The 144,179-nt window shown below is 44.6% G+C and overlaps 2 protein-coding genes across 4 annotated transcripts; both read right to left on the bottom strand.

Moving 5' to 3' along the window:
* Positions 1–13,118: 13,118 nt before the first annotated feature.
* On the bottom strand, positions 13,119–77,595 carry ASPM (assembly factor for spindle microtubules). The gene is made up of 29 exons (XM_059728431.1): positions 77,303–77,595; positions 61,329–61,472; positions 57,721–59,065; positions 56,137–56,238; positions 51,701–51,847; positions 50,501–50,743; positions 50,266–50,333; positions 48,143–48,284; positions 47,924–48,054; positions 46,632–46,807; positions 46,388–46,533; positions 46,216–46,301; positions 44,735–44,947; positions 36,560–36,764; positions 36,283–36,428; positions 36,062–36,190; positions 35,202–35,396; positions 29,132–33,757; positions 27,791–27,940; positions 26,076–26,242; positions 23,584–23,743; positions 22,081–22,290; positions 20,373–20,522; positions 19,136–19,327; positions 18,525–18,717; positions 16,929–17,083; positions 15,066–15,242; positions 13,581–13,753; positions 13,119–13,497 (listed from the first exon to the last, which is right to left on the bottom strand). The coding sequence occupies exons 1-29, from the start codon at positions 77,576–77,578 to the stop codon at positions 13,392–13,394; spliced, it is 10,353 nt and encodes a 3,450-aa protein (XP_059584414.1). The 5' UTR covers positions 77,579–77,595; the 3' UTR covers positions 13,119–13,391.
* A 7,850-nt stretch (positions 77,596–85,445) lies between these two features.
* On the bottom strand, positions 85,446–115,705 carry ZBTB41 (zinc finger and BTB domain containing 41). Of its 3 annotated transcripts, XM_019491197.2 has the most exons (12): positions 115,358–115,467; positions 112,763–112,898; positions 108,577–109,806; positions 105,516–105,723; positions 103,886–103,955; positions 103,136–103,283; positions 101,696–101,825; positions 99,840–99,935; positions 98,918–99,024; positions 97,272–97,377; positions 94,005–94,093; positions 85,446–91,372 (listed from the first exon to the last, which is right to left on the bottom strand). In XM_019491197.2, the coding sequence occupies exons 3-12, from the start codon at positions 109,688–109,690 to the stop codon at positions 90,720–90,722; spliced, it is 2,721 nt and encodes a 906-aa protein (XP_019346742.1). In that variant the 5' UTR covers positions 109,691–109,806; positions 112,763–112,898; positions 115,358–115,467; the 3' UTR covers positions 85,446–90,719. The 3 variants fall into 3 exon arrangements, with proteins under 3 accessions (XP_019346742.1, XP_006263665.1, XP_019346743.1); XM_006263603.4 differs by lacking the exons at positions 112,763–112,898; positions 115,358–115,467 and adding an exon at positions 115,639–115,705; XM_019491198.2 differs by lacking the exon at positions 112,763–112,898.
* Positions 115,706–144,179: the final 28,474 nt, after the last annotated feature.

The raw sequence follows: 144,179 nt of genomic DNA on the forward strand, positions 1-144,179 counted from the left end.
CAGGGGGCCGCATTATAGAGAAGCCCAAGTTGGGCACGGCGAGCCCCAGACAGGGGGCCGCATTATAGAGAAGCCCAAGTTGGGCACGGCGAGCCCCAGACAGGGGGCCGCATTATAGAGAAGCCCAAGTTGGGCACGGCGAGCCCCAGATAGGGGGGCAGCACGACTGAGAAGCCCAAGTGAGGGCACGGTGAGCCCCAGATGGGCTTCCTAATAATGTTGCCCCCTAAGTGAGGGCACGACTGAGAAGCCCAAGTGAGGGCACGGTGAACCCCAGATAGGGGGCAACATTATTAGGAAGCCCAAGTGAGGGCACGGTGAGCCCCAGAAAGGGGGGCAACATTATTAGGAAGCCCAAGTGAGGGCACAGAGAAGGAAGGCCCAGAGAGAACAGGAAGGGGCCAAGATAGGGATAGACCTGAGTTAACATTGGCAAGGTGTGGCCTGCAGTGTAGGGGAGGAAACAGAGCCACAGATAGCACCCCCTAGCAGCAGGGCGGTATAAGGGCAGCCTTCCGCTGATTAACACTGATCAATTAATTAAGACCAAGGCATGGCAGGCGAGTAGGTGGGCGGTTGCCCCAGGGACAGGTGTGTGGGCCACATTGAGGGCGGCCCAGAGTGACGACCTGTCAGTGCTATACAATATAATATTAACAAAGTCAAGTGTACAGACACCTACACATGATTCCCCAGGAAAAAAAAAACAAAACCTTTTTTCCCCCCCTCCCCAATAGAAATACATAGGGTAAAAAACATCCTGACTTATCTTTCTGAGTTCTTTGCAACATAAGAATTGCACTATTTTTCTGTAATCAAAAACCAAGTAAAAGCCAAAGGGTGCTCTGCATCTAAAAAACTTGAGAATCACTGCTCTAATGCAATGGGAGCCCATCTTTTTGGCAGGCGGGCCACAAATTAGTCCCTCCACCTCCTTAAGTGTTACTCTAAACTCATTCCCCTCTGCCTGATTTGCTTCTCTGCTTCATTCCCTGTGTATCCTACCTGACTTTTTGGATGAATGGACTGTAAAGCGGATAGAAAACTGCCTGGATCCTTGAGCTCAGAGAGTACTAGTCAATGGCTCCATGTCTACTTGGCAGCCAATATCAAATGAAGTGCCCTAAAGCTCAGTCCTAGGGCTGGTTTGTTCAAAATCTTCATCAGTGTCCTGTAAGATGGGATGGACTGCACCCTCAGCAAGTTCACAGGTGACACAAAGCTGTGGGGAATAGTGAATATGTTGGAGGTTAGGACTAGGATTCAGAAAGACCTCAAAATATTGGAAGATTGGACAAAAAAAAATGTCATGAAGTTCAATAAGGACAAATGCAAGGCCCTGCAATTAGGATGGAACAATCCCATGCACCACTACAGGCCGGGAACCAATTGGGTAAGCAGCAGCTCTGCAGAAAAGGACCGGGGAGTTACAGTGGACAGTAAACTGAATATTAGCCATCAGTGTGCCCTTGTTGTAAAGAAGGCTGTCGCAGGGCACCTCGGTACCGCTGCTCCTAAGAAAGGAGAAACTGCCAGGGAGAGAGCCCTGGCAGAACCAAGTAAGCACAGCTGCGGGTTGCCGGAGCAACCAAGCGGAGCCAGCTGCCTGTAGGGGGCAGGTCCTGGCCCTTATAAAGCTCAGGGCTGAAGCCAGGCGGGCAGTTCTCTGCCAGCAGCCTGGGAGGCAGGAGCTCTGAGAGTGAGGATGTGGCAAGTACAGCTCATGATAGCCCTGGAGGCTTGAGCTATGATGATGAGTTATGGCCAGGCGGCTTGCATTTGTGTTACAGCCTAAGGGCTTGTGGTTTTGCTTTGCGTTTGTATTATTACACCCGGAGGCTTGGGCGAGGCTGTAGGGGTTGGAGGAGGCCTCAATCACAGGGACCCCAGAGAGTGTGGGGTGCCCTAGCGCCAGGAGGGCGCATTATTGTTCATAGCGCCAGGGAAGGCACAGCTTGCATGCCAGTGTATGAGCAACTGGCGGCGAGGAGCGCGGCCAGTGGGTCGCGGGCGCAACCCGTAGGTTGCAGACGGGGACCTAGACCCCGGATTGCGTGTGGGGGAACATAGACCCCGAAGGCGCAGCTTGCACGCCACTGAGCGAGCAGCTGGCAGCGAGGAGCGCGGCCAGTGGGTCGTGGGCGCAACCCGTAGGTTGCAGACGGGGACCCAGACCCCGGATTGCGTGTGGGGGAACATAGACCCCGAAGGCGCAGCTCGCACGCCACTGAGCGAGCAGCTGGCGGCGAGGAGCGCAGCCAGTGGGTTGCGGGCACAACCCGTAGGTTGCAGACGGGGACCTAGACCCCGGATTGCGTGTGGGGGAACATGGACCCCGAAGGCGCAGCTCACACACCACTGAGCGAGCAGCTGGCGGCGAGGAGCGCGGCCAGTGGGTCGCGGGTGCAACCCATAGGTTGTGGACGGGGACCGAGACCCCGGATTGCGTGTGGGGGAACATAGCCCCCAGCCCCAGGAAAGGGGCGGTCTTATTGAGTAGCCCAGTGTGGGCACAGCGAGCCCCCAGAGAGGGGGAACGCCCTTGTACGTTGTTGAGTAGCCCAGCGTGGGCGCGGCGAGCCCCCAGAGAGGGGGAACGCCCTTGTACGTTATTGAGTAGCCCAGTGTGGGTACGGCGAGCCCCGGAGAGGGGGAACGCCCTTGTGTATTATTGAGTAGCCCAGTGTGGGCGCGGCGAGCCCCCAGAGAGGGGGAACGCCCTTGTACGTTATTGAGTAGCCCAGTGTGGGCGCGGCGAGCCCCCAGAGAGGGGGAACGCCCTTGTACGTTATTGAGTAGCCCAGTGTGGGCGCACGGGCATAGCGAGCCCGGCCGCAGGCTAGTGCGGCGATACCCCTCAGGCCAAGGCAGGGCGCTGCGGTTGCCCCTGAGAAGACAGGGAGTAGCAGCGCGGGGAGCCAGAGTCAGGGAGGGTATCCGTGCGGTTGGCCCATAGGACCGGAGGCCCGCTAGAGAGTCCCAGAGCGGAACCACACCGGCAGGGGAGGCCCAGAGTGGGCCAGATGAGAGTCCCAGCAAGAGGCTGTGCATGAGAGAGGGAGCCCAGGGTGGGCCACAGTAGAGAGACAGACCGGACAACGTCCTTTACATCTGCGAGGCTTGGGGCGTGGTATCAGGGGAGGTAGGAGCCACGCATAGCCCATAAGGCTAGGGCGCTTGGGTAGCGCCCATTGTACGGGGAGACCCACGAGGGGTCCAGGAGCTCGTGTGCCCGAGGAAACACAAGGCAGCCTCCCTATTATATATTACACTAAGACGTGGCAGGTGAGAATGGAGGGTGCCCTCGGGCCGAAGTAGCGCGGAGAGAGGGCCTCAAGGAGATCGCGGCCCTCCGCGAGGACCCCGCCGTGACAAAGGCTAACAGCATACTGAGCTGCATTAATAGGAGCACCATCATGAGATTTAGGGAAGTAATTATTCCCCTTTATTCTGCACCGATGAGGCCACATCTGGAGTACTGTGGCCAGTTTTGGGACCCCCACTACAGAAAGAATGTGGACAAGTTGGAGAGTCCAGCGGAGGGCAACAACAATGGTTAGGTGGCTAGCATACTTGACTTCTGAGGAGAGGCTGAGGGAACTGGGTTTATTTAATCTGGAGAAGATTGAGGAGGGATTTAATAGCAACCTTCAATTACCTGAATGGTGGTTCCAAAGAGGATGGAGATAGATTGTTCTCAATAGCAGCAGGCAACAAAACAAGGAACAATGGCCTTAAGTTGCAGCAAGGGAAAGTGAAGTTAGACATTAGGAAGAATGTTCTTACTAGGAGGATAGGAAAGCACTAGAACAGAGAAGTGGTGGAATCTCCATCCTTGGAGATTTTTATGATCTGGCTAGACAAAGCCTTGGCTGGGATGATACAACTGGAGATGGTCCTGATTTCAGTAGAGGGTTGGACTAGATGACCTCGTGAAGTTCCTTCCAACCCTAATTTTCTATGATTTCTGGCCTATCTTTTGCTATGCTGCCTGTCCCCTCCCCAATCTGCCATGTGCCTCACACAGAGGCTGCCCCTACCATTTGTAGCACTTGTGCCACAGATTGGCCACAGTCTTATAGTCACCTCAGGCATATCACCAGCTTTTCTGTTATGCAAGTGTCCACAGATTGTGGTGTAAGAAGATCAAGACATCTTACATATATCCTGTTCTGGAGAATATGACCTTTGATGTTTATGAATGGGTGTCTTAAGAGATAAAGTACATGTTGATGTCTGCAAAAAACCACAAGGTACCCAAAAGCATACGTTGACCAGCTCTGCACCTATTCATAAATGTGAAGGGAAGAGAGATCTATTATCACAGGAAACTTCAAATCAAGTAGCAAATACAAGGTTTTACACTCCTGACATTAAAACTTACTCATATTTTCTAAAAATGACTGTATTCTCTCACATACAATATACTTCCAATAAAAGATGCATCTGTTGTTTTTTTTAAGGCAGAAAGTAGAAATAGTATTTTTCCAGAGTCATGGCTATGTGATACAAAGTCCTCCCAGAGTGTCCAGGAACTGTGGCACTAGGAAATTCATAGGAACTTCCTGATTCTGGCTGCCTTATCCAGACGGTCTCCCAGGAGCCACACTTCCTGGACGCTTAATGCTTCTGGGAGGAGTTACTCTATGTCACATGAGATTAGGCCCCAGACTCTCACAAGGGTAGTAGCAAGACTTAGTTCTTTACTATAAATAGATCTGTATATAAACTTCTATAGTGTTCCCATATTACAAGCCTCATCAAAAATATTACCAGCAGCTCACTGGGTGTTTCAGGCACAAGCTATAACGCTCAATCAATACCTATAGCTGTGAAATGATTAACACAACTCCATCTTTTTGGCAGCTGCATGGCATGCAGCATCTCCTGGTTTGCTTTTCTTTCAAAGAAAAAGCTTTCCCACTTAAAACATGCACCCAAATTCTGGGGACTATTTTTTAGGAAAAAGATGCATGTTATATGTAAGAAAGTATGGCATATACTTTTTTAATTAGGGAAGAAAAGAACAATTCACATGATTAAAGTTACTAATAACTAGAGGCCTTCGATTATGGTTCCAAATATCACCAGGGCCAGTGAACAGGCCAGCACACAGGAAAATTTGAGGGAATTTGACTGGGGAGTTTGCCCAGGCATTTTCTTACCCTTCCTTCACTGTAAGCTTGCTGAGTGGAAGCAGGCAAGGAGGAGGGAATTTTCCAAGAAGTACCTGCCATAGAAGAAACTAGCAGAATTAGTCATGAGGATCAAAAGGATGGCTAAAAGATGCTGCAATGTCAAAACCCTTGCTGCTGCCAGCACTTCCTTTGCTTGTACCGTGTAGGCTCTGGCCAGGCACAACTACTGACTACCAAGACTTCCACCCAAGTCCTAGTCTGGTTTTGCAAGGACTGTGCCCTGTAAATCCTTAATGAAGACAGCCAGATGAAGGAGTACACTTGCATGATGAATTATTTCAGGAATCACGTAGGGAACTGCAGGTCTTAATTGACTCCATGCACAGAGACCTACAGCATCATGAAAAGACAGCCCTAGAAAGCACTGGAAGACAAAAGATGCAGATTTTCAGGAAGGCAGAAGCTAGCAACTTGTATTGACTGGCAGCAGACAGCACATCTCTTTTGAACCTGCTGCTGTCCAGCTGGAAAACAGGTATGATGCCCTGGCATTGGATGAAGAGCCTACTTGAGTGACAGCAGCCAAACCAAAGGGTGGAAGAATTGAAACCACTGATGCCAAGGCTTGGCAGAAAGTGATGGTTAGTGACTCCCTTTTTCGGGGGCACAGTGGCATCCATCTTGTGTCCTGAACTGTTGCTGGGGAGTTCCAGCTGCGTGCCAGGAACCAACACCCAAAACAGCATGAAAAGTTCGCCTTTTAATACTATCCCCTTGCTGCTCATCCATGTAGGCACCAGTGATATTGCCAGGAGTGACCTTGAACAGATCATCGTTCTGGGTGCAAGGGTGAAGGGGATGGGGGCAGAGTTCTCTTTGATCATTCCAGTCAAGGATAAAGGCCCAGTTAGAAGCAGAAGCATTCTGGAGATCAACACATGGTGTCACTAGCAGGGCTTTGACTTCTTGAACAATGGGGTGATGTTCCAAGGACTACTGGGAAAAGACCGGTTCCACCTAACAAAGAAGAGGAAGAGTGTCTTAGTACAGAGGCTTGCTAACCTAGCGATGAGGTCTTTAAATTAGGTTAATCAGAAGCTGGAGACAAATGCCCAGAGGTAAGGAGCCAGGGGGCCTGGAAAAAAAGTTAGAAAGTGGAGACAATAGGGGAAGCCTTAGCAGTGTTTTCAGGGAGAACATACAACAAGCAGTTAAGATACCCAAAATGTTTGTACACTAATGAACGAAAAGCATGGGAAATAAATAATTGGAGGTTCTAATACAATTCAGGCAATTCAAATTATGGAGACGTGGTAGGATAGTATACCTAACTATAGTACTGCCATGGATGGGCACGTGTTTAGGAAGGGGAAAAACGAGGTGTTGCCATACACATACATCTCCAGGTATACATGTGTATACACACAATGTACATGTGTTCTGAGTTACAGTATGAAGTGGAAGCCTGTTGAAAGTCTCTGGAAAAAGGTGAGGGAAGAGCAGAAGGGTCAGTATTGGCTGTAGAAGGAACCACCAAACCAAGAAGAGGTAGATGAGGCCTCTGTAAACAATTGACATAAGTTTTCACATCATAGGACCTAGTTCTCAAGACTTTAATTACCATGACATCTTTAATTACTATGTGTTACTGAGAAACACAACAGTGCACAGGCAAGCCACCATATTCTTGGAATGTGTTAGGGAATGTGGGAGAGAGGCCGGCCAACTAGCAGGGAAGCTCTTCTTGACTTGGTAATGATCACAAGCAGGGAGGAACTGGTTAAGGATGTGAAGGTGGAAGGTAACCTGGGGGACAGAGACCATAACATGATGGAGTTCAGAATCTTCAGGGCAGGAAGGAAGGATGGCAGAAGAATAAGGATACTGGACTTCATAAAAACAAACTTTAATCAAACTCAGAGAACTGGTGGGCAGGATCCCCTAGGAGACAAGTCTGAGGGGAAAAGAAAGTACAACCAGCTTTCTGGGACTCAAGAAAGCCGTATTAAACATTCACAAGAAAGGAATCCTGTAGCAACAGAAGAATGGGAAGTGCAAAAGGAGATTGGCTTGGATAGACCGCAATCTCTTAAATTAGTTGAAATTTATAGAAGCACAGAAATCCTACAAAAAGTGGTCATATTAGTAGGGAAGTACATAAGAGTATCACAGGGGTGTGCAGAGAGAAAATTAGGAAGGCCAAAGCATTATTTGAGATGTAACTGGAAAGGAACACAAGAGGCAATAAAAAGGGATTCTACAAGCAGTTAGAAGACCAAAGACACAGCAAATCCCTTGAAGAATGCAGAAGGTAATGTGGTTATGGACAATTCAGGGAAAGCTGAAGTAGTTAATATGCCTTTTTTTATTTTAGCCTTCATAAACAAAGTTACGGATGAGTCTAGCTGGCAGCAAAGATAAGGGAAGAGACAAACAGCCTAGAGTAGTGGAAGAACAGGTTAGGGAGTACTTAGACTTCATCAAGTTGACAGAGCTAAATGGTACCACATACTGGGTAATGAAGGAATTGGCTGAGATAATTTCAAAGCCATTGGCTATCCTCTCTGAGAACTTGTGTGAGGTCAGGTGAAGTCCCAGATGACTGGAAAAGGCCAACATAGTGTCCATCTTTAAGAAAGGAAAGGAGGTTGCAAGGAATTACAGACCAGTCAGCTTGACCTCGATACCTACAAAGATCATGGTCCTCAAGGAATTTATGTGCTTTGAAACAGAGTACAAGGCAATCAGGAACAGCCAGCATGGATTTACCAACTTGATTTGCTTCTATAAGGCAGAAGGCGCTGCAGATGGAGAAAGAGCCTTCACTGAGCTGGAACCAGTGCAAAGAGCCAGTCCAGTAGTGCATGGCATGCGGCATGTGCCCTGTGATGGCCCTGTGCCACATGCAGCACGTGCAGTTGGTTCAGCCCCATGCAGCACGTGCAGTTGGTTCAGCCCCATGCAGCACATGCTGGCTCCAGGGTTCACTGAACATGCAGGTCCAGCATGGGGCACATTCTAAATGGGATGAACTCTGCGCTGCACAAGACACAGGGAGTCTGAGGTACAAGTTGCTTAGGGTGCCCTGGACCAGCTTCTTGTGCTACCTGCAGCACATGCATTGCTGAGTACAGCCCATGTGCTGCATGTAGCACTCACAGCCAGGACAAGGGATCAGTCTAGGGACCCACAGGCCAGATGTAGCCATGGGGAGTAAGTTTGTCACCCTTGAGCTCAGGAAATACAAACTAGACAAAATTACTCTAAAGGTAGATACATAACTGACTGGATCATTGTGCTCAACCCCAGCAGCCCTCAATGACTCAATGTCTATTCAGGAGGAGGTATCAAGCAGGGTTCCCCAAGGATCTGTCCTCAGTCTGTATCATTTAACATGTCATTATGATTTGGATGATGGGATCAGGTGCACTTTTAGCAATTTTCCAGATGTCACCAAGTTGGGTGGAGTTGCAGATGCTCTGGAAGGCAGGTTCAGGATTCAGAATGACCTGGATAGACTGGAAAAATGGTATGCAATGAACCAGATGAAATTCAGCCCACAACTAGAAAGTCCTGCACTTTGGACAGAATAACTAAATGCATGAATACAGACTAGAGAATGATTTGCTGTGCTGTAATACTGAAGAGGTAGATCTGGGGGTTACAGTGGACCAGAACCTGGCTATGAGCCAAAAGCGTGCTCTTATTCCAAAAAAAACAAGTCAATAGCATATTGTGTTGCATTAACAGGAGTCTTGCAAATCAAGTGAAGCAATTCTTCCACTCCATTCAGGTGAGACATCAAAAGTGCTGGATCATAAGGTATGTGGTTCTAGCAAGATTCCCCAAAGGGCTGGTTCTTAGCCTCGTGTTATCAATGACCTGAAGAAAGCAGCATCAATAAAGTGTTTAGATTCCATTAGTTCTACCAATCAGTTCTCATTGTTTATACAAGTAATAAAATACTTCAGTAACACTTTAAAACACAACTGTTTCATTCCTCTGGATTTACAGGAATAGCAGCACCTACCTACAGTTTGGACAGCTTGTGCCCTACTGTTCTAAGTAAAAAATGCCTAAGAACCCCTGAACCAAATGGCTTAACATAAAACATAATCCATTCCGAGTTGTCATTGAGCATTTGTGCTCTACACACAACTGTCAGTCATGCAAAGTTAATCATAAGAAGTCAAAAGCAACATGCTTATTTTTCTTAGTATTTTCAGAGGGCGTTTCTACATTTTTCAGGCCCTTTCTTATTGCTAAACTGTTACCAGAAACAACAATGAATGTCAGATTTAAAACTTGGAACTTTTTGTTAATATTGATTGATTGCAGATAGGAAAAGCAAGGAATAAGTAAAATAGGTTAGAACAGCGGTGCCCAACCTTCCAGCCCTGCAGGCCAAATGGATGGTTTCAAGATATGGCTTTAAGGCAACCCTATGTGCCAGTGTGACTGCATGTCAGTGATCTAGCATATAGTCCTGTTGGTCCACAGGGCTCTGCACAAGTCCATAAATTTGGCAGTAGGGTGGAGCATCAATTAATAGTCTCAAATTTCCTGACCTGTGGGGAGACCCACAGGCTGGAGGTTCAACACCACTGGTTTAGAAGATGGGTTATGTATTTGCCTTAAAACAAATATTTTATATAGTTATCTTTAATTGGGAAAAATGGTTGAGAGCTAATGATAATATTATTTGGACTTTTCCTCTGACAACTTCAGTTTTGCAACTATTACCACTTTTTCTTCTGAAAAACAATTATTTACAACTCTACAAAAGTATTTTGCAGTATACAAACAGTGTTTCATTAGAGGAATAAAAATAAATGTCTTCAATAGAATAAATAGAATAATAATTCTTAAGTTCTTAATTCTTAAGTAGAATAATAATTATACTTTAATAAACAAATCCCAACAGGTAGCTATGAAGCCTGTAAGCTTTATGCAGGGATTCTAGCATACATTTCTTCAGAATAAGAACTCTCAAACGATCAATGTATGAGATGTTAGATTCTCAAAGCTACACTAAGGGTATGGACAGATGTTACAATGTATCCATATCGAAATCAGCTGTTATGATGTAAATGTGCCTGAATCCTCCTACAGCAATGTAGAAATAGCATCACAACTTTAACATTTTTTCTTTCAGGATATGGAAAGACATTGCATTTCTTCCTGTGAAAAAAAATGTTTTGTTCCATGGAAAACTGAGTGTACCTAGCCATTGACCCACAACAAATCCAAAGTCTTCTGGGAAATAATGCATTCAGAACTTCTTTTTGTGGAACCTCACAAAAGACATCTGTATAGTTGTGGCAAAACATCCTGCAACAAGCCAACGAGACAGTGTTCCAGGAATCCCACAATGCAACACTACATTTCCATCCCTGCTCTGGCACTCAGGGCACAACTCTGCTGCCTAGAGGTGATCAATTACAGGTGGCCTCTCCCACCCATTTACTGCCCACCATGACATCCTGCAAGCCATTCTGTACCCATAATGCACCCCCTTCCTCCAACCACTTCCACTGGTTCCTCCAAGCATAGCACCAACTGGAATTGGGGAGACGCAGTAGATTTAACCCAACATTTGAGGACAGGAGAACAGGCTAGCATTCCAGTCCAACCATAGCAACCAGGTTTTCGAGCAGACTGCAAGAGGGCCCATAAAACGTTAACTGTGTCCAACATGTCCAAGGCCATTTTTGTGGAAAGGGGGTAGAGGAAACAGTAGCAGAAAATACTGAATTTGGGTTCTAGACAAGAAGGTGTATTTTAGCACTGGCTAAAGCAATGCCAGTCCTTTCATAAAGTCACTTGGGAACAGATGTTTGGAGAAAAAGAATTTCAACATGTGCCAGAGACTCTTTTCCTCGTTTCCCAAGTTGTGCGAGAGCGAGCGTGAGTGCAAGCATAACGGCTGCTTGTAGATGTGGGGCAGGGACAGAAGAGGAATCACGTCAGTTTGACTCAGCATGCCAAGCATCTGTATAGCTCATGTGCTTCAGCGGGGCTTTTTGATGCTTTCATCTAACAGATGATTGAATCAGTTATTAGATAAAAGAGTCAAAAAGCTCTGCTGAAGCACATGAGCTATACAGATGCTGGGGAGTCAAGTCAAACTGACGTGATTCCTCTTTCAGGAAAGCGCTGTTTTATTTTTTTTTTCCCCCCCCATGCCAGTCAGCTTTGCCCTAAGGGTGCCTTCTTGTCTCGTCTCCTGCTTTTTCTTATATTTGTTTTCCAGGAAGATGAGAATGAGGCTAGAGAAAGGGAATGTAAGGAAACTGCTGGGAAAAGCACCACCTGCTCACGGCCACTTTGGCCATGTCCAGACGAATGTGGCTGTGTGGTATGCAACACCACAGACAGTATTTAGATGTTCTCCACGCTGCAAAGGAGTGCTGCCCATGCGTGCACTGCTCCACCTTTTTGTTTTCTGTGGGGTTTTTTTGAGTCTGCTGTCATGGGGTGGTGGTCCCTAGAGATGGCCGTGTTGCTCCTAGGACCCTGTGACTGTGCCAGCTTTGCCCTAGGGGTGCCTTCTTGTCTTGCAGATGGTTTTTAGATGTTGTCTCTTGTGATGAGGCCTCAGTTTAGTTTAGCCTCCTGTTGTCACTGGACCCTTAGCATCAGTAACTGCGCCCTCTGGCGCTTGGGTCTCCTCACCCTCTGGTGCTGGGGCTCTGCACAGTAGTGTGCCCCAATGAGGCCTCCTCCTCCCCAACAGCCTCAGTCCAGTCCACCAGATTAAACAACAACAAAAATGAGCCCCTAGGCTATAAACTGACAATAATACCAGTGACACTGGAGGTCACACACTGCACTTTTAAGAGGGCTAGTTTCTCCCTCAGCAATGTGTGCCTCTTATCCCCAGGCACTTTAGGAGCTCCTAGAGCCCGTTAGTTTCACCAGCAGCCAGACAGGCAGCCAAGAATCTCTGTGGAGCTTTTATGCATGAACTCCTTCCCTGCTGGCTGCTGCCAGAGAACCGACTGCCTCCAGCCTCAGCCCTGGGGCTTATATGTGCCTAGGCCCCTGCCTTCTTCTGGGCAGCTGGCCAGGTGCAGGTGCTAGATAATTCCCTCATTAGCCTGCTGCTACTGCAGCCTGCACCTGTGGGGTGTTTCTGTCTGGCTTCTAGGGCCCTCTAAGGGCAGAAACTGCCTAGAGAAAGGAGCAGGCACACCTTAGTGCCCTGTGACACCTGAATATCCAGGGGTCAAAAAAACGATTGGAAAAAAAAAAAAAAAAGCAGAGCAGTGTCCACACAGGCAGCATGCGTCACTCAAAGGTGGAGCTGGGCTGCCTGGAGCCACACTGCAGCTGCTGGCCAGACTCCGTGTGGTAGAAAATCACTGCGACTGCAGCCCCAAGACCCCAGGTAAGGCTGCTGGGCCCAGCCTCCCCTGCCCCACCCAGGGTAACTTGCCATGTGCCAAAGCACATGTCGCACAGGTATTCCCCAGAGACAAGTAGCAGCAGTGCAAGGTGCGCTGCCGCTATTTGTCCCTGGGGAACCAAACGCCCATGCTAGTCTGGACACGGCCTTTTTGCTGAATAAGAAGAATCCTCATCTGTCAGTAAATGAAGGTCCAGTAAGGGTTTAAATGGAAATGCATGGATCTCTACTTTCAAAGTTTATCTTCACAACATCAGGGTGTACCACTAGCTTCATTCTACAAAAGGCTAAGAGTTAGTGATTTTCTCAGGATCACAAAGCATGTCTTTGGGAGAACAACAATTAATCTTCTGCCTTTGTAAGTCCCAGCTAGTGCTTTAACCACCCGATAATTCTTACTCCCATTTCTGTCATCTCAACTAGGGGAAGCTAGCACAACTTGGTCCATACTGGCAAAGGTATACAAATCTTAACCATTATGAACTGCATGGCATTAGGGCCACGTTGCCTTTTGTAAAATGATAGTTTCCTAGTTGATTTATTTTAAAAACAACAAAATAATACTCAAAGGCTTAAAAGCAGTTTAGGATTTTATTGTACAACTGCTTCAGGCACTAGTACAAAACATCATTAAAAATAACTGTACATGATATAATATTTTTACAAAACATTAAAAAGGACTCCATTTTAGAAGTTTGCATTGTTAAGAGGTAACTTTTGGATAATAATCTCTTTCCAAAAGCATTTAGTTGCCTTGACTACACAAGACAAATGTATGTGCATGCACACATGTAAGTATATTTCATATGTGCGCATATGTGCATTTTCATAATATTATTTACATTTTAGTTGTAGGGAACACCAAGTGTATCCATCACCATTCGAATAGCCTGAAGAGGATCCACAATTTCTCGCACGTTATCTTTCCTCAGAACCCAGTCTGGTTTAATCCTATGGAAAAAAAATGGCCTAAAATCAGAAAGGCACACCCTTTTCAAAAGAAAACAGCAGACGTATTTTTAAATAATTCTTACCTAGAAACTACTTTTGTTTGTACTGGAGTTACAGGAACAAAGTAATTCCCATGTACAGATGCAGCTGTCTTGTGTTTTGAAAGTGTTCTTTCTGCCTCCATTTTGTGTTTACGAGCTGTAACTTTATACAGGCTCTGAATGCGAACAACAGCTCTAGGTTTGCTTTGAATTTCCTAAGAAAGGGAAATGAAACACAATCAATATGCAAACAATTAGTAAATTAATGCATACAAGAAAAAACAAACTTTCCTCAATGTAGTCTCAGTTTTCCACAGCATCACTTCCCACAAACACAATGAAATATACTAATAAGCATGAGAGAATCTCAGTCAGCATTTAAACAATCTTCCTGGTCATGCACATTTGGGAGGTCTGTAAGTGTTTTTTAACCAGATATTTGCAAATATCCAATTTTATGCCTTAGGACTCCAAAACTAATTGCAACTACATGGGTACACATGCTCAAATAGACAAGACCCATGTTACCATCAACAACTGTAACGCTCAAGAAACATAGAACTGATCTGAACAGATTTACATGACAGGGTGGATAACCAGTTGGTAGATATTTGTAGAGCAGAACCTGGTCTACACTAAACACTCCTGTATGTTGTTACCACCAGAAGCTGCATGGATGAAATTAATTTCAGAATTACTATATTTACCCAAATCCAAAACAACTTCAAATTTAAGACAACCCCTTCAATAATCAGCATGGAAAGCAGATGTGGGAAGTGAGGGCCCCATCCTGCTGCCTGTCTCTCATCACACATCCCTGTTCAGCCCATTGTCCATTTCCTGCCCCTCACCACGCACACATACACACACCCCTTCTGCTCTGCTCTGGATTGGGGCAATCAGCAGAAGAAGCAGCCCAGACCAACCAAGCAGCAGCGGTGGCTGCTTGCAGCTTGGCTGGGTCAGGGCTGCAGGAACCGGAGCCAGAACGCCTCCCCCTCCCTCCATGTTTACTATGGGGACAGGGTGGGGGTGGGGGGGTCAAAAAAGGCAGAAACGGGACACTTCTTCGATTTGAGTAAATACTGTAGATTGTTTCTACAGACAATGGTACAGGGCAACATGTTTCAAAATTGTACTGCCAGCAGCATTTGAGAATACCAAGCAAGAAGCCTCCTTCTCCTGCAGTGGGCAGCAATAGCACAGAAATATTTAAAAGTCTCGCCAAGAAAAAATATGAGTGATTTATCAGGTAGAATATAATGTAAACTCTGGATAATTATCAACTTTTTCAAACAGCCAAATCTCAGGATACAAAGACCGTGAGCAGATGAGGTCATGTGCAATACAACAAGGTGAAGCACTTACCATTTTCAATATCGGAGCCAAAAGTTTAATATCAACAGGACTCAGTTCCAAGTAATTACAACAGCAGTTGATAACTATAGATACCTATGCAAATATGTCAAACATCTGAAAAGAGGCAAAACTGTATGAAATTGCTAATCAAAAAGTATGAAGACTTACTGAAGCTCTCCTTGAGTCCTTTAAAAGAATGGCCAACAAACAACAGGTCTTTGTGAAAATGCTTCCACCTTTCTCTGAAATTTTATCACCAGCCTTCCCTCTGTACCTCTGCAGCAGGTCCAGGAGTGTATCTATAGAACTTTCCACTTCATAAACTGCTTGGGTTGTTTTTTCATACTTGAAAAAAACCCAAAAAACCCCATTATAATAGCAGATCTTCAAAAAGCCATTTCAGACAGGATAAAACTGTTCTCAAATCTGATCAATTCTGTGATACACATTTTAACAAGTTAAATGTCCTAAATTGCAGATTTCATTTAATTTTTTTTAAGGTAGCCTTGAAGCAGAACAACCAATGTGCATATTTTGCCATCTTTATTTTTAGCCTGTTTGTCTAACTGAGGTTCTCCTCTCCAAAACCTTTTGGAAACAAATGTTTCATACCTTTTATGTAAGTCCATAACATTATATTAAAGCTTAGCTCACCGATTAAAATACTGTTTTCTAATCAAACTGATATTTTTAAGTTATACACAAAACACATTCTTGGGACAATATTTTTGACCTGCACCCTATACATTCCATTCATTTCAGTATATCAATGTATTAAGGCTGCGCGAAGCTTCAGTCCCTGATTCAATTTGGTGGAGGTTCGGCTCGATTCGGTGGCCAAATCTCCATATCTGAATCGAATCAGAAGACCCTTTTATCTATCTGAATTGAATCAAAACCCTTTAAATTGTTTCGGAGAAATTCAGAAAGATTTGGAGATTCAGATAGAGACAGCTTTAAATGCTTTTTCTACACACCTGTAGGTAGCAGGGGCTCATGAGTGCTGCGATACTGGGGCGCATGGAGGGTTCCACAGAAGAGCGGGGGGGATCCCCAGTGTACTCAGCAGCAGACCCAGAGGTGGACCAGAAGCACTACCAGTCCACTTCTGGGTCCGCCGCGGAGTGCACTGGGGGGCCCCCTGCCTTGGTGACTGGTGCCTCCTGGGCCTGGGAGGGGCACCCGGGGTCCCCCGGTGGCCAATTGCCCAGCCTGGGAGGCGCAGGGGACCCCCCCCGGCAGACGTGGAAGTGGACTGGAAGTACTTCCGGTCCACTTCTGGATTCACCACCAAGCACATGGGCCCTCTCGCACTCTTGTGGGGCGCTCCGTGCACCCCAATCACGAGCCATGCTGGTACCTTGAATTATGTAGAGAAAAAATAAAAAATTTTTAAAACATTAAATTAAAAAAAAACAAACCTTATAAAGCTGTTTCTATGGCCAAATTATTCGGCTGAATCAAATCAGGGACAGCGATCCGAATCAACCAATCGAATCACTGTCCCCGATTCAGGCCGAATCCAAATCAAATAGGGCCCACTTCGCACACCCCTACAATCCATCTACAATACAATGTTCTGTTGTTTTACTTTAAAAAAAATATTGTACAATTGCTCTTATAAGCAGGTATAGATTTGAAAAAAAGCATCCTAATGCCAGCCTTCTGGACTGTCGCGTAATTCTAACCAATACATTAAAGTTCCAATGCTCAAAATCTTTCCAACCCTGATTTGTAAATCCTATACAAAATGATCAATTCTGGGAAAATTCCATAACAAATATTCAATGCCCGTATTCAAAAGTTATAGTTAAAAACTTTGAGCCAATGAGTGAAAATAACTTGCCCTTTTACAATATAATAATTGTTCATGTTAAAGAAAATATTTTAACCATTTGGTTCATAACAGAAAGTTAGGGGTATTTTTTGCAAGACAAGTTATTTGATTAATTTTAACCAACATAATTTAAAAGCATGAATATATTAAAATTATCCCAACTTTTGAACCCAAGAAAGAAAATTCAGGGATACCTTTGAAACATTAAGCAGGACTTGAATTGAGTATTTGATAACATCCATACAGGGGACACTACGGTTGCAACTTCGTATCAGTGTAAAAATGGTGAAGATTGCTCCACTCTGATCCATGTCTTCACAACAGCGTGGAGATAACCTGGTAACAACCTCTAAAAAATAAGAGCATTTAATTAGGAAAGCCAATCAATTTATTTTCAAACATTACCATTTTCTTTATTAAACTTGGTAAATACGCTAGAACAAATATATCTACTAATTTTCAGAATTTCTAAAATTAAAAATATGAACATTCCAGCAAAATAAGACAAAGTAAGCCGTGCATGATAAATTTTCATTTAACTTGATACAGATGAAAAAAACCTGTCTTTATACAGTATGTCTGTACTGCTGGGAGCATGAAAACTATGAAATCAGAAAAAATGTTAATGACTACTGTCACTAAGTAGGCCTTTAAAGTAGTTTCTTATCAGAGCATTACCTTCATTCAGAAAGAAATGGTTTCATTCAGATCTGTATTTTCTAATTCAGGGGTTAGCAATGTTTTTGACCAGAACACCAAAAACACTCCAACTTCCACCCAGGCCTTGATTTGGCATGCCAGAGGCAGGGGAGCCACAAGCAGCCCGATCCTCCTTGCTGGTGGCAGCTGCATGCATGCCTCCGAGCAGACATGGGTAGAGCCAGGGTTGTACTCCCCTGGCTCCTTCCCCATGATATGCTGCCAGGTGCAGGTGGTCCCACCACCCCCACAAATCCAGAGCCCAGTGCTGCTTTTTGCAGTCTGCCTGCCACCTACTGCAGCTGCCCAGAGCACAGGCAGGATGTGGCAGGCAGCCCAGAGGCTACAAAAAGCTGCACCCAGCTCCACAGCCCTGGCACTGGCTCCATGGGGGCGACGCTTGCACAAACACCTTCAGGCACATGGTTAGGACAGGACCTGGGGCAGTGCAACCCTGGCCCGTCTCCTGCCATCCACCCCAAGGTGCGCATACAGCTGCCACTGTCACAGAGCTCCACACAATCGTTTGCAGCCTCTTGGCTACCTGTCACATCCAGCCCAAACTGTGGGCAGCTGCAGCAGATGGCAGGCAGGCTGCAAACAGCTGCACCAGGCTCTGCAGCCCTAGCACCAATTCTGTGGGCAGAGAGCGGGGTAGGGGCCAGGGCTGAGCTGCTCCAAGTTGCTTCCTGGTTCTGCACAGCTGCCACAACCCCGAAGCCAGTGCCAGGGCTGAGGAGCCCTGTGCCCTGGCCTGGGCTCTGGGCATATGCTGCCAGCCACGAAGGCTGGGCTGCTTGTAGCAGGGCTTGCAGGCTCCTGGCATCCTGCTGTGAGCAGCCCAGGTCTGTGGTCTGTGACAGCTCCCCAAATTCTGGGCTGGCTGTGGCTTGCCAAGGAAAGCAGGCTCACGTGTCACGCTGTCACGCGTGCTGGGGGGGTGCCAATCCCTATTCCAAGTCATTCTCTTTTCCGATTTGTATCAGAAGCTTAACTAATACCTCTTGCTTTCCCCTTCTTTCTGAAGAATTCAGGACTGCAGAGGCATCTCCAGAGTGCTAAGTTTTTAATTATAAAAAGGAACTACTGACCTAGATGCTTCAGTGCTGCTAGAATATAAGAAATATGTTTATATTGTAGAAGATATTCAATGGCAATTGCAGTTCTGTTACATAGTTTGTTTTCTTCTCTGCTGTTTTTATTTGCTATTTCCAAACTATGCCGTAGAGCTTTAGTTTTTGCCGTGTCATGACTCTTCCTCCAAGAATGTCCCCTCCACAATGCCTGAGAGAAAACATGGCAGGAAGCTTTCATAAATGTGTAGAATAATTAAGAATGGCAATAGCATCAAATTTCCAGTAGTATCTCAAAACAAAAATTTACACAAACATAATCTAGCATCATAATTACAGTTTTAGATTTGCAAGTATTCAATCATCCCATTTAGTATTTATTCCTCAAAACACTAGATTCTGATTTAAAAATAATAAAACTAACAGAAACAGTCTCCACACTAAACTGAAAACTTTTTGGTATTTGGTTCCCTCAAGCTAGTGTTCCTCGTAAATCCTGTAAAGTTAACCTGTACTTAAAACAAAAAACACCCCTGGGTGGTCATACAACAAAAACAGAAAGGCTTCTCCAGTAACTAAAATAAGAGCAGACATGAAAATCTGCTATTCTCTTACAAAAATGGATCTACCTGAAACTTCATTATTCCACTGTTCAGTTTTCTTCTGTGCTGGTAGCACAGGAACCTTCGTACAGCTCGTTGTATTATGGTTGCAGCCTCATTCCTACGATTAAGCCAGGCTCGAGCCTTTCGTTGTATTGTAACAATTTTCTGACAATCTTGCAAAAATTGTTTTTGCTGCAGTTTTGCTCGAAACCACCTCTGTAAAGAAACAGTTAAATTCTTTTTTTTTTTTTTTTTTTTAAGTTTAAGCTTGTTTTCTATCCCTTTCCCACATACCTGTCAAGCTATCCAAGACTGATAGATAAAGAACCAAGAACTGAACACTAACTTTAAACAGAATTGGTGGGAGGAGGAAGAACTAGTGGCAGGCCCTGCTTTCTTCTACAATGTATTTTCTTCATGGAAAGGGTGTTCTACTTTTCTTTCCCCCAGCATTGTGTCACAGGGCGTGAGGGACCAGTACGAAGGTTACTGCATCTGAGCGTTAAAAAGAATTATGCCCACAGTTGCTTCTACTAAGTGATGGCTACAGCAATGAGACTATAACTGACTCCTACCTGGTAATGCTGCAAAGAAAAGGAGGTTGCTATAGAAGTCATTTTGCACTGGAAGTTATTTCGGTAGCCTTATTTCAGACCCCTCCTTTAATCTAGTTGTTTCTTGCCAGTTTTGTGGTCTGGAAGTGATTTTTTCTATATGGTCCAACTGGCAAACTGCCACATAGCTGCTCACCTTCAAACCAGCATATTGGGGGTCAAGCTTTGGTGGTTTAAATTACCAAGGTTGAAATCTGAGCAGTTTCTAGTCCTATTAGTAGTTTATATAATGTACTTTCAGTGACCCTGGATTCTAGTAGGATGACAGGGAGAGACGAAGGGGAAGATATAATTCTGCTTTGAGCAACTCATAATTTCCCTCACCCCTTAGCTCTCTTACTTCTAGGCTGAAGGAGAGGTGAAAACTGGGAGTCCAGTCAAACAGGCAAGCCTACAGGAGTGGAGTATAGCTTTCAAAACTGGGATTGGGTCTGTGGTATATGGGACCACTGAGAATGAACAGTGTTGAATAGTGTGAAATTGTTCTTCCAGTCAGGTATTTATTTAAATAAAATTGTGGCATCCATAATTTAACTTTCATCATTTTTCATCCACGAATGCTAATGCTAATACAACTAATGGACATAAAACTAACTGGTAGGAAAACTACTAGTATGAAACTACCCCTGCTTCCCGATATGGCTAACCTGTATGCATATGACTGAAGAGATCTGCATTTGTGCATGTTTTAACACAAGGTAGCTTCTGTATGACCTCTGAATTTTAATAGCAGAGAGATGATGATATGTAGCATCTGTAAAATAAAGCAGCCTCTTCTTTTGTTTCTCTTCTAAAATCTAGAGAAAGTAAAATTAGGGAAAAACATTACAATTCAACTATGTAGTTTTTACCTACTAGTAGTAGCAAACTGTCATTTCTAAAACCAGTGCTTTTACTAAAACCAGAATTAGCAAAATAACTTAGTCCTAAATAAACTTTATAGCCAGTACAAGTTTCCTTTGATTTATGTGGTTGATCCATTCCCAGAAAATGGCGCATAAATTGAATTTGCATAAAGCAAACCCAGTTTACAGTGGAGAAGATAGGAATGCATTCTCATGGCAGTGAGGGAGAGATGGAGTGAAGCTGGGGCTAGGGAAGGGGTGGGGAGAGAAGTGTGGCACAGGCCAACGGGTGCAAGCAGGTGGCATCTCCTGGGGCTGCAGCAGGCGTGGCACTGGGCTCTTTCTGGCATTTGGGGCAGACAGCAGCCCCACTTACCCCAACCCCTGCTGCAGTGGCCCTGGGAGTGGCCGATGCCAGCTGCCTGCAGCCTCTGGGCTGCACTGTGCCCCAAACCCCTGAAGCTCCGCTTCCCCTGGGGCACCGTGCCCCGAACCCTCCAGTGCAGCGCAGCCCAGTGGCTGCAAGCAAGTGACATCTGCTGCGCCCGGGGCTGCAGCAGGGGCAGGTAGCAACCTGTAGCAAAACGAGAGCAGGCCGGGGCTGGCAGCAGCACTGGGCTCTTCCCGGCACTTGGCAGCGGCCCTAGGAAGGCAGGTTGGGGAGGGGGGGGAAGATACGGCAAATTTTGGAGTGGCAGCAGCCTCCCCATCCCATCGCTACAGCTTGTCCCAAGTGCTGGAAAGAGCCCACTGCTGCTGCCATTGCCAGCCTGCTGTTGTCCCACTGCAGACTGCCACCTACCCTGGCTGCAGCCCCGTGGTGCCATGGGGGAAGCGGAGCCCCAGGGGGTTCAAGGCACGGTGCAGCCAGCGGTTACAGGCAGCTGGCGTCAGCTGCTCCTCGGGCTGCTGCAGCAGGGGCTGGGGTGAGTGGGGAGAACCAGAGCCCCAGGGGATTCAGGGTGTGGTGCAGCCCAGTAGCTGCAAGCCACTGGCATTGGCTGCTCCCAGAGCAGCTGAAGCAGGGGCTGCGGTGATTGGGGCCCAGACCCATGGGCCTTTCCCCTCCACTCACCCCTCCCCTCTGTTCATGGCCCTTTCCCCTCCCCTCACATACTTACTTGTTTGAGGGAGAGGGGAGCACACCTATGCCAATCACATAAGTGCACAATTACCTTGCATATAAGACATTTTGGGTATAAAAAGTCTGCATAAGAGTGAATTCACATCAATAGAACTTGCATAAAATCGAGGGAAACCTGTATTAAGTAATATTACCAGACGTCCCCCTCATGCCACAGACATTTCCCAGTTCCATCTTGCATATGCCTCCTGTAAATCGGCCCGTGGGACACTTTCACCTAGCCGTGATTGTGCTGCTACAACACCCTTGAAAGGGTCTCGCAACATCCTGGTTGAGAATCACTCGCTCACATCTCTTGTTCTTCCCAGACACAGATAGTACTAATATTGACCCGGTAAAGTTAAATGACTTAAAAAACATGCTTACCTTTTTTCTTACTAACCAACCCCGAATATATGCTTGCAGTTTAACTATAGTTGCTCTAGTTCTGTGGTATTTTATGCATTCAAGTCTTCCGTCCCACCTAGCTCGCACATGTTTTTGGATGACCAAAGCAGCAACTTTCTGTTGGAGAAATTTCTGCCGTTCTTTAAAGCCTCTATACGCTGCCTGAATCAAACATGCAGCTTGCTGCTTCTAAGTGGGAAGGAAATGTTAGGTAAGTTGCTTCTCTTGTCATTGTCAAAGTAATCACTTTGCTTTTTCCATTTATCATAATTCTTATCCTTTGGGAAGGGAGGTAAGCAGCCACAGACTTTAAAATAAAATAGAGGGTATGGAAAAACAACCAAATTAAAGCAAATTAACCCAGTTTTATTTAATGCTAGTTAATACAGTGAAATCTAAAGCAGAATTTAGCCTTCATACAGGGTAATTGCATGCACACAAACAGCTACTGTGAATCAGCTCTTTTGTGACAAGCCCCTGCTCCCTGTTAACTCATTTTAATCTGATCGTTTGTCCTTCCCCCTAGAACCAGTTCAGCTCATGACAGATCAGAGTTTGTTTATGGCAGTATATACTTTCACAACTTAGTGGATTTTTTTGGAAAAGAACCTACAAATAGAAGCAGCTGAATTTCTTTTTAACAACAATGCTATGAGTGCAATAAGCCATTTTCAGACAAGGTTCTTTGGATAAATCTGGTATCTTTTATTAGTCAAACTAGACTAATTAGAGTTGGTCTAATAAAAGATATCAGAGTTACCCAAAGAACCTTGTCTGCCTGTGTCCTTAGACCAACACAACTACAACCTATACCCCTTATAAGCCATTTTCATACTTAACCTTATTATTATAGATGAGGTGTCAATCGATATTTGGCAGTTCGTGTGGCTGGGATTTGATAGCTTCCAATGCAAACTAAAAGTAGGAGACTAAAGTCTTCCAGTTTGATAAGATTCTCAATTCTCCCTGCTCAGTGCAACCTTAGTCCAACAAGCCTTACTCTTCTTTTCCTCAAAAATATTAAAGGAGGAAGAGAGAGCTTTTCTTATTCTCTTAAGTAATAAAATATTTAGGTAAGGTACACAGTGATAGTTCCAAGGAAAAAGTACTATATGTTTGCTTAAACTGGTGCCTCAATCTCTAGTTAAGCCTGTACCTAAAACTTTGCTGATCTAGGCTCAAATTTTCAACTTTTCATTTTTAAGTGCTCCTGCTTTTAATTTTGAAATATTTTAATTCAGCTCCTTGCTTACGAGTACCTAGCCTAAACTTGGAGCCAATTAGGAAGGAGTTTCTTTAGGAAAAAGATAACTTGGGCAGAAGTGGCCAATGTGTGGAAGACAATGAACAAGCTCATCTTTCTGCAGAAAGTTCTAACATTACTGGCTCATTAGTAGTTAATTACATCAAATTTACTATGATAGTTTTCCATGATATACTGATTGAATATCATCTGTGACTTGGTGCAGATTAAAAATATACCTTTGCTATGAGTTTCCTAGCACTGTATCTTCGATAAGCCAACTGAATCTTAACTGCAGCTTCCTTAACTGCTAGGAATTGCTGCAGAGTTGCTCTTGCAGAAAGGATTGCTCTCCATCTCCTTTGAATGACAACTGTCGAGACTTTCATCTTCAGAAACCTAATGAAAACGTACATCAGATTTTTCAGGAAAAAATTATATTTTAAAAATTATACTTTTTATTGGTATTAACTCCCTGTGGTGCCTGTATTCATTCTATGATAAGTGACAAAGACAAACCTTCACACCCATAAAATGTGAGGGGTGCGAGTGTGTGTAAGCATGTGTGCATAATTATAAATGAAAAATCCTTGTAAACCACTGGCCCTACCCAGGCAGGAAAATAGGGCTCAAAGGAAGTATGACAGCAATAGAGCAAGGCAAAAAAAAAAAAAAAAACTTGTAAAAATTACGACCCCCAAAAATAAACTTGAATTTGTTCATTTCAGCATTTTAAAACTTCAAAAATAACTGTTGAGGATAATGTATTATAGTAACCCTAGATTTCACATATGAAGATAGAAGTAACTGTCCTCTCAATGTAAACAAGTTTTGTGCCAAACCAAGAGGTAGACTAAAGAACTGCAAGCACTTATGTGAGTAATTTTAGACATACGAGTAGTCCATGGGAGTCACTCATGCCAGAAGGGCATGGGTACGTGAACAAGTTACTGTGAGAAAAGGCAGGAAAGATGTGGATTCACAGCATGTTACATATTCCACAGAAACCATCTTGTGTGCACTTTTACTGACTGTAATTGTGGATTAGCTTACTGCACAGTGCAACTAGGTTACTTCAAGGAGAGAGTGCAGTAGACCAGGCTTCCTGTGTGAGAAGACAGCAGGGCAAAGGACAGTCGCTAAAAAGCAAGCAGACCAAAAAACAAAGATAGGAACTACTAGTGGGGAGCAACTATCCTGGATCTATCTGCAGTGCAATAAGCAGCCAAGGAGCAGATGCTCAGACAGCAAAGGACTAAAAGCTGCAAGTAGCTGGGTTAGGCTGCAGCTGGCCATTAAACAAAACGTTGGTGTTGTGTTTAAGTTTAACCAGAAGACAAAGTTGTGGCTGTAGGGGAGGACAGAGGCCGCTGGTGGGGCACTCCATAGATTCATAGATGTTAGGGTCGGAAGGGACCTCAATAGATCAAGTCCGACCCCCTGCATAAGCAGGAAAGAGTGCTGGGTCTAGATGACCCCAGCTAGATACTCGTCTAACCTCCTCTTGAAGACCCCCAGGGTAGGGGAGAGCACCACCTCCCTTGGGAGCCCGTTCCAGACCTTGGCCACTCGAACTGTGAAGAAGTTCTTCCTTATGTCCAGTCTAAATCTGCTCTCTACTAGCTTGTGGCCATTGTTTCTTGTAACCTCCGGGGGCGCCTTGGTGAATAAATCCTCACCAATTCCCTTCTCCCTGATATCAGCCTAGCCTGTGGTCAGGGACCCACAGGGCTGAGGGTTGAAGCCTATGTGGTTAAGCCAAGGCCTCATAGGGGTTGCAGCCAAGCCAGGGCTGGGGGCCCAGAGACAGGCAGAGGCCATGATGGCTAAAGCCTGGTTGAGTGGCTGAGAGAGGCTAAAGCCAGAACAGGACCAACAGCCCACAGACAGGCTAAGGCCGAAAGGGCCTGGTGGGATGACAGATAGGCAGGGCCAGAGAATCCAGAGAAACTAATCCAGATAGGGTCCGAGGCCCAGGGAAATAGGCTGAGCCTTGCCAGGGCCAGGAGTCTGGTGAACTGGCAGAAAAAACAGGGGTGGAGAAATTAATCTGGAATGACACCCATGCCCAGGCCTTGCAGTTATGGGGGCAGCAAAAGGCAACGATTACTACCCATACAGTGACTTATGCTCTGAGGCACAGATGGGGCTAGAAGAACCAGTTTAGTGCCTGAGGAGCTGAACTGGTGTCAGCTGGGCACAAAGGTTGCAATGAGGTGGAGGCTCACTCAAAGTCCGCAGGGGCACCCTTCCTAAGGGCTATAGTATTCATCAAGGTATGGCAAGGAAGGCAGGAAAGGGAGGGTACCCCAAGTAGTTCACTGAGTGAAACATCACCTGTTGGCCCACACATTCACGCCACAAGGTAACGGGCAATGTGTTCTCCTCGGGCAGCTGAAGAGCATGAACAGCTACAAGCTGCCTGTGCTCTCCTGCCATAAAGTAACCAGATATCTGCTGCTAAACAGCAGCACAAATGGATTCCTGCTTTGTCACAGCCACAATTTGCAGCACAACCAATCTGTGGCACAACACAATGTCTGCTTGGCCTTTGTGTCATCATAAAATATTTTATAGCAGCACAAAGGCAGCACCTGTTTCCCCACCCTAGAAGTCCACAGATGTCCCAAACTACAAGAGAGCATTAAACTATAAAGCTATAAAAATCAACACAAGTAACAAAAAAATTTAGTAACTAAAAGAAATATGCTATGTGGCAATAATATATTACCAGATTCTTTGCTGTCGGGTTTTGTGGTACCTCTGAATGACACCAGCTGCTTTTACCACAGCTGCAAGTTCTTTTCGTGCTCTGTATCCTCGAAAGCAGGCTTGAATCATTTGTGCAGATCTCATCTTAGCAGCCAACTGCCTGGCTTCAAAACCTCTATACAAAGCCTGTAGAAAGGGTGAACAAATATGCAATCAGTTTTGTGTTTAATGGGAAAAAATTAAGGAAAAAAACACCACATGTTTCCGCCCAAATGCCTCTCAAGCTTATACTTGTAACAAGCCAGGCATGTAAGATATGTAAAAGGGACCCAGGGGCTCCTGCTACTTTAAGGGTTGATGCAGCTGGCTATGCTGGGGGGGGGGGGGGGGGGGGGGGGGGGGGGGCGGGCAGGCAGCTGCTAGGAAGCAGACTAAATGCTAGAGAGCTAGTTGTCAGAAAGCAGACCTCCACACAGCACAGAGAACTACAAGCAGCTCAGCGAAGCCACCACAGATAAGGGCAGGCCAACCATCAGGCCTAAACGGAAGCCCCTGTGGGTGCCTGGAGAGCCACCTGACAGAAAGGGATGGGACTATGGGGCACTCAGGCCAGTGCCTGAGAACAGGGAGTCAGTCTGGCCCTGCAGGCTGCACAGAGAGGATCTCCTAAGCAGGATGGATGCAGAAAAAAGATGGTCCAGACCCAGGCTGTTCCCACAATACAGACATATAGCTAAGGGGGACTTGCAGCCTGGGAGGAAATTGCTGACCCATTGTAGGGAGAGTTTTTGTTATACAGCCTGTGGGCTGGCATTTGTGTCTGATTAAGAGGAACAAATGGTGGCTGGAGGAGAGGACAGAAGGCCACACACAGGTGCCAGGGAGGTGCTTCAGATTTTCAGCCTTATTAAGGGAAGGCTCCAGCTGAAAGGGCCAGGGCCTGAGCCCCAAAAGGAAGAAAGAGGCAGGCTCCAGCCAAAAAGGCCAGGCAAGCAGAGTAAGATGGGCCAAGAGCCAGACAAGGCTGAGACTCAGAAGCCAGGCCAGAGGAAGTGGGCATATGCTGGCAGTTTATAGCAAAGAGTAACCAGCGAACTAAAGCCAAGGGGACTGAAGCCCATACAAGCTGGTGCACAAATCTAAAATAACATCTGTGAGGCATGGGTGTGGCTGTAGGGGCAGAAGGCGAACATGAATAACCCTTAAGGCAACTGGTACCCTGGGGCACGGATGGGGCTAGAAGGGCCCCACTAAATGCTTATGGGGCAAGACTGGGATCAGCTGGGACCAGAAGGAACCCGCTGAGTGAAAAATAGACAAGGGCCCTCTCTGGGACCCTGAAGCAGCCTCCCTTCTTTTTATAATAAAATAACTCCATCAAGGCATGGCAGGCAAGAGAAGAGGGAGACTACCCAAGGAGCCAAAGGGGGATTCATATGGGCACTAGGGGGTGTCATGACCACCTCTGAGGCCCAATCCTATCACACATAACAGTAAAAATGGAAGGAGGATAGGGAGGGGTAAGGAAGGTTGGGCAGGAAGTCTCTTGCCAGTTTCTTTACATCATGCATTTGGGAGCCTTGTGGGGGGACAATTTCTACTTGTATATAGAGTCAATTTATGAAAGCCTTTTATACATTAATAGTCAAGTTAGTACCACACCACTGATGCAGGTCTTTGTAACAAATTATTCTGAATTGGTGAAAAAAGATGTTGTGATATCCCTGGAAATACCTGAAGCCTAAGTGCAGCTGCTTTAATTTGAAGATATTTTTGTCGCTCCATATTTCTAAGGCAGTGGGCTCTGTAGTGCTGTTGTATCAATACAACTGAAGACTTATACTGAAGATACTGTCGTCTTTGACTAAATCCACGATAAAAAGCCTGAAGAGAAATGCAGTTTTAGTATATTTCATACTGTACTATGGTCTTCTTTTGTTACCATACTTTAAAGTAAGACAGCACTCATCTACTTCATTTTTCAGAAGCAGATAGTTAATTATTTTTTAAAATTTGTGAATCTGAAATGTGTGATCTCAAACCTGATCATATTTCTCCTTTAGAACAGAAATGTCCACCACCTGCCAAGGCAGACTTGCATTTCATTAAGATAGAACAAGGATAGGATAGCAGAAACAAACAGTTCAAAATTGCAGTAAAGTAGTTCACCAATAAACAAAGTAGAAGAAAGGATACCTGTATTCTTATCTCCCAATAAAATGTATAGCAATTTATGGGAAGCTCTAGACCTTCCCACCATTCTCCTTTTTTAAAGACAGTAGGGAAGAAGAGTAATCTTTACAGCACTGTCTCAGAACTCTAATATAGAACGAGTATTCCCTGGAACAAAATGCCAGAAGGGGACTAAGGAACATCACGTGTATCTCTTTATACAAAAAAAAATATACGTATGGGACAGAGTGAAAAATAAAAACAAGGAAGAGATTATACAAAGTAATTCAGAGGGTCAGTCATTGCAAACTCATATTAAGTACAGAGCTTGCCACAACGATCTGTGGAACCAATAGGAGTGTTCAGTTACTTTTACTGTATACTTATACTTTTACTTATACATATCTTCTGTTTGCAAAACGTCTTACAACAGTAGTAGTAAAAATCAGTGAAGTATTACACATGCCTCCCTCACTGATAAAAATCTCAAAAAGAAAGGATAAAGCCCATGATTTCTGGAAATATTCTGATCCACCAGCAAAGGTAAGAAAATAAGTGAAATTTGAATATTTTCCCCTTCCTTGAGAATCCATCTAGATTTATGAAGTGCACAGCTCTCTCTCTGAATTTCAGCTAGCCCCACTCTAACTTGCAATTCAACCTGACGGCAAAGTGAGGCTTCTATTTCCACACCCCTCTTGGGAAAACCCAGTGTGTGGGTGGCGGGGGAGGTAATAGGGGGGAAATTGGGTTCAATCATTTACTTACCCTAGCTCTATAAGAAAGACATTTAAAAGAGCACAGGAAGGGGAAACAAAATAGTACCCTTTTCTCTGCTCTGTTTCTTCTAAATACTGGTCTAGAGACTGTTAAAAATCTATAGAACCTATACTATACACATACCTGAATTTTTACTGTGCTTTGTTTAATTTTCTGAAATCTTCTCCATTCATTGAATCCCCTGATTCTAGTTTGTATTACAATAATGCTCTTCTGGGTGAGTAAGTAGGCCTCTCTTTGACGTTTCATAGCCAAATGAGATCGGTAGTGGTTCTGTAATATAAGTGCTGCTTTTCTGTACATAGCATACTGTAATTTGACTTTCTGCATCAAGTAGTAAGTCTGTAACATAACAGCTGCTGCTCTGAGCTTAACAAATTTTCTACGATGCACAGCCATGTGAAGAAAAGACTGAATCTTTCTTGCAGCCCGTATTCGCATTGCCAATTTTCTTGCTACCATACCACGATAAGCAGATTGAATAGTTATGATGGCTTGCCTTTGAATACAGTACTCAGCTTTCAGTAAGCGAGCCATTCGACATGCTCTATACCACCTCTGGATCACAACTGTCGAGCCCTGGATTGCCTTAAACCAAGCCCTTGTTTGGTGGCATCGGAAAGCAGACTGAATTACTACCACTGCCACCCTTTTCTTAAGGAAGCGTTTCCTTTCTATGTACATCTGTAAAACTGACTGGATATGCTGTGCAGCTAGAACGTTTTTAGCCAACAGCCTGGCTTTTCTAGCACGAAAAGCAGACTGAAAGCAAAGGGCAGCCTGTTTTATTTTTGTATAGTTCTTTACTTCAGCTTCTCTTGCCCTCTTGGCTCTGAATCTTTGCTGTATAACTCCAACTGCCCAACATGCATGTTTATAATAGTTATGCTGTCTGTGCATACGATAAAAAGATTGTATTACAGTTGCCGAGGCATGCATAATCTTCAGTTTTTGTCGATCTCTCACACCTCTGTAGGCAGCCTGAATGACCACAGCCGATTTCTGCATTGTCAGATATTTCTTTCTTTGAATTTTTCCTTCAACGTAGGCTCTGTAATAGTTTTGTATGATGACAGCCGAAATTCTCATGTTTTGATAGGCAATTCTAACCCTATACATTCTAAATGCCAACTGGATGGTCTTGGCAGCCAAATGCATGTACTGAATATTTTTCCGTACTTGAAACCCCCTGTACAGAGACTGCATACAAATTACTGCTCTTCGAAGAGTAAGGTATTCCCTAGTTTGCCTCCTTGCCAAAAGCAAGGCTCTGTATCTTTTTTGAAGGACAACAGTAGCTGCTTTAAGGGAAAGATATTTTTGCCGTTCTCTATGCATTTTAAAACCCCTCTCAATAACTACAGCAGCTTGGTGCATTTTTTTATATTCTCTGATTGCTCTCATATTTCGAAAAGTTTTTTGAATGCAAGTAGCTGCTTTCTTCATTGAGGAATACCTTTGTACAGCAGCTTCTCTCAATTTATTGGCTCTGTATCTCTGCTGTGTTACTTTGGTTGCCCACTTCACTCTCTTGTAGTAAGAATGCTGCTTGTACATTTGATAGTTTCTTTGTATTATGGTTGCAGCATTATGTTTTTTCTTTAGCAGCATTCTTGTTCTCATTCCTCTATAGGCAGCCTGAAGAACTATGACAGAATTACACTGTTTTAAGTATATTTCTCTCACCCATTTTCCCTCCCTGTAAGCTCGGTAATGTTGTTGTATAATTCTTGAAGCATGCCTGACAGCATGGTAGGAAATATAGGTTTTATGCATTCTTATTACTGCTTGGATAACTGTAGCAGCCCTATGCATCTGCTGAATGCTCTTCCTTACCACAAAGCCTCTATAAGCAGACTGTATGGTAATGGCTGCTTTATGGAGACGAAGAAATTCTTGATGCTGTTGCTTTGCAATTACTGTTGCTCTGTATTTTCTCTGAACCATAACAGCAGCTGCTCGAAGATAAATATAACGTTTTCTTTGTTGGAAGGATCTAACTCTTCCTTGAATAAGGACAGCAGATATATGCATAGTTCTTAAATGTCTTCTTGTTTTCATTCCACGGAATGCAGCCTGAATACAGAGTACAGACTTCTTGATCACCTTGCATGTGTGTGCTCGGGCATCTCGCTCTTTTCGAGCACGATACAGCTGCTGAATCTGTCTAGTGACCAAAGATAACTTTAGGAAGTCACGTTGTTGTCTGTACATTCGATAATACGATTGTATGACTGTTGCACACTGATGCATAATTCTTAACTGTTGTCGAACTTTCATACCTCTATAAGCAGCCTGAAGGATAAGTGTTGATTTGCATAGTTCCAAATACTTTCCACGTTCCGTTCTGCCTTGACAATATGCTCTATATCGTTTTTTTATTAAAACTGCTGCCAGTTTCATTGCACGATATCTAATGTTTATGCGGTGCATCTTAAACATTGCTTGAATAGAAATAGCTGCCTGATGCATTTGGTGAATTTGTCTTCTTACTTTTACGCCTCTGTAAACAGCCTGCATTTTAATAACTGCTTTCTTTAAAGTCATATATTCCTGCCTTTGATATTTAGTTTCAAGAACTGTACAATACCATCTCTGAACCACAATAGTTGCAGACCTAAGAGCTTCATATTTCTTTCTGACCATATAAGATCTGTAGGTTGCCTGTACAATAGTAGCAGCTTTGTTGAGTTTCTTTAATTGTTTCCTTGCTCTCATTCCACGGTAAGCAGCCTGCAAGACTAATACAGCTGCTTTTGTTTTCAGGTAAAGCATACGTTGCTCTTTTTTCATACAGTGAGATCTGTAGTGTCTTTGAATCATTAAAGCAGCTTCTCTCCAAGTTTTCAACTTTGATCGATTCACATGCATTCTGTAATAAGACTGAATGATTACTGCACATTGGTGTTGCTTTTGAATGTGTTCTCTCACCATTCTTCCCCTCCAAATTGCCTGAAGATGCACTACACAATTACGTAGTTCAACATATTCTTGATGCTGTTTTCTACCTACAATCCTGGCTCTATAATGCTGCTGCATAGTTAGCACAGCATTGGTTATGAGCCTGAATCTTTTCTGGACCCTAAACTTTCTAAAGGCAGATTGTATTTTAACTACAGCAGCATGTTGCCTTCTGAAATTTTTTCGTACTTTCCAGCCACGAAAAGCTGCTTGAAGAGAAAGCGCAGCTGTTCTTGTTTTTAAGAAGTTAGATCTTTCTTTGGAACCAGTTTTATAGGCTTTGTACCACCTCTGAATTATAACAGAGGCCTGAACCATGGCATGGTATTTCATTCTCGCAGTATGAGCTCTAAAAGCTGTCTGGATTTTAACAGCAGCAGTACACTGAAGTTTATGCATTTTGCGTGCTCTGTAACCTCTATAAGAAGCTTGCAAGCAAACAGCTGCTTCTTTGATTTTCAAGAACTTCTGCCTCTGACAGACTTTCTCTTGGTATGCACGATAATGATTTTGAATGATAACAGTAGCTGTATGCAACCTTAAATAGCGTTGCTTATCCCTTTTCATTCTGTAGTAAGCCTGGAGCATAGTTGCAGCTTCCTTCCATCTTTGGACTTGTTTCCTGACCAGATATCCTCGTGCTGCAGCTTGAATTTGGACACAAGCTCGTTTCACTTTTCTGTATTCTTCCTGAAATTGAAGGACATGCTTTTGTGAACGGTATCTTCGCTGAACATAGAGGGTTGCCTCCTTTACGGAACAATAGTGTTTACGTGCTTGCATCATCCTTACGAAAGCCTGGATCTTCACAGCAGAATCTTTTAAACATTTAAATTTCTTCTGGGCAACGTAAGCACGATAACTTGACTGAATTTTCACCACTGATCTCAACATGCGAGCCTCTCTCCTTGCTTGCATTCCTCTGTAGGCAGACTGCAGCACAAGGACAGCAAGATGCATTTTCCAGAAATGAGAGCAAGCTCTTTTAGAAGCAACATATGATCTACAATGAATTTGAATCACAGAGACAGCATTTTTAATTCTTTTGTATCTTTTTAGCTGTTGGTATTTTCTCACATGCGACTGCAACAGAACAACACATTGCTTCACATGTAAAAATCTAAGTCTCTCTCGTCTCATTCTCCACAATGACTGAATAACACAAGCTGCTTTTATTTGCCTATATAACAGTCGAGCTTTAATACCTCTAAAAGCAGCCTGGAGAACTATAATTGCTGCACGTCTTTGCAAATATTTTCCTCTTTCAATTGTTCCCAACCTACAAGCTCTGTAATATTTCTGAATTGTTTGTATTTTTGCCCTCCTTTCTTCATACAAGTATTTAGCATGGTGACATCTGAACCAGGCTTGAATCTTGATGATGCTTTTTCTAACATGCAAATAGTGCTTTCTAGATACATTCCTCCTATACCAAGATTGTATGACAATAGCAGCTCTCCCTCTTTTAGCCAATTTTGAGGCTTGCCATTTTCGGAAATAAGTTTGCAGTACTAGTGTGGCTTTAGCTTTCTGTTGAATTTTGAGTTTTTTCCACCTTCTAAATGCAGACTGAATAATCAGTGTAGAACACTTTAAAGTTTCATATTTTTGCTGAACTTTTTTTGCCAGCAAGAAAGCACGCAGTCTCCTCTGAATTGTGATGGTAGCATGAAGAAGTCGTTTATATGCAGTAGCAGCTATCAACATCCTTATTCTAGCTTGCACAAGAATAACATAGTATCTGAGCTGTAGATATCTTTTCCTAGTAGAATAGCTCCTCCAGTACATCTGCAAAAAAGAAGAGTGGTTACTCCACACATTTAACTGCAGTTACACAAATATGAAAAAATTATCTTGTATTTGGGGTACAGTCTATAAGTTACTTCGACTATTAAAAACACTTCACATCTATTAGTGTTAGATCTCATCTTGTGGACTACTCATCAGAGCGGTCTCACTTATTCATTTTGTACTCTGCCTTCCAGATCAGTGGTTAGGCCTCCCATCAACATCAGAAGTGCAAAACCCATTTAAAACAGTTTGCTTTTCTTTCTTCTTCTTTTGTTAAGATATAGTATCTATAGCAAACAAAGGCAACTAAGAAATCCTTGCAAACTGTTCAGCAAAATTAACACTCAAACTGGCCAAAAAAGCTTCTTACAAAAGAAGAAAAAAGAAATTAAGTTGGAAGAAATTAAGTAGCATCTAGGATGAAGTGTACACATTTTATTTTGCTAGGTATTCATGAATTCTGAATGCAAAGTAATTGTCAGGGTCTCTCAAGTTTACCTAGTCTAGTACAGGGGGGCTCTCCCATGGGTTGAGAAATTTGGCAGCAGGGAAAGAGTAGCAGTTAATACTACCACTCCCCCTGATGCCAAAATCCCAAGCCCCACATGGCAGGTCAGAGCCAGGTCACAACCATGCCCTGGCATGGCCAAATCAGGGCTGGGCTACACCCCTTTTCCCCGCATCCAGCCAGGTTGGGGCCAGGCCAGGCCCCTGCCTCCCATGGGGCTGAGCTGGGGTTGGGTCATACCCCCTTCCCCCAGGCCAGGCAGGCTGGAGCCAGGGTAAAGCTTCTTTCCCCATGCAGCTGGATTGGGGCCCACCATGCATGACTTGGGTGCTGGATTGGGTCCACCAGCAAGATCCAGCACACAGAAGGATTTGTCACTGCCAATCCAGCCCTGCAGACAAAAAGGTTGAGCACCACTGGTCTAGTACACTAACTACTCTTTAAATTCCTGGCTGAGTGAATTATTTGCTGTCCCCACCAAACCCAACTGTCCCATGACAGTAGAACCTTCATAGGAAAAAAATGCATTTTTAGGGTCTTCCACATTATTTTGTAGCTGAAGCATCAGCAAACTAACAGTAGGTGATCATTCTCACACCAACAATTTTAGGAAGTGGTATTTTATGCCTTCTGGTGCATCAGTGGAAACAGACAAAACAGTAGTAACAGCTATGAGGAAAGGGTAATAGAAAGGGAAAACTTGCTAGACTAGGACAGAGTTACAAGTAGTTTTATCTATTGCAACTGAAAAAAGAAAAAAAAGTTAACCAACTTTGTAGACTTTTCTGAACTTATCAACTGCTGTAGACTTATCAATTGCTATAGGCAAGACATAAGACTCTGACCATGGATTTTTCCTTTACCTTTCTATAAAGAAAGAGCTCCTTTTAAAGTGGTCTCATTGCTATGTAAACCTAGATAATTTAAACAAACCTGGATGACTGCAGCTGATTCACTTTTGATTTTTTCCAGTCTTGCACGTTTTAGTTGCAAGATTCTCTTCTCTGCTAAAAATCTTCTCCAGTGTTTCTGAATGAAAACTGCAGCAGTAACTTCTTTCTGTACATGCCGCCGAGAGAGAAAATTTATCACAGCTCTCTGAATAATTCGAGCAGCTTTGTCCTTTTCCTAGAAATTTTAGTAAAAATTAAAGACTGTGCTCTTTAACATATGCAAAATAAGTTGCAATTCTATATTACTGGGTGGGGGAGTAGGCATCTCAATTTTAAGAAAACTGAAATATTTACTTGAATACTAAAATTTTAATCAAAATACATGTTCGGCTTTTAAGCAACTTGGTTTCAACAAGAACCTCACAACAATGTTACTTTCAGTTATTTTTTGGATTTTTTTTTCCCCAAAGTGTGACAGTAGCCTGCCAGTGGCTTAAACTTTACCTTTGATCAGATCTAGTAATAACTTTTCTTATCAGCATTCTTTCAAAATTAAAACTACAAATAATGGGGTTATTGATACAGTTAACTAAAGTAACTTCTACTTTGATTAAAAAATAGCTTTATCCCATTGGAGTCTTTTCCCATCAGTTTTAAAAGTAATCCTGGCAGCGAATTAGATACTAAATTAGCTATAATTACTGGGTAGTTAAAAGGAAAGATTTCTAGTTTTTTAATACAGCAAGATCTCCATGCTTCATTGTAACATACCCTCTCATGAAAAGGCATTACTCTCAATACCACATAATCATGGCCTCCAAGACTATGTGTTTGTCTTAATTTAGCATTTCCACCTGTACCACTAAAAAAAGTAAGTGCTACTCACACAAAAGAAAATACCTGAAAAAGTTTTAGCTCTACTTTCATTCTGTGTTTCCTCCAAGCTGACTGGATCAGCCTAGCAGCTCGGGTCTCTTTACGAAGATCAAGAAGCCGTGAGCAAAGAAATGACAGGTAGGTAATAACAACCTAGGGAAATAGAAAATAAAACACAGTAAGTGAGGATTTTAGAGAAAAACATGAGATGGTGAACCAATATCAACAATAAAAACATATCTAACCTTCTCATCAGGAATTGTATTAGACATATCTGAATGATGAATCATTGCTGGTATTCCACCCAGGTCAGAAACTGCAGCATTGATCAACTGGAAGTTGTTCTTCTCATTGTCCAAAAGTTCCTTATAGAGGACTGAGGTAGTTATAGCTTTATAAACATAGACAAAAGTACAATCTTGTTTTGTGAAAGTAAAATTCAGTGCAAAAAGAAATCTTAAATAAGATGCTTTAAAGAGATTAAAAACAAAAAACAAAAAACAACAACAACAAAAAACTCACTTTGGCCAAATGTTCCATCTAAAACATTTAGAGACGTATCAGATTCAGATGAGGAGTTGAGCACCACAGTACCATTTTTTGTACACTCTACTGTTTGAGTAGTATGTTGGCACACAGCTTCTAAAGGCATGTAATACGGATGATAGTGATGAATCAAATAACACAACACTCGTCCATCTGAGAAGGATACTGTGAAGTTTTCCACCTGGTTTAAAAAAATAAAATATAATTCTTCTGAAATTTGGCACTCATAGCTGATACAAGTTGAAAACGCGTTCTATTTCACTTGGTCAGAAACATCATTATTCTTATACCACAAACCGAAACTTTACAGGATGCAAACTGACTGAAAACAATACTCATTTACTTGATGCTTGCCTGGCTCTCCGTTTTTAGAATCCAGAAATGCAGTAGGATGTCTACTGAAGTGCAGTGCACCTCACAGAAAAGCAAACATTAAAGAAATTGAAGTTTGAAGGGACTCTATAGAAGGATCTTTTACAACTAGGGGTGCACCCATTAAAGATATTTTTGGCCAATACAGATCCAATTGCCAATATGCAGCCCAGCAGCTTGGAGAGCAGCAGCCAGCCAGTAAGTCTGGGGGGGGCAGCAAGTAGAGGCCTCCATGGTGTAGGAGGCATGGGCAGGCACAGCCCAGCCAGGATGAGGCGTAAAACAGAGCTGCAGGCGGCTTGGTCGGGGGGGGTGTAGAGAAGCATGCATCTCCTGCCACTGGAAACACCACCAGGGCAGGCATGGGGGACATGTACCCCTGGATTTGTGTGCAGGGTGAGGATGGGCTGTGTGCTTTGGGCCAGGGGCTGTGCTGGCCTCTTCCCACCACTGCACGCACCCCCAGGGAGGCACAGGGGCATGTACCCTCTGGATTTGCGCACAGGGCAAGGGTGGGCTGCATGCTTGGGGGCTGTATCGGCCTCTTTCTGGTGGGGGGGTGGGGAAGGGAGCTGGGCTGGGGTGGGGGGCTATGGGCTGGGCTACAGCCACCCCAAAATTTGACATAACCCCTCTGTAGACTCTTCTTCGCAGCACTGCCACCGGCTGCCCCCAAGCACAGCCTTGGCCCAGCCTCCCCGCCAGAAAGAGGGCAGCCCAGCCCCCAAGGCCCGAGCACGCAGCCCACCCTCACCCAGCACACAAATCCAAGGAGCACATGCCACCGTATCTCCCTGAGGGTCTGCAGTGGCAGAAGCCACCCCCCGCCCCCCGCAAACACTCTCCAAATGAGCTGCCCATGGCTCTGTCCCACGCTGCGCCCTTCCTGAGTAGTGCCTGCCCCTGCCCCAGCCCCACTCCCTCCCCCTCACCATGGGGGCCTCAACCTCCCCCCGCCCCCTACCCACGCCCTTTCACCCCCACCGACTTACCAGCCAGACGCTGTTCTCCAAGCTGCCAGGCTGCATTCCTGGCTACGTGCATGCTGTGGCTGTGCGCATGCACGCAGCGTTTATCAGTGACATTATTGGCCACATCAGCCAAAAAGCTGATGTGGCCAATAATGTCAATTTTCCTTTTATAGGTGCTGATATAATATAGACCAATGTATCAGTGCACCTCTATTTATAACCTTTCTAAAAATTACTGATATTCATGCAAGTCTAAAAACATGCTAAAATAGACAAGTATTTTCTTGCATGTGCAGTTAATGTGTATAACACACGAAACAAAGCTGATTTTAAATATGCTACCCAGCTGGTTTACAAGCTGGGAACAGAGTAGCCAGAGCAGCAGAGCTTTGTGTTGGAGGGTCACCCAAATATTTATCCAGCTTCTCAGGTGGGTCTGGGTCTTGCAGTTCTACCACAAAACCTAAGCAAACTAGTTCAGAATTGCTCGGGTAAGTCTATTGGATCTGCAGTCACACTTTTGACCATGCTATGTTCATATGCAAATGCCAACCAGTTACTATTGATGGATTTGGAAGGCAAAGAGAGATTAATGTGCAGAAAATAGCTAGATTCTTTGCATGGCACAGTATACATAATCTTGGTTCCTTGATTTTTATTCATAGAAAATAACCATTATTAGAAGAAGGACTGCAACAAAAGGCCTGGAAAGGGAGGTTGATTTTAGGATATAGAATATAAGGGATTATTATATTCCACATACAAAAGGAATGAACACATGTATGAGAGAGAAACAAAAGGATACATGTAAAATAAAGTTTATGAGGTTCAGAAACGGACAGCTCAATGGTTCAGGAGCTAGTCAGGTATTCAGAAATGCTTCCTGGGAAATTAATTCAAAGCCTCATTAGAGCAGGATTTTGCTTTCCTAGAATGCATGTCTACCTCTAAACATCAACAGGTCTCCAAGAGCAGGCTTTTCCTTATTTCACTCTCTGTAAGAAACATCATGGTTTTTCCAAGCACAATGCATGCAACTCAAAATACAGTTCCAGAGGCATGAGAAGCAGCCCTGTCCTAGACTGCCAAAGGCAGTCAACAAGCAAGAGAGTAAAAGGTTAGCCACATAACTCCACTGTGATTAAGAAACACATTTCTTTTGCTAACAGCACACATGCCAATGGACCACTGGACTAATGTAATTTTCAGTAGGTAGATAGGCTGTTATAAGAAACTGTTAAACAACTGCAGGAACAATGCAGTAGGCCAAGTCAGGTTGGTAGAATTCCATCCACTTCTAAAACACGAGATAGATCAGTCTTAATTTGCCAGATCAGATTGGTCTTAATACTTGATACAGAGCAGAAGGGCTTGAGAGACATACAGAACTGTAAACATTTCCATTACAAAACGGGCCCCTAGGGAGGCCACTTACCAGGCATCCCAGGGTGAGGGAGGCTCCCAGGGGCGAAGTTCCCTTAGGGGAGGGGGCTGCTGGCAGGCTCAAGCCACACCTGCACAGAACAGCTGATTGGCAGTTGAAAAGGTGTGGGAGATTTGAATTGCCTCTAGTCAGGCCCAGACACCAAAAGAGGCACATGTACAGCGCACGTGAGCCCTTGGCCCCCTGCCTGATCGCACTGAGGGGAGCGGCAAGACTGAGCCAGCAGCAGCAACAAGGTAAGCCGGGCGGGGGGGGGGGGGAGGAAGAGGAGCCGGGCAAGCTGTAGGGAATTGGGAAGGGTTTTTCTCCCCTCCCATCACCATATAGCCATGCCGAACAGGAGTTGCGCTCCTGAGCCAGGCAAACAGGCGCACTCTTCAGGGCTGTGCCAGAGTTTGCACAGGTGGGAGAGCAGGAGAGGCCTGAACCCCTAATGTCAGCCACCTCGGACAAGGACTTCAGGTGAGTAAATGAGGAGGAGGGGTACTACTATGGGGGTGGTGACGTGGAGTGCAGCCAGGGACCCTGCCCCGGTGCTGCCTCCAGCCTGGAGCTCCTCTGAGGTTTCTATCCAGACAGGGCCTTTGGATGGGTCAGTAGCACCCCTAGTCTCATGTCTGTGGGGGCTGCCTGGCAGGGGCTCTAGGGGTCAGGGGCGGTAGAGGGTCCAGGAGTCCCCTCACCTGTCCCATGTGTTCCATGGAGGGCATTCAGGCCCTGGAGGGACAAGAGAGGGAACTCCAGGGAGAGGTTAGCAGGCTGTGGGGGGATCAGGGCGATTGAGGAAGAGATTGATGGGTACTTCCATTCTCTGCAGGACCACACACCTGGAGGGAAAACGTCACAGGAGGGAATCGGCGTGGACAGATGGCAGACAGTCACCTCCAGGGCTAGACGGTGCACTGCCACAGCAAATCCCTCAGTGCAGCTCAAGAACAGGTATGAGGCCCTGGCATCACTGGCAGAGAGTGCAGCAGTGGAGGCACAACCCCAGCACCACCAAGCAAGCTGTGGGACAACCGTGAATTCAGAGGAGAAGACGATGGGTCATCGTGATGGGTGACTCCGTCCTGAAAGGAGCAGAGGGAGCCATCTGCCACATGGATCCCACAGTACGGATGCTGCCTGCCTGGAGTCCAGATTAGAGATGTCATAACGAGGATCCCAGACCTGATTAGACCCTCCGACTACTACCCCATGGTCCTCATCCATGTGGGAACGAATGACGTGGCCCAGAGTAATCCAGACAAGGTCATGAGTGACTACATGGCGCTGGATGCCAAGTGGTCTTCTCATACATCCTTCAGGGGCACTGGTGGTCTTCTCATCCATCCTTCCGGTCAGCGGTCATTGACAACACCACAGCAACAGCATTAGAGAGGTCAACTCACAGCTTCGGAACTGGTGCCATCATGCGGGGTTTGGATTTCCTGACCACGACCCACACTTCCAGAATAAGGCCCTATTTGGACAAAATGGGCTACATCTCTCTCCAAAAGATAAAAGTCTGTTTTCTTACAGGTTGGCTGATCTCCTACGCAGGGCTTTAAACTAGGTTTGTTGGGGGATGGGGATGTTGATGACAGAGCGAGGCCAGGAATGACTAACCAAGAGCCAGGTACTAAAACAGTCCAGGCAAGTACCAAGGGCCCCACTAAGCATCAGGATGGGGAAGTATTAAGGGCACCTACTGGTGCTATACTAATGCTAGGAGCATGAGGAACAAGCAAGAAGAACTTGCACCCCTGCTTGCAAACAAAGAATTTGACCTGGTTGGGCTAACAGAAACCTGGTGGGACCCTACCCATGACTGGGCAATGAGGGCTACAAGCTGTGTACACAGGATAGAGTGGGGTAGAAAGGGAGGGAAGGACGTTGCTCTCTATGTTAAGGAGCAATATACTTCTTCTGTAGTTAAGTTGGGCTAAGAAAGGCAAATTGAGGTACTATGGGTCACATTACAGGGGGTCAGGGAGAAAGGGACTTGGTAGTGGGGATCTATTACAGACCCTCACACCAGGGGGACAAGTTAGACCTAGAATTCTCAAGACAGCTCTCAGAGGCAGTGCGCTCAAAGGACCTGGTTGTCATGGGGGACCTAAACTTCCAACATCTGCTGGGAGGAACAGGCAGCCAGGTCTGCCTGTTCACGTAAGTTTCTAACCTCCTTACAGGACCTGCACCTACCACAGGAGGTAAGTGTTCCCACTAGGGGAAATGCCTTACTAGACTTGGTGCTGGCCACAGGGGATGACTAGGTGGGGGATCTGTAGGTACGAAGTAACCTAGGGGATAGTGACCACCTATTGATAGAGTTCACTATCCGGAGAAAGGTGGGAAAGATAGCTAGCAGGGCTGAAGTGCTAGTCTTCAGAAAGGCCAACTTCAACAAGCTCAGGAGATTAGTTAGGGAGGGACAAGCAGACCTGGACAGGTTGGACAAATGGGCATAAAACAACAGAATGCAATTCAACAAGGAGAAATGCAAAGTGCTGCACCTAGGGAGGAAAAATGTCCAGCATACCTACTGCCTAGGAAATGACCTGCTTGGTGGAACGGAAGCAGAAAGGGATCTTGGAGTCCTAGTGTGACGAAGTCATCAGAAAAGCTAATGGCACTTTATCGTGCATCAGCAGATGCATGACGAACAGATCCAAGGTGATACTTCCCCTCTATCGGGCGCTGGTCAGACCACAGTTGGAATACTGCGTTCAATTTTGGGTGCCACACTTCAAGAGGGATGTGGATAACCTGGAAAGGGTGCAGAGCAGGGCCACTCATATGGTTAAGGGCTTGCAGGCCAAGCCCTATGAGGAGAGAGTGGGGCACCTGGACCTCTTCAGCCTCCGCAAGAGAAGGTTGAGAGGTGACCTTGTGGCTGCCTATAAGTTCATCACAGGGGCACAGAAGGGAATTGGTGAGGTTTTATTCACCAAGGCGCCCCCGGGGGTTACAAGAAATAATGGCCACAAGCTAGCAGAGAGCAGATTTAGACTAGATATTAGGAAGAACTTCTTCACAGTTAGAGTGGCCAAGGTCTGGAACGGGCTCCCAAGGGAGGTGGTGCTCTCCCCTACCCTGGGGGTCTTCAAGAGGAGGTTAGATGGGCATCTAGCTGGGGTCATCTAAACCCAGCACTCTTTCCTGCCTATGCAGGGGGTCAGACTCGATGATCTGTCGAGGTCCCTTCCGACCCTAGAATCTATGAATCTATGGACTGACTGGTAAAAGCCTTGGAGAATGGGAGTCCAGGAATGGTGGGCGTTTCTCAAGGGACTGATCCTGCAGGCATAGAAAGGGACCGTCCCAGTACACAAAGGGGGGCAAAAGAGCCAAGACACCCTCTTGGTTGAGCAGGGAAATCCAGGAGAGCCAGGAGGGGAAAAAATAGGCCTATAGGCTGTGGAAGCAAGGGGCAGCCACAAAGGAGGAGTATACCTGTCTGGCTCGAGCTTGCAGGGAAGCAGTGAGGAAGGCCAAAGTGGAAGTGGAGCTTAGGCTGGCAGCAAAAGTTAAGGATAACAAAAAGTCTTTCTTTAAGTACATAGGAAGCAAAAAGAGTACAGAGCAACATAGGACCCCTTCAAGATGTATTAGGCCAACTGGTTAGATAGGATGGCCAAAGTGAAGCTCCTAAATGATTTCTTTGCATCCGTGTTCCTGGACACGGATACGATCATAAGCCCCAGTGGGACTTTAGGTAAGCGCAAGACAGATACCAACCCACAAACTGTTAGCACCAACCTAGTAAAGGGGCACTTGGAGGGGCTGGATGTATTTAAGTCAACAGGCCCTGATGATCTTCATCCTAGGATACTCAGAGAATTAGCTGGAGTCATAGCAGAACCACTGGTGCGACTGTTTGAGCACTCATGGCACTCGGGAAAGGTCCTGGAGGACTGGAAAAGGGTCGATGTGGTCCCAATTTTCAAGAAGGGGAGGAGGAAGAAACCAGGTAACTATAGGCCAGTTAGCCTTACCTCTATCCATGGCAAGACCTTTGAGAAAATTGTTAAGGATCACCTTTGCGTGGCACCAACGGGTAAAATAACGTTAAGGGGCAACCAGCATGGGTTCATAGCAGGCAGATCTGCCCCGACTACCCTGTTTTCTTTTTACAACCGGGTCACAAAATGCTTAGGTGAAGGAATAGAGGTAGATGTTATTTTCTTAGATTTGAAAAAGGCCTTTGGCACAGTGTCGCACCCAATTCTTATAAATAAACTAAACAGTTGCAATGTGGATTATTACACAGTCCGGTGAGTGGAAAGTTGGCTCAGGATCGCACCCAGAGAGTGGTAGCAGATGGGTCGATTTCTACCTGGAGATATGTGGGCAGTGGAGTCCCACAAGGCTTTGTCCTGGGACCGATACTGTTCAATATCTTCATTACGATGGAGTGGAAAACACTGTCCAAATTTGCAGATAATACCAAACTATGAGGTAAGGTAAACCAACTGGAGGGCAGGGAGCGAATCCAGGTGAATTTGGATAGGCTGGGGAAGTGGGTGGAACAGAATAGGATGCAGTATAACAAAGGTAAGTGCTATGGGTTGTACCTAGGGAGGAAGAATCATCAATACATCTATAGCCTGGGAGGTACCATTCTAAGTAGCACAACAGCGGAGAGGGATCTTGGAGTCATTGTCAACTCCAAAATGAACATGAGTCACCAATGTGATGAAGCAATAAGTAAAGCTAACCGCACTCTTTCTTTTATCATAAGTAGGTGCATCATAAACAGGTTTAAGGAGGTGATACTTCCCCTCTATGCAACATTAGTCAGGATGCAGCTGGAGTACTGCGTCCAGTTTTGGGCACCACACTTCAAGAGGGATGTAGATAGCCTGGAAACAGTTCAGAGGAGGGTCACCCATCTGGTTAAAGGACTATAAGAGAAACTCTATGAGGACCAATTGATGGACCTAAATCTCTTCAGCCTCCATAAGAGAAGGCTGAGAGGTGATCTTGTGGCTGCCTACAAACCCATCGGGGGGGACAGCAGGAAACAGGGGATACGATGTTTACCAGAGCGCCCATCAGGGTAACTAGAAGCAATGGCCACAAACTGAAGGAGAGATTGGACATCAGGAAAAAATTCTTTACAGTGAGGGTTGCCAAAACATGGAATATGCTTCCAAGGGAGGTGGTGCTGTTCCCTTCCTTGGAGATATTTAAGAGGAGTTTGGACAAACACCTGGCTGGGGTCATTTGACCTCAGCACTCTTTCTTGACCAGGGCAGGGAGTCAGACTCAGTGATCTAACAGGTCCCTTCCGACCCCAAAATCTATGAAATCCATGAAAACACTTTTGTAAAAATGCAATTTCTATGTTTTTTATATATACAAAATGAGACTAGTTACCTTTGTATTGTAAAATCCACAAACAGCATTGACCCAATCCATAAGTAGTTTCACATTTTCCTGGTAACTTTCAGATGAGGGGTAACCACTGCTGTTTTTTCTCCCTTTATGTACAGAGATATTCAGAGCAGCCATTTTGGTCTTTATGCTGTGTGCATTCTTTAAAAACTCAATCTCTTCCTTTAAATGCTCCACATTCAGGGAAACCTCCACCTGTTAATGGAAGAAAAAAAAAAAACAATATTTCCCCCTACTATTTATAACAGTTACAGTGATCATAATCAGAAGCTTCTGCTAGATGAGAAGGACTAGCCTGAAAAGAGCATCTGATGAACCTGATAGAAATCCTGTGCTTTATTTAGAAGTGCAAAAACTACCATTAAATCAGGCCAATACAGTAGATAATTCATTCTCTACCACCATGGATGTCAGTGGCCAGTACCAGAAGCTTAAAGATGGGGAGAAAATCCTGTACTGAACAGTTACAAAACAATCACAACCTTATTGACTTCTGAATACATTTACCTATAATTACTAGTTCCTGCTCAGAAACAAATATGTTAAGAAGCCAACAAATGCAAAAGCTATGAAGGTTTTCTTTCACATAAATACTGGAATGTAAAAAAAAATAACACAGCAAAACATAGGTGTTCCTAACATCCTGATGTTAAATGATAAACTTCAAAAATACTCTTGCCCATTCAAGTGCTAAAAGTAATAGTCTCCTCTGGATATGTGCTGTATATATGCTTATTTATCTTTATATTGGTGCTGTATGGATTGTAATCGCTCAAAGAACACGCAAGGAGTAGGATTTGCTTGGCAATATCTTTTACTGGATCAACTTCATAGGTGGAAAAAAATGCTGCACAAGCTTTGTTGAACAAAACGCTCTCTTTCATGTCCGAGAAGGAAGCAGACACAGTCAAAGCTAACACAAGTAAATGGTTTTGTCTGTTGTTATAATTTATTATATGCCCATTTATAATACCATTCCCATGTTAAAAAGCTTCTTATTTTTGGATGCACTTAAGCTATGGTATGGACAAAGGAAACCCTGGATACCAGGAAAAGCTTGGAGCACTTTAATAAGGGTATTGCTTCAAAAGGGCAGCAGCTGGCATCTTCTACTTGTTGTATGAATGAACTGAAGACAATTCAATTTAGCAGATATCTAATTTTAAAGTTGTTCATCCAGGGTTAAGTTTAAGACACGCTTAAATATTCACTTTTTGACAGACATTAACCAGGTAACCCCACAGTCTTGCTAGTAAGGCAACCTATTTTCAATAGGTGGTAATTCAAGTTTTATGGACAAATTTGACAATAGTTGTCAAATGATTTCCATTTTATATCTGCATAACGTATTCTAACAACAAAAAAAGTCCACATTTTCATCAACTCCTTGGCTTAGGATTTCAGAAGTCTTTACCAATGAATACAATTTAATTGTAACCAAACATGATTTGATTATGCAATACCTGGAAAGCAAAGACAATTTTCCATAGCAGGGCTAATGTTCGCTCTCTATGTCGATCCACAATGTCCCTAGAACTGATTGAAGCACCTAGTAAATAAAGTAGACAGTCACTAAAATGGTTACTGGTTCTCTTAAAAGGGAAAATTATTCTCTCTCTACTTTGCAGCTCTTACCAGTTTCATCTTGCAACTGAACTCCTCGCTCTTTAAGCACATTAAGAGCAATATCAACATTATGCATTTTCTGAAGACGACTTATGGCAGGAACCCTTAGTTTCTCAGAGAGAGTCCAGTTTTTTGTGAGAAGTTCCATTGCTCTCCTAACATTAGAAGAAATGTCATATTTAAGTTTCTTTCTTTATCTTACAGCAATATCAGACAAAGAAAATAAACCACCATAAAACTATCAACAACTTACACAAGACGAATGCCACACTGTAAGTCTACAGCTAGATTTGTTACAGCAAAGTCAAATTCATCAAGTGGCGTTTGAACATGACTAACTGGTAATCCAAGGAACCCAAGATGACGGGAAAGATCACCTTCACCACTCAAAAAGTCTCGTGCAAATGCCAACAGAATATCCTTGCTAGTCTAAATAAAAACACAGAAGCAAAGTTAAAGCTGTATCATATTAAGCAAGTTAGTCCCAACACCTCCTCCCTGGATACATTTAGATAACAAATAATAAATGTTACACAGAGACTAAAATATAAATAATAAATATTTTAATTAAAAACACAAAACATACGGTTAATCATATGACTGTACCCTGAGTGGCAGCAAGTTTGTGAACAATTTTCTTATTTATCCATTTAGTCAAAGATTTGCACCTCAAAGATACAGCCTGCAGAGCCAAGTCCTCTGGACTGCAGGGCTCTAGAGGAACCTAGTTCCAAATACCAGGGTACAGAGCTCCCTTGGTGACATGTTTGACAGCAATGGGGCAAGCAGACAGCTGTGTTAATCACTCCAGATTCAGTCCACAAGAACCGCTATGATTCATAACCGGTTCAGCAGACCCAAGTGAGTTTGAAACTCCTGGTTTAATACATTTCTTGTTATAGACCAAGGGTATCAAACATCTGACTTGCATGGATTAATGGCACCATTGCTCACATCACTACAATTTTTTTTTGGTTTGCTATCCCTATTGGAAATACAAATTGGTGACAACAGAGTGCATGGCAGTGACATTAACCCCTGTATGCTTTCTGTCCTTACACAGTGGATCTGGAAGCTGTGGCAAAAAGCCCTACTATCCAGACACATTGCTGGGTTGTCAAGCAGTCATGTAACCTTTTTTGTTTTAAACCAAAATATTGTAGGCGTCTAAAAAAATTCCAGTTGCATTTTGAGAATTAAACATTTCGGCTAATCAATGTTGTGTGAGATAAATATTTAATATATTTAACATTCTTGCACTTCAGGAACTAAGCCTTAGAAAAGTGAAGAAGCAAGCTTCTATGATATAAGGCTTTTGAGTTCTCCCTTTGGACTGCACCCATTGCAAAGGTCCTACTGGTAGGTCTTTCAGCTAGCTAGTGATCAGCTGGATGAGGGTGGTTGTTAAGGGAGGTTCGTATCAGAGTATGAATAGTGATAGTATCAAAGCTAAAAAAAATGTATTTTCCATGCATAAAGAATACAAGTCGTATTACTGTTTTGTGTCTGAACATAGAAGTCTTCTACCACAGTCTTTCACTTTACCTTGAACTCTGCATCTTTACAGAAGAGGCAAGGATCGTGGTCAATAATTCTGGACTGTTTGGCACAATCTAGAAAGCAAACTAATAGCAGCAATTTTTTCAGCGTAAATTTAGACAAAGCTGCTTCATGACCTGAAATATAAAAAACAAAAATAAAAGGTCTGGTTTATTAATACAAAATTAAATGATAAAGTTCATGCCTTTGAAAACAAATCGTTACCATCACGATAAAGGTGAGGTACACTGGGGTGCCTGTATTCAGCTGCAATATCCGGGTTCCAAAGCAAGCGATTTAGAATAAACATTGCCAAACCCATAACATCACTATTACTCTCCAGGGCAATCAGTTCTCCATAAACAGTCTAAAATGAGGAAATAAGTATTAATATATAAAAGTGGCAAACTCAAAAATGCTTGTAGTTACACGTTTTCTTTAGAATTTCAGCAGATTCATAACTCAAAAATAATAATAATAGATTAAAAAAAAATCGCAATGCCAAAATGCTTTTCATTAAGGAAAATAAGTAGTAAGTTATCCTATTTCTCTAAATAGATGTTATAGACACACGTAACAGTTGTACTAATATCAATTGATATACCATATTTACTCTAATCAAAGACTATACACAGAAAATGTATAAATATTAATCTTAAAATTCTTACCCCCTACCTGCACAGTGGAGAAAGCAGTGGTAGGAAGGCAGGCAGTGGGGAAGAGAGGGAAGAGACAGGCAGTAGGGAGAGCTGACAGCAGAGCTCTCCCCACCCATTCCCCATGCCTCTGCTCCCCACAGCAACCTTAAATCCACCTTTCCTTCCGTATCACCCCCCAACCCCTGCAGCCTCTGCCCCTTCTCTGCTCTCGAAGCCTCTGATTACCCATCTTATCCCCACAGTCCTATGCTTAACTTTAAAATGTTAAACAACAGTCAACCTCATGTACTGGCTTGCTGCCTAAAAAAGCAGCTTTTGCCTCAGTGATGAGCAGGGATCTGGGTTTTCTGTTTCCCACAGAAAAAAAAAAAGAGTAAACTGCACATATTTTGGCTTTTACCAGAGGCAAATGTGAATTTCTCATTTTGCCAGAGAAAACCAAAGATTTTGCTGTTTTGCAATAAGCTCCCCAGATCTGTACCTGGGGCAGGCACAGGCTGCAGGCTCGAGCTCCCACCCTACTTCCCTCCCCCAGGGCCTCTGGAGCCAGTGGGCTTGACCTGGCACAGCTGGGCTGCGTGGGGATTCCTCACCAATGCGAGTTCCCCCCGACCCCAGTGACACACCTCCAGCACCTGCCGCTGCTTTGAAGGGTGCAGGATCCCTGGGCGCACCTGGGATTCTGGTTTTTTATCAGGGAAAACTAGGATCCTTGGTGATGAACTCTCTAACCAGTCCAAGATAGTTGTACCATATGCATTAAAATTGGCAAGCAGTTACTAAAGGGGTAAATTAAAGTAATAGAAGGGGATATAGAGTCCAGGTCTATTCTGAAATTATTCCTCACAGAAAGGCACTTTTAAAATTGCCCAGTCAAATATACTGAATTATGTAAGATTGTATAGATTTCATAGACATTAGGGCTGGAAGAGACCTCAGATGATCATCGAGTCCAGCCTCCTGCCCCAGGGGCAGGGAGTCAGCAGGAATCATAGGATCCCAGCAAGATAAACATCCAGATGTCTCTTGAAGGTGTTCAAGGTAGATGCTTGCACTGGAGGGAGAATATTCCAGGCCTTGGGGGCTCAGACTGTAAAGAAGTTTTTCCTTATGTCCAGCCTAAAATGATCTTGGAGGAATTTGTCACCGTTGGACTTTGTCATCCCTTGGAGTGTTCTGGTGAACAGGTGGTTCCCCCAGATCCTGACACACACTCCTTATATACCACCAGATCACCCCTGAGCCTGCGCTTTTCCAGGCTGAAGAGTCCCATGGCTCTCAGCCTCTCTTCATAAGGTCTGTTTTCCTGACCTCTGATCAGTCGCACTATACACGCAAGACATATGTATTTTATATATCATAATATAGCAATCATCAAATCTCTCTCTCTCTCAAGACAAAGAGAGATATTGTGAATATGTATACAGGCGTGTGTATACACACACACACGACTGTGTGCGTGTATGATCTTGCCAGGTTTACCTTTATTTTATTATTATTTTTTTTTTAAAGGTATACTTGGCAAGCATGAATTTAAAAATGATATTGCTAGGTTAGCAACAACAACAAAATTAGAATGGCCTGCCAGCTACAGTGACCTGGATAACTTTTCTGAGCAAGAAATTTAACAGGAGAACCTGTTTCAAATGAAGGTACATAATTATGTATATTTAAAAATTATGTGCTCACCTCTAAGCCTATACGTAGCCACAAAGGGTTGTAAGATAAAAGCCAGTTGAGGATTTTTTGTCTTTCCCCTGCAATAGAATGATAATATGTAAAAAAAACCTGTTTCAAATAGTTTCATTGTGCTAAGGCCACTTGATCTTTTTATTTCTATAATCATAATACATTCAACTGAGCACTCCAAATACAATTTTTATATTTATTGAAAATAATAAAAACAATATTTATAGTTTCTTACCAATATCTTTCCAAAGATGTCTATCTTTTCGAACTAGCAAGCGCCTAGTTTCAATCTCAACTTCCAGCTTCTTAATAGCTTTAACCATTGCTTCACAGGTAAACAAACGGCAAGCTGCACATCGTAGTCTGTTCAACCTGCATCGAGCAGTATAAGCTCTCAGGGACATTTCGTCTTTTGTTGGTGCTTTAGGAACACTAGCTTTATAATTCTCTGCTCCCAAAACAAGGACAGCTGCATTTACTGATTAAAAGATAAAAGCATATTATGCATCTGTTTTACCAGCTTACTACTTGCTATTATTTTACTAGTGTTTAAATAAAAAATTCACACAAACACATACCACTTGACAAAATGCATCTGGCACAACAGAACTCAGCATTAGAATAAGCAAGGTTCCTGAGGACAATTAACTTGTCCAGGTCCTTACTTCAAATATCAATGACCAGCTTCAACTGCACCAAGTACACACCTAAATAGACTTTGGCACCTAAGTCTGATCCTATTCAAACCCATTCCAGTGCCTGAAAAACTGCTTATACAAAAAAGGTAAGTTAGTCCTCCTCCTCACTGTTTCCTATGACTTAATTCTAAGACTAAATGACAGGCCATTACACAAACAGATACATTAATGGATTTTCAGGAATTCAAACTTAGACACCTGAAAGATAGAGTAGGTTCTTACCATTTGTTTATTAGCATCTATTTAATGAAGTCAAGCCAAAAAATTAGCTAAGATATTAGAATCACCTAAGGCTTTTAAATCTAAAGCTTTCAAAGAAAACAGAATATTCTAAGATGAAGAACACAAAAACATAGAAGTATATAAAACTGTTAGAAGACAGCACTTCAGAATTTCCTGAAGGATCTCTCTTTGGAAATATGACCAAATAGTAACTAACGAAAATGATCAAAATTATCAAGTTGTAATGATGATCCATTTGCATCTCATTTCAATCTTAGACCCAAAGGTAAAGAATGAAAAACTGCAAGATATATATGAATAGAGATTATTCTTCCTAGAGAGTTCCATTCAAGCTTTTTGTGTGTATGTTAGTTTAAATACTAGTTTTTGGCTACTAGACTCCTAAGTTAATAAAAATAATACTTGAAGAAAATTTAAGCGCTGTATATCTTTCACTGATGTTTAAGTCTTCCATAATTGGGCAGAAATGCATAATTTCTAGTTATGTACTGTACCTTGTGAGATGTTTGTTTTTACAGTAAAGTCATCAGGAGTAAGTATAAAATTCAACCACCAGGTGAAGCCTCGCTGCTGCTTTTCCTTCCACCGTTCATCGTAGAACATATTTTTAGCAACGAAAGGCATTGGATGCCTAGGAATGACTTAAGAGGAGAAAAAGCATAAGCTATATAAAAGTGATTCAAAGTAAATCTCATGTTAGGAGGAAAATGTAAATCATATTTCAGAAAGTTATTCACATTTCATTTTTATGAAAACTGTCTGAGTTAGCGTAAGAAAAGTATGAATAACCACATGCCATTGTTCATTTACTGTATTCTTTCATGTCGTCAATAAAGCTAGTCAGAAAACAACAGCTATGCTCATACCTATTTTTGTTATTATATAATACTTTACAGTGTAATGAATATCAAGTAGTCTAGAGTCTTTAAATAAACTCAATAAAACCTCTGAAGTATAACCCGATATTTATCAGATTTACCCAATAATAGATATCAGCTTTACCCGAAGAACCTTGTCTGCCTATGTCCTTGGACCAACACAGCTACAACCTACACCACTAAAGTATAACCACATTTTTGCCTATAATAAATTGCACCACAGATCTTCTACAATGCCATATTCCAAATCGTAGGTCCCCTCTACACTGTACAGGTATTGTGTGACTGATTAGTTAATTGCACAGTTACCTTGAAACCAGATGCACATGCGAAGTCACAATAAAAAGCTCCAACCAGCTATTAAATGGGTATGTCTACATATGAAATTAATTTGACTGAATAAACTCTGGCATAGTTCCTGCTTGAGTTTATTGCTCCCAGGGGCAGCATCTTACATGTGCTCCTGGGACTGCAACAAGTTGAGCCAGGGCGGCACAGCCCTGGCTGACAGAGCCCCAGTGGTCAGCCTGCTAGTCCAAGGCTGCTCCAACCTGGCTCAACGTGCTGCAGAGGGGCTGACTAGGGCACAAGGGTGCTTTAGTGCCTGGGCTAGCCAGCAGGCAGCCCCAGCACTGAAGTACCATTGTGCTGCAGCCAACCCCATCAGCATCTACGCATGCATTGTGGCAGAGTAAGTAACTCACATAGGATAGTACTTGTATTTGGCAGTTCTAACCTATGGCAGAGTTAGCTTATTCCAACCTAATACCTCCACACTTGTAGACAGAGACATTTTACTGCAGGGCTAAGAAGTCTACTCTGCAGAAAATATCTTGTATAGATGCACTCGGTTAGATTGTGAAAATGTGTACTAACTTTAAAGTTAGTTGCTGTCGAGCTTTAATCTGCACATGAAGCAGGGGCTCTCCTGCAGTTGGGAGCCCTGTCAGCTGTGGGCTCCAAGCAACAGGGGTGCACCTTGTCCAGCTGGGGCTGAGTACCACAACACTTAGGGACTCTCAGCCTCAGCAGCTGCTGACTCTGGGTCCCAGCAGCACCCTACAGCTGCCAGGACCAGAGTCCCATAGCTGCAGACACTGGGTCCCCGTAGTGTGCTTCCCAGCAATCCCCTCATCCCAGAAGTACATGAAATTGCCAGGGCAGGAGGATCACAGTGGCCATCTCCCAGCCACAGGGGGTACGTGGGGTGCCTCCACGGCTGGCAGCCGATCAGCTGAGGGGGCTCCCAGCAGTGAGCTTGTTTCGTGTTGGTACAGAAGCAGCCTAGGATGAGGTTCCCCTGCACCGGCAATGAGACACAATGGGATTTAATATGCACCACAACTGTTATGGGAGCACACAACTAATGTGCTCCACAGCTGAACCTCCTTCTAGTCATATCTGGAATGGTAAGTTGATAGCAAACTGGAAAACATCTTCAACAAAAACTGACAGTTATGAATATTATTCAGTTATGAAAGGTAATATTATTGCTTTTATAGTCCATTCTACTTCAAGACTGCTTAACCACTGGCCTGCAAAGCAGTGTCATCCAGCCCACAGTGCTCCCCAAGGGTCTAGAAATTTGGCAGCAGGGAACAGTGCTGCTAAATTTCTGTACCCATGAGGAGCCCTGAAAACTAGATAACATGGCTCTGTGTTCCAGATCAGATATGCAGGTCCAGGCTAGGACCCAATCCAGGCCACCAGTCCTACATAAGACAGACCAGCCCTGCACCATTTAACCAGCCCACAAGGCCAAAAGGTTAAGTACTACTGCTCTACTTAAAGGCAGAACTGGATGAGAGCAGTGTTTAACTTAGGCCAGTGGGAGGCAACCTTTAAGGCAGGTGTGCCGTAAACTAAGCTCTGCAACCTTCTCAAGTACCACCCTAACCCCTTCGCAATCTGTTGCTCTGCTTTCTCTTCCCTGACATCTCTGCTGGATGACAGAGAGGCTGCCCATATCACTTGTGACATGCATGCTGTGGGTTGGCCACCCCTACCTTAGACTGATCAAACTAATTGTGAAAATAAGACTGGAAGTTGCCTCTTAGGCCAGGGGTAGCAACCTTTTCCGACTACGGGCCAGAGTGACCCACCACAGCACAGGCAAAGCACCCACAGCCAAAGTCCCCCCTCACCAAAGCCCCACGTCCACAAGCCGGATCCAATGGCTCCTGCAGACCGTAGGTGCTGACCCCTGACCTAGACCATTGAGTTCTGACCCATGCATTCACAGGCAATTGCTAACCCAAGGAATTTCCAAACTCAGTAGCAAATATATAAAAATGCCATCAGGAAAAAAAGGGGAGATTGGGCCACTGCCAATTCCAGCCACTGCAACAATGGAGTTGATTCATATATGCTCAGAGCATCTTAGGAGGAGTTTGATACAACCACACCCCTCTCTCCAATAACCTGATCAGGAGGAAAAATTCCCTCCTGGTCCCAAAGAAATCAGTGGGAGACCAAAACACCTCTAACAAGAAACCTGTTTTCTTCTTTTTATGTACTGGCAGGAGCATCAGAACAACCCAGTCAAAACTCTTCTCTCCCGCTTCAACCCCTTCCTCCCCAAGTCTTACACATGGCCAACACTGTAGTGACTTAGATGAAAGTAAAAAAACAAACAAACAAAAAAACCCAGTAGCCAGTAGCATTCATGGGGATGGGAATTTCTCTTGGCCCCAATAGGCAACCAGCAAACTCTCTGGCTACAGACAGGCATTACACCTGTGCCAGGAAAAACACCTCTCTCCCAACACAAAAAGAAAATCTGCAGCTGATCAAGGGCATTCTTGTGGAAGCTGCCCAAAGCCCAGATCCAGGCCTACATGGCAACCTCTGGAGACAACCTATCTGGCAAGAGTGGATGGGAGCCAAAGGAGCATTTCCATATCATCCCCTGGCTAGAAAGCTTGCCTTTAAGGAGACTTTTCTGCTCTCCAGCCAGAGGTCTGAAACACTTGTACACTTCTCTGAAATCTTTAGCGCTGAAATTGGGGGCCAGCACGTGGGGCTCACAGCACTGGAGGCAGGAGCCACGTGCCATTGGGCCAGGTGGGCTCTGTGCCTCCATGTGCGGCTTCCCGCTGGAGTGCTGAAAACCCCATATGGAAGCATGGAGCTGGCTGGCTCAGCCCACTCCTGGCCTGTGGACCAGTAGCCTCAAGCCATTGAGCCGGGCAGGCTCCATGCCTCTACCTGGGGCTTCCAGCACTACAGCAGGAAGCTGCAGCTGGAGGCAAGCAGGAGCCCGCTCAGCCCAATAGAACATGACTGTGCCTCCACGTGCGGCTTCCTGCCTAGCCCGCAGCATATGGTTCCTGATCCATGCGTCATCAGGCCAGGCCAGCCCTTCACATGGGTCTTCCAGCACTCCAGCAAGAAGCCACACATGGATGCATCAAGCCAGGCAGGCTCTAGGCCTCCACACATGGCTTCCCACTGGAGTGCTAAAAGTCCATGTGGAGGCACTGAGCCAGCCAGCCCGGCCTGGGGGCACATGGCCAATACCCACCCAAAAACACCATGCTTCCCCCCCCAAGATCACCCCTCCCCACTTTCAGAGCTGTATGGTCTCACGGCTCTGTGCCTCCAAATCAAAGAGCCAGCCATGGTTAAAGTATGCAATTATACACAGTTACACCTTTTATGCACAAAATTGCATAATTCCCCAGGGTGCACCTTTATACCCCAACCTGAGGTCCACAAAATACATTACCTCATATCCCACACTGTGCTGAACCAGAACTCCCTGTCCTATCACACCACTCCTTCCATAAACATATCCAGTTCAATCTGAAAGAGATTCATGTTCCATGCTCTTACTGTCGACAACTTGGCTTGGAAGACCGTCCAAAATTTTACTCCTCTGATAGTTAGAAATCTATTTTGTGCAGTAACTTGTTAAACTTGTTACTTGAGGTACAGACCTTTGTTTAATCCTTCCTAAATTGAGGTGCATCTCTAATAGAAATGAAACCATTCTAAGATTCATTTAAAGAAACATTTCTCTCCTCAACTGTAGATATTGAAAATTTGCCTACCTGTTTTTAATGGTTTGACAAAGGTCAGGTGAGACTGTGCCACACCAACCACAGGTTTAGTTGTTCTGTTACTAGTTTTAGATGCTTTCTGAAGAGATGAACCTAAAATGTTAAAGATCATGCATCAGTAATAAAGGTAAACTGCCATTAAAAAGCAAAGCAATTAAGGATTGTAGCACTGACTCCCTTTATTTATTTTGTTGGTTATTAGATATGATGCTGGACAAAGCACATGGGGCCTGTGTTCACTGTATTATAAGTAGGGTGACCATATGTCCCAGTTTGGTCAGGACAGTCCCTGATTTCATAAGCCCTCTGGGTGTCCTGGCCAGTTGGTGAAAATTTGAAGCAAAAGTCCTGGAGTGGCGGGGGGGAGGTGGGGTGGCGGCACTGTGCTGAACAATGCCTCTTCTGCCTAGGGCAGGGATCCAGCCAGGGAGGGGCAGGCCAGGATGGCCACCCACAAGCTGCTGCTGCCAAGGCCCAGGCTGCTTGTGGCAGGCACAGTTACCTGCTAGCAGTGGTGGGGGAAGGTGCTGTGTGGCCACAAAGAATGAGCTGGTAGAACCCAAGGGATGCCGCCACACAGGGACACTCCCAGACAGGGCCATCCTCTATCTATAGGGGATGGACTCAGTAGCAGGCTTCTGCAGTGTCCTGCCCCACTATTAGGGCTCCTGGGAACCAAGGGTGTGTGTGGGGGTGTATGTGTGGGGGGGGGGAAGGTGTACACACATGTGCACATGTTGGGGAGGGGTGTATACGTGAAGGGGACAGGGTGACTCAGTAAAGCCAACAAGGTGCCCAAATTGCAGCAGTGCCAATCGGTGCCAGAGAGCAGACCCCTGAGCTGCAGCCCATGCTGGGGTATGGGAACCCACATTCACCAACTGTTTTTGTCAAAGAGAAAGGTAAGGCTTCATCCGTCTGCTGAGTAGAACCATGACCTCCCTAGGTGAGCGAATTGGATTTCTTTCCAGCTCACAAAAAAATTGCTTGTAAGCTTCCATTTGCAAGGTTGTCTGCAGAAACACCACTGGTTTCAAGATAATGCTCAATTTGTGTACAGAGCGGGGGCCGCATTGTAGATGAGGCCCGGAGAAGAGGGCACAGAGTGAGATAGGGCTGGGGAGAGCCCTAGCACCGGAGGGAGCGTGTATCCAAGGAAGGAGGGCCCAGAGAGACCAAGAAGGGGCCAGATAGTGATAGAGCTGAGACAACGGCTATTCCATCGGCGAGGTGTGGACTGCGGTGTAGGGGAGGAAACGGAGCCGCAGATAGCGCCCCCTGGCAACGGGGCAGTACAATGGCAGCCTCCCGCTAATTAACATCAATTAATTAATTAACAGCAAGGCATGGCAGGCGAGAAGGTGGGCGGTTGCCTCAGGAACAGGTGTGGGGGCCACATTTTAGCTCGGCCCAGAACGGCTACCTGTTACACTCCCAAATGGTTTTTGTGAGGACTTGTGGCAGAGAAAGATTTAAAATCTGAACAGCTGTGGCCAGAAAATTGAATATGCTACATCTTCCTACATGAAGTTAATTTTCTTTTAATTTAGAAATACATAAAAGAAAAAGACTTACCAGCTTTCTTTCTCCAAGTTAATTTCTCTCTGCTGGTGAAGCTTTTGGAGACTGGCAGCCTTTGAGTAGTCTGTTCTTTATTGTCCATGCAAGATACAAAGATCCTTTTGGTTTCCATTTCTTCTGTGCACTCTGGAGCCATAGCCTTATGGTTTCCAAAAAATACCTCACTTTTCCTTTTACGGCAAAGTGAAGTTGATCCAGTGGACAATGAACTTGCTTCAACTTTGTGATCTTCAATTTCACCTGAAATAGGTTCTATAACTGGAAGGTATTGATATATTTCTGCCCCTGTATGTCCAGGAACCACACTTGCACATTCCGTTATTGCACTATTAAGGCATTTCCTAGATTTTGAATTACCCGTCTGTATTACTTTTCCTTCAGGAACCTCAGGCTTATTTTTAATGACAGTGGCAGAAAGCACTGGACGTTTTTCCCTTTGGGAGTGACTACAAACGGGATTGGGAAAACTGAGATGATTTTGTTTAGGTTTGTTATAGTTAACTAACTGAGATTTCACTGTATATGCATCATCAAGAACATCATCATTTGAAAAGTGTTTTGCTACATGCAGAGCTATTACCTTTTTTTCTTGATTTTCTTCCCATGTTGGCCTCTTTGTCTGGCAAACCTCCCCACTGGAGGAGGATGATGGCAACACTGATTCATGGAGTTGAGAAACAGACTGTATAGCTGAGAAACTGTCTCTTACAAACTGCTCAGGTGACAGAATTGGAACAACTTGCTCTGGAACAACATCAACATTAACTTGATAACTGTCATTTATAAAGGAATCGGGACTTAAAAATCTCTTATCAGTTAAAATGGGCAAAGCTGCTGACCTCTCTGGAGTACAAACAGATGAAAGCATACCATTAAGAACTTCTTCATTATCTGACCTTTGTGCTTTTAATGATTCAATGGAAGAGTTGTGTGAACTTGCAGATTTTGTTTCCTCATTATGTGATTTCTTAATGCTACAGGCATCTGTTTCCGATATTATCTCTCCATTTACAGCTGTATGAAGAACTGAATAGGTAGTAGATCGTCTCATTGAGAGAGGAGCGCAGGTGAAATCATTACCTTCTTGCAACACAGGACTGATTGGGGATATAGGCAGATTGCTTTCTAAAGTGAGAAGAGACTTGTTTCTTGAGGACACATTATCTTCCCTTATTTCCAGATTTTCACAGGACTGGAGTGGGCTTCTAACTTTGTCTGCTTTTTGAGAAACACGAAAGGTTTTATTAACTTTTCTAATATTTGACTGGGTTTTTCTAGTTCTCGTAGTAATAGATGCTTCAGATGGATTTTTCCTTCTTATACCGTCCCCAAGACTCTTCTGGAAAAAAAGAGAGAGAGAGAGAGAGAGAGAAACACCCAACAATACTATTACAGTTTCTAGATGAGCACTTTTCTTCCTGCTTATGCATATAAAACAAGCTGCTACAAACAGACTGGTACAAAAATCATCACATCATTACTAGTACATGAGCTATTTTCAACCTTTAAACACAAACATGATATCAAAGAAAAAGAACAAAGGAAGCACCAACCACCCATACGCTGCAGCAGCCAGTACCCTAACTGTAAAATACCGATCTTGTAAACTAAAACACAACACTACTATACAATACAATTGATATAAAACAAATCTGGAAAAGAAATTAAAGCAGCTCTACTCCAAAATTCTCCACCTTCACAATTCTTTATTCCTTAGAATGAAGAAAGAAAATTCTATACTGTGCTCCAAGGTCCCTGACAGGCGTGCAAGTGAAGGTGCAATGAGATCTGGTGCGGAATGCCCTAAACTGCACCTCCTGCCATGCTACACATGCATAGCAGGAGGCATGATTATGGGATCCAGCATCAGATTCCAACATGCCTTATTACAAGGGATCCAGGTTTTACACTTCCCATGGAAAAACAGAGTAAACCACGGATTTTGCCTTTTACCAGAGGCAAATGCAGATTTCTCACTTTACCAGAGAAACCCGTAGATTTTGCCATTTTCAATGAGCTCCCTGCAGGCTGGAACTGTGCCAGCCGGCAGGGATCTGGGAGGGAGTGGGAGGAAGGTGAAAAGACAGAGGGCACCACATGCATAGACATGCACGTGGCCCCAGGGAGCCTGCAGAGCACTTCCAGCAGGTAAGTGCTGGGGGGAAGGGGGAAAGGGGATTGAAGCCCCTGTAGGGAGGGAGCTGGGCAGGGCTGGGGCTACTGTCTAGCTGGGTGGGGCTTGGGGCCCAGGGCAGCAATGTGCAGCTGCTGGGCCCCAGCAGGGAGCAGGACAGGGCCACAGGTGGGAGGAGGCAGGGGAGGGGGAAAGCCAGCTTGTCTAGGGGAAGGGGAAAGCCAGCTTCCTGCTGCCATACGCACTCCTGAGGGGCAGAGGGGACCCATACCCCACCCCAGCTCTGTACCGAGAACAGGCGCATGCTGTGGGCTCGAGCTCCCACCCCTCTTCCCTCCCCTGGGGCCTCCAGAGCCAGTGGGTGCGACCTGGCACAGCTGGAGATCTGTACGGAGATTCCTTACTTGTGTGAGCTCCCCCCACACCCTGCCCTGGAGACGTGCCTCCAGGACCTGTTGCTACTTTGAAGGGCATAGCCTCATACCCAGGAGGCGCGTTGTCAGGGCAGCAGTGGGGCAGAGGGGTGAGAAGCAGCAAGGAGATTTTTTGCACAGCTCCTCTGCTCCCTGCCATTCCGGGTTGTGACGGGAGGGGGGTGGCAGGGCAGGGAAGAGACAGGGCAGCACGGAACAGTGGTGAGCAGCCGCTGTCCCGCTCCTAGTCCTGGGCAGTGCCTGCCCCTGGCCCACTGCCTCCTTCACCCTGGGGGCCTTGATCTGCACCCCAATGCCTGTTCCCCCCATCCTCCCCCCACCACACTCATCTGCAGGGCACTGCTCCAAGCTGCCTGGCTGCATTTCTGGCTGCCTGGCACACTGCATTTATCAGCGACGTTATTGGCTACACCGGCCAAAAAAGGCTGATAATGTTAATTTTCCTTTTAAATCGGTGCCAATCCAATATGCAACCAATATATTGGTGCACCTAATTATTAAATTTTTTTTTATGTAATGTGTAGCCTGGTAACAACTTAAGATGCAATTAACCAGTTAATCATGTCTTAGGTATAACAACGGTCTCAAGTTGCAGCAAAGGAAGTTTAGGTTAGAGATTAGGAAGAATTTTCTCACTAGAAGGGTGATAAAACACTGGAACAGGTTACCCGGAGGTGATGGAATCTCCATCCTTGAAACTTTTTAAGACCTGGCTAGACAAAGCTTTGGCTGGGATGATCTAGTTGAGGATGGTCTTGCTCTGAGCAGGCAGCTGGACTAGATGACCTCCCCCAAGGTCCTTTCCAACCCTAATCTTCTACAATTCTGTGTGCCAGGGGCCTAACAACAAATTTGGGTCATTTGGACTACGGGAGCAAATATTCCAGTAGCGTGGTCTCCCAAAGGGCAACAAAAACATATTAATTTCTATGCTAACAGAAAATTTCTGCAAGCCAGCCCAAAATTTTGCAAAGTTGAAGACAAAAGTTAAATTTAACGTAAAAAACAGAATTGTTAATTAAAACCCTACTTACTTTTTTTCTCTCAGGCTGCTCGGCCACACCCAACAATATAGCCTGATGTTTTACAATGCCATTAACAACAAATGTTATCAGTTCTCGGACCCTTCCTTCTTCTAAGGGTGTCCACGTTACAGAAATAAAGATTCTTTCACCAGACTATGAAGAGAGGGAAGAGACAGAGAGAAAGAGAGAGGTCAAAAATATAAGTAGTACAATGACGTGAATACATTTGTATGAAAAAATATATTAAGTAGTGAAGCAGCATGTATATTTTAAAAATAAAAAATACTATTAAAGTTCTAAATAGCAGGGCCATGAACTTAAAGAACATTGTTTGCATGAAGTTTACATAAATACATATTAACCTTTATCAATCACTGTCAGCATTGTTGTATTAGCAGCCTTGAAATGAAGGGAGAAAGCATATTAAAAAAAAAAACCAATTAGCTCCTGTCAATTGCAGGCTCCTAGGAGCACTATTTTTATAGCTGTTTTCCCTTCACTTTTTAGGGCACTAATTATTATCCAGTTAAACAATATAGTTATATTAGAAAGTATATAAAGCAACTTTTTGCTCCCCACTAAGTTTAACTAACATGTACGTAGATAATCAATGTTTCTTACCATATATGCAACAGGAAAAGAAACGGACATTATTACGCGGTTAATCAAAAAGTCCACTTAGATAAGTGGAATAAATTCTACACTTATTTTTAATATTCATATTGTAGTATACATTTTAATGCTTGTAAAAAAAGCCAAATGACAGCTCATGAACCTAAAACAGGAGTGAGCAAAATCCAGCCTGTGGGACGAATCTGGCCCACAAGGACCCTAAAAAATTTAGAAAATTAGTATTTATCTGCCCTTGGTTCCTGTCAAAAATGACAGGAACCAAGGGCAGTAGGACCCAGGGGAAGCCCAGTGGGCTCTCACAAGCAGCAGGGCCCGCCTGGCCCCACCCATCCAGCCAGAAGCCCCAGGCTGCCCCGCTTCTGGCCTGGGACCACAGGGCTTCCCCACACTGGAACCTCAGGTAAGGGGGAAGGGACAGGGGAAGGGCAGAGGAGGACCCTGAGGAAAAGCTGAGCCAGGGGTGGGGGCAGAACTGTCCACTAGCCAGCCCCATGTCCAGTGCCACACTGCAGCCGCTCGCAGCCCACCTGGGGCTGCCTGTGTCTACTCAGGACAGCCCCACGCGGGCTCTGAGCTACTGCATCATGGAGCACCAGCCATAGGGTGGGGGAAGGGCCGCTTCCCTCTGCCGCTGCACTCATCTTTTCCCCAGGCTCCTTCCCTGCATGGAGAAAAGCAGCCCCTCCCTTGCCCCATGGCTGGCGCTCCCTGCTGCAGCAACTTGCAGCCAGCATGGGGCTGTCCAGAGCAGGCACAGGCAGCACCCCCCACTCCAGGGCAGTGTTTGCCACTGCTGTCTCTAGGCTGCCCAGCACACAAGCTCTGGGCGGGCAGCAGCAGCCAACAGTACCTGGTGCGGCATGCGAGGTGGGGGGGGCTGCAGCTGCTACCGCCGTGCACAGCCCCGATGGGCAAACCCAGAGCCAGCATATGGCCCAGGCTGGCAGCAAGGCCAGGTTACAAGCTGGTGCTGAGCACAGGGAAAAGTGGCCCCTCGCCCACCCCTTGGCTGGCGCCCTGGGCTGTAGCCACTTGCAGACTGCATGGGGCTGCCTGTACCTGCTCCAGAGTGCCTGCACCAGGGAACGCTGGCCATGGGGCGGGCAAGGGGCTGCTTTTCCCCACACTCAGCACCAGCTTCTTCCCTGCTGGTGAGCAGGGGGTCAGAGCTGTGTGCTGCTCCCCGCCTGTACCGCAGGGCTGGGGGGCACCGGGAGTGAGTGGGCAGGGAGCCAGTGGGAGCACAGGATCTGCACCGGTGTCCTGGGGCTAGTGCCGGTGGGGCCCAGAGCAGGGTGACAGGAACATGGGGTCCCAGCTGGCAGGGGCTCTATAGAGCCAAGCCAGTTCCCCCCTCTCCCTGCTGGTGCAGCCCAGCCCGGCTCCACAGAACCCTGCCAGTCTGTGTCCCGCTTTGGGCCCCACCAGTGCTGACCTTCGGACACTGGTCCCAAGACATTGGGACATTGGTCCCAAGATGGTGACCCGGGGGGTGGGGCACCCGTCAAGAGGCGGGGCACCCATCAAGGGATGGGGCTATCCATGCAGCCCTTGACAGCCTGCCGAAAGTGGGTAAGTGGCCCTCTGCCCAAAATAATTGCCCGCCCCTGACCTAAAAGGTGAACTAGAAAAAATTAAGAATGTACTGTATTAACTTGTCATTACTTTAAGTCAGAGATGAAAACCCTCTGGCCTACCAGCCAGATGGGTCATCCAGTCCATGGGGCTTTTCGCAGCAGCTGCCAGCAGCCAGGGAGTTAGTGCCACTGCACTCAACCCTGTTACTGTGACTGCTGGAGCTGCAGTATAAGCATGGCCAGTACCCAGGAGCTAAAAGCTGCCACAGAATTTAGTGTTTTGGTCATCGTTTGTGCCTAAAATTGGCTGGGTACTGGCCACACTAAAACAGAAGTGGTGGCAGCCACAGTCAAAGCCCTGCAGTCCGGATCTGGCCCAACAGTTCATTGAGTTTAAATTAACGATAATAAAATACTTAAAATGGACTTTTGTAAATTTAGAATGAACTTCATTCTCATTCACTTCAAGGACCCAATTGCAAAGTTCTGCATAGACAACTTTGCTAAACTAAAATGAGAATAATGTTCTTTTAATGTGTCAGAATGATAAATATCTTGTTGAATTTCTCCCTGAAAAATATATATATATATTTTTTAAATCGACACCAGGAGTGGCCATCCAGTAGCACACACATGAGAAGTGACCCAGGCAACTACTGTGTGGGGCACTGGAGCCTCATGCACTCAGGCTTCCAGCCACATGGAACAGCTGTCACAGTATCATGACCAGGAATCCTGGCTTTCTCTGTTTAAAAATGCCAAATTCTCCAATAAAAATAAAATAAAATCAAAATTATCTGATTAAAAAACCCAGAGTACCTGTTTTTCCATGATTAAAATGAAACATCACCATATACATAGGTATCAGTTGAACACAATCTTTTGTTGATATATTTAACATTGTAATGCAATATGGAAGCCTACTAGTGCATCATTGTAATAAAATAAATTCTAAGTAACTATACAGTTTTGGTGTTTGATTTTGTTTTTTTTAATTATAAAAAAAACAAAAAAACAAACAGAGGTTCCCCTTCCCCCTTCATTTACCAGGATGTGGGTCCAGCTGTGGCTGTCCCCCTTTGTGGTGCTGAGCAGCCCTGATATACCTGTATCCTGTCCACAGAGCCATCCCTAGCAGTGTGCAGGGCCCGGGGTGGGTCAAGAGGGGGGCCTATGCTGGCAGCGCTCGTGGCAGTAGAGCCAGCAGCACCCAGCAGCGACAGTGTGTGGCAGGGCCTGTATAGCACTGTCTGTGGGGCCCCCCAAAAGCGCAGGGCCCAGGGTGGTTGCCCTGGTTCAACCCCCCCAGGGACAGCCCTGTGCCCATGTCATTTTCCCTCACTCCCAAACCACAGCCCCATACCCCTGCCAGTGCCCCTTACTCCCAACCCATAGCCCCCCAGACCCCCAGCCCTGCTGGTGCCCCTGACTCCCAAGTCACAGCTTCCCCGTCCCTGCCGAGAACCCTCACTCCCGAACTGGAGCCCCCAGCTGTCCCCCATCCCTGCTGAAGCGGGCCACCAGCTGCCAGAGCTATGGGACCGGGTGGCTGCATCCTACCCACTCCCTGCTCCGCAGGTTCCAGACACAGCCAGCCAACAGCTCCTAAGTCCCGGCTGCCACACACAGGATGCCGCAATTGCTGTGGCCACAGCGGAGCATGGAACCTGCCCCCCTTGGGAGGTACAGCCAGACCAGAGGCAAGCAGAGCCTGTGAAAGGCGGGGAAGGACACGGGCTACCTATTGAGGGGCTCAGAGCTCCCCACCCTGCTGCCCTCCTCCTAGGGGTCTCTGTAACCCAGGAAGCAGAACCCAGCATGGTAGGCTAGACAGATCCGGTGCCGCCACCCCTGCGAGCCCCATGTCAGCTGCATCACCACAGCGAGGTACCCCATGCTCCCCGGCAGCAGCGATGGCACAGATTTGTACCCTCCCCCCTTTCCCAGGCAGGCAGGGAGCACCTCACTTTAGCATCATGGCTGGCACAGGTTCCCTAGCAGCGGTAGCAACAGACTAAGTCTTCTCTCCCTGGCCTCCCATGCCAGGTCCTACCCACTGGGCCATGGACGCCCCCAGGGGGAGGGCAGCGGGGCAGGGAGCCTCAAGCCCCGCAGTGGGCAGCTTGCACCCTCCCCACTCCGTACACAAATCTGGAGAGGCAAGTTCTGCTCCCCCATGCACCCCGGCATGGTGCCTCTGCTGCCCAACCCCTCCCAGGGAATGCACACAGGGGCAGGGAACCAGCTCTACTCATAGCTCTGTCCTGCTGCCCCAGTCAGGCAACCCCAGCCTCCAACCCTATCCCACTCCCTCCCTCACCACGGCTGCCTCCATCTGCCCCCCTAACAGCCTGCAAGGGGAAACCCACAGATCCCCGGTCATGACCAAGAGGTAGTTTAACCCTTTCCTAGCCTTGCAGCCACCACCAAATTCAGGGCTTTGGATCTTCCTCTGGCAGTTGTGGGGGCAGAAAAAGGTTAACCTGGCTTTTGACAAAAACACCTCTCCCAGCAGAATCTGGCCTCTACTTCCTCGGTCAGAAAATCAAGCGCCTCTAATTCTGGTGCCCCAGGGCACAAACTATCAGGTAGAGGAAGCACAGGGCAGTAGAAAGGAAGAGGAAGGCAGGCATCAGACTATTCAGGGAGGAAACAGTGTATTTAGGAAGGAAACAGGGCTTAGCTTATGGCAAACTTGCTAAAAAAGTTGACCGCCACTGCTATACACAATACGAGGTGAGCTACCCAACTCCGTTCTGCTGCTGTGCTGCCATCAATAGCAGCAAAGTAAAAACTAAGAATCTGAAAGACTGTGTACTCCTAGACATGACTATCTTTGCATTTTCACCCATTTTATAGCTGAATCAATGAAACGGACAAATCAGTGAATACAATGCAGGAAGAGAATATAAAGATATTAGAAAACTGCCCATAAAGAATGACCCGGGGGGGGGGGGGGGGGGCGAGAGGTAGGGGAGGACAGAGCCTCCTGTCTGCGTCCCCCACCCTCTCATCCTGGCCCATTCGACCCCCGCCATTCGGGATTCGGCCCCACCCCTCCTGGTGTGTCGGGCCCAGGCCTGCTCCTCCCCTCCCCGCCAAATCAGGCCCAAGCCTGCTCCTCTCTCTCCAACCCCACATGCCGTGTCAGGCCCAAGCCTGCCCCCCCTCCCCCCGCATCGAGCCCAGGCCCATTACCCCCCTCCACGTTCAGGCTCAGGCCTCCTCCTCCTCTTCTCCCCCAGCCAGGCCATAGGCCACTCCCCACCCTTCCCCTGCTTGGGGTATGGGCCCACTCCACCCACTGGGTGGTGGAGAGAAGGGGGGGGAGCAGCACTTGCCTTGCTCCCCCAGTCTGTCCCCGCCATCATGACAGTGCTTCACCGCTGCCTCCTGTGTGGAACGCTCTTGGAGAATTCTGATTGATTGTTTCAGACAACCGATCAGAGTGCAAATACAGCATTACAGACAGACAGACAGACTAAGGCTTTTATAATATTAGAATGTTTCATAGTAGCTAGGTCAGGAGGGACCTGAACAGATCATCTAGCCTGACCCCCTGCCACAGGCAGGAATGAATGCTGGGTGCACAAGACCCCAGACAGGTGATCATCCAACCTCCTCTTGAATTTGCCCAAGGTAGGGGCAAGGACCACTTCCCTGGGAAGTTGGTTCCAGATTTTGGCCACCCTAACTGTAAAATACTGCCTTCTAACCTAAACCTATTCTCCATCAGCTTACCACCATTGTTCCTCGTCACCCCAGGTGGTGCTGGGGAGAAAAGGGCTCTACCTATTTGTGGTTATCTCCCCTGATGAGTTTGTAGGCAGCCACCAGCCCCCTCAGCCTCCTCTTGCTGCAGCTGAACAGGTTCAGGTCCCTCACTCTCTCCTCATAGGGCCTGTCCTGCTGCCCTCTCACAAAGAGGGTGGCCCTCCTCTGAACCCTCTCCAGGCTGGCCACATCCCTTTTGAAGTGCGGCGCCCAGTACTGGACACAATACTCCAACTGCAGCCTGACCAAAGTCGCATAGAGGGGGAGTATCACCTCTCTGGACCGGCTTGAGATGCACCTTTGGATGCATGACAAGGTATGGCTGGCCTTGCTGGCTGCAGTCTGGCATTGGCGGCTCATGCTCATCGTGGAGTCAATAATGACTCCAAGATCCCTTTCCGCCTCTGTGCTTTCAAGAAGGGAGCTCCCCAGCCTGTATGTATGCTGTGGATTTCTTCTCCCAAGGTACAGCATTCTGCATTTGTCTACGTTGAACACCATTCTATTCTCGTCTGCCCACTTTTGTAGTCTGTCTAAATCTATTTGCAGCCTCTCTCTCCTTTCAAATGTGTCCACCTCGCCCCACATCTTAGTGTCACACCAGCAAACTTGGGACAGCATACTTTCCACCCCCTTGTCCAAGTCGCTGATGAAGATGTTAAACAGTGCAGGCCCAAGGACCGAGCCCTGGGGGACCCCACTGCTCACATCTCGCCAGGCTGAATACAACCCGTCCACCACTACTCTCTGGGTGCGCCCCATCAGCCAATTTTTTTACCCATCCAACTGTGTAGGCATCAATGCCACAGTCACTTAATTTATTGTTGAGGATGGGGTGAGAGACAGTGTCAAAGGCCTTCTTAAAGTCTACAAAGAATACGCCCACGGCGACACTATCATCCAAGGATTTAGTTACTTGGTCATAAAAGGCAATCAGGTTGGTCAGGCAGGACCTGCCTTTGATAAACCCATGCTGATTACCCCTGAGCATGATCTCCCCTGCAGGCCCCCCACAGATGTGCTCCTTGATGATTCTCTCCAAGATCTTCCCAAGCACCGAGGCGAGGCTTACAGACCTAAAGTTTACTTGGGTCCTCTTTCCTCCCTTTCTTGAGAATTGGGACCACATTAGCCAGTTTCCAATCCCCCGGCACCTGGCCAGATGACCACAAATGCTCATACAGCCGGGCCAAGGGCTCCACAATAACCCCTGCCAGCTCCCTCAACACCCTTGGGTGGAGGGCATTTGGACCTTCAGATTTAAAAATGTCTAGACCTTCCAGAAGATCTTCAGCTACATCTGCACTGACTGAAGGCCTGACAGAGCTATCCCCAAACTGTCCCTACCTTTGGTAGGTGGGATATCCCGGTCCCTGTTCAAGAAAACAGAGGCAAAGAAACAGTTAAAAGTATCAGCTTTCTTGTCTGGAGTAGCCGCAAGATTACCGCTTGCGTCTTGCAGGGGCCCTACATTGCCTGGTGCCCTCTTCTTGCTCCCAATGTACTTGAAAAAGGACTTTTCATTGTCCTTAATCCTGGACACTAGCCTGAGTTCCATCTCTACCTTGGCCTTCCTAATATCCCTCCTAAACTCACGGGCCAAGGAGGAGTACTCCTCCTTGGTGATAGCTCCTCCCTTCCACTGGTTGTACACCCTCCTTTTAGTCCTCAAGCATTCCTGAATGCCCTTGCTGAGCCAAGGGGGTTTCTGAGCACTCTTACCCCCTTTGCTTCTCTCAGGGACTGTTATCTTTTGGGCCTGGAGGATCGCCCCCTTAAGGTATGACCATCCCTCATGGACTCCCATCTCCTCTACCTTCTGGGCCCTTAGTGCCTCCCCCACTAGTCTCCTAAGCTCATTGAAGTTGGCCCTTCTGAAGTCAAGGGCTTTAGCCTTGATGTAAGCCCTTGACGCCCTGCATTGGATAGTGAAATCCAGCAGGGATGTACCTGTGTGACAATCAGAAATTCAAGTTATATAGTGTCTGAAAATGCCATTATACTTTGGTGCTCTCAAAAGGAAGGGGAAAATCAATACGCAATATCTCATTTTGTTTCCTTATTTTAGGAGAGAGGATGCACAAGGCAGATGTCACTTCCTCAAGAGATTTTACTATGCCTTCTCAACATAATAGAATAAGTACTGCTGACAGGAAAGAGACATTGGTCAGATTTTACAGCTTGTTAGAAAGATGCACTATAACCTAAGGAGAGTTGCCTGGACCATGATAATAACCAGCTGTCACAATGACAAGAAGTTTCTGTCTTCTTTTTATGGGCCTCTCTTTCAGACATGAGGCCTTATGCTTTGGATGGAATCTGGTAATCCTTTCATTCTTAGCATAGATACTAGGCTGCAGTACCCTGCTCAGCAACTAAACTTACCCACAACTTTGTAATTACAGTTTCCCCTAAGGGAAATAGAGGCAGGGATAGGTAGAGCCGTCCCTAGGGAAGTCTCCCCGCCCAGGCGAAATATTATTTCTAGAGGAAAAGGGGAGGAAGAAGGACCGCCAGAGCTAGCTAAGGAGCCAGCAAGAGTAGAAGACAGGCTGGCCCAGTGATATCGCTAGGCCTGGGTCCCCACAGTTGGAGGAAACCAACGGCAAGCCTGCAGTGCACCGCAGGCCACCATACCACGAGCACATGATCGGTTGGCAAGTGGATGGGGTGTAGGGGTGGCGGAGCCCTGTGGAACAACAGAAGCGACAACCGTGAGTACACCCATACCAGGGAACCCCTCGATTAAAGAACTTCACTGAAACCCTCTCGTAAATCAAACATAACAGCAAAGTCGTGGCAGGCGGGATGAGGGGAGGGGCTACCTACACGACGGGTGATACCGGACTCGAGACGTCCGTCATCACACTTAGTTTATCCAAGTACAGGCTTCCCTCGCTTTATGCAGGCTCTGTATGTGCAAACTCGCTCTTATGCAATGACCCTTTTTATACCAAAAATTAATTATGTACGAGGTAAATTCACTCTTATGCAGTGTTGTGGAAGCCTGCAGTCAGCTGCTTTATGCAGTGTATTGTAGGAGTGATGCGCACCAAAACAGTCTCCTGTGTAGATCTGTGCTCCTTGCTCATTGTCTGTGATGCATGTTTCTGTAGTTGCCATCCCCATTATGGTAACATTCACCACCACTCTGTGCTTGTGTTGCTGGGGGAGAACGATCACTCTTTTAAAACAAATTATAAAGAAGATCCAAACAGCTGCTTCCTCCTGGATCTCTCGCCAGAAAGATATGGTGGGTCTTTGCCCTGTCCATATCTATCACTGGTTTTAATTAATAATCACTAAGAGAACTGCTGAAGGTATACGAATAAAACGGTTTATTAAATCGGAACAAATAACAGGTAAGTAAGCAACACACACACACACACCCGGTTCCCACAATGACCCTTACCAATACAACAATATAATATTTACTCAAGGATGGGGTAGACTTTATTGAGGGAGAGGGGAAACTTTATTAGGCTCATGTCCCTGCCTCTGGTCTCCCGCGCGAGGTCTACTCCTCAGGCAACTGCTCAGTAGGACTTACCTTCCCCTCACAAACAAGGAGTAACCCACAACCAGGACAAGAGTGAGGGAGAAAAGGAATGGGTGATACTTAAAATGGGAAGTAGAGGGCTGCTGCTTTATGCGATACACACACCCGGAGGGAAAGAAACCTGGGGAGCCAACCCTATCTACCTCCAGCGAAGGTTCACCACAATGGAGGGAGATTGATGGAGCCTCACAGGTCACTAAAATCTAGCACAGCGTGCCTCCACAGTGCACCGGCCAAAGAAACCAATCACTCTATCCTAATTCTTGCTCGTCTCTCACCCCAGCAATGCAACCACCAATTCCCTCACCAAACACCCTCCTTCAATCTCTCAGAACCTCTCCACACCCCAAAAAACGCACAAAACCTCTCAGTCCAGCCACACCACACCCCTACAGTCTCACATGCATTGACCTGTCAATCAGAGCCCCCTTTTATATGGGTAGTGCACCCCATTCACTCAGGCTCTGCACTCAGCACGTGCGTGTGCACACCGCACTCTATTCCAGGACCTCTGAAGGTAGCTGACATCACTCTGCAGAGGGTGGGTCAGGTAGCGATCATCTGCTGACCTACTTAACAGAGTTTCATGATCCAGGCCTGAATTTGCTCTCAACAGTGCATACTGTTTGCTGTCGGTGAGTATGAAAATTGTCTTGTAAAAGTGGTAGAAATGGGCCTGGGGGGGTCAGTACAGTTGAGGTCTTACAACATATCCTTATTTGTTACATTGTAAAGTGTGTTCCCTTTATGCAAATTTGAGTTATGCACAATTTTCCAGGAATGCATGTACAACGTAAAGCGAGAGAAACCTGTAAATCAAAGCTTTTCATATCATGCATTGTGTGAAATTTTTTACCCTAAGAGAGGGTAAGAACCACTGCTACAAATGTTAGATGGATGGAGATGACTCAAAGGAAAACATTTTATCATAAGCTGTTACCTGACTGAATAAACAGTTACCAGAGGTGTTCCTCAATGATCTATTAGGACCTAATGTGTTTAATTTTTATTAACAACCTCAGTACTGAAATTAGATGCATCCTGTGAAAATTGCAGCTTACACAAACCTGGGACACTGCCAATAAAGATTGTTATACAGATTCAGATAACCTTGTGGAATGGAACAATGGAAATTATCATGAAGTTCAATAGTAAATGAAAGATAATGCACTTCAGGAACAGTAACAAGAATCTTGTCTGTAAGACAGAGAACTTTCTGGGCACAGCAGCAGAAGACTAGGACTTGGGTGTATTGACTAATTGTAGGATGACCACAAACCACCTGGGTAATGCAGGTAATTCAAGTCTACTAGGGTGTAATAGACTGACTACTATCAATGGAAACAAGGAAACAGTAGTACCATTGCACAAGGCTTTGCTAAAACCCTGTTTATAATACTGTACACAGTCATCAGTGTTCAAGAAGATTAACTTAAACAAGCAGATACAAAGAAAGGCCAGTAAAAACATTAAGGCGATGAAGAATTTTTCATATAAAAGCACATTAAATTAGCTTAGCTTGTTTAACTGAACAAAATAGAGATGAGGAAGGGATACAGTTATTTTTTAACATGTCTTTGTGAGCCGAACACTGAAGCTGGGGAAGAACTTTTTAAATGGAAAACACCACCAGGACAAAATTAAATGACCATTAACTGAAGCCAAGAACCTAAACCGCATTAAAAATAAAACCAAGCTTATGGACGGGATAGTAGAAGATAGGCAGTTTGGGGGTCAACATTAGCATATGCAATATGTTGAATCAAATATTTGCAATTCCCATGTTGGAGTACAGAAATAATGCTTTTGCAGTGGGTTAGCAGTGTAAAAATCTTTTGGTTTCAGGGCTTCCATTGGCTTGTGAGGCAGGAGGGTTGGGGCTTGCCTTCCTTGGTACTATTGGGTCACCAGCCATTGTTAAGGTTGAGGATTTCTAATGGGGGTACACTGTGCTCCTGGCAGCAAGCTCCATGTCAGTGGAGATTTTTGGCAGGCATGCTACAAATTAAGCCCCATGCCCTCCCTTAGCAATACTGCAATCCCCTTCTGCCCAAACTGCTGCGTAGCTTATTCTACCCTGTGCTCCCTGCACAATCTGTTGCTCTGCCTTCTGTTCCCTGACCTATCTGCTGCTATGCTGCCTGTCCAACTTGTGATACCCATGCCACAGGTTGGCCACCCCATACTACATTAATAAAAATAGCAGTTCCTAGTTAGAGGATCATGCCATCAAAATTGGAGTCAGTGAGAAAATTTTTCCGGTAAGTCAGATTGGAAAGGATTCTGGGGATTCTTGCCTTTTGTAGCACGTGGCACTGTTCCTAGGAATCTCTGAACATCAACTAACTGCATCTCTGTCATTAGCAGCACGGCACTTCTCCCCTGCTTTTTACCTATGGTGTATTACAGGAAATTCATGGCATCTCTGCTTCTGTGTCATGTACTCTTGTGTGAAGGTCTGAAAGGGTCAATTATGGGTAATTCCCCTGTGAACACAGAAGAAAGGACATGTTGGCCCAGGAGGTCCCTTTGAGTCCTACGTTCCTAAGGTATTCATAAATTGCATATAGTTCCAAATTCATCACAGCAGGCACTTGGCACCTCAACAAAACTAGTGTTTATGGGAGAGTATGGCCAGAAGGGATCTCAGTTGTTACCTAGTCCCTCTTCCTGCCCATGATCATCCCCAACAGACAAGAGATGACAAAAAACAAAAGCCTCCACCTTTCCTTATGCCTAGGAAAGCCTTTTTAATATAAAACTGAAAACCATTGCTAATGGAGCACAATGCTTGACTACCTTCAGAGGATACAGAGAACAATTGATTGCTGCCTTCTTTTTGACAACCTTTTACATTTTGGAAATTCTGTCACTTCCTCCCATTTAGTTGTCTCTCTTCTATAAACAACAAACCTAATGCCTTCAACTTTTCCTCCCAGGTTATTTTTTCTAAGCCACTTATTCTTGCTACTCCCCTTCAGATAATCTCCAGTATGCTCACAAATCTCTTATATTGTACTGGTCAAAACTGAAAAATAGAGCCCAGCAGAGGCCTCACCAGTACCTAGAGGAAATGAATTACCTCCCAGGTCTTGTGTTTGACACATCAGGTTGCAGAGATGGAACTGAAATGTTTCCAGTAAAACACACTTGGAAATGTTTATAAAAAAAACAATCAGTTCATCCAAGGGACACACATACAGCACCTATTCATGAATATTTAAAAACACTACAGCCTCCCCTGCCACCAACCAAAATCCCATAACCAAGTAAATAAATTCTCCAACTCTAAACAGGTGGATAACAATCAATTATTTTAAAATAAATAAATAAATTGATTTTTTAATTTAAATCAGATTTTTTCATGTGATTGTATTACTTTATTTTTTAAGATGCTTTAAAAAAAATAAACCTATATAAAGATAGTTTTAATTCAAAATATGTTAAAGCTCAAAGATATCATGGAACAGGGATTATAACTTCTAATTATATACTGTTTGAGACAATATATTCATTTAAGCTTTTTAGAAAAGTTTTATAAATAGGTCACAACAGGCCACGGACTACATTAGGGGCCCAATATTATGGAGTTCCCAGAGGCTCCTCTATGGATTAGTAACGACTAAAGAAAACCACTATACCCAATGGGACTCAGCGCTCAGTGTAGATCTAGAAGTTCCCATTAAGCATCTCTGTGCTGCTTAGTTTCAGTTCTCATACTGTGGATTTGTCTCCAGAGCTAACATCCTTGTTAAAAGTCGTATATGGAGATGACAGAAAACAGACCTGATTACCCATCAGCCCTCTTGTCTCTGCAATTTTTTGTGTACAGTCACTCCTTTACCTCTCACTAAAAGTACAAAGTTTAAAGAAGTTAAATGAATAAAGGATATCAACCAACAAGAACGCACTTTTTGTAAAAAACAATGATTAAACCGAGGCTTCCTGACCAGTGATTTGAACCAATTTGATTTCAATCAAATCCACCCTGACTCTAAATTCCTCAAACCTTTCCTGGCAGAAACAGTGGCTCCCCCACAAGTTGGCAGGAGTCTAGAAGGAGAGAAGTGTTGGCTCAGGCAGCAGTGATGGTCCCAGCAGGGAGCACCAGGGACTCTTTAGCTGGATAGTTGACAGGCTGTCCACTTGCTCTCCCACCCCAACGAACATACCAAAAAGTGAAATGATCCAGGAGTCATTTCATTTAAAGAGATACTGTCAGATGGCATCAGCTGCTTTTGGAATGTTTCCAAGAGCATGTATTTGTACAGCTGGGCTTTTGAAATGTTTCTCTTCTTCTTACAGATTTCTGCACCCTCTGTTAATAAAAGGCCAGATTGACATGTAATTGTTTTTTATTTGGGGGGGGGGGGAGGGTTAATAAAAGCAGAACTCTTGAATCATTTTCTTCTTATGCTCCACTATAATCCCCAGTCTCTCTACTAAAGCAACGCTACCTAGCCAGTTACTTCAATGTATTTATCAAAATCATCTCCATTCTGTATCTATGCATGCCTTTCTTTGGCTAGAAGGAAGTATGTACATACATGCGGACGACCCCTGGGGCTGACAGATGCTGTCCAGTAGCCACGGGGGGGGGGGGGGGGGGGGGGGGGGGGGGAGTCCCACGAGGGTCAATGACCCCTGGATTGGGCAAACCAGAAAACTGGGGAGTCACCAAAGTCTGCCAGGGACAGATAAAAGGCAGTGAAAAGTGACCCTCAGTGGCGCCCTCTTGATCTCCAACTCGACCAGACCTGTCCAGCCAGAAGGACCAGCCGGCGACCCCCTTCTGGAAGATAACACCACACTGAAAGAAGCCTCAACGACAGACTCCAGCGCTTGTAGGATAGGTATACCTGACTTTGTAGCCTGCTACTGTGTGTGTGTGTGGGGCGGGGGGACCAGCCCCAAGGTTTATGATTACAGTGTTTCAATCCGCCTAATAAACTAGAATTTTAAGGATCCCGAGTTGGACATTTGTAGCCAACACAGGAACACTTCAGATGTTATTAACAGCTATATTCAATTTAACAGCTTAATTCAATGCTTCACATTGGCAATGGATCAGCGTGGTCGTCACACCAACTGTCAGTACCTGGTCCACACCAGGGAAATTAATGATTCTCCTAGCAAAGTGAACTCTGAGAACTTTTCAAGGAATCCTGATGTTACTGCCACCAGCCACCCAGAGCTTCTTCACCACTTTATATGCAAGTCACACCTCCAAAAATTCAAAGCACCCCTCGGAAAATGTTACCTGTGAACTTTCACTCATTACTGGATTACAGAAAATAACAGAGCAACGCATTAGGCATAAAGAATTCCAAAAGACCAAAATAGGTCAGTGTTTGCTGGTACTATGGGTTCCCTATTTGAAATCTCTGGGCTTAAGCTGCAAGTCACACAAACAACAGTGAAGGGTACTTGTGCCTGAAAGCTTGCAAAAAACTATTTTTTCAATTATTTACTTGGTCTAATAAAAAGATAACATTTACCCAAAGAACCTTGCCTGCCTGTGTCCTTAAGCCAAGAGGGCTACAACCAACACCCCAAAATAGTGCAGGGTACACTTAAAAGGCTTTTTTATTATTAGCTATAATATATTTTGTGTTCCAGGTCAAATCACTTCCAAATCATATTGATTGATCAGAATCCAAATGTTCCAAAGACCATATTGCTTGAGCAGGGAGAACACAATTATTCTAAACACCACATAAGGCACTACAACCCATGGGCATCCTCTGTCCCAGGCAGCATGGCCAAGCCCAGAGGTACTGGGACTCGGATGCCCCCACTTGATCTTAGTCCACAAGAGGCCAAGACACTCCCAGCAACACCCTCAAAGAGAATCACTGGCGGGACAGGCTTGAAGCCCTTAATTTTAAGGCTTCTAGAGCAGGCCTGTCAATTCCCAGGGGAGCCCTGGAAGCACAGGGAGCTTTGAAAAATAGAGCCCCCAGCACAGCCAGGGCTTGGGGAGGCAGGCTCTTCCTAGACCAACCCTTTCCAGCCCAAAGCACACTTACATTAATACAAATTTGCCGTGGCACACCTGTTAAGGTATCCCCCATCCTCACACTCCCCATCCTCAATTGTAGCCCACTGCCTGGCAAAACTCCATAGCACACCTGTTCATTTCTGATGGCACACTGCTTGGGAAATACTATCCTAGACTTCAGGGATGCTGTTGGGGCGAGCACGGCGCGGAGGCCACTCCCCCGAGCTCATGCAACCCCCAGCATCAAGCCTCGCTGAGCGGCCCCTCCTGTGGGGGAGGCCAGGCTGTCCCCGCTAGGCGCCCCCAGGCTGCGTGTGGGGCGCAGGGGGGGCGCGGGTGCGAGCGGCTCCCGTCGTTCCCCACATCCAAGCTGGGCTGGGGGCGCGGTCCCTACACGAAGTTCCACCTGCCCCCCGTCAACCACCGCCCCCGGGCCCACCTGCACGAGGAAGCGGCGGCGCTCCAGGCCGAAGCCGCGGGCAGGCGGCGGGAAGCGGTCCACGGTCACATCGGCCGCCGCCGCGTCGGGGTTGTCGATGCCCAGCAGCCGAGCGCGGGACACGCCGAGACGGACGCGCCCGAAGCTGAGGAAGGGCGGGCGCGAGAAGTGGCTGAGCGTCAGCACGGCAGGAGGCTCTTCCTCGTCCTCCGCCTCGCCCCAGCGCCGCCGCCGCGCCGGGCTCAACTCCCAAGCGGCGGCGCCCCCGGCCGCCATGGCCCCGTGAGCACTAACTACCCGCCGCGTAAACTCCGCTGACCGCGATTCAAACCCCGCGCCGCCACCAATCCGGGCGCGCGGCTCCGCCCCGCCCCTGTCCACCAATCACCACGCACGGAACGGGACGGGGCGGGGGAGCGGAACAACCTGCCAATCAACCGCTGCCGTGAGCACTTCTCCCCGCACACAAAGCCCCGCCCCCAACGGAGTGTGAGGCCAATCAGAAGCCGACGTTTTATTTAAACGTCTCGTGGACGCCAGCATGTGGCGGTTCCTCTTGGTTGGGGAGTTTGTGTGAGCAGGCGCTGCCCGTTGCAGTACACCGCCTAGAGGGCCTCGGATAACCTCTCCCGTCCCACGTGGTGTCAAGTACACTGAGCAGCGGGTGGTAGGGTATATATTGTATCTGTACCCTTGTATAATGTACATGAATAATAGTAAAAAGGCTCAAAATGTACAATAATTTTTGAAGCAACTAACTGATGCAGCACAAGCCAAGTCACAGGGAGGCTTAACTGATTTCTGGGTTTTGGGGAGTGGGTTATTAATATATTTCATGTTCCAGGTCAAATCCCTAAATCAATTCCAAATCTTAGGGATTGAGCAGCACTTAATTGTTCCAAAAAACCCAAATGGATTGAGCTGGTGGAACTCAATCATTCTAAATACCTTGTACAGCACTCCAGCTGGCAAGCATCCTCCATCCCAGGCCAGTGACGGCTGGTCGATAGGGGCTACTGGGGTGCTGCCCCACCAGTTTCAGAACGAGATGATTAATGTTATGATCGTGATTATGCTCATGCAGTATGCATACACAAAAAAAGGTGAGTATGTGCAGGAAGCACCTCGGGGTGATCTTACTGCCTGAGTGGTACATGTGCAGTAGAAACACTTCACCAGTTAGAATGGTTGCAATAACCATTTGTTTAAGCAGGCAGCTGGGCGTCTGTACTGACACCCCAGCCTGAGTAAAGAGCTGTTGGGAGGAAGGTGAAAAGACAGGGTACTACATGCAGAGACACGCGCTGGCCTCAGGCAGCCTGCAGAGCAGCTCCAGCACGTAAGTGGGGGAAAAGGGGATTGAAGCCCCTGTAAGGAGGGAACTGGGTAGGATGGGGCCACAGGTGGCTTGTCCAGGGGACAAGGAGGGCTGGTTCCTTGCTCCCATGTGCACTATTGAGGGCTGTCCCAGAACTGTCCCTGGGGCAAGTGCGGGCTCAAGCTCCTGTCCTGCTTCTCTGCCTTGGGGCTTCTGGAGCCCAGCTGGTGTGACCCAGCACAGCTGGGGACAGCAAGGCCACGCGGGGATTCCTTGCCGCTGCAAGCTGCCCCACTCCTGCTGCCCTGGCAATGTACCCCCTGCGCCTGCCACTGCCCTTACTGCAGCCCTGCGCACGGGGCATGTCGCCAGGGCAGTGAGGGACAAGAAGCAGCGAGGTGGAGGTTTTCTGTGCTGCTCCTTCACTCCCTGCAGCACTGGGTTACAGAGGGGGAAGTAGGGTGGCAGAGAAGAGCAGTGAGCAGGGGGCCTGCTGTTCCCTGCTGCTTTGCTTCTCCCCCCACAACCTGGCACTGCAGGGAATGGAGGAGCCACACAGAAAACCTCCTCCTTACTGTTTCTTGCCCCCTGCTGCCCCGGCAATGCGCCCCCTGTGCGCAGGGCTGCAGTGAGGGCAGTGGCAAGGGGCTGCGCTCCTCAAAGCAGCAGCAGGTACAGGGGAGTATCTCCAGGGCAGTGGGGAGGGGCAGCTCGCAGCAGCGAGGAATCCCCCTGCGGCCCCGCTGTGCAGGGTCACTCCCAGTGTGAGGCTCCACCTGCCCCACCTGTCTCACAGATCACCAGCCATGCCTTCCCCAGGCTCTCACTCTGGGACTTCAGATAACTCCCAAATCCACTGGCAGGCATCCAGCATGCAGGTCAAGCCTGGAGACCTTGGGATTCAGTTGCCCCCACACTTGATCCTGCCCACACAAGGCCAAGAAGCAAATCTGGTCTACACTTGATCTGAGCCAAAAGGCCAGACTTTTATTTTTAAGGAAAAAATGTTGTGTTCCAAGCCAAATCAGTTCCAAATCCATGAGTTGTTCCAGAATCATATGTGGCCCTAATACCAGCAAACATGCTCCATCACCACCTGGGGCTTCAGATGGTTCCAAATCATTCGGCAAGCATCCTGTGTTCAGGGCCAAGCCCAGAGGCTTGGGGTTTGGATGCCCCCAAGTTTCGCTTGCCCTCAGTCGTATGGCCGCAGGAGCAAGCTAGGGAGGAGTTGTCAATTTCCATAAAGTGGGTGTGAAGCCAAGACCTTCTCACTGGAAATGAAAGTGGGACGTTAACTATACACTACTTCCATGGTTACTACCCTGTGCCAGAAAAGTGGATACCCCCAGTAACTAGGAAAACCACCTTAGTGGTCACAGAATTTGCCCTGCCAGGTAAGTGGGTTGTTGGGGGTTTTTTTGGAAAAATATATCTATAAGTAATATAGTTATATACATACAGCATCTAGTATAAACTTTCCATCACACACCTTAAACCACATTAAGAACCCTTGCACCCACTACAATTAATGCACCCACTCCCCTGCACTTCCACTTACCCACCTGCCACCCTTTCCCTAACCCAATCGCAGTCCCTTAGTCCTAGCCCCAATTTGGGGCTTACATTCTCAGTTCATTCCCTGTCCTTGTCATTGTCGCTGTTGCTTCTGCTGCTGCTGATTCTGCTGCTATCTTCCTTGCTGTCTCCAGATCTGGTTGCATTACTGTCCTCTTCATTCTCCCTGTCCACTCCCCCTCCCAGGAAGCCTTTGAACAGCCTGTGCCAAGTATCTCTTTTCCAAGTTGAGTTGGCTGCATTTTCTCCATCCTCTCCCACCGATTTCCAGTAGTAGAACTGGAGCTCACCCAGAAACATGTTAACACAGTCTGTTTCTTTGAGTTCTGTGCATCTGTACCCCAGGAGGTTCCTGCATTTCCCCAGGGCACTCTTCATACAGGACACAAATTGGTTGAAGTGGGTTGTCAGAGACCCCTGATGTTTAGTCAGGTGTCTGTACAGCACCACCTCCCTTGTCATCAACCCGACTCCTGTTACCTCTTTGCAAAGGTGGTTTACCCTGTTCCACACCCTCTTGCCATGGGGCAGAGCCATAGGAGGTGTTTGATGGTCTCTGTTGCACCTCGGCAGCTTTCCCTGGGACAGCTGGGGCTACTCCCTTGCCCCTCAAAGCGTCTCCAAGCCTTCACTGGAGCTATTAGCCAGTTCAAATCTCTGGTCCTTTTGGAGGTCCTTGTGGAAGATCCGATCCCAAACGGCCTGGCAGCCATCTTCAGGGAGCAGCTTCACGGTTGATAGCCTGTCTCTGTCTGCCTTCTGTATCTTCCTGTGGTTGAACACGGTCACTTGGCTTTCCTTTTGTAGCCTGTACTCACTCTGGAACTCATTCAGGACCCTATAGAACCAGGGGTGTTCCATGGTGCATGGTCTCCTGTTGGTTGGTGTGTACACCCCTCACCGTGGATTTTCTTCATTTAAAATGGGCTGAAGTAATCAATTAATACATGTGCTAGAATATAGAGTGCTTTTAAAGTGGCAGAAATCACCTTAAAGATGGTTGGATGCCTTTTAAATGTAAAGCAAAATACGTTAGTGTGTGTCAAAACACCTCATTCACCTGGATTGCATGTGTATTTTACAAGAGCTTTCTACATGGTAACTCCTAATTATTACCACCAGGTGTAGCTATCTAGCTCTACAGCAGGGGTGGGCAATTATTTTGGCTCAAGGGCCACTTAAGGAGTTCTGGTGAGCTATGAAGGGCCACATGGGTAGCCCTGCCCCTTGACACATGCCACGTCCCCTGGTCACCATCTTGAGACTGAAAATCGTGACCCTAACCCCTGACTTTGCCACCAGAAGTGCCTCTCCTTGCCTCTGGAAGTACTCCTTTCAGCAAGGGGGTTGCCATCTTAGAACCAGAATAAAACCAAATTATATTCTAACAATCAAACGTCTACTACAACATACATTAATTTGATTTCAAAAAATATTCTTGTCCTGATTTACATGCATTTGTGTGGTGTACATGGAGGTGATTGCATAATAGCTTAAAATGAAGTCTTACTTTTGTATACTGTGGACAGGGTTATACGTGGGTGGGTACAGGATTTGTGGGGGGCTCTGTGTGTGTGTGTTTATGTGGGGTGTGGGGGAAGGTGAGGGTTTGGGGGGGTTGGATAGGTGTGGGGGGTTGAGGTGGGGGGTGTGTGTGGGGTGGGGCAGCATGTGGATGTGTGTGGGTATGTGGGGTGTGGATGGGTATGGGGTTTGTGGGGGGCCTGTGAGTGTGTCAAGGGGAGGTTGGCTGGGGTGTGTGAGGAGGTGTGGGGTGTGCATGCAGGCTGTGGTTGTGTGAGGTGCAGGGCGATTATATCTACTCTCTCTTCTCCGCATGATTCTCCAGTGAGGGTTTCTCTTGGTCTACTGTGTTTCCTCACCTGTAAGTGGTCTCATGGAGGGGGTTGCCCTCCCTCACTGTGAAGGGGAGCACAGGTGTTTAACCCACTTCCCCCAAGTGTGCATGGGACCCTGGGGGGGAGCTTTTGGGGGTCTCTGGTGGGAAGGGGTATTGCTCACTGGCCCCCATTGTGCATGGGAACCTGGTGTGGTCTGATAGGCAGCAGCTTAGAGAGCTGCAGGAGTCTTCAGGGAGTTCCCCCATTTGGGCCATGTAGTGATAGTGGGGTGTGGGTGTATTCTGTTGCCCCCACCTCCTGGGTATAGAGAAACTTGGGGGTGAGTGTACCAGTGTTGTGGTGGGTGGGCTACCTGCAGGGGGCCTCAGGTGACTGGCCCCTTTTTGGGAGTGATCATGGGGTTGGGGTGCAGGGTAGGAAAGGGGCTTGCCCAACCATGCATTATGAGGTGCAGAGTACCAGTTGGTCCTCACTGTGTGAACATCCCCCTCCTTGCTCTGGCTCTGGAAAATACATTGGAGAGTAGAGAAACCCTGTTATATCCCTGAGTCAAGAAGTCTGTAGGGGTTCCTGGACCACAAGGGGTGGGGTTCTTGCCCCCACACCAGGAGCCCCCCACCATCTCCCCACAGTACAGCTCCAGGTGTGCTCACTGGAATGGCAGAGTGAGGAGCATGTCATCTGCACTCCCTGCCTTTGTTACTCACTCCCTCCCTCCCTCCTTTTCCTCCACAGAGGTTGTTGTGAAAATGATAAAATGATTGACCAAGTGGATTTTTATTCTGTTCCTTTACTTTTTCTTTATAACAAAGGAGATGGTATGCACCATTCACTCACTGCACTAGATTTAATGTGCTTTACCCAAAGCACATTAATAAACGTGTAGGCATGCCCCAGGACACCAACACACAGATGTCAACCTATAACGAAAATGCAGGTTCAATGAAGGCAGTAAGAGGCAACATGGATTTCCAAAGGAATCTCTATTATTGCTCATTCCAACCATGGCAAATATTCAGTGGGAGCTGGATCTCTCCTTATAGCCTCTCACTGGTAGTTGCCCATGGCTCTGTCCTGCTCCCCACCTGGGCTCTGTGGCCATGCATTCCCAGCCCCAGGCCCCACACATTGCCCCAGCTGGGCAGCATCCCCAACCCTGCCCAACTCCCTCCCACCCTCAGTGGACTGTCTCAATCCTCCCCCTGCCCCAGACTTACCTGGAGGGAGCTGCAAGAGCTGCTCTCCATGCTGCTTGGCTGCCATGTGCCTCTGCGCACGCACACATGCACATTGCACCCCCTGCCTGATTGCCCACCTCCTGCTCCCCCCCCCAGCCCCAAGCAGCCCCTTGCAGACTGCAACTCTGCCAGCCTGCAAAGGGAAACACTGTTTCCCCATGTTTTTCTCCTTAAAAAGGAAAGAATCCATGGCTTTCTCCTTAAAAGAGAAAAATCCACATTTTTCAACATTTTTCTGTGGCAAACAGAAAACCCAGATCCTTGCTAATAAAACAATGTGGAGCTTGACAGAAAAAAATTAGCTGCCTTATGTATGTACCTATGGTACTCCCTGCAGCATACCCCAAACTCTGCAACAGGCTGTCTGAATCAGCTTTATGTCAAGTGCACATGGTTCCAAACCATTACTCAAGTGACCAGAATGATTAGAAATTGGCCTTAAAACATGGGAACAGAGAAATACTCTCTACTTCTTCATGGACTATGAATGTATCAAGCACATGCTCAGAGCACACATTGTCTAATCCAGGGGTGGGCAAAATGTGGCTGGATGCGGCCCTCCAAGCCATTCTACCTGACCTACGGGGCCCCTAAAAATGTAGAAAATTAATATTCATCTGCCCCTCGCTGCCTGTCATACGGCCCTCAATGGCTTGACAAAACTCAGTAAGCGGCCCACCGCCCAAAATAATTGCCTGCCCATGGTCTAATCAAATTCTTACTTACCTCATGCAGTCTGCAACAATTCCCATAATCTAACTTTGTATCAAACACTCCGTCAGACCATGCCCTGTCCAAATGCCTATGTGCACGCTACTACACTATTGCACTCAGCACTCAAAAAGTGGATAACTAGCCACTATGCATGCTCCAGAGCAAAAATAGGTCACTTTTGTCAGCAAAGAGGAAAAGTTCACTCTTGCTAGAATCATCTCAAATAAGCTACTACACATGCAGTAGAAAAATCTTACACACTCAAACAGCAACTGTAACAACTTAGGCAGGGGAGTTGTCCAGCAGACTAGAAATTCCTCTGATCACATCAGGGAACTTGCCCACTGCCAGAAATCAGTGCAAATGAATGAGCAGAGACATCCCTGGTTTCTTTCAGCCAGAAATTGGAGCTGAAGCACATTTAGCACTTGCTCACCCATACCTGTGACAACATGCTGTAAGAGAAATTTAGCAATAAGCAGTTTTCTTTGCGTGCATGGATCTATCCTAATTGGAGGTAACAGAGAGAGTAGTAAGTCTGAAGGGGCAAATGGACCAAGCCAAGACATTGGGCGAGAGCAATAACCATCCTTGCCAAGACTTCATCTACATGGTGAGCCAGAAAGGCCAGATGATGAGAAAGGACAAGGGCCTTGAGACAGGCATTGCTGACTTTTGTTAGTGACAGCCCGGGGGTTGGCCCAGCACTCAGGCAAAGGAGTTGAGCTCTAGCTGAGGCTAGCGCACTGCTTTGCAAGAGGGGTTGAGTGGGGGTCTGCAAAGCCCCATGGATTGCCGGTGGAATGCAACCTTACATGAGCCACCATGGGATCTAGTATAGATGTTTGTTATGGTGCTCTAACCTAAAGCACTTAAGTCTAATACCACACCCATCCAGGGATATCTTAGCTATCCACCATTTTTACAGCACTATGTGCCCTGTCTGTCTGTTTGGTTACAGGTGTAGTGTTTTCTGTATGCCTACCATGCAATAAATCTAACTTCTGTACCTGGCCTTTATGGCTGAAAAATGTGTCTAACATCTCTCCTAACAATATGGTTGGTCTAAAAAAAGATAAACACCAAAAACCCCTTGCCTTGGGTAAAAAATATAAGCTGTGTTCACAATATTAGATAAGCAACTGTCCAAAAGCCTACAGTGGACATACTCTGAAATCTTAAGAGCCATTACAACCCCACACCTTGCTAAACCAGTTCTTCACACATAACCACTACTAGAAATAACCCCCTTCCACCACCCTATTATTTAAAACATGCCAGGCATGGCTGACTAGGTATATGCAACTTTTTCTCTTTAGTTCTGAAGAACGTTCTATTAAATTTGGATAGAAGAGAAAAAAAGGAGAGGGGGAGCTTTAAGTGAGCCTCAAAATTAAAAGACTTCCCACCCTTAAAGATCAGATCAAACCAGGTGTTTTTCTAAATAAATTTAATTTACAAAATGTTTAAAAATAAAATGCAAAACCATGAGACATCCACAAGTCTGACAAAAACTGCCAAAAATTTTTTCTTGTCATCTTTCATGATCTTTGAAACTGAGACACATGCAGAATACTGCACTTCCATGCTCTTACATCAATTCAATCTAGAGCAGAAATCACCCCTACAAGAAACCTTTTTAAAGCAAGCAACATTTGGACAGAAGAACTTTACAATTTTTTTTACTAAACAATATTACACAGAGGACTGAATATTTCTACATTTACACTTCCTGTTCCTTACAACAAAGAGAATTTTGTTTAAAAAAGACAACTGTACTTAAGACTGCCATCTAAAAACATCAGCCTATACAGACCACACTAAAACATGATTTCATTTACCAGTAACAAAATAGTTTGTTTTCTTACCTTTACCTTTATTAAAACTTGAGAATAAGCAAAATTATTTGAGGGAATACCGAACAATTTGAAAATACTGTCACCATTAATGCATCTAATCCCTTTATACCAGAATATTCACTGTAAAGTACAGAAAAAATACAGCTGCGGGCTTGACCAAAGTATCTGTTGTGGTTTTTGGCAGTATTTTTCCTTATTTAAGAGATCTCTGGTAACATAAGCAAAATGCTCCTGACCTTGTAATTAAGGTTAAAAACGACAGTATTTGTAAGGATACTCATGTATATTCTTTTTACCCTCAGGCATTGCAAATCTAGAACATGCAATCCTGAAGTTATTATACAGTGATGATCAAGAAACTTGTTTAGGATTGTTTAGCCTTTTAAAACTAACTTTGTTTCTTTTGGAAGAAAAAAACCAACCCCTCTGAACTGCAACAATATTCTCAGGATTCACCATCATTCTACATGAAATTCTAACCAGTAGTTATTTGGCTCCATACCTGCTCCAATACCTTCTGAAGAGGTTACTGCCTTTGTCCAACGCACTGCATTTTGGATCCATGTCACCTGGACAATTACTCCAATTTTTCACGACAGCATACAAGTTCAATGTATATCCTTTGTTACTCATATGTATTTGCAACACTATTTTAAAAATACAGTTCCAAATTATGACCTAAATTACAAGTAATATTTACTTTTGGATATAAGTGATCCAATATTTAGCAACACCACTATTACAGCTGACACTAGGAATAAGGAGTGCATGGGAATATGATGGAAAGTGCCAGTGCTCAAGAAAGGATTTCTAAAATAAATAAAGCTGAATATAACATCCATTTAAAGATATCATCATCTTGAAATACTAGCAACATTACAATAAAAGGCATCATCTTAATAAGAGGGTTGGTTTGTTTTAATATAGTCAGTATTTAAGGAAGGATGAATGAAGTAAATTCTACAGAACCATATAGGAGCCTGAGATTTTAAGAAAATATTACCTAAGTCTTTCAGGAATTGATAATGTATCCTATGTTGAATCATAAAGTTGGGGTTTTTTTGTGTGAAATATCAAATTTCTGAACATTTGGCATTGCTTAGAAGAGAATGCTTTGAGAAATGTTTTAATAGACCTTCTTCCATCTTCAACAGTAAATTGTCAGCTGAGTCAATCTTACCAAATTTGAAATCTCTCTTCAGGTTCATAGACCATGCTCTATTTAGGTACACGTACAAGTGTCTACGGATAGAATTTATATAGCTAAGGAGTTTTGATCTCTGAAGTTGTAATGGTTCAGATGGATCTCTCTCTCATAATCCAAGCCCTATTATCATCACAAGAAGTCATCAGGAGGTGAGGAACTATTTATACTTACAGAGATTTTCTTGGTTTACAGGTGAATTCACTGTATCGAAAACCATATGAATCAAAGCTCATGATTAAAGAAAAAGAACAAAAGGGAAGAAAAAACAACTAAAAAAAAAAACATGTTAATGTTTAACACTAAGTTTTCTTAGATGGACATTTTTCTTCTTTCACTGGCAATGATCCAGCCTGACCAGCAGGTAAAGATGCAAACTAGTTTCATTAAATGTGATTAAAACACACTGAAGAACTATTTGGCCACATATTTTAAGAGTGCCTAATGATTTTGTATATCAAACCTCAGAGTGTGGTTGCTCATCACTTTCTGAATAAAACAGGACACTTTAGGATACCCAAGAACTAGGCACTTAAAAATATTGGCCATGACATTTACTAGAACAATCTAGAGCCTCACTCAGTAAGCAGAATGTATAAAAAGGCACAATTATGACAGATATAAAAAGGATATTATCAAGTAATGTATGCCCCAAATTCAACCTATTTTGACATTTAAACAACTTAAGTGTCTTCCACACTAATTGGATTTGTTTTAAAAGAACGAATACTTAGCTGCTAAGTTCTTTAAGCCACTCTGTAACATTTTCACTGTTAATGAGGAACAAAAGGTCTGAAAAAATAAGTTAGAAAGTCTTAGTCTCAGAACTGTGCTAACATCACTCATGGCAGTTTGTCCTTGATCATACAAGTAAAAATTTTGGAAGTCATATTGGTTCATATCCCACAAACAATGTTACAGGTGCACAAAGGTGAAAATGAATGCCTCTCAATATGAAAAATTCAAACTGTGTTACATTCAAGTCACTGAGTAGTGGTCATTTTATTGTCAGTGTAGGGAGTAGAGGTGTACACAAGGGACAATATTAGATAGTGTTCTTTCAGAAGACAGCATTCAATACCCTGATTATTGCTGTAGGTTAATTATTACTCAGCTTCTCACCAAATATATTTACAGCACATCACTCTGAATAATCCCAGAGTTTCTATCTCTCTCTAATTCTTGCTTCACAGATATAAACACCGAACAGTTACACACATTTAGTCCTTTTTTATGAGCTCAGTTTTAAAGATCAATAAATCCAGGACTTCTATTGTGCTTCTTTGGACAAGTCCTTATTTAAATTGTTGATACATTTTAAGTCGTATGTACTCTACCACTATTCAACAGCTAACAGAAATCTTTGGTATATTTAGATAAGAATCACATTGGGTAACTAACTTCAAATAGCTAGTTTTGCCCTTAGTATTCAATAGTTTAGCAATCTGCAAGGATATAAGAATTAAGGGAATTCAAGATCTCATTAGTGGTAAGCAGTTTACCAATTAGTGCAGCTGCGAGTCTGTATTAGGGTGCTGAAAAAAACATTTTTCATGGACCATTACGTGCTCAGACCACTTAAGAGAAATTTAACAGCAACTCATTATAAGTGACCTTCCAGTCCCACGTTTTAAAAATTGGAATATAAATTATAAAAATGTTAAGAGAAAATAACCATTTTTGGAAGTAGAAAGGTTTTAACATAAAATACAATCCCTAGTGAAGTATACTTAAGCAAGTATATATAATTTTTTTACTTATTTCCTTTGGCATATGCTTGGCCAAATCTAGAAAGGATCGTTTTGGAAATTAAGTCTTAGGCCCCTGGCAGACATAATATGTATTGTACAACTGCGTCAATCCCATGATAAATTGTATCAAGCCACACATTCAGCCCATTAGTGTATTAGGAGATGGCAAACCATCCACAAAAATGTTCCCCATTTAATGTGGGACATCTTTGTGGCTGGTTTGTGCAATGTTTTAATTTCAATGGGTGGCATGTTAGGCCTTGCTATGCAACCCCATATACAAAGCTGCACAACAGGGTATTTAAGGATGTCAGAGCACAGAGAGTCAATAGACTCCCAATTTACCAGCACGTTTCCAGCCTCAGTGTGCATCCTGGCATGCAGGCTACACAGCAGGGCTTTTAACAGGTGCTGACATGGCGGGGAAAGCCAGAGGACTCCCCTGCACTAGCACGTTTCAAGCCCTTGTGTGCAAGTCTATATGCTGTCCAGCAGAGGTTTTCAAATACTGAGGTATGAGGAGCCAATCAGCTCCCTCTGCACCAGCACCTGTAAACCCATGGCACATGGGCTACACTACAGGACTTTAAATGTGCCAGTGCACATGAAACCTGTTCCCTCATGCCACACTTCCTGCAATACCCTTTGAAAAGCTAGACATGCAAGTTGGATCCCCAATGCAAAGCACCCCACATGCCAAAAGTCATGAAATTGGGATCTTACAAATTTTACCAATCTTACAAATTTTATCCCAAATTCAAAAAGAATCATACATCCTGCCATTCATATCTGGCAATTTGGGGGTTAGAATTTGTCACATCCCAGTTACACAACTAAATAGATGCCAGAGGCCTAAGAAAAATCAGTGCAAGGGGCTTCATATTTAAATTAATCTAGTTTTTTAAAATCTTGATATGATTTTACAGTAGAAAAAAGGAACTAGTGAAGAAAGTGAAAATTATTGAATCCACTGAATGTTTTAAACTAATTCCTCCTAATTCTTTTAATTAACACCTATGGAATATATATAAATATAGAAAATACAAAACCAAAACTACTTTCTTATGAGTGAATTGAAGATTTATAATTAGTAATTTCATTAATTATATTAAAATATACTCTAAAAATCCTTTTAAATACTTTACATTGTAGCAATGTGGAAATAAGCATGTCAATTAGACCTTCAGCTCTTTGATTCTGGCCTCAATGATCTTGTGCACCATGTCCCTCAATCTTATAAATCCCATATCCTGAAATTTAATAATACCATTTTAACAGAATGAGTCAAGATTAAAGAAGCAAGAAAGAAACTGTGCTTAAAATTCTGAATGATTGACCTGTTTAAAGAATAAACAAAAACAACATGCTTAAAGTCCCATATTTCTAAATTCAGTATTCAGATACAAATAATTACAGCAACTAAATGAAGCCAAGGTTTCTTTCAGTTGAAGTTAAACTTTAGTTTATGCTGTGGGGTTATTAAAACGTTTTGGCTTCATGCTGTTCTCCAATTAGGAAAATTATCCTTAACCTCTAAGCTTTCCAACATATACAAAAAGGTTTATCTGGAAAGAAAGATGCTGATAGGCGATTGGTTATTATTATTGAACAGATATGCAGTTAAACTTTTTTGTACTTAATATCTTCAAAAGATATTTGATAGCTCATTTAAAAAAAAAAAAAAAGATTATCTCCATGATTAAAAAAAAAAATTAAGCCACAAGAAATGCATTTTCAAATGCAAAGCATGTCTAAATGTCTAATATTATACAAAAAAAAAATCTGTTTTTCTTTGCATTTAACAAAACTATTTAGAAGACTCAGGAGACCAAATAAAATACAAAATTTCCAGTTGCTAACGGCTTAGTAAGTAGGTGGAATGTTATGGTCTGATCATGAATGTTCATTTGAAATATTCTGTACAGCTGGAGCTGTATCAAGCCCCAATAAAGTTCCAAGGTATGATTGATCTCTAGGATCCAACATCTGCTCAGGTCTGACAGGATGAACTATGTTTGCAGGCTGGGGAGTAAGAGTGTATTTCTCAAGAAATGCCAAATCTGTTGCTCGTTGATAATCTGACTGCTGAGTCTGTGGAGGAAGAATTCCATGTGACTGGGATGCGAGAGTAGCAGTATGCTGTACTAAGTCAGCTTGAGGTTCAGACATTGGAACTGGAACCAGCGTGACTGGCACACACACTTCTGCAGATACATTCTGTAGCATAGTTTTGGCTTCTGTTTGGTATACTTTGGGCTGTTCAATGTACTGTTTAGCCTCAGTTTCATAAACCTTTTCATCAGATGGGTACTGTACTGGCAAAGAAACAAGCTTTTCTTCAGAAGTAGTAGTCAGTGTTTCTTCTGCAGCCTTTGTTCCATGCACATGATCAATATGGTATTTCAATTTGTCTTTTCGTTTAAATGTTGCATTGCAGTGTTGACAATTAAAAGGTCGAGCATCTGAATGAATAACCATGTGCTTTGTTAATGTCTTCTTAATTCTAAAGGATTGATTGCAAATCTGACATTTGTATGGTTTCTCACCTGTAAAGAAGGAGAGAGAAAGAGACTCAGCATTAGCACTTCAGAAGCTATATACCATGTACCAAAATATAGACAATTTTTTCTCATTAATTGATATAAACACATAGATCAAGTAGCTCCACTCAGTGCAAAGTTAATGTTTAATATTCACTTGGGAAATACAATTCACTTAATAAAAACAGAAACATTATTTAGAAGTGTAGCATTTTTCTCAAATCTGCTTCTTAGGATTTCTGTAAAGGCAAAAATTAAGGGAACCAAATAAAAAGAAATGCCATGTTTTCTTGCATACAAGATGCCCCAGGATATAAATACACCTTTTTAAAAGGCAGAATAAAGGTAGGGGGGGAATCCAGAGTTATGGCTGTAAAGAGTCATGACAGACCCTAATCTCTGGCTGATGCACCTTCCCTTTCCTGTTCAACTCAAACCCTAGCTGTTGCTAAAGACTAGTGTTTATGGGTGAGTTTATGATCCTGAAAAGAGTCAAAGAGACCTGGAGTAACTACCAGACAGCAAAATGGCCCTGAAGGTTAGCATAATTAGTAGAACATCAAGGGTATTAAAAAGGAGATATAATTGTTAACACTTCCAGAGTGAAGAAAAATGAACCATTCAGTCAATTGATTCCCTCAGCTGCCTGAATAGTAACAGAACTGCTGCTACACTGTGGACAGGAATCCAGGTACGGTGCTTCTATCCCAGGTAGAAAAAAATCAGCTTCCCCCACTTAATATACACACTATAGTATAAGAAGGGGAGCATTTACTTTTGGGGAAATGGTTTGTGTGATATGCAAAGGAAAATATGGCAATATGGCAATTCCAGCTATTATGTTAGTATTACGTTAATTCAATTCCTAATTTTAGTGCTAGCTAATGGACAATTACTTTCTTATGAACAAGGCAGAAAAGGTAGGGCAAAGTGTAAAGACACTAGCCTTTCCCCTGGGTTCCAAATCTGGCTGGGGTAGCAACTAAAATTAAGTAGGAGCAGTGTTTCTGAACCCTTGGGTCACTACCCAAAAGTAGGTCACTACCCAGAAGTGGGTCACAAGAATATATGAAAGGGTTGTGGACAGTCACAGAAAAAACATAGACCATGGATTTTTCTCCTTTAAAGGAGAAAAAAAAAAATGGGAAACTGCAGGTTTCCTCTTGCAGGATGGCAGAGTTCTAGCCTGCAAGGGCCTGTTTGGGGCTAAGGGGAAGAGTAGGAGGAAGGCAATCAGGCAAGGGGTGCCATGTGCATGTGTGCGTGTACACGTGCATGTGGCAGCCAGACAGCATAGAGAGCAGCTCCTGCAGCTCCCAACAGTCATGTGTATGGGGTGGGAGGAGCAGAGGAGGCATGGATGACATGTCAGGAGGGCACGTGCCCCCACAGTAGGCATGGGACTGCAGTCTAATCTGATCAACACAGGAACAAGCTGCCTCTGCAGCCCAGCAGGCAGGACTCAGCACAGGAGGGCTGAGTGGGGCAGAGACACTACATGAGTAGTGAAATGGGGTGCTGGTGGGAGAGGGCAGAGGCCTTGCAGCCCCCTTCCCTCCTTCCACCACGGCTCTACCCCAGAGGGAAGGTGGGGTGGCAGGCAGCATGGGCAGCCTGAGGGAAGCAACAGTGGCCAGGCTATGGAAGCAAGGTAGAGCCGCAGCCCATTGCACAAGCAGCTGGTGCGGGGAAGGCAAGGGCAGCATGGCCCTGCCATATCCATTATTCCTCACGCTGCTGATGGCATGGCTTACATGAGGGTCCTGGTGGCTGCAGCAGTGAATCTCAACAACCCGCTCTGGGTTCTGTCAGTTGGGCCGCAAAGGTGGCTCCTGCCTGTGCTGGTCTGGCTAGGCTGCAGCCCCATGCCTGCTGTGGGCGCACCCCTCCCTCCACCCCACACTCCCATCCCTGCCCAACACACTGAGGGGCTGGGACCTGGGGGCAGGGGGTCAGGAGTGAAGGGCACCAGCAGGGCCAGTGGGCTGCAAGTTGGGAGTGAGGGGCACCGCCATTCTGCATTGTGCATGTTACATAATGATGAATGTCACTTGGAGCAATGGAGGGCCATATGTTGATATTGTTATTGTTTTCCTGTTGATGTCTATCTTTAAAATTAAGACTGTTGAGCCGCTTTAACTTGTAGTGTATAACAAGTATTTTGGGACCAAAATACTGTTGTGTTTTTTACTTAAAACTATTTACTGGGTCAGGACTTGCCATAAATGCTTACAAGTGGGTCCTGGTACAGAAAAGGTTGAGAATCACTGGTCTAGAGTACCAAAATGACTGGAAAGCATAAGAATATAATGTGCATTAGCAATCAATGGGGTGATGCAAGATGCAGTGAACTTTTGCAGTCTTAACTACAACCTTTAGGGCAGTTAAGAATGGTATGATCAATACCCTCAGAGGGCAGCATTCAGAAAGGGGCAATCTACAGGACGAGGTACTTCAACTCATATCCTTTTACTGCTGCTCATAATAGTCTTAAAACCCGAAGAGTTAAAATAGTTTTGTTGATCTTGAGCCAACTAACAGCTATTTGTCTACATTTCTGGTTGTTAGGAATAGATGCATTTTCTTTTCAAATGCACTCTTTTAAGAAAAGATAAATAACAATGGTGAAAAAAATTACCCGAATGCGTCCTAAAATGCATTTCCAGACTTGATTTTCCTTTAAAAATTTTCTTACAAACTTCACACTGATGAAACGTTGCTTTATACCTTGAAAAAAGAAAACATGTTTTGATTAGAAGCTCAAGGTTTTTTCCTAATAACATCTCAAATATGTATCAAGTCCTTCGTGGAACCTCTAACTGCATAATGGTTATTTAATAAAAGTTTCCATATATTTTCCTGTACATTTACACTGCAATATAAACTTTGTAACTGGAAAGGGTGTTCAAGTTCTTTGGGAATCCATTTTTGAAGAATGCCCCTTAGGGTTCATCGCCACGTGCAAGGCATGTGTTTCCAGGGGCACAAAAAGCAGCAGCACACATATGTGCCACTGCTTTGTGCCTTGGGCATGCCCCTGCATGGACACTTTGGCATGTGTAGGGAAGCTTTGACTCTAGATGGCCATACTCCATTTCTGGCCAGTGCACACTACTGCCATGTGGCACCATGCCACTTTTTGCAGGGTTTTCTGTTTTGTTTTTTTAATTGATACCAGGGTATCCTGGTATCAAATGCTGGCACCACGCTGCAATTTGCAATGTGGTGCACAGTTGTACATTCACCATGTGCAATTTGAGATGCCATAAACAGGTTTGAGGTGCCATAAACCACACATGCACATTCATCTGAATGCACCCTTAAAGCCTCTTCTCATTTTAATCTTATGTTCTGCAAGAGGTGTAAGCACTGAGTGTTCAAATAGCATTTCAAGACTTTCCTACAAAATCCCAAATGAACCATCTTTTATGTTCACCCTCTGTTCAACATCAACAATAAAACTTCTCTCTAGTAGCAAGTTGTCATATTTAACAAATTAAAAATAGTGGGAAACATAGAATATAAGCCCAAGTAAACAAATGGATAACAAAATTTGTTTTAGCAGGCAGACAGACTAACTGAAAGTGAAAGCTTTATATTTTAGATCAAGCTAGACAACCTTGTAATAATTATTTTATATAGTTCTGCTCATATGGATGATTGTAGCAGGGCACTGTGGTGTGCCTGCCATTTTAAGGAGAAAAGCTGCCCGAGAGGCAGCTTCCAGGTGGAGTAGGGGCTGATAGCCTAGCTTTGAGAGCCTGGGAAGAAGAGTTTTTCTGCAGCAAGGCAGGAGGACTCCTGAAGGACCTAAGAAGGTAGGGGAAGCAGAAAGCCTCTGTAAGCCTGGGAACTGCAGAAAAACTCTGCAACCCTGGGAACCAGAGATTATTACCTAGGGCAGAGAAGAAAGGGTTTTTTGTAGGCAAGGGGCCTTTATTTTATGTTGATACTGTTGTTCAAGTTACAAGCCTTGAGCCCTTCTGGAGATGGGCTCAAGACCCATAGAGATGTTCCCAGCCCAGGGAAAGGGCTGGATGGGGTAGAGGGCAAAGGGAATAGAGCCTGCCAGCCCAAAGGAAGCTGAGCAGGGCACAAAGGGCTCCCCAGCCCAGAGGAGGGTTGGAATAAGGCAACTAAGCTGACCAGTCGAGAAGGGGCTAAGCATGGTACAAACGGTTCCCCAGCCCAGAGAGGAACTGTGTGAGGGGCTAGGAGTTGGAGGACCCAGAGATAGAGGAGAAGGGACCCAGGGGGTCTAAGAGTCCAAAGAGGGGCTAAGAAAAGTAACCTGCTGAAGTAGTAACACCTGTGAGGCTTGGGTTGTAGTACAGGGAAGGAATGTAGCCACACAATTTGCCCTTCAGGCTATAGGTGCCCTGCAGGGAGGGACACTGCCAGGCTGAGAAGGCCTATTTAACACAAAGGCTGCTTGAGACTAGCAGGGTCCAGGAGGGACCCATTGATGAGTTGACTGCACTCAGGCTCTCTCTAAGGCCTGTGGGCAGCCTCCCTTACTTAACTTTAATAACATCAAGACATGGCAAGCGAGCAGTTAAGGTAGGGCCACATTAGAGACAGAGCCAGACAGGAGCCATGCAGCCAGCAGGGGGCATCATGGCCACCCCTGTGGCTCGAATCTGCTACAATGATTTATAGTAAGTTATTCAAAAACAGAATAAACATTTGAAGCTAACCTTTAAACCTGTAAAATACCAATCATCATCGCTGATACTTCTCTAAACCTCTGGTACATTGCTTCCTGATACAATAACTCAAAAGCTTTTTTGCTGTTCTCTACATTGCTAGGCTAGGGACAGAAATTACACATAAACCGGTATAAGTGGTCAGAAACCAGTTCAAATCTGTAACACAACTGAAGTTCAGTGAACATAAATCGCTTTCAAAATGGACAGTTTAAGACAAACCTGGACAGATGTAGCATCAGACTTAGATGATTTAGGTTAAATTGCTTTACTGAACAACTGTCCCAGATCCCCTCCAGATTCAAGTTAACTCACTGTCCCCCAGCAACCCAGGATGCTTTGCACCCCCCCTCCTCAACCCCTGCCTCCTCTCTCCACCCCACAAGGTAGGCAGGCTAGCCTTAGCCCAAGCTGTCTGCTCCAGCCCAGCAGGGAGGTGGGCTCTAGCGCTGCCTGGCTTCTGGCCTCAGCCACTCCAGGCACGTGGCTGCATTTCCAGAATCAAAAATTAATTTTTGTTTACTTGCTTATTGATTCAATGTATGCAGTTTAGAGTCACCTGCAAAAATTAACCTGATTCAGCCTTGGGCTTTTAGACTCTCTGTACTTAGCCCTACTGGTTGTCCAAGTACAGTAGTGCTTCAAGTACAGTAAACTCTGGTTAATTTATCTACTGGATAATTTGCCATTGTGGTTTACATCTCTGTTGTTGCTATTCCTCACCCCCAGCACCTCTACCCTGCAACACCCCCTGATAAGCTGGTCTCCATCTGATACTGTAAAGAGCACTTCTGGGAGAGCTTATGCATTTCTGAACTGACTTCTAACGCATCAGAAATATTGACTAATCTGTAAATGGTCATTATATAGAAGACACACAAGCAACATTCAACATTGATTTAGTCACTAATGAACATATTAAATCTATTGACACCCCATCTGAGTCTTGATGTTAACTCAGCCTAACTGAGAACAGAAGAAACCGGTCTTGTTCAGACTGCCACAACACTGAAAGGGGTTAAGAAAACAACAAGATAAAAGGTACTGGCATATGAATCAGGGTCAACAAATGGCCTTGACAGATGAAAAATGCAGATAAAAGTAGTTCCCACATAAGTTTCCCACACAGGAAAACGTCTGTCCAATCTTCATTTACAATAGTGAAATGTTTTAAAAAACAAACAAAAAAACCCCCTTACTTTTGCCATACTTTCTCTCCTAGATGAACACTTTTATAATGTACAGTGAGGTGGTCTCTACGGCCAAAGCATTTTCCACACTCCTCACACTGATGCGCCTTTTCACCTATAAAAGAAGAAAATAATGTTTTGATGAAATTGTAAAAAGAATTCAGAAGTTTCACAAAAATAACTCCTTACTCATAACTGTATTTGGCTCAAAGGCCCCAGCCAGCCTGAAGTTTATTCATTCAGAGCATACACCTAAAAGATTATCTGTTGTCTAAAATGAAGATTTCAAGACCTTGGGATGGTTCAAGAAGAGTTTAAATTTTTATCTCTCTCTCCTTATTTTTGGCTATTTTTTCACTGTCCTCTTCTCCCTACTATGCAGCATCTAATTCTAATGACTGGGAAATACTTCTCCAAACAGCCATTCAAGGAGAACAGGAATGAAGTACACAAGAATAACTGAAAATCTACCTTTTTTGAGACGAAGTACTACCTATGCAACAATCCAAGCCCCAAACACCTCAAAATACACATATGTATTTAAGTAAACTCAAATTTAATGTCTCTTACATTATCAGTTCAGTAGTTAATTTTCAGAACTTTGTATTACCTCTATACAATAATCTCTTCCCACCCTGGTGTTTCAGTATTTACCTTTTATCTTTTATACTGTTGCTTAAAAGTCGCGATTCTTAGTCATCTTGAGATCCTCCACAAAGTGGCAGAATGTTTCTTCTCATGTAAGTAGAGGGAGTTTGGACAGTCAAAGAATGTAACTTTCTAGAGGGGAAAAAAAGCAAATATGGAGTAGAAAAGGGGATTTTTTTGTTTCTGAGTTTTCAAAGATTTCTTTGTTTTATAGCAAATGTTAGAATTGCAAACACTAAATAGGAAGCTGTCTTATTAAAGCAGAAAGTTTGGACTCTGATCACTTTCATATCTTCAGTTCGGAAAGTAATTTCCACACTTTAGGGAGTCTTACATTCCTTTGGATCCTGTAACTGATGAAGAAAGAAATCTCCAATATGCTGTTTAGATAACTATTTTTCCATTTTTTTCCCATTCAGCTCAACGTGCAAAATATACAGGTGGCTTTTTAATTTTTTTCCTCCTGTTTTTTCACCTACCTTGCTACATTCACAGTTCTCTTACTATACATTTTATGTTCTGACTCTCAATCCATAATAGGGAACTTCAGAAACCAAGAGAATACAAGTATAATTTTTCCATCTTTGTACTGTATATTAAAAGTGATCAGGGTACAAATTTTGCCAGATACTGTGACAGCTTCTGTGTTATGGAATTGATTTTTTCACACAACTGCTATTAAAAAAAAGAAATCTGAACTCAAAAAAATCCTCCTTTATCAAATTTGCTTCTTTTTTTCTTTTCTTTAAGTATTCATAGTTACACCTTTTGACTTCCCCTCAACTCTATTAACATGGAGGAAACATCTGGCTCTCCAAACTTGCAAATGTCTGAAAAGATACTTAATTTATAACAGTTTCATTTAAATAGTACTAAAAGCAATAAAGGTAACATTTGTAACAAGCATAAACACCTCTCCTATTAAAAAATAAGTATCCAAAATTGGCTATCCATACCATCTTAAGTCACTTGATAATTTGAAGCCAACTTTCAAAGACAATGCCTACCTGAGTGTATTTTTTTGTGTTTTGTCAGGTGGTCATGCCGAATAAATGTTTTCCCACATTCTTCACATTCATACCTCTTGTCATCATGGTGGACTCTTAGATGAAGTCTGTATTAAACAGTGAAACAGAGATACATTTGTCAATGTATTAATATGAATATGGTCATAAAAGTGATTGTGAAATACTGTAGCATCTTAACAAAAACAGCATTGCAGATCACCTGCGTTCTTTTCTCGCTTACAGAACTAAATTATTAATTTCCATCTTATGAGTCTTTAACTGTTAAACAAGAAAAAAAACAATGCAGATCAACTTTCATATCCCAAATTAAATTTGCAGTGCTTGTGGATAACTATAATTTTTACTTAGATTCAAAACTTTGCTGAATTTTGTGTGTCATCAAGACAAATACAGATCCATGCAGTTATTTTAGTTATTTTTTTAGAATATAAATTTCACTTGAAAATACAGACACAGAAGCTAGGTTCTTCTAGTTCCCAGGGCTTTTCCATGAACAGTACTTAGTCTAGAAGACTTCAAAGACATCAGTTCAATGTAAGTTGTACTGTATTTGAGGGAAGACGAATACTAATTTTTGTTTCTTGGGAGTTGACTGGAATGAAGACAATTATTTTTATTACATGAAAGGGTGTCATGTTATCTGAGTCCCAAATTTAGTTTATTAAAAGAGATGATTTCATGCAACACCACCAAAATGGTTTGACATTTATTTAATCTAAGCTGTGTTTAAAGTAATTATTCCTTTTGAGTTGGAAAAAAACAAAACAATGGTATCAGTATTATCAATATTATCCCTCATAAACTATAGGAACTTGAACATATGTTCATCTCGCATACATATGTAGAACACCATATGTAAAGAAGAGGTGACCTCTCTCTCCAAATAAAAATGTTTCATTACCTGTAGGAACTTCCATGACGAAAACTCTGCCCACAAATACTACAAAGATGAGGTTTTTCTCCACTGTGAATTCTCAGATGTTCTTTCAAAGTTGTTCTGCGTAAAGAAATAAATAAAAGGTTAATATTTAAGAACGGTATCAGTACCACTTAACAAGTGTTGATAGAACTGCATGTTTTCTATCCCTTTAACACCGACAAACCATGTTAGGTAAACATAGGTCAAAATTACAAAGAGCACAAAAAAAAATCCTCAGTAGGTTTTTTCCGAAAAGGGTACCTAATATGTTTTACTGAAAACAAAATAAATGCATATGCTTAATGAAAGATACAAATGTGCCCAGTGTATTTAATGTATGCCTTATTGTTATCGCTAGCTAGTATTTTAATGATGACTTAACCCCCTGCCCCTGCACAATACTGTTAATCTGAACAAAGAGCATGAAGTTATCAATTCAGTGTTGTGACAAGACCCTGTCTCAGGCAGTCTTGGCACCATCTGGTGGCTAATCTAGTCCTACTCCAGTCTGGTCCCCCAAGATAACACCACCCTCTCTGTTTTGTCTGCCATGCCTTGATGTTATCTATATGTTCATTTGGGAGACTGTTCAAGGAGTTTGTAAGTGGGCTAAGAATTAATCTATGCTTGGCTTAGCCCACTTATACCACTCGATATCCCATTCCTATGTGTGCTAAGGTGCCCTGCATTCACCATCTCCTCTACTGTGTCTCTCAGTGCATTGACCATAGCCCCACCTATGTCTTAGGAAAACTAATCATGGCCTCCAGCCTCCCCCATAGCCACACCCATGCCTCATGGGTATTACTCTAATTTCATTCAACGGATCCTTTAGCCTTGTCTGGGCATCAGTTCACACCCACCCACCTGGTCCCTGGTCCTGGCAGGGTTCTCTCTTTTTCAACCTACCAATACTCTGTCCTATAATACAAGCCTTCAGTTAATATAAGTAATATAGTTCAGTTAATATAAACAAAACAGTAACCAACTAGTTTCTACCTCAAATATAAACCCTGCCTTGGGTCTTAACTGCTGCAAAAACCTCTCTCCAGTCTGTTGGCTACATCCCAGCCTTCAAGGTATCTTCCTGGGTCTGCAGCTTTCTCTCTCTCAGTTTAAACTGGCAGGAGCTCCTTTCCTTCTAAAGATCAGGGAACCAAACTGCCTGCTCTGGAGCCAGAACTGGGCTTCTCCACTACTTGACTCCACCTGTTCCAATCACCTGTCTCTTGTCTTTGTAAACAGGCCCAGGGGTTTCTTCTCAATCAATTAACAAGCCTGCTTCTCTGCCAGCTTCTGCCTATCTAGTAATTCTGCAGGCTTCACTGAACTGCTTGGCTATAGTTCTATCTGTTGCTCACAGCAGGCAGCTTGCCCACATGTTTCCCCTGTAGCCTTAGGCTTCTGGCTTTATGCTTGTGTGGCTGCTGGCTAATCTGGAGATCTATCCCTTCAGGCTAAAGTCCAAATTTTAAAGGGACCCCCATGTCTCCTCTAGTTCTTCATCCCTCTAAGAGTAACAGAGCTGGGATCCCCTGTTACATGTGTATACAGCCCAAAATGCACTTAACTGGATTTGCTTATGTGACTAAATGACTGCTACCTTTCTCTCTGTTATCCTTAGTTTCTTCTCAAAGGAAAACAGAAAGAAACTTAATGCAAGCTGTAGTATTTCAATTACACCTCAATATAAACAAAAACTATTTTTTGTATGTTGACTTTATCAGAGATACTACTTTTGAAATAACCTCCTGAAGTTAACTATTTTAAAAACCTCAAAAGCTTTTCTTTTACATTAAAAAAATCAAAGGCTAAGTCAAGTGTCTGTAACCCCTTACCTTTCTCTTACTGACTTTCCACAGATAAAACATGTCCATTTTCTCTTTCCTCCATGAGTACATTCTATATGACGTTTCAGATTTCCTGTGTCATTAAACTCACGACCACAAATATCACATGGGAAAGGTCCTGGCAGAAAATACACAACACAGTACTAAGTTGTGAGTAATGCATATGAGCCGGTTTCTGGTTCACTGTAATCTGCAACAAAAAGATGGCCTAGCACATTATTGATATATTATAACAAATCTTTTTGGCAATTTCAAATATAAGATTTTTTTTTCTTTTGGCAATTTATCCTGTAATATTTTAGTTTGATTTTCAAACTAAAAATTTGGAAAAAAAAATTGAAAAAATTGAAAAAAAAAAATTGGGGGGGGGGGGGGGGGCTGGCTGGCAGCGGCAGCAGCACAAGGTGGTGAGTGGTGGCAGAGACACTGTGTGCAAGCTTTCCCCCGCCCCCTCCCGCATATGACCAACCAGCCAGAAATTCCGGTTAATAGAATTTCCGATTACTTAAATGCCAGATAACAGATTTTACTGTATTTGTAAAATACTAACACCCAACACAGATTAAGAGTGCAACTCTCTTGTTTATACTGTAACATATATGCATGACAGGGGGCACAATCAGGGATTTGTTCCTAAATTCACCGTTACTGAACCAGCAAGTTGAAAGTGGAGTGCCTGCAGATCCAGACAGAATGAGCAATAAGCTGCTTGTCAGCTCTGGCAGCCAGAAATTCAGGGGATTTGAATGAGCTCCTATGCTATCTGCGGCTGCAGCTGACAATCAGCTGATTTTTATGGTGGGAGCCAACATGCAGCTGATAGTCGGCCCCCGATCTGCACCAGTTGGAGTCACCAGTTCAGTGAGATGAAAACTAGTTGACTATCAATACTGGCTAGGAGACCCCGGGTCCTGTTTGTGACCACGGTTGTCAGGGCCAAGGCTACAATTAGCTGATTGTCAAAACCTGGAACCTGGCAAATTCGGGGGTGGAGGGGTGGGGTCCAAGGGCTGCACCTGTTGGGGAATTTAAACACTACCAGGAGACTCTTATCCCCCACAGCCTGACTCTCCAACTTCCTTAGGCACTAGAAGCCAGAGACTGGAGAACTTCTCCCTGCTGTTTAGGTATGAGCACCCAGGGAATTTTAAAAGCATGACTACAACCCAGCTACAGGTACATTCTTGGGTGTGCAGCTGGGTTTTCCAGCTGCACGCCTGCTTTTTAAAGGTCTCGGGCACACTGATTTCCCTTATATTGGGCTCATGGCACCTCCTCCACCTACCTCCAGGGTTTGGGTGAGGCACCAGGTCCAGAACCTGGTTCTGCCCACAGACCTATTTTACTAATTGGGTAAGGATGCACACCATAAGAGGAACACTTTTACTTCAAATCAATAGTTTAAAAATCAGAATGAGGTTTCTATACCAAGATGGAATTTCTCTTGATGCTTCAATCTTGCAAACCGGGATTTAAAGTGCTCTTCACAATAGGTACACTTGAAAGGTTTATCCTGAGAGTGAAGAATCATATGTTCTTCTAAATGGAGTCTTCGAGCAAAAGATTTCTTACAAATCTAAAATGACAGAAACATTTGTTCAAACATCTAATCAACTAGAAATAAATTGGGGGGGGGGGGTTTGTTTGTTGATCCTCCTCATTTGTGGTACACAAAAGGCCACCTGGTATCTGCTAACTGATTCAGTTGGCATGAACACGCAGCCAAACAAAGTATGAAGGAAAACTTTACTCATACTAACTCACAAGTTTCTTCTATCTTTTCAAAAGGCAGCAAATATATTTTATGGGATGTGCATGGAGAATCGAGATAAAGTTCTAATTTCTTAATACTAGCTTTATTTGTTTTCTACCACTCATAAAAATATGACAGAGGATTTAGTAAAAAATTAACATCTTTTGCCACCTATAAAATGAAATTTGGTCCTTTATACAGAACTACAAAGTCCTAAATATAGCAATTAATAAAATTCAGCTCGACTGACAGAAAAGCAAAACTTCATTATGGCCTACACAGCTTACTGAGATCTACAGCAAACATAAAAATATAGTGCACATTAAGCCATAAAACTAAGCAATTTCTATATAATATATTTTTGGAAAACTCTTAGTATAAATCTTTAAGATGTCTGATCTTTCTAAAATCAAAGTAATGCTTACATCGCATTTCCAGCCTTCGCTCTTCGTCTTTTTGATCGAAAGAAATTCTTGTATATTCTCTGGATGAAACCTAGGAGGAATGACAGTACAACTGAATAATCATTTATGATCTTACATCTCTGTTATTTACATTCATATAAATTAACATATTTAATAGTGCCAAAGTCCTGTTCCTGTAGTCACCTCCCAACATGCTCACCTCTCTATCAGACTTAACTGAAATGCATTTTTTTTAACCCAGCTACCATTTAAAGTAAAAACCAGATACCTATTTCTTGGGATGAAAAATTCTGAAGTTACATGCACTTAACTAACCACCTGGTCTATTATTTATTGACATAGGCATTAACATAATTACAAGAATATAAGTAATAGTTACTTATTAATATTAGGTATTACTTCTAACATACTGATATAAATTAAAAAAGAGAGACAAAGCTTCAGAACAGAAGGCAATTAAGAGAGATTCCCCTGATCAGTTCTAAGGATTCCAGTAAAACCTCTTTCCTTCCAAATAAGTACTGCCTACTATGTTAACATTTATGTCTAGATTCAAATTAACCCATAGTTTGCAATTCAGGTATCTTTTTTGGGTGTTCACCATTGTCTCTGACAGACATTACAATAATAGTACAAATGGAATCTGAGGAATGTTATGCCCCATCTTGAACATCATGCCTCCTGCCATGACACACATGCATGGCAGGAGGCATGATGTTTGGTATGGAGCAGAAAATTCCTCAGATCCTAAACATGCCACTGCCATGGCCAAACCAGGACTGGAGCTGCACCAGGCCCAATCCCAGGGGGCAACTGCATCCAGATTTGGGACTGTGCCTTGCCTAATCACAAGGATCAGGAGGGGGCAACCATGTTCCATGCTCAGGACTACCCCATGTCACTTCTAACGTTCTGTAAACCTAGAAGGAAAGACAATACAACCAAGTAATCATTTATGACCTAACTGCTGTATTATTTATATGATAGTATTACACAGTGCCAAATTCCTGTTCTCTAGTCACCTCCTAGCCTGCTCATTTCCATATCAGACTTAAGTGAAGCACATTTTTTAACTCAGCTTTCATTTAAACAAAATGTTTGTTTCTTGAGTTGCACTGGTAGGCTTCCAAATTGCTTTAAAATTGTAAATATTTCAATTAAAACATTGTGTTCAACTGATACCTATTGATAGATATAGATAGGTATCAGTTGAATGCAATGTTTTAATTGAAATATTTACAATTTTAAAGCAATTTGGAAGCCTACCAGTGCCTCAATCATTATAATAAAATAAATAAATAAATAAATACATACATACATATATCTATAGATATCTATATAGTGGTGTTTCATTTTAATTGCAGAAAACCTTGGATTTGGGGTTTTTAAGCAGAGAATTTTAGATTTTTTTAACAGAGGAAACCAGGATACTTGATGATCAATCTATCCTCACACAAGCTTTTGTGATAACTAACAGTAATTTCCTGTGTCCTCTGAAAATATCTGATTTTTAAAAACATTCCCAGAAACCAACCAAAATGGAACAGTTTTCTTTTTATTTTATACTACAGTTTTAGGGTTGGAAAATGCATTAAAGAGAAATATATAATATAATCCTGCTCATACTTGCCTCTTGACATGTTTTGCTAGGGTCTTCTTGCTTGCATGCAGTTTATTACAGTATGGACATTTGTGTTCCTTTTTATGAAATTCTGTATTACTGTTGTGTTTCTTTCTGTGAACTGTCAAGTTGGATTTTGTTGAGTAGTGCTGATGACAAATATCACACTCAAAGGGCTTTTCACCTGTGTGCACACGTGTGTGACTCTCATATTTGCCTACGAAATAAAACAGAGCATCTTCTGTTACAGACAGCTTAAAAGGCAGTCTGGCTAGTAAACAAGTTAAGTTGCATAATTCATCACCTTCAGTCAATTCTTTGTGTTATTGGAAACCTCACTCAACGGAGTATATCTTAAAGAAAGCTTGACAGGATAGAGTTCTTATTTAAGTGTCATATAAGTTTGAGTTTCCTGATAGTAATGCAAACTAAATTTATGAAAATCTAGGCATGTTCCACATATGAATTATATTTTTTCACTAATTTTTGTTGAGCTGTACTATGTTTATATCAACCACTCAAAGGCTCTCCAGTACATCCCCATCTTTAATGCTTTCAAGATGGCAATATTTTGTTTTCACTCCATCTCTGAATGTTGTTATGCTATCATGTATGTATATGCTCTTGAATTTGTCACTGTAAAGGTACTTTACCCATAGTAATGAGTTTGTTTCTTCCTTTAAAGAGACTAACTTACAAAGAATGCCTGCAAAGTTATGAAGAGTCCGACAACTTAAAAACAAAACTTAAACTTAAAAACAAAACTTATCATGGTATGGCTGAAGACTAACTAAATGACAGATACCCTAATAAATGAGCCATTATCAGAGTTCTCTAAGCACCGCTGTGATGTAAATAATAATACTTTCCCCACCCCAAATTTATTTACCACTTTCACTTAAGTAGGGTGAAGGTCTAATTTTAGATAATGCAACAGTCTGCCCATAGGACAACAATTAAAGGGTCATGATTTAGTGTGAAAGGGATTTTTATTATTAATATTATTTTACTTTTCCACAGACCTAGCAGAGTTTTAGAGTTTTATAAGAAATAAATTGTGGTTTTTGAAAACAGAAACTGGGACATTTTAAGAAAAAGCTATCACATATTTGCTTTCCTTTCTACGTTTTTAAACAGAACAAACCTGTGGCTCTAAGTTATGAGACTGCAAGAGAAAAGGGTTGCAGATCTGCTTGTATAACTGCTATCATTCAAACTATTTAATTTTAAAAAATGGTAAATCTTCACAAGCTTTTAGCCTCTATAGAACAGCCTTTAGGCATTAAAAACAGAAAGATGTCAAATTCAGAGAATTTTCTATAAAGGCTTATTTTAAACATTCCATTACAAAGATAGATAAATCTCACCTTTTTATGCTGAAAGTTAATATTATATAATCTGTGACCTTGGACAACTCATTTCACCTCTGTCAGTATCCCCATCTGTAAAATGTGGATAATAGTACTTACCAGGCTGTTGTTAGGATCAACTACTTAATGTTTGCAAAGTGCTTTAAAAATGAAAAGCACTATTAAAAGTTACCAAATTTAACTAACAAATATGATATTATTTGGTAAGCTGTATTCAAGTGTGCTACTATTAAAACAGTCCATTGCCTTAATGTTCTAATTCACAAATCATCATAAGAGGTATGCTTGATTTGCACCAACAGGTAAGGAAATGTACAAATTACTTCTCCCCAAGGTAATACTATAAGTTCTAGAGGTTTCAGTATGAAAAAAAATTACAATTCAACTCTTGTAGCAATATCAAAAAAGCCTGATCCTGTTTTGCTGTCTTTTCCTAACTTTCCAGAATTCAAAAATCATTGAAAAGCTTCAGCTCCTCCTATAGCCAGTCTAAATTGTGTTTATTACCCCAGCTGAAAGAGACAGAAAAGCCCAAAGCCAGATTCTCATCTTTGAGGCCAATGGGAATGTTTGTGGGAACAGCATAGGCAGAACTTGATCCTCATTTGGGCAGACCATGGGATATGGCTCTGTGAAGCTCTGGGTACAAACAGCATTGTTCACAAGGGTATGAAACACTCATCATATATAAACAAAAAACAATAAAATAAAAGATAAAATTAAAATATTTTTACAGAGCAAGTTAATCTCACAACTAGAATTCTAACCAAGTCATCTTGCAAATAAATGGTATAAAATTAAACTCGACAACAAAGTTTCAGTGGAAAATGATTCCCAAGTAAAAAAAGGTAATTATGCTAAGAGTTATCACCAGTATCTATGTAACACAACTTCTGCCTTTGTTCAGATCTAAAATGTTGTTAAGATTACTACAAGAACAGCTATATACTACTGCCTAGTTTCCAAGCAGAAATGAAATTAGGACTATTTTGCTATACGATGTACAAGAACGCATCAAAACATCTTATAAAATCAGTTACTGGATTTTTACAAACATGAAAACTCATTATGAAAGAAATACAGTTTTCTACAATCAATTTCTCATCATTTTCTCATTATGTTCTTCAATATATTAGCATTGCACTAACTAAATGCATCTTGTAAGTAATATGGATGAGATATGTTAACTGAAACTATATAACTGTATAAGTAAGCATTTTGATCTTCAAGAAGGCATGACTACAGAAGACAATACTTTTATTGTAAACAATAATTCCTCTGATGGCCTTTCATGTGATAATAGAAAAGTCAGCTACATCGATCTCCTACAGTTAGTGATGGTTACGAAGTCAAAGCCATATTTCAGATTTCCTACTATGTACCTTACATATTATTAAGAGCTTTTTTCACCTCCCTGTTTTCATGACTGTTCCTATGCTAACCACCAAGAGTAAGAAAGAGAAAAGTAGTTTAATTTGCAGTTTAATAAATAGAATTCACATTGATCTATGTCTTAATTGTAAAATAATGGTACAGCAACGGTAATTTCTGATTACACATGAAAATTAACATCTCATACTAAGCTGCAGCCACAGCAACAATTCTCTGAAAATATGAAATTTGGAAACAGCTCTGTCTGTTTGGCATCTGAACAGCACCACCATGTGGTAAAGCAGAAGAAAAACTTTGATGAATCTTACCTGTTCGATCGAATGTTTTGTCGCACTTGGGACACTGAAGTAGTTTTTTACTACTGCTCTGAATCATTACTGGAGCTAACCCTTCAGGAATACTTCCTATAGAATCAACTGGCTCAGGACTCTCTTCAGCTCCATGTTCTTTTTCACTTTGCTCTTCAGTCTCAGAGTCTTCACCTGACATTTCTTCTTCCTGTGCTTCATCTACATTGTACTCACTTCCACTATCATCAAACTCATTTTTATCAGATGTTTCCTTGTCAGAACTGACTTTATCAAAATTGCTGTCAGATACATCACCACTTTCATTATCACTGTTATCAAATTTGGCTGGGCATTTACGATTTCTGGTAGATCTTCTGGTAGAAAAGTCTGCTCTCTCAACCATTTTTAACCCATGGTTTTTTTCCAACGAAAAGGATCGGTGCGCTTTAGCCAAGTGGTTTTCTAAGGACTTTTTATAACAGAAATTTCGACCACAAAAAGTGCACTGATGACTATTTGATAGCTTACTAGTCAGATCATTGAGAGTCTCAGCTGGTATTGGGGTTTCAGTTACTACTTCAGACTGTATGGGGGCAACATCCTCATTATTCAGCAGTTTGACTGCATCTATAATATCTAAAAATTTTGCTGCTTCCAAAACTAAAGGGATTTCATTTTTATATACAAAGAACTCAGAGGTGTACAGAAATTCTAGCAAGTGTTGAAAGACAGAATGTGTTACATGGTCCAGTGTGACAACATCTGTGCTGGGGTTTTTGCTCAAACAAGCATGAAAATAACTGCTGCCAACAGCAACAACAACTTTGTGCGCACTAAATTCTTTTCCTTCTACTATTATGAGCAAGTCACAGAAAGATGGATGCTTCTGTCTATCATCATTTAAATATTTAAGAAGATTTTTGTTATACTGCAGCGAGCTGAACAGCTTTCTTTGTTCTGGTGATGGAGGAACTTCTTGAGTGCATTCAAGCTGGTCTGTAGACGCCAATCCAGACTTAGTGATGATTTCTTGTTCACAGTCTACTACAAGGATCCGATCCGAAGCATCTCTCTCATGACCAAGATGTATTTTCTCATTTAGATTTGCAGTAATCCTTCTCCTTTTCTTCATTGCAATAGCACCAGCTTAAAATCAGGAACTTCATAAGTAGCTAAAAACTAATTCCAGTGAAGACCTGCTTCTGTCCTGGATCTTTTGTAATCGACATGTGACAGAATCTTCATCATCTGCAAAAGAACAGTAATAATTACAGCCAGGACCCAACAAACTTTAAAAATGGATTCTCCTTTAACGGGAAAAAATGTGGGAAACCAGTGGCTTTTCCCTTGCAGGCTGGCAGAGTTCATAGATTGTAAGGCTGGAAGGGACCTCAGAAGATCATCGGGTCCAGCCCCCCTGCACCAAACAGGGAAGACGGCGGGGTCACCTGACCCCAGTTAAGGTGACCGTCCAGTCTCCTCTTGAAGATTTCCAGGGTAGAGTGATTGCACTACCTCTGGAGGGAGCTTATTCCAGTCTGGACACTAGTTGTGAAGTAGTTTTTCCTAACGTTGAGACTGAAACAGTCTTCCAGGAGTTTGCGACCATTAATCCTAGTTTTCCCCAAGGGTGCCCTGGTGAACAGTTGTTCACCAAGCCCTTGATGTACGCCTCTGATGTAGCGGTAAGCTGCTACCAAGTCCCTTCTCAGCCTACTTTTTTTCAGGCTGAAGAGTCCTAGATCCCTCAGCCTTTCCTTGTATGGCCTGCCACACAAGTCTCTGATCATACAGGTAGCCCTTCTCTGACTCTCTCATGTCCTTGCTAAAGTGCAGTCCCAGAACTGGAAGCAGTACTCCAGTTCCAGCCTGCAAGGGGCTGATTGCCCCCCCACCGCACACATCCACCCCCTGCCCTACACATGGGGGGGCTGGGGATAGGGGGCAGTGGGTTGGGAGTGAAGGGCACTGGATCAGGACTGGCCATCATTATTTACAAGTGGGTCTTGGTAAAAAAAAGTTGAGAACCACTGGTACAGGGTCCCACTAAAACACATGGGGCGATGTGGAACAATGGCAACATACCCATTGTTAACCCTGAATGGAAACCTGATAACAACTGGAACCTAATGCAACAGAGGCAAAGAAAAGTCATTACACTGCACACCCAGACCCTGCAATGTCACAATCATGACAGCATCTAATTACAAAACTATCTTAATACTGGTCTAGACAGTCTGTTTTACCATTTCCACCGAAAAAATATTGATTGGGGTAATCCACATAAAAACTTGCCATGTTACACATAGCTATTTTAGTGTAGTGTATATGGCCACATTTCATACTGATTTATGTGTACGTGAACCTTCACATGAATGCCACAAAAGGCAGGCTTCTAATGTACAAAAAGAGAAATACATTGCATACAAAAAGGTAATACTGTCCTTAATGCAGCTGCCCATCTTAAAAAGTGCTTGCAAAAGTTCTTTTGCAAAAGTATACCTTTTGTTAATAATAATACTTGGTAGTTACCCTGCCTTTCACTTCAAGATTTCAAAGCAGTTTTTATAAAATATGTATGAGATTGTTATTATTTTAATGCTTTCAGATAGGAAAATATGCAGACAAAACACCTGAATATACTATGGTTAAGCCATGTATCCACTTGGGGGTGCAGTTTGTCAGCACATCAGAGAATATGTATACTTCTGTTAACTATCATTTCACTATTACACAAAGATCCAATTCTTAGTGACCATGTGCTACTGAATACTGGGCATGCTTTTCTGAAGACAACGTTTCTCTAGTGGAACTCTGTGCTTTTTTCCATAGGCTCCTGTATAGATGTGATTTGTAAATTGACTGTAGCTTTTTATGATTTATGGTAAGCACTACCTGTATGTTTTTTCAGGCACTGACAGAAGCAGGTTGAAGTGTTTGTTAATGGCTTATCTTCTAAAAAGCTATTATCTTATCTCTGTCATCCATTACATATTTTAAATCCTTCCATTTATAATAGTTAATTGTAACGGATTTCTTCAGTATAGTATATCTGGATTTATCTTTCTGTTGCTTTTGATTAATAATTCCTAGAATAAGATAAAATTAGATTTTTAAAATGGAGGGATACATTTAAAATATTATTTGAAATATATGTCACCTCTTCCCTTCCATTCTTATTTTTGCCCTTGAAGGGTAATAATAACATCACAAAGGAATAATAAAACAATCACTTATACTTGTCTAAAGAGCAAAACTGATTTCCTTTGTGGCAGCTACTGTATTAAAATGTGGTGTGCTCTTAAGAATAATTTCTATTACATATATAGTTAAACTGTATACAAACTGCAATAATGAGTTTCTACTTTGGTTTTAGGTAAGAAAACCAGGTAAAAAAAAAAGTTTTTAGGTGAGAGAAGAGAAAGGGAAGGGTAAAAGTCAATTTAGTGAGTCCTACTCTGAAAAAAGTCATGCAAGAACGGTACTATGGATTCTGTTTATGAGGTCTCACTGCTTCCACACCAAATCTCTGTTTAAAAGAATAAGATTGAGCAGGCTTAAGGTCTTATCCCAAGAACAAGCTGCCAGTGGGGACACAGAGGGAATGAAGAGATAAAAACCCCTTTGCGGAAGCAGCCTGGGATATGTGGGGTTGTCAAGAGGGCTTCTGTAGTTGGATCTATGGAGCTTGCAGGCTACAACTATGAGACCTTCACAGACAAATTTCTGAAACGTTCCCTTCTGCAGGAAACATCAGGTAGAAATTCAGAATGGAATATTCCAAAGTGTTTTTATGTTGTTGCAGATTTTACCTAAGATGGTATATGTAGTCCTTTCCTCTTGTTACCAAGTAGCACAATTCTATTTTACACATAACATGTGTAAGTGTCACTTACACAGTTTCAGCTGTCTAGAAACCAGTGTCTTAGCACTGAACAACATTTTACTTCATCTTGCATAATGGCTTGAATCAATTTTACATGCTTAAGCCATTCATAGCTGCAGTTTTCTCCTACGCAACTATGTTCATCTCTACTATGCACGTTCAAAAGCAGCACAGTGCTTCCCCAAAAGTATCCAAGTCCATTTGTACTATACTGTGATAAAGACATAGAGTGCTGCAGAACTCCCTGAAATTATAGGCAACCTCAGCTTGCAACAATTTGACACTAAACTGAAGTTGTGGTGGTATCCACTTTCTAACCAGCAGCTGAAGAATCTGCCGAGGACTTGGGAGACACAGTTGCACTTCATCTTCTGGGACACCAGATGACTGTCTCAGCAATCAAACCTCTTCTGAAATCACACATCTGTGACGCATCTAATCATACATGCTGTTTCTGCAGAAGGGAGAAGTAGATTAACCCTAAGGATTAATTGGGGACTAATCCTAAGGATTAGTGATTTTTTTTTCAAATCACTCTGCACTTTGCAAACTAGTCTCCAGTCAGGTACACTGATGTAGATCCATTGGAGCAGATGTCACTAAACGTCTACCCCATGTTACTAAAATATGATTCAAAATAGGATCATGACTAGGAATCTCCATAAATCCCAGAGCTAAATGCCCCAACAGCAGCTTCTTTCATTTTTTTCATTTTGCCACCTCCCCCCCTCCCCCCAGCCCTGATTGGTGGAAGGGCCCTGCTGGCAAGGTCATTTGCTGCTGATTGCTGGGAAAGCAAAAACTGCAATTTTAAAAACGCTGTGGTTTTTGCCTCCCCACTGTTGATTTGCAGAGGTGCCCCCCCTCCACCATCTTGCTGCTAACCATCAGGGAGGCAAAAACCATAGCATATTTAAAACTTCAGTTTTCAATTCCCCTGCGATCAGCGACAAACAACCTGGCCGGCAGGGTCCCTCCACCAATCAGAGCTGAGGGGAGGGAAAGCAAGTTGTGAAATTAAGCAAATTAAAGGAGCTGATATGGCGAGCGCTTCCTCCAAAATTTGCAGAGATCCCTAGTCATGACTTACACTGAATGCACATACGCATCAGTCTGTAGAAAGCACTTCGAATTAAAACGTCATGGGGTAAAATGCATAAACAAACTTTGAAGCTGAAGCAGCTCTCCCCCCAGGATCAGAGTTAAGCATCCTCTTGCTTGCTCTCCTTTTGGCCTCATGACTCTCTCTCAATTAAAGCTGAGTTGCTGGACAGCCAAGAGGACATGGGGGTAGAAGGTGCTTGCAGGTGTGTCCCCCAAACCTTGGCCAGTTAGGGCACTCTGCTAGGATATAAGAGGGGTGGCTTCAAACTACTGAGAGGCTGAGGATGGCCTAGAACACAGGTCTTCTATGCCCTATTCTAACCACTACACTAGAGTACTTGAGAAAGGGGGCCATTGTATTGCTGCCCAGATATCTCTTTATCTTCTTAGGTTAAAGGTCCTGGTAAGATGCATATACTTTAAGCAGTTGGGGGAAGCAGACTTATGAGCAAAGAGAAGTATCTTAGTACAGTTAAAGCTGGAGGTATCTAAATGTTGGCCATTTAGATGAGTAGGAGGGCTGTATGGTTCTGCAATGTGAAATACACCTCCAGGGAAACACAGATTATGTACTAGCTCCCCACGGATAGTCTACAACAGTAGTGTTCAACCTTTTGGCCCTGTGGGCCAGGTAAGTGGGATGGGGCTGGTTCACAAGCCAGATGGAGCCCTGCATGTCAGGAATAGGCCCTGGGGCCCAGCACAGCTCCCTCCTACCCCTGCATGTTGGGAATGGGCCCTAGGGGCCTGGCACTGCCCACTCCTGCCACAGTGCACTGGGACTGGGTCCTGGGGATCTGGCACCACTCCATCCCAGCCACCTGTGTCCCAGGATTGGGCACTAGATCCAACACTGCCTGGTCTGAGAGTCCCCACAGGTCTGGAAATGTAACTGTGGGAAAAATGCCACTGCTCTCTTGACAACACATTTTTGGAGCTATGTGGAGCTCTGTGGGACAGATGGCATGGTGCTGCAGACCAGATTTGACCTATGGGACCATGGGTTGAGCACCACTGGTGTAGCAGAACTGGAGGCCAGATCTTTCATGCGCCTAATTACATACCTGCTTTCGTAAAGTAAGTTACATTTCTGACTTAGTCTATCAGGTGCAACTATACCCTGCCTTCTGCTTAAGTATGCGTATACAGGGAACCATCAATCCTCTGGATCGTGATATGCATAAAGAGGTCTACGACCATCACGCCAAGACCTTCAATGCACACATCTAGGCAAGAGTATCGAGAAGTTGAAGCTGGCCAAAGGCCTACCACCCCCACTTTAGACCAGCAAGACACAATCCAAAGGCCAGACCAAGTCCAGATGTTCAGAGCCACAATGGCTGTGGTTTCTGCCACAGAGCAACAGATAAGAACTGCTGCCGACTGCCTAACGCCTCAGTGAGGGCATGTCCAAGGGACATCCCAATTTCACAAAGCAGTGGAGATGAGGGGTTTTGGGGTGCCCTCTACTCTTACAGTGGAGGTTGCAACACTGCAGTATTTTGGAGAAGTTACCCCGACCCAAGCAGCCCCCAAGCCTGCAGTTTCTGGTGCAACCCAGGACGAGCTACAGAAATATAGAAACACTTACACAGGTTACAAAGGCCCTTCTCTCAGGAGGGCATTTCTGAGCCAGGCCCCTTCCCCAGCACACAGAAGGCTTTGCAAAGGGATATGGAGAGAAGGGGGTGGGGCCCTTTCTCCCCGCCTAGGCATAAAGCAGAGGCCTGTTTCCACACTCCCGCCGGCCCGGGCCGCCGCTCCCCCACAGCCGGGGACCCCACCCTTACCCCGGCCCCTCACGCTCACCTGGAAGCACCGCGGCCCGGCCCGGCCCCTCACCCTGGGCACCGAGCGCGGTGGCTCCGTCCGTGCGAGCTCCGAGCGCGCGGGCCCGGCACCTCCCACGTACCCGGGAAGAGGGGGGGAGGCGGCAGCGGCGCCAGGCCCCGGGGAGCCGCCCGTCCCCTCCCCCTTCGCCAAGCGTCCCCTCGTACCCCTCCCCCGCACCGCGCTCGGGTCCGGCTCCGTGGGTTCCGCCACCCCCGTACCCTCCGCCGAAGCGCACTTTGGTACGACCCACCCCTCACCATTGGTACAGTCCACTCGCGTCCCAGCAGCACTCGCAGGAGCCGCCTCCCCGCTCCCGCCGCTATCAGTGCGCGCGGGCCGCTCCCGGCTGCCCCGTGACGTCACGAGCGAGGAGCCCGACTAAGATCGCGCCTAGCCCGAGAGAGAGGCAAAGGGGGCGCATGTGCAGCTCTGCTCTGCCGAGCGGGGCGTGCTTTTGCTCCGCTGGGTTCAACTGTTTTAGCTACACAGAAAGGGCCCGTGGTTCAGTCACCTGCTGTCAGTCCAGCATAAACGGGAGGCAGGGAAGAGTGACTTCAACGCCCTCCTCCCCCCCGCGTGTGGGTCCTTGGTTCCTCTCAGTTTTAGTGCGTCCCGCGCGCAGCAGCCAGGGGAAAGCTCTCAAGTCACTTTGTGCTTACTCCACAGCCACGCGGCTGGCTTGTGCCGAGCAGGATGAGTGCAGGGCCTGGGAAGATGAGTTGGGGCACTGGTTCTCAACCTTTTGTACCATTTGTCAACATGGATGGCCGGTGCCGACCCAGTGCCCCTCACTCCAGGTCCCAGCCCCACCGTGTGAAGCATGGAGAACCCCAAGTAGCCCCTTGCAGGCTAGAACTCTGCCAGCTGGCCAGGGAAACGCCAGGGCTTCCCACATATTTCTGGGGAGAATCCATTTTTAAAGTTTGTTTGCGACTCTTTCATATATTCAGGTGACCCAATTTGGGGCTGTGACCCACGGGTGGCGTTAGAGAAACGGGTATGTGGCAAAGGCCGGTTCCGCTAGGGTCAGGACTGTGCTGCCGTAAGAATGTCACATTTCCAAGGATAAATCCAAGATGCCTTCCTGCAGCTTCCCTCTAAAATGAGGCAGTGCAGAGGATATTCAGGGATTATATTCACTTTCCTCTTTCCTATAGGCTATGCAGCACTGGGAAATTTGGTCTCTCATTGCTGGTATCAGAAAGGTCATCTTTCAATATGGAAAATGAAAGCCAGGCCTTTCCTTACAGAAATCATGATTTGGCTCTAAAGCTCACCCCCCCCTGCATTGCATATTAAGAGACCTGCAAATATGGCAGGTATGAATAGTGCAGTGAGACCCTGTTATAATACAACAAGAATTTCAATAACGAAGGGTAATGGAAAGCTGATGCCTTTGTCATTTTGTTTGATCAATTATAACTATACCTGGCTGGCAGGACCAATTATATTATTGGATAGTGGGAAATGTTAGGTGTTCATCCCTTAGGTTTACAAGTTGAGACTGTACTAGTCAGCTTTGGTGCTGCCTGTTGGGCTCTGGCATATTCTTGAAAGTCATCCTGGTCTCCTTTTTTCCTCCACCTATTTTGTTTCCAAAGAAAGGTGGAGTGGATTAATCCTAAGGATTAATTAGGAGCTAAATCTAAGGATTAGTGATTTTTTTTTTCAAATCACTCTGTATACTGCAAACTAGGTCTCAGTCAATTCCACTGATGTAGCTCCAGTCAACTAAACACTGAACATCTGCTTCATTATTAAAATCTGATCCAAAATCATGTTTAATAGGTGTTGCAACAATTAAAAATAAGTTACCTTCAATATATTTACTACTACCAATGTAGAAACCTGAGGTGCATTCCAGTTATTCAGTTTCTAGTGACAGAGTAATAAAGCTAAAAGTTCTGTTGTGTTTTATAACTCAGATAAAAATTAGATTTGATATTTAAGACTTTAAACTTTGGATTAAATGTCCTTAAAGGACACCAAAAGCTTCCAACTTGTAAATTATTTTGATATTTGAGAATAAATTTGACTGCTTTAGTAATAGGCATAATAATTGGAATTGAGATCATGGATAATATATAGTTCCTGATTCAGCAAAGATGAAGCAAGCAAGAAAATGCATCTCTGAAGTCTATTTTTTAAATCAGGGATCAGCAACTCCCGAGCGTGGCACATAAGGCCATTTTGCTTGGCACACCGCTGCCAGCCCAGGCTCTAAGCAGCTGCTGCCAGCCACAGAGCCCAGGCAGCTCCCAGCAAGTGGCTGGGAGGCTGCAAGTCCTGCTGCAAACAGACTGGGCTCGGTGGGCCAGCTGCAGCCAGGAGACTGGAAACAGCTGCTCCGGGCTCCGGCATGTCGGCACTCCAGCACCTTCCAAGGTAGACATTGTGGTTTTTTCAGCACTCTGGCCAAAAAACATTCCCAACCCCTGCCTTAAATATATACCTCCATTCCATTGACATTTGATCTCAAAATGATTTAATACACTGAACTCTGCAGTTTAGTGAAGAGATACTAGATCGGGGTCAGCAACATTTTTTGGCACTGCCAAAAACACCCTAATCTTGACTTGTAAGATGTTGGTGTGTTAGGGACAGATGGTGGGGAAGTCACGAGGGGCCCAATCCTTGTTGCGGCAGTGCATCCCTGTCCCCTTCCCCACTGTCCTCCCAGAGGCACATGTGTACCTGCCTCCAGCAATGAACTGGCCCAGGGCTCTGCAGACCTCAGTGCACCAGCTTGCAGCCTCCCCACCACCTGGTGTGAGCAGCCTGGGTTCCATGGTGGGTGGCAGGGGCCTTCCCAGGGCCCAGGACAGTTGTGAGAGGTGTCTGTAAGGCTGCAAACCATTTCACCAAAGTCTGTGGCACCCCAGCCCAGCTCATTGCTGGCAGCAAGTACATGCGTGCCTCCGGGCAGACAACAGGGAAGGGGCCGAGGCTGCACTGCCACAACAAGGATTGGGCCCTTCATGGCTTACTGCCATCTGCCCCAACGCATGTGTGCATCTGCTGCTGTCAATGAGCTGGGCCAGAGCTCCACAGACCTCAATGCAGTGGCCTTCAGCCTCTTGGCTGCCTGCCACAGCCAGACTGGGCTCTGGGCAGGCCTCTGCCACCTACCATGGAGCTCAGGCTGCTCGTAGCAAGTGGCAGGAGGCTACAAGCAGCTGCCTCAAGGTCTGTGGAGCCCTGGCCTGGCTCATTTCCAATGGTGGGTGCACACGCACCTCTGGGCAGACAGCAGAAAAGCTGTGAGGGTCCCATCCTTGTGGCAGCACAGCTCCCGCCCTTTCTGTGCCATCCACCCTGAGGTGCACATGCCAAGCAAAATGCCTTCACATGCCATGCTCTGGCATGCTGCCGGAGGTTGCAGACCCCTGTACTAGATAAACAAGCTCTATACTACTGCAACTAAACTGTTTCTGATACCTGGGCTACTTAGTAACCTGGTACCTCTCTACTATATTATAGAGTGTGGCATTAAGTTATTTTGAGATCAGATGTCAATGGAAATGAGGCAGAAGGCAGAGCACAGTCACACCTTATAGATTAACTCATTCCAAGATAGATAATCTTTTAAAAGCAACAACTCACTTCATCAAATGCTATGAAAAAACATACAGGGAGCGGGTGTTCAAACAGAAAGAGTAATTTGAAAGTGATCTGTTGCTTACAAATGCTCATGCATCACCACATTAGTCTGTAAGGTACAATTCTACCCTGGCTTCTGCCTGACCTCAAGCTAATGTGGCTAACTATCTTTTTTATGCTGATGGAATGGAGCTTTAAGGGCTAGACCCTAGAAATTGACTAATTTGCCCCACTAGATTGAGTCTAGTATCCAACTTAATTCGTTAGTTTGGGTACCTGTCCTCTCCACTGCAGTGGGAAGTGCCATTATGCTCTTAGGCCAATTTATAGAACTATGAAATTCCTCTGTATGTTGTAAGATTTTATCTCCAACACTGTAAATAGGCATTGCATTTATCCTGGGAGGAAGGGTTTTGTCCTTACAGACATAAAAGACCTTACAGACATAAAAGGCTATAGTCCCTCTTCAAGTCCTGCTAAATATGTGAGATAAACATGTGCTACCACTTTTTCCCAGAACACTTGTGTTGTATATCTGTAAGGTTATTGAGGGTCATTCCCTAAGAAGCTGACCAGGATGTGTGCTTTTTCAGGCCTCTACTGGCAAAGAAGCAGCAATGAACGACTACACAAGTAAATGACTGTTCTACGTCTGTTTTGATCCATGTCAAAGACCAGGATGATTAGGATTGGATGAATTGTAGTGTCTATTTGCATCCCAAGGTATTCCTTCACTTAGGCCCAGGAGCCTTCCTCCTTTCCTACCTCAACTAAACAGAATAAACAAAACATCAACAACCCGTCCTATCCAGGGCAAGGGCTTCACCACAGTTCTTCAATACTGTCTTTACTCTCAGCTTCGCTCTCCTCCAGCATCATCTCTCTGAGAGCTTTTAACTTCCTCTAGGGCCAGCCAATCATCCCCATCAGCTGGCCTAGCACTCCTAGGCAGGCAGGCTATTAACCCACTGTAGCTGGGCTCCAGCCCCTGAGCTATACACCTTGTTACAGTATAAAAGGAGAGAAGCTGCTATTGTTGTGTTATAATTTATTGTGACCAAATTAAGTCTTCCCAGACTTTGGTGGTATGATACTCTGGGGAAATTGCACTGAATAGGTGTTTACTTGTGGAATACTTACAACCAAAAGCTACCATATAATGAATTTGCCAAAGGCATAATTTCTGCATCAGTTAAACTAAAAGGCATTCTGTCATTCTCCCAGTTGTGTGTGTATGTATACACATACACATACATACATACGTACATACATATAAATACACACACAGTAAAAGCTGTGTTAACTGGCATTTTACTAACCAGAATACTCTATTAACCAGAATTTCCAATATCCCCCGATACAAATCCTCACTTTAGCAACTGGAATCTTTGTCGAGTCTATTGGCATGTGCACTATTTCTTGAGCAGGGCCTGGAGGGGGGGAGGAGGCAAGGGCAGTGGCTCCCCTCTGCAGGCCGCACAAGCGCCACCCAGCCGGCCAGACAAGGGGAGAGGGGAGGGAGTAGGAGTTTGCATCCACCACCCTACGCCACCGCCACGTGCAACCCCAGATAACCAATTTTTAGATAACTGGCACCCGCCTTACCCCATTCATGCTGGATAACAAAGCTTTTACTGTATATATATCTCCATCCTGATATGCTGCCAGATTACCTTGCATCAAACTCAGCACTTAGCTATGCCTTGTAAAAAGATCATGCCAAATGTTAATCAGCATGTAATTTAGCCTCTTACAGGTGCACTCTATACTTTTCATTTGTTAAAAATAATTCTGAAGATTTGTTAAAGTTAAATATTAATGCTTAAAAATAAAATATCAAGCCTTGTCATTGCTGAATATTGTAAGATAATTAACAAGCCAGAAAATGTCATTCAATCAAAAAATTAGCACAGTACGATGACACGTAAATAATAGCTTCTAAACCTCTACGTTCTGCCATAATAATCCATATGTAATACTAATGGTTGTTAGATGAATTAGGATAGAGTAAAATTTTGTCCACTAGGTTTACCAGTTCTGGATTTTATCTAGGTATTTTACAGCTCTTGCACCTTTTTTCCTATCCATTGTGATAAACCTTCACATGGTTACAGTTGTCAGGCAATCACAATTCATTTCTCCATTTGAAAGGCATGGTGGTTCACAGCATAAAAGGGGATTGCAATTCTATTGTGCGCCAGCCATCCTTAATCATGTTCCTTTGTAACTTGTATATAATATTGATTTTAAATTAAATATAGTATATGAATATTAATCTAAAATACAGTTTTTCTTTAAGGCACATTATTTGGAAACTATAGGATTTTTTAAGGTAATTGAAACACTACATATTTATCTGAACTGATTTGCTGTGTTCTGATTTATGCAGCCTAGTTACATGCAGCCCAAGAGGCTATAGTTACACAGCTTGCATCTCATATTACCTCCTCATTACAAGAAAGAAATGCTAATAAACGAAAGCATGAGCAGGATGTCAATTTTTGAAGCATCTACAATACTTGAGGTCAAGATTTTCAGGATTATCTTTAGTTTATGAGACCCTGATTATCTGATTCCTTAATTATAGTTTTAAGTGGCAATTATAAAAATTAACTATGAAAATATAGCCAACTATAATTACACATCAGTGTAAGGAGGTCAATTAAAAGCATTATAATATGGAGATTAGATTATGCAATACATAATATTCACAGCATTTAAAAAAGGATTTTATCTAACCCAAGATAACCAAAAAAATTAATATTGATTCACCTGGTTAGTGGTTTAATGTGCATGAATGAACAGCAAAGGTTTTTATATTACAAATATCTGACTCTGGTACTGAACAGTGTTTTAAAAAATTTATATTAGCAGTAGTAAAAAAAAATGTAAAAATCATAGTGGCAATGAAATGACATCTGAGTTACTAAAATGTCAGTGTAAGTGTGATGCCAGCATAATGGCTTCTTGTAATGGAAACCATCAATGGCAGTACAACAGTGCAAACTACTTCTGAACGACTGTCTGATCTTTCTGCATTTATCAAAACAGATACCTCTTATTGCAAAGTTATTAGGTGTAATGCTCTGCTAAACTTAGTTCTATGAACTGTTTAATTAGTCATTTGTGGCTGAGTGAAAACATTACTAAAAATAATTCTTTTACTACATGGTATTTATTTTATCCCAAGACTAATAACTTTTAAAGATGTCTGTTATCCTAAATGAAGTGGCAGATCCGCTCAGAGCTGGCCTTAGGGAAAATGGTGCCCTGGGCACACTTGTATTTTGTTGCCCTCCTTCTCCAAGTCAGCAGTGCTTCTGCAGGAAGAGGCAGGTGGGCAGGGACATGGGGCACAGTCCAGTGGGGAAGTAAAGCAGCCTACACTGCTGGGTATGGCTCCTCCTGAACAGCAGCTGGAGGCAGGGGGCAGGGATCAAGTGCCGCTGGGTGTGGCATCTCCCCAACCACAACAACCTGGGCAGTCATCCACATCATCCACCCCTAAGGCTGGCTCTCAATCCACTGAAAACAGCAACCTCTTTGTCATGGAAAGCTTTTCCATGACAAACTTGACATATGGCCAAGTCTCTCTGACCCCTAGTATCCTACCATGCTCTGTTCCTCTTCCCCCCACCCCAAGGAGGGAGGGACAGCAGCTGACCACCTTATATCCCATCCAAAGAGGAGCTATCAGAAAGGCCTGCAAGGACTAAGCAGCTCTGTCAGCAACAATGATGAGGCTGCAATGGTGGCAGGGGCTGATTGGCAACAGATGCCATCCAATCAGCACTAGATGTTTAGTAGCTTAGTAGCTGCTGCTGCCATTTGGAAGCAGTCCCATAACACCCTTTTTTGTAGCACTACAAATTTTGTTTAGGGCATTAGTGCCATTTACAGTAACACTTCAAATAGCTCAACTTCCTTTGATAAGCAGGTTCAAATCCCACTGCTGTTAAATCCATTTACTTACACTCATGGCATGGAGGATGCCCCTGGAAGTAGATCTGGACAGGAAATTATTTTAGTTTCTTATGGAAGTTTCTGAAATTTCAAAAGTTTAATCTGTCCTGAGTAGGCAAAAAAAGTCAAAATCTTGACAATATTTGTGTCAGTTGTCTCCGCCAATCCCAGTTTGAACAGAAATATTTCTTTTCTATTTTGACCTTTTATTCCCAAGCATATGTGTTATGCTTATCTTATATTTCATAACCATGAATTGTTTTTAACAAGAAAATTGACGTTTTTCATGTTTAAAGTATCAAGACATGCTTTTGTAACACTGGAGTGATGTGGTAGCCACAGTGGTCTGGGAAATATGGAAGAGGCAAGGATTTTATGAATGCAATCTTTTATTGCACCAATTGAATGGTTGAAATAGATGTAGACAAGCTTTGCATTCACTGCATTCAAAAGCTTGTCTAAGTCTATCCCAGTGAGATTGTTGATCTAATAACAGTTATCACCACAAAAACATTTTGGAAAACTTGAAGTTTTTCTTCAGATACTTTGAGTTATGGTATTTACTCAAATCCAAGACAAGGTTTCCCTACTCATTTAACATGCGGGAAGACTCTTGTCTTAGATTTGAGTGCAAGGTTGTGGCAGGGGCAAGCTGCTGCTTCAGCTCCAAATCTGATTCAGACAGAGGGTCAAACTAAGAGTTGCAGCTGCTGCCTTCCCAACCCCAGTGCCCTCTCTCTGCCCCTGCCCCCCCAGCAGCCTCAACCTTCCTGCCCTCCCAGCCATCTCCCCTACCCACTGCTGCTGTCACTTGCCTTCTAGCTCTGGTCCTGCTCCAGCCCTGGGCACAGACAATAGGGTTGCTCTGGCCCCACCAAGTAGCCATGGCAGCAGCAGCAGCAGCTCTGGCCTTGACCTGAGCGCTGGCTCTAGGGCCCAGCCAGAGCTGCAGCCACTGCAACAACTGTTACCAGGCTGGCCTGGGAGCAACCCCATGCTCTGTGCCCCAGGCTGGAGCCCTGCCAGATGTGGAGCCAGAGGGTAAGCAGCATCAAGGATGAGGGTAGAGGCTGCGGGGGAGGGGGGCAGATACAGGAGGGCAAAGTGCCAGGGGTGCAAGCACGGAGAGAAAAGCAACAGGGAGAGGTAGGAGCTGGCACCATGGGGATGCAGGTTTTGGGGCAGCAAGTTGTGGAAGGGCAGGGGGCAGAGGGAAGGATGCTTGACTCCCCCACTGCCTCCCTACTGCCTGCCCGCTCCTGCCCTGCACCACCTGTCCCTTCCACCGAACCACTGCCTGCCCCTCTCCCCCTCCCCCCCCCACTGCTTTCCCTGCTGTAGCAGTGGGGGATTGCATTTAAATGACACTCCAATAATTAGATACCATATATGTTAAATTATAACAAATGTATACACGGGTTTCCCTCGATTTATGCAGGTTCTATATATGCAAATTCACTCTTATGTGATCACCCTTTTTCTACCCAAAATTCCTTATATGTGAGGTAAATTCATTCTTATGCGATCAGGGCTCCACTTGTCCCCACTCACCCCAGCCCCTGGGCTGCACCAAGCTGTGGTGCAGGCAGGTGGTATCAACTGTTCCCAGGTCTGCTGCAGCACCTGGGGTGAGCGGGAAGAAGCAGAGCCCCAGGAGGTGTTACGTCTCAGCTCTGTGTTCTTGGGGAAAACTGGCACAGGACACAGCCTGTCTGAGTCACAAAGAATTCCCCCTCCCTCCTCTCCTCTACCTAAATGAAACTGATTAAGATGCAGCAGGAGATGCACCTAAAACCCTCCAGATAAGGGTGACAAGAGTAAAACAACTGCCCTAGGTCTCATTTGCATCCGAGATGGAACCAGATGACCACTCATTTACATGGGAGATGGAGAACAGAAAGCCTGAAGCAGAGACTGCAGTGATTTCTGGGATCAGAGAAGAAGGGGAGCACTGCATGATGGGGAATCTGTGTTCCAAATGCTAATCAACCCACATTTACACATGCCCAGCTCAGCATTTATCAGACTAGTTCTAATCTGGATTTACAAAGGACTCCCCCCCTGTCCCCCCCAGACACACACACACCTCTAAGTTTAATAGACATCTTGGGCCGTACATTCCCCGGTCCCACTATGGGAGGCCTATTTAAACTTGATTGACTAAAACTCAGTTGCCGGGTTAGGGAATGCTGAGACAAGAGACCGAGTCAGAGGGGGTATGGGCAACATTTGCACAATGGTAAAGGGTTCAACACAGCGTCCAGCCCATTGGAGCCCTGACCACAAGTGTTGTCATACTTTTCCAGAGATGACTGGTGGAAGTCCTCTCCACAAAAGGTTATGAACACCCCAATAATTGCCTTAAGTCTGATAAAAGACTATAGTAAGATCTGGAAAAGTCATGCTAAGCTGAGGCTTGTTCACAACAAGTAAAAATCCAAAATCCTGATGCTGCAAGCTATCTATTGTTTCTGAAGAAACCATGAAATATCCCATCAGTATATCTGCTATCCATAGGAATTTCAAGCTGGCTCCCAAGTATCTGGTTACTCCCTAACCTTATGTATTTCCTGATTATCAATCAGTTTCTTGAGACGTTCCAAACCAGATAACCCCTTGTCAATAGAAAAGACAATGATTTACACTATTAGGAATGCTTTGAAGACGCTGAACTGAGGGTATAAAAATCTGTAAAAAAAGCATCAGTGTATGTGTTGACACCATCCACTGTTGTTCTCGGGACGCTGGAAGAACAGATCATCTCCCTTCAAGGATCGAGCTATGAACTTTACCTGTCAGCTTTGCAACCCGACTACCTTGGACTGGTGAGATCCCAGCGTTCTCTCTCTCTTTTCTCTCTAGGCATAAATTTCTGAACCTGAACTGTACTAGTTAAGCTTGAGCTAAGTTTCCCCAAATACGTAGTGAAACCAGGGTAGTATTGTAATTGTTTGTGTTTGTTTTTCCTTTGCATGTCTATTACTATTAGTACCATTATATATTTCATATACTTAGCAATAAATAACTTTTATAGTCAAACTGATGGTAACTGGGTACATTTTTCTTTCTCTACTTCTCCTTCCTCACGTGCTCTGCAGCAATGCTTCTTTTACCTAAGCTAAAGATCCCTGTGAAGCCCCAAAATACTGTAGGGTGTGCTCATCAAGAGGCCAAAGATTGGAACATGCTGAGTTTGAAACACATAAGGAGATCAGCTTGTACAGGCTGATTGACCCAGTTTGACTCAGACATGCCCTTATGAACTGAATGCTGGCCCATGTGGGTGTCAGCTGGACACCCAGCCGGATTCAGAGGGATTCTGCTTACCTGTGTGCTTGTGTCTGACTGCAGTTTATTGTTGCTCTGATGAACTGATTCTTGGCATATGAGGGTGTCAGCCTGTCCATGCTGATCAACCCGGCCGGGTCAGGTGTGTCACATTATTCTGTGTGTGTTTGTGTGTATGACTGATTTGGTGACTGGAAGAACCCATCCCCATTGAAACTGAGTCCTGCAAGGTAGCTCCACTGGGGGTGAGGACTTGCAGAAGGGAGATATACATCTCCGTATAGAAACACAAGTAGCACAAGCAGCACATTGACAGAATTACCAAGACCCTAGAAATGTATCCCTTAAATGAGCACACCCCAAAGTAATGGGCAAATATGGTAACAGAGGTTCAGGGCACGGTGCACCCAAGTGGCTACAGGCAGCTGGCATCAGCTACTCCTGCAGGTGCTGCAGCGGGGACTGGGGTGAGTGGGGAGAAGCAGAGGCCCTGGGCTGCAGCAGGCAGCAGGAACTGTGAGTGGGTGCTGGGCAAGAGATGGGGAAGTGTGGCTCTTGCTGCTACGTGCCTCCCGGGAGGGCTGTGGGCTGGGGGGCTGCAGCAGGCTCTTCCTGGCAGGGTGTGGGCCCCCAGATCTGCGCATGGGACAACAGCAGTCTGCCGCTACAGGCTGAGCCCAGGGGCACCACCGGGTTGCTGGCGGGCAGGTTGGGGGGGGGGGGGGGGGGCTATGGTGAATTTTGAGGTGGCAGCAGCCTCCTTCCCAGTGCTGTCACCTGCCTGGAGCACCAGGAAAAGTCCAGTGCTGCCGCTATAGCAAACCCCCCAGTTTCTTTTATTTTAAAATGCATCCCTCCCCTTCCCCAATCATTTCTGACTTTTTCTCTCCCTCTCTTTTCCCTATAAATAAGTATAAGTAAGCTAAAACGTAGGATAAGCTTTAAACATTTTTATTTTGGTAGCGAGTTTTTGGTTTTGGATAGCCACCGTTTTATATTGTATTATTATTAGGTTTGTATTGATTTTTACTGTTGTATATTGTATTATTATCATTTTTGTATTGATTTTTATTATTTCATATGGATATTGTATGGTTTAGGCCTGTGTTTGTAAGTGAACCAAAGTCATGTCAAGTTTCCATTTTACATGTCAAGTCTCCATCTTCTGTACTCTGCCTGGGCATCCCATGTTGCAACTGTATGAAGCACCTACCCCTCCCATGTAAATTGGTTCCCCGATGAATGAGTGTGATTGGGAATGATTGAAACACAATGATAGCAGGCCTCTACTGAATGGTCTGTAATGACTGGGCCATCACCTCGCATTGATTCACCCAGGAACCACAGACCTCACCCAGGAACAGAGACAAGACCAACATTTGAAAGACAAAGGACCCTGCAAAACCAGCAACTCTCACCATTACAGACACCAGAAACTGCACATCCCTGCATGGAGCACACATGATCAGTACACCAGGGGCTGACTCTTGCCTGGGCATGCCTCCTGTCACTAGGGTCATACAAGGTCTGCCCCTATAAAAAGGGGCAGTGAAGACAGACCCAGTGAGAACACCATTTCCATCTGGACCAGCACCATGCCACACCACCTATCCACCCAGAGGCCCTGCCGGCACCCCCCTTCTGGACAACACTTACTGGACAAGACCCCTTCCAGCCTGGATAGGTAGATATTACCTGCACACCTCCTCCTACAATTTGGACTCTCTCTCTCCCCTCCTGGACTTCAGCCCCTGCACCGAGCCTCTTTAACCCCTGCTGCCATTGTGTGTGTGTGTGTGTGTGTGTGTGTGTGTGTGTGTGTGTGTGTGTGCGCGCGCGCGCGTGCGCGCAAGGGAACCAATTTAGCGTTGTGTCACCATCTCCCCTATTCAATAAAACCACTGTCACTTGCAACCCCGAGTTCGGTCATGTTTTACTGAATCCCGTTCCCTTCCTTACCTTAAATTCTAGCCTCATTCTCCCTCTCTCTCAGTTCCAGCCCCCACCCTTCTCCACTAGTTTCCCAATCTCCTCTCAATTCCTACTGCCTTTTCCCTGTGACTTTCTGCTGCCTTTCTCTGCTTTCCTGCTGCCCCTACCGCCTTTCAGTCTCTCCTGCTGCTTTTTCTGTGATTTTCTGTTTTCAGGCTCCACCCCCCCCCCCCCCCCCCTCGCGGCAGCTTCCCAGACTTCTCTAGCTGCCCTGGAGCCATCCTCTGGCTCCCCCACACTCAGAGCCCCTCTTTAACACCCACACTTTCCCTTAGTCCCACTTTCCCTCTCCAGCACCTACCTTTTCAGCTCCCCCGTAGCTCTGGCTCCAGTCCCAGACTCTGTGCCGGCATGCTTCCCTGTTCTGCAGGCTTTGGGCATTGTCTTTTAATAAATTAAGATCAATTAACCTAAAGTTACCCCCGAGCCTCGGTTCTTCAGCCCAGGCCCCTGCAGTCTACTGGTTTTAATCCCAGTCCTGGTAACTTTAACTCCTTACACTTCTGCTTTCTTACCTTAACCTTTCCCCAGGTATCCCAAGTACACCAAGCACATGCATACATACACATCACAACACCCAACTTAGGAACTCACCTGTGTGTATGTGTAGGTGGGTGGTATGTGTGTGAATTAGTAAATACACATATATATACATCATTTTGTGTGTGTGTGTGTGTGTGTGTGTGTGTGTGTGTGTGTGTGTGTGTGTGTTATATGAATTAGTAATCCATGTATGTGTAGGTGTTGGTAACTGGTAACTGATTCTGTCTGTCTAAATGTGGTGTGCGTAGCGTGGATAGGCTTAAACTGGTGATAGGTGTGCATGAATCTGGACTGGTTATTTTGAACGTGTGTGTATCTGAGTTGCTAGTGTGTGTGTGTGTGTGTGTGTACACACTATGGCACTGTATGCATGATATATGAATTAGTGATCTGTGTCTAACTTTTGGGGTGTATAGTATATGTGCTTGAATTGGTGATAAGTATGCATGTGCCTAGGCTGATTTGGATGTGTATGTGCCTGAGCTGGTAGTGTGTGTGTGTGTGTGTGTGTGTGCGCGCGCGCGCCTAATTGATTTGTGTGTGTTTTGTATATGTGCAATTGTGTCATACCCTCCTGTCTAACAGCACAATATTGAGATCCTGAGAGTTGGCCTGACCACCCAGGGCAACACCGCTGGCCCCAGCCTTGTTTGCAGGAATAAGGTGGTGGCACCCCAAAATTCACCATAGCCCCCCAACCTGCCTGCTGAGAGCCTGGGAGAGCCCAGTGGCACTGCCGGTCCCAGCCTGCTGAGGCAGCCCGCTATCATCCTGTGCGCAAATCTGGGGGCCGCAGCCCCCACCCCCATCCTGCACGCCTCCCGGGGGGCTCATAGCAGCAAACGCTGTGCCCTTGCACCCTACACCCACTCACAGTTCTCGCTGGTTTGCTGCCTGCTGCAGCCCTCGGAGCTCCTAACGCGATGCGCCGCACCCCTCCCCTACTCCCAGCCCTACTCCCTTACTGTTGTGGGAATGTATCCCTATTTATTCCATTGTAAACTGCGATCGCTTTATACGAATTTGATTTATGTGCCTGTTGCAATTAATAATGGGGTGCTTAGTGCTTAGCAAGACTGACATGACACTTCCATCGATAATAAGCAGAAAAGCTTTATTAACTAAACAATGAGCTATATAGGAAAATGACAGGTAGGCTATTGCAATCTACAAACAAAACAAGCTATAATCAAGTCCAGTGTATTTCTAGCCATAATAATGGTTTTCTCACCAGCACGAGCAAGGAAGCGGTCCTGATCTTTGCAGCCTTTCACCAGGTGTGGATCCATCACCGAGAGTGGTCAGCTGGGCGCAGGTTATGATGTGTGGTGTTTCCTTTCTGAGATGAGGGTGCCTTGCTGCCAGCTCCATCCTTCTCTTATACTCATTCTTCAAAGCACATTTTTCTTGATGGGTTGAAGATCAGGGTACAGACAAAGCTGAAAATGTGGAGGTCATTGTCCTTTGGTTGTGGAGTATATGAAAGCCTTTTGGATCCATCTCTGGTTGTTGTGGGTTAAACTGACATGCACAAAATTCTTTGATCACTCTGGAGGTTTGTCATTTGCTTAATTATAGTGTGGCTTGATTGCTCGAGCCCAACACCCTAAACCAGAGGTATACTACTTGATTTAATTGCAGTAGGACTTGATTACTTGACTTCAGCACCTTAGACCTTGAATTGTAAGACACTGTATAGGTTGTTGTGATAACAGGGCGGAACCCAAAATATTTTCCAACTGGTACAGACACCTAGATTGGCGAGGGATCTGATAACAAGGAACAGGCAATAACATTGAAAAGGGAACTTATTCATAATCAATTTAGAGTAGTTGGGCATGGGATGTACTTGATACCAAAGTCAGAGATGAGATTAACTGTATTGTTACGTTTCAGGTGGTCCTAGCCATGAGTTTACATTCTTGTGCAAAAGGGCACTGATATTATAATTTAGTCATCTGAATACTGCACATAGGCCCAAACAAGCTCAGTGTCCAGTACGCCATTCTCCAGGAATGCATGAACTGCATAAATCGAGGGAAACTTGCATTTTCCATGTCTAGAATCTAATTACTGGGGGGGGGGGGGGGGAGGTCATCTAGAATTCAGGTAAATAGTTTGCTAAAACTGATCCTTTCATGAACTGACTTTCATTTTTTTAAAACTGGCTTTTTATAACAAAATAGACATGACAGCATGCTCAGTGGTATGAGCACAGACTATGAGTGAAATGCTGGCAGCATTGAATTAAAAGAAGGATTTCTTGTCAACTTTAATAAGGCCAAGATTTCAATTTTTTAATAAGAGATGAAGAAATAGGTTCAACTTCATTTCCAGCAACTCTTAGATCACCATGCAGGTCTTAAATATCTTGGGATGTTCATTATTACTATTTGCTGTACTGTCATCTTAGCTTTGGGATGACACCCTAACTGAAGGGTGATGTACATCATACTGGGTTCCCATACATATGCAGGAAGCTAGCTTTAACATGCTGGAAATCCAGTATGTCAGAGCAGATTTAATTAATCAAGTCTGCCAGAGCAAAGAAATAAATGTTCACTGAGCTTTAGTACAAAGTGCCCCATCACCATTTTTCAGCACAAGGGATGCTGATACACATGGTACTCAAGTGCTTTTAATTCCCTTGAAGTTTCTTTTGTATGGTAGAAGGATATAGAATCTTGCATTGTGGCAAGAGAAACCTTCAGGTTAAGGACACATCATGAATGTGTGCCCAAAGTGGTGGTGGTGCCTTGTCAACCTAATCAGCAAAGCATTCAGAAGAAAATAGGTGGCTGCTGCAGAGAAAGAATCCATCTTAGTTTGAGCTGGCGAAAGGGAGAACAGATAATCTGCTGAATTGTAGTCTGTCTTTGGGAGCTGCTGCTTTGAAGTCTCCAAACCTTTTACAGGACATCATGGAGGAAGGAACTTTATAGAAACCTCATTCTGCATTTTGCATAAATTCATTATTTTTAGAGATGTTTTAGTTGATCTTAATCCAATTTGTGCTTTTTCAAGGGTGTAAATTATCAGGGTGTAAAATAATCAGTTTAATAAGGCAGAAGGTAGAGTAGCAGATTACACCTCACTTCAGACTAACTACTTCTCTGTTTAAAATTAACAAGGGATCTGCTGCCTGCACACCCCTACCCAGGGCATGTGGGCAGCAGATCTCAGCTCTACCCTGGCTCCAGCCTGCGTTGTCACTGCCACTAGCCCCGGCCCCAGAGCAGCTCCCTGCCCAGCTATATGCCCTGCTAGTGCTCCTTGGGCCAGTCCACATGGAGACCCTGGCCCTGTGCTGTCACAGCCTCACCGCTCCTGGGGTTTCTATTGAAACTGGCCACAGGAACAGGGACTGCTGGGAAATGGAGTCCGCCGCAGGCCTGATCTGACCCACCTTGCCCCTGCACCAAGGGATAGCCTTAGGCTACATCTTAGTGTAAACACACCACCTGCCCTCCTCCCCTGCTGGCCCCGGTTGGGTCCACTGCCTCCCAACCCCACCTTCCACAGTACACCAGATGACCATACACTGCCCCATCCTCCACTTACTTGTGGCTGTCCACACTGTCCTGGGGGAGCAGGGAGGGAAGGGTTAACCTGCTTTCTCAGCTTCTGCCACCACTGCTCACTGGGTGGGCTCACCCCTGAGAGGAGCAGAAGCCCAGCAGTGGGTCTCCTGCCTACTCCCCTGGACAGACTCCCAGGTAGCTACAAGTAGGCAAGGGCAGAGGGGAGACCCAAAGGGTGGGGGAAGCCCCAGGGGTAGGGAGAACCTCAAAATTGGAGGGGAGGGGGATTCTTACCTTCCAGTCCTCCAGACCCCTGCTGGCCTGAAGTGAGACCGCTCCCAACTCAAGCTAGCAATAACACTGATTAGGGCTACCATATGTCTGGGTTTTCCTGGACATGTCCTCTTTTTTGGACCCCTGTGCTGCATCTGGACAGATTTTTTTAAAAAGAACAAACGTGTGGGTCTTCTGCTGTCCCAGACTGGCTGCTTCAGTCTGGGAGCAGCAGGCGAGGTGATTGGTTGTCGGGGGTCATGTGCTCCCCGTGCGGGCTCAGGCTAGCCAGCAAGAGAAAGAGAAAGAGAAAGAGAGAGAGAGAGAGAGAGAGAGAGAGAGAGAGAGAGAGAGAGAGTGTAAGCAGCAGGGCTGGGGGGGAAGGGGTCTGTGGGTTGGGAGTGCAGGGCACCAGCAGGGCTGGCAGGGGGCCAGGGGCTGTGGGTCAGGAGTGAGGGGCACAGAGGCCGGGATGGGAGACTGTGGGTTGGGTGTGAGGGACACCAACAGGGGTGGGTGGCAGGGGTCTGTGGTTCAGGAGTGAGGGGCACCAGCAGGGCTGGCAGGGGGGCAGAGGCTGTGGATCAGGAGTGAGGGGCATGAGGGACAGGACAGGTAACTGTGGGTTGGGTGTACAGGGCACTGGCAGCACCAGGGGGCTGCGGGTCAGGGGTGAGGGGCACCAGCAACGGGTGGGGGGCAGGGTACTGCCATTTGGGAGTGAGGGGCACTAACAGAGCTGAGGTCAGTGGGTCCAGAGTGAGGGGCAGCAGCAGGGCTGGGTGGGTGTGGTTTGTCAGTGAGGGGCAACAGAATGGGCAGGGGCAGGGCACCACTGCCCCCCCATCATATTTCCCCTCTGCCCCCATCATATTCTCCCTGTCCCCTCCCTCCCCACCCCGTGACTGGTGTCCTCTTGTTTGGACCTGGAAATATGGTTACCCTAACACTGGCTAACATTTGTGCAGCTCAGAGTTCACAAGGCCCTGAGATCTTACAATAAGTATACACCACACTTAGGGCCTTGTTGCATGTTGCACTTTATGCTGCTTAAATGTTAATTGATGTTAATGTTCGTTCAAGTTTGGAGCAGTCACACCTTAAAGCTAAAAACCTTCTCTGACTGTCCCCCACCTACACAGCTGTGACTTGCCACTAGAGGACTGGCAAGCAAGGTCTGACTAGGAGCTACAGCTGTGAGTTGCTACTTGCAGGGCTGGTGAGGCAGGACAGGCTTCTATCATGGGGGTGAAACATGGGTTGTGGGACAGGAACATGAAGCTGGAAGGTAGGAAGTTAATGGGATGTGGGTGGGAAACAAAATGGGAGGTGGAAAGTAAATGGGGGTGGGAGAAGGGTGGTGAAATGAAGTTAGCCAGCTACTGAAGAATAAAATAAAAAGTAAAAAGAGAGAGATAAGTCTAAAAGAAGAGAGGAAATAAAGACGGTTCCTTGTTTTAATACTTAGGGATTTGGAATTGGTGTGTGGGGAGGGGAGCTGATTAGCAGGGATCCTGGTTTTCTCTGATAAAAAAAATCCTAAATTTTTTGACACAAAAGATAACCCCAAATCCACATTTTTCTGTGATTAAAATGAAACACCACTAAAAGTAGCTCTAGCCCATGGGAACCCCATCCAACCCCCAACACTGTTCCCTTCCTCAGCCCCCCTAGACCCCCTACTCCTGGGCCTGTTTATACCATATGACCTGGTAGGCTGGCATGTGCTCTGGAGGCTGCTTGTATAGGGGACGATACACTGCATCCTGGGATGCTGGAAGACTGCAACTTGGGCGAGTCATCCGTGGGGAGTGGCCACACATTAATAGAACATGAGCTGGGAAACATGGATCAGAAATAAACCTGCCCTGGAACAGCATAACTTTAAGCTGCCTAAAGTGGGCTTAAAACTTGTTTCAGGTGTTAATGAGTGGACAGTACAGGCTTAAGAACTCCAGTAGCTGCCTAAAATTAATGCATAACAAGGACTTCTGTTAAAGGCTGGTCTGTTAAACTCCTTATATTTAGTAAGTAATGTTGTCATTTTAATTTTACACATTTTGTTTTTAACGTTTTGTTTTTGAAACCTTTCTGCGCTTCTTCTACTTATAATTGTGAGAACACTCAGTAGGTCTTATTCTAATCACTTGTTCTTCTTGATTCCTTATTACTCTCATTAGACGTGAATTAACGCTTAAAATTTTTCAACCATAGCCAGATATTTTTTTTGGTACTGAATCTTTGTTCAGTTTTAACAGTTTTAAGTGCCAAATTTTCATCACTTCCTTTCTTACCTTTTGTAAACAAATTGGTTCATAATTAAGACTGCTCAGTCTGCATATCAGAGCTCAGATTCAGATCCAGATTAATCCCCAATTTTGGAGAGGTTATTCTTGGTTTATTTTGTTCCAGTTCAGGACTGTTTTTGGAGGTTGTAATATTTGTTTCCACAAATTTAAACAACGTAAAATTTATTTTATGTTATCAAACCAAAGATTCATCAAGTTCAGTATTTTGGACAAAAACTGGTATTTCTTTCCTGCCTTGTCCATCCATGCAATATTTAGTGTTTAAGACTATCCTTGGCATCATAGGAGATCATATTATACCTTCAACATTTAGAAAAAGCTTAGAAATACTTCAATTTTAGAATATTTTCCCTTTTTCCAATTTGTCACCTACATATCATTTTAAGTATCATTTTACAAACAAAAACATTGTGTGTGTGTGATTCTTCTTTCGTATAATAAAAATGGTGTCTGTTTCTTGATCTGTGTGCACCTTAGTGTTTTTGTCAATTTGGGAGCTCTTAGCTGTCAGAGACATTACCAGGGATCAAGTGGCTTTTGTCAATCCCCTGCAATTGATTATCTACACAAAAAATTACTGAAGTCTTTGACCGGAAAATATTGAACTAAATGATTTGTATACATGTAAATCTTAGTATAATGAGCATATGCACATTTATTGCATTTTTCCACCAACATGTGAGCATAATAATGTTGCCATCTATAAGCTATAAGTTTCTTTGTAACTAGTATAAAAGTTTCTATGTGATTTTAAAGGGATTAACTGTGATTTAAAAAACAAAACAAAATAGAAAATCTCCATACTAATACTGTCATTGTGATTGGGACACTTTTGCAAAACTCCAGTCAAGTTTGGCTAGGTACAAACAGTTAACAGTGATATTTGTTTTCTCTCCCTAACTTGATTACGAGCTACAAATGTAACCAAGTTTCAAGATCAATATGATTCAGTCCTCTAAATATCATAAACTCTCATGTAAATGTGAAATTATAATAAATGTAGGTAAAATGATAGTCTAATTCAATAAAGTATTTGTCTCTATGTTACTGATGTAATAAGTAGCACATACTAAAAAGTTTTCTGCACCTGTCACGAGAGCATCATTCAGAAAACTAATTTTATAGCTTGATCAATTGATTATGATTGATCATATTATAAATGTAATTTGCTGTAATGATTTACTTTATTTAGGTTATTGATTTCTGATCATGTTTAAAAGAGGTTTATGAGGCTTTGCTGTTTTCCATTTTTTTCCATTTCCATTTGTACTATTTTCCATGTATTCCATTATATTAATACTAAAGTCTGACTGCCTTTGCAAGAAAGGAAGTGCTGAAAGTATAGTCTCTGTTTGATTTACTCTTTAGTATTCCCAAATTGTCAGATTCTTTTAAACTGATTTAGATCTCTCCTTCAAGAAGCATGGTACAAAGTCCCTATCATGGTATAGCTTATTCCTAGCCATCTAGTCTGGAATATATTAAGTACTCAGAGATGGATCTTTGAAAGAGCTCAGTACCCACTAACTCTTACTGTTCTTAGTAGGATAAGAGAGCTAATATTATATGGAGGCATGCATAGCACTAAAGATAATATAACTGGGTTTCCCCTGAGCAGCTGGAGACACTGAGGCTGTTTGCAGCAGAAGGCCTGGAGGAGCCCAGTTGAGAGCATGCATATCTGCATCTCACTCCATCAGAGCTGTGGTTAGTGCCCTGTAACATGAGGCCTGCTCAGGGCTGCCTTCCCAGTGGCCCGCCCACCTGTTTCTGGGCAAACCACCCACCTTCTCCAGCGGCCTAATCTACCTTCATTCTTGGCAAACAAGGCTCCCTGAGCTACTTCCCCCTCATGGGTGTGGTCCCCCGACCCGGGACCTTCGGCTACTAGCCCTGGCCAGAACCCCAGGCCCTCAGCTCTTGGGCATTCCTCACAGTGGGCCCCTTGGCCCTTTGACCCTTCCAGTCCTGGCCCCAGCATTGACCAGTTGGGGAAAAATGTCAGACAGGTTCATGAGTCCATGGCCTCACACTCTTCCTCTGGGGTCCACCTTCCAGACCCTCCAAACAAAGGGGTAGCCCACCCAGTTGTGGGGGCTAGGGGTTAAGGTGCCCCAACCCACCTTTCACCGGGGTGGTAACTGGCCTGGTATTTCCTGGGGGCTTCTGCACCACTGAGAGCCCCACCAGGCCACCCACTCCTGGCAGGGTGCAGTTTTAGGTCATGACCAGGAGCCTCCTTACCATCCCCTACAGTGCCTCTCTTTCCTCCAGATGTTATCAGCAGCTCTGCAGCCAGGCAATGTTGTTGCCTGGCCCCTCAGCAGCAAAACTGCCCTGTTTATATGGGCAGCCCCCAATTCAAAATGGCTGCCCTCATCAGGCACCTGGCACCTGCTAGCTCCAGTCCCTTAAAGTGGCAGGCACAAACACTGCCATGCCACATGCCCCAAATAACTTCTGAGACAAGGTCCACATTTTAAAAAAGTTTGTGGATGGTATTACATTATTAAAAAAAAGAACACACGCTTGTACTGGGTACTGCAAACTCCTCTGAATCTTGTCACTTCATATACATTGGAGACTAATGCATACATTGGAGACATCATCGAGTCCAGCCCCTCCCCCCCCCCCCCCGAAGGGCAGGAAGTCAGCTGGGGTCACAGGATCCCAGCAAGATAAGCATCCAATTTACTCTTGAAGGTGTTCATTGTAGGATCCAGAGGGTTGTAATAATAATAATTAAAAAAATCAAACAGCTTCTTTCTTCTACTTTTTTAAGCTTTTCACATTCTTTTCACCTGCTTTTATCTCCCTCCCCCTTTACTCATTTCTCTGTAACACCTTGCCCTCTTGTTCCCCTTGCCCTACCCTCAAACCTGTACTAAAAGTGGGTAGGCCAATAATCCTGTTTTTTGCCATGATCAGGTTCTGTTTCACAGTGTACCGCTATAAGTACACTGCGTTTGCACCTACTTGCCACCATACTCAGCCCACTCTTATATCCCATGTCCTTCCACAACACTACAAGGATCATCATCCCTGTAAAAATACGCTGACAATAAATAACTGATTGAAAGACATAAAATCCACAGTAAAATATATACTTAGAGCTCTTAAGTAGTATTCCTTATCACATTAAACACAAAAGCATAAATACACATCCTGGTAGGCATCCTAAAAGTTAACATCTCAAAACACTATACTTCGTGTATTTCCTTTTAAAAAAATCTGTAAAACCCATTCCCTTCCTTTCTTCCCTTAAGACTTAGTTCCAATGTCCTCCAAAAATAAAAGACCCCAGTTCTCTTTCTTCCATTTTTATTCTGCTGTCAGAGCTCTTCTTGATCTTGGGTGCTATAAAATCTCAGTTTGCTCAGGCCACCTTTCAAACAATCTCTGACTATAAAAACCAGGTTCTTAAAAACTAGAAGGTTCTGTGACTTGGACAGGCTCATTTTAAAACACATTAAAATGTCTTTAAAAAGGAGCTCTCCTGCCCTTTGATTCCCTTTGGGAATCAGTCTATATAAAACCCTATCCCTCTTGAGGGCCTTTGTACACTGTATTTTGGTGAACAATTTTTCACTCTCTCTCTTCCTCTTCCCTGCCTATTTCACTCCATCTTCCTCTTCTTCCTTTGACTCTCCCACATTCTTTGCCTCCCCTGCCTGCTTTTGTTCACCCTCCTTCCTGGTTTCATTTCCCTCTTTGTTTTCTTCTCCCCCTATATCTTCTGCGTCTGTCTCCTCCACCAGCTTTCCCACCGCTTGAGCCACCTCTTCTATGTTCTGGCTCTTCTTCCTCTGTCTCTTTCCTTAGTTTCCGCTTAGTTACATTTCTTTTTACCCTGGCACTCCACTGCCATGCGTCCCTTCTCCCCACACTTAAAACAGACAGCGTGAGAAGAGTGGAGTGCCAGATGGCTTGTGGATTGCTCAAAGTAATAATCATGTATCTTCATGTAGCAAGACCCTGGCTTCAAGGGTGGCTGTGACACCCCTTGGTGGCCAAGTGACTCCTGCCACACTCCAGCTTCTTAGGGCACCCTCCCCTTTCTACCTCTCCTGCCATGCTTTGATGTATCTTATAATATTTAGGGAGGCTGCCACAGGGTCCCAAAGTTAGGCTCAGTCCCTCAGCTCTCCTGGCTCTATCCATGCCTTAGGTGTGATAGTTGTGGCCTCCTTCCATCCCATAGTGACATCCATGCCCTGCATGTGTTACTCAATATCACTTTGTAGGGGGGGCCCATTAGCTCCAATGCAACATTTGGCACCCCCAGGCCTCAAACCTTTGTTAGGGCTTCAGCCTTCCTGGCTTTGGCCCCTCTTCTCTGTCTGTGCCCCTCATCCTCTGTGCAGGGTTCACTGCCTCACCCTATTGGGCTCTGGGGCCCAGGGCCCTGGGGCCCTGGCCTTAGTCTCTTGTGGCAGCTCCCTGGGGTCGCAAGACTGCTTACATCCTGCTCAGCCACCCAGAATCCCTGACCTTTACAGGGCTCTTTGCTGGGTGCCTTTCATCTCCCCTATGGCCTCCTTACCACCCCCATAGCCACAATCCAGTTCTCTGGTGGTTAAATTTAAACATGAGTATAAGCAAACTGCTTCCAACCTAAAGTTCTCCCCGCCTCTGGAATATTGCCACACCACAAGCTACACTTCCCTCTTAACTGGCTCCATCTAGCTCTTTTGGGTAGCATGGGTGTCCATGAGCCTGTTTCCTGAAGCCATTTCCCCCAGGAGCTCCTCTCCCTGCAGCCTGCAGGGCTAGGCTGCCCCCTTGGCCTCAGGCCCTGGGCTTATATGCCTCAAACCACCATCTCTTCCTGGGTGGCTTCACTGCCACACATAGGGGTTTCCCCTTTGCTTAACGGCTGGCCTGCACTCCTCTGCTGCAATGCCACACAGCAAGCTTAGCCTGTTGCATTCTCTTCTTAAAATAACCGGAGTCCTAGCTCCCTGTTACAGTGCAATGTACACCTAATATAAATCACCAGGGACAAATGGTAGACCCCTCTTATGTTCACTGGGTCTGCTTTCAGGAACAGCCTCACCCCCCTGCTCCTGTCCATATGCCAAAACTGTCCCACACAATGTCAACAAAATTTACTTCTGAAGAAAAAGACATTTCTAACCATGTTTTCATGTCTTCCAGCATTCAGGACCATGGGGGACTCCATATTTTCATGTCTTCCAGCAGAATTAGGTCAGATGGCATTCTGATCATGACCACCCATTCTCTCGCCTTCTCTGAACTCACAAACTTTATCCATTTTAGCCTTTTGGTACTTCTCCCCATATTGTTCATATGCCCTGGTATTGCTCAACTCCCATGTTTTGTTATTTTGAAGTGTTATCAAATTATTTAGGTCCCCAGGCTACACTTTCAGAACACCAGGTACAATGCTTTAGCAAAACTCAGACCAGGTCATCTATGGTCTCTCAGTCTCCTCTGTTGCACAGGATCACTTGTACAAGAAACCATTGTTCACTACTCCCCACCATCTGCTGTCTTCTTGCTATGTTCTATCCTCCATAAGCCAAAAATCACTGTCCACCCTGCATTCACCTGGGTTGGTCACATCCTGCCATGAACTGTCCATCAATTGCTACCATCTGTTGATCCTCTAGTATTCCTCATCCTCCATCTGCCATCAATTCACAATGTGCCATTCATCATCCAGTCCAGGGTCCTCCATTGCCATATCTTGTCCTCCATCTGCCTAGGTCACACCTGTTCCCATCTGCAAAGCCACTGGATTTGCTTCCCACTTCTAGGGGACCCTAATCCATAGTTTCATAGATGTTAAGGTAGCAAGGGACCTATTAGACCAGGGGTGTCCAAACTTTTTGAATGTGGGGCCAGATCACAAACTTTTTATCACCCAGTGGGCCAGCGAGCCATATTCAAAGACCTCACAGGAAGTGACATCACATCAGGAAGTTATGTCATGTGACTTTTGACACCAATGAAGTTGCAGGAAATGACAATGAAATGGGTCTGCTCCGCACGGGAACTTACCCAGTGCCTCCGTCCTCCCCGGCCTTGCCACGAGGCACCCCCAGCTCCGCATGGGAACTTACCTTGTGCCTCCGTCCGCCCCGGCCCAGCCCTGAGGTACCCCCAGCTCTGCACGGGAACTTACCCCGTGCCTCCATCCACCCCAGCCTGGCACTGAGGTGCCCCCAGCTCCGCACAGGAACTTACCCCATGCTTCTGTCCGCCCCGGCGCAGCCCCAAGGCGCCCCCAACTCCGCACGGGAACTTATCTCCTGCCTCCGTCCACCACGCATGATGAGCCGGGCCCCATGGGGGTAAGCAGCTCCCCTCCTCTCGCTGCCAGCTGGGGCCCACAGGCCGGCCTTGCCCGCCTCGCCGCTGCCCTGCCGCCACTGCGCTGCAGTGCCTCTGCCGGTGCTGCCACCAGCGCCACGGCTCCACCGGTGCTGCCGCTGCCATTGCAGCTCCGAGCTCCGCTGCCATGACTCTGTGCTCTGCGGCAGCCCTGCTGCCGCAGCTCCATGCTCTGCCGGCACGGCTCTGCGCTCCACCACCACTACTGTGGCTCTGCGCTCCCTGGCAGCGGTGGTGGTGGTACTGCCGCGGTAGGCCAGGTAAAATGGCTTGGCGGGCCACATGGTGGCTGGCAGACTGTATGTTGGACAAGCCTGTATTAGATCATCGAGTCTGAACCCCTGCCCCAGGAAGGAAAGTGTGCTGGGGTCAGATGACCCCAGCCAGGTGTCTGTCCAATCTCCTTTTAAATACCTTCAAAGAAGGGGACAGCATCACCTCCCTTGGAAGTGTATTCCATATTTTGGCAACCCTCACTGTAAAAATGTTTTCCTGATGTCCAGTCTGAATTTGCTCGCTTTCAGTTTATGGCCATTATTTCTAGTTACCCTGATGGGCACCCTGGTAAACATTGTATCCCCTATTTCTTGCTGACCCTGCCCCCCACAATGAGTTTGTAGACGGCCACAAGATCACCTCTCACCCTCCTCTTGCAGAAGCTGAAGAGGTTCGGGTCTCCCAATCAGTCCACGTAGGGTTTTTTCTGTAGGCCTTTAACAAGATGAGTGGCCATCCTCTGAACCCTCTCCAGGCCATCCACACCCCTCCTGAAGTGCGGTGCCCAAAACTGGATGCAGTACTCCAGCTGCAGCCTGACCAATGCCGCATAGAGGGGAAGTATCACCTCCCTAGACCTGTTTGTGATGAACCTACTTATGCAAGAAAGGGTGTGGTTAGTTTTACTTATTACTTCATCACACTGGTGACTCATGTTCATTTTGGAATCAACTACAATTCTGAGATCCCTTTCTGCAGTTGTGCTACTTAGAGTGGTACCTCCCAGGCTATAGGAGTATTGATAAATCTTCCTCCCCAGGTGTAACACATGGCACTTATCCTTTTAAAACTGCATCCTATTCTGTTCCGCCCACTTCCCCAGCCTGTCCAAATCAACCTGGATTCACTCCCTGCCCTCTAGTTTGTTTATGTCCCCCCATAGTTTGGTGTTGTCAGCAAACTAGGACAAGATGCTTTCTACTCCCTCGTCCAAGTTACTAATGAAGATATTGAATAGTACTGGTCCCAGGACAGAACCTCAGGGGACTCCGCTGCCTATATTTCTCCCGGTAAAAACTGACCCATCTACCACCACTCCCTGGGTGTGTCCCATAAGCCAATTTTCCACCCACTGGACTGTGTAATAATCCACATTGCAACTGTTTAGTTTATTTATAAGAATTGGGTGTGACACTGTGTCAAAGGCCTTTTTAAAATCTAAGAAAATAACATCTACCTTGATTCCTTCATCCAAGCATTTTGTGACCCGGTCGTAAAATGAAACCAGGTTAGTCAGGCAGGATCTGCCTGTTATGAACCCATGCTGGTTATTTTACCCGCTGGTCCCCCACAGATGGGATCCGTAACAATTTTCTCAAAGATCTTGCCAAGGATAGAGGTGAGGCTAGCCAGCCTATAACCAGCCTGGTTCCTCCTTCCTCCCCTTCTTGAAAATAGGGACAGGTAGACTTGAGTTGTTCCTGCAGCACCTAGGGGAGGGAGAAGGTGAGGACTCATGCTGTTCCTGGGGCAGGGGAGCTGTACAGCAGGGGCCCCAAGGCTCCTGGAAACCTGCATAGTGTGAGGCCCTTGCGGCCTGTGGCCCATGACTAGTGCAGCCCCCAGGCGCTTTGAGGTTGTATAGCCCTGGCCTCCCATAAAGGCTCTTAGGTATAGTCTGCCCTCTAAAAGCATTTATTATTGATTCATTCAATTTTCTCCATTTGTTAAATCAAGCCTCTTCTAAATGCCCTTGTAAATGTTGTTTACATGCCAGAATTGATGATTTTCTTAATTCAGATTCTATTACTAACACAGTAGCTTTCAGTTCTTCTGTGGAATTGTATGTCAATGGGTGAATTAGCTAATCTTTAAAAGAGGTGAGGTACAGGAAATCCTCACAGACCATTGCTTATAAGGATTCCAATAAAAGCCCTGGTTCCTGGAAGTGGAAAGCACACATGTAAAAATACAGTTTGCAATATGTTTAAGACTGAGTGCATTAAAGAATTTGTAAAATATTTCCTTTTTTGTCGAACCCTTTTGTAGCCTTGATGCTCACAGGAAGATTATCAGTACAGACAGAAACTTTATGATTAGACAGTTCATTAGTAGGAAGGTACAGCATACTAATCGCAAGATTTTCATCTGCAGTGACAAGGTCTGACCTAGCATTCATCTCTGACAAGAAATCACTTCCCTGGTGGTAACAACCTCACACTCTGCAATAAAAACATGTTCTTCATGCAAGAATTCATCAAAGGTAAAGATAAGTGAATCACAAGCTACTGAGTTCTGCAAGTCCCAGGAGAGTTCTGCAGTACCTTAGCAGAGTCAGTTTGTTTTGTCTGTAAAAGCATAAAATACCCAGGAGGCACTTTATGTGTTAAAAGACAAACAGCCTAAAATGCTGTCTGAAGCAGCAATGATCCAAACTGCCTAAACCTTAACAGGTTTAATTGACTATAAGCAAGTACTTCCATCAATTATGCTTCTTTGTGCTCTATGATAGATTCTGATCTGTTGTTGCACAAAAACCAGGGATGTTCCAAATTTACAAACCAGAACAGAATTGGGCATATGCTGACCTACAGTAGCAATTTAGCCATTTATTTTAGTAATATTAATAACAACTCTGCACTATACTAAATATCTGCCTCTGCAATTATTGCTACAGTTTCCCTTCAGAAGTGGTTCACATTGGAAAATCTAAAGAACTTAGCTTCCTTTAACAGG

The sequence above is a fragment of the Alligator mississippiensis genome, chromosome 5 (assembly GCF_030867095.1).
Source record: "Alligator mississippiensis isolate rAllMis1 chromosome 5, rAllMis1, whole genome shotgun sequence".
Lineage (NCBI taxonomy): Eukaryota > Metazoa > Chordata > Crocodylia > Alligatoridae > Alligator > Alligator mississippiensis.

What these genes read in the sequence shown, in the direction of transcription:
- ZBTB41 (XM_006263603.4), bottom strand. Translation starts at nt 109,690, where the DNA reads ATGAAGAAAAGGAGAAGGATTACTGCAAATCTAAATGAGAAAATACAT. An exon ending in CTAGCAAAACATGTCAAGAG is followed by an intron (nt 103,956 to 105,515) that starts GCAAGTATGAGC and finishes CATTCCTCCTAG; the next exon opens with GTTTCATCCAGAGAATATAC. An exon ending in TCAAGAGAAATTCCATCTTG is followed by an intron (nt 101,826 to 103,135) that starts GTATAGAAACCT and finishes ATTTTCTGCCAG; the next exon opens with GACCTTTCCCATGTGATATT.
- ASPM (XM_059728431.1), bottom strand. Translation starts at nt 77,578, where the DNA reads ATGGCGGCCGGGGGCGCCGCCGCTTGGGAGTTGAGCCCGGCGCGGCGG. An exon ending in CAGTGTGGCATTCGTCTTGT is followed by an intron (nt 46,534 to 46,631) that starts GTAAGTTGTTGA and finishes TTCTAATGTTAG; the next exon opens with GAGAGCAATGGAACTTCTCA. An exon ending in CTTCAGTCATATGCATACAG is followed by an intron (nt 19,328 to 20,372) that starts GTTAGCCATATC and finishes GTTTCTTTACAG; the next exon opens with AGGTGGTTTCGAGCAAAACT.